This window comes from Anolis carolinensis, chromosome 5 (genome assembly GCF_035594765.1).
Source record: "Anolis carolinensis isolate JA03-04 chromosome 5, rAnoCar3.1.pri, whole genome shotgun sequence".
In the NCBI taxonomy this organism is placed as follows: domain Eukaryota; kingdom Metazoa; phylum Chordata; class Lepidosauria; order Squamata; family Dactyloidae; genus Anolis; species Anolis carolinensis.
This window is the reverse complement of record NC_085845.1, coordinates 201,016,607-201,120,873: the sequence shown is the minus strand read 5'-3', so window position 1 is coordinate 201,120,873 and position 104,267 is coordinate 201,016,607. Positions and strand designations below refer to the sequence as shown.

Sequence of the window (104,267 nt, the reverse complement as noted above, 5' to 3'; positions counted from 1 at the left end):
TTTCCTCACTAGCCTGCAGCCTTTCTGACAATTCCAAACCAGAGCCGTCAACATTTCCAGCATCAGAGCCTTCGAGATTTCTCTCTTCAGCATTGCCTTAGGAGCCTCCGGTGGCCTAGGGGATAAAAATCTCATGACTTGAAGGTTGGGTTGCTGACCTGAAGGCTGCCAGGTTTGAATCCCACCCGGGGAGAGCACGGATGAGCTCCCTCTTTCAGCTCCAACTCCATGCGGGGACATGAGAGAAGCCTCCCACAAGGATGGTAAAATATCAGAACATCCGGGCGTCCCCTGGGCAATGTCCTTGCAGACGGCCAATTCTCTCACTCCAGAAGCAACTCCGGTTGCTCCTGACACGAAAAAAAAAAAGCATTGCCTTGGTCAGCCTGCATAAACCCAAATCCCCCTTCATCATCAGACTGAACCACAACAGTGGATTTCTTACTTCTTTCCATATACTAATGTTTGCATGTCCTATTAGTTGAACTCACCAAAGCTCAGTTTAGCAGATAAATCCACCCTTTGGGCTGCCTGAGGCTGTGACTGTTGGCCCAATAAAAAAGTTCAGATGCTGTGCATGAAGATACAAGCCAACCTGGACAATGAGCTGGAGTTACGTCTGCAAAATATGCCAGCGCAGAATTTTATTATTATGCAGTTTCTTTGCACCAATGTGCTCTGAGAAGAGCTGGAATAGCACTCTTATTGGCAGCCGATGGCCCTCTGAGCATGCCAAACCACAACCATAAAACTCATTAGTATTGATGCTGAGACTCTAAACTATATACGCTTTGGCATGAAAGCAAAGTTAAACTCACTAAACCAGTCAAAACTGCTTTGAACCAGACGATTCTCAGTTACTGCTTCGAACTGTAGATCCCTCCATCCTCATTACCCTTTTGAGGAGAAATGAAATATGAGACAGGACTTTCGTTGCCAAAATTCCTCATTCCAGCCAATGAGGTTTCTGTAGTATCTTTAAAAAAGTTATGGCAGCATATGGGGTTCAGAGGGTGAGATAACAGAATGGACAGGGGAGGATGTCCCACCTATGATAGGAATATCTGCTACATTGACCACATCCCTAACCAAGTCATCTTATGCTGAAACCACAGAAATGAGAAGAAGGTCCACAGCTTGATAGTGAATCTAATATATAGCAGAAGTGTAGTAAAGTCAATGGTCAGCCTGATTGGTTATTCTGGGAGTCCAAAAATTAGATTTGTGTGGTCATCTTAGTACTGAATCAAAGTAAAAAGGGAATATAATAACCTGTGGTTACAGTTATTAGTAATTAGTATTGTTGTTATTATTGTTGATTGATTTGTTTTATTGCATTGTTTGTTTTTATATTATTATGTCCGGGCATGGCCCCATGTAAGCCGCCCCGAGTCCCTTCAGGGAGATGGGGCGGGGTATAAGAATAAAGTTATTATTATTATTATTATTATTTTATGACACAGCAAACAAGATAGATATGCTGGATTTCATATCACAAAATCACAAGTCGAACACTTCCCAAGTGTCTAGGACTGTGTGATGTATTTTCGGATGATGCGCGTAGATCCCAGCAGGGTGGCCGTTTGCAGCTGGCAGATCGTAATTTTGTCAATGTCTATTGTTTCCAAATGCTGGCTGAGATCTTTTGGCATGGCACCCAGTGTGCCCATCATCACCGGGACCACCTGCACTGGTTTCTGCCAGAGTCTTTGAAGTTCAATCTTGAGGTCCTGATAGCGGCTGAGTTTTTCCTGTTGTTTTTCGTCAATGCGACTGTCACCTGGGATAGCGACATCAATGATCCAAACCTTTTTCTATATAATAATTATTACTATATTTTATTATAATTATTATTTTTTAATAATATAGAATAATATATCTATATATATAAAAGAGTGATGACATCACGGCAATTCACAAAACAACAAAAGTACAGGCCCCCCAACCTCAAAATTTGACAACACAACCCATCATCCATGCCTCAAGGTTGATACAACAAAAAGAAAAGAAAAATAAAGTCCTAATTAGAGGGAGAGCAATAATTGTTTTTTATCCAATTGCTGCCAGTTTAGAGGGCTAATCTCTTCCCACTTGGTCGCCTAGCAACCAGCCTGTCAGCAAAGGGACAGCCAGGGTTCAGTTAGGGGACAGGAAGATTTAGGCCTCACTTAGGCTTCTTCCACAGATTATCTAATTTGCACTGGATTATATGGCAGTGTAGACTCAAGGCCCTTCCACACAGCTATATTACCCATTTAGAATCTTATATTATCTGCTTTGCACTGGATTATCCTGACTCCACACTGCCATGTAATCCACTTCAGTGTGCATTTTATACAGCTGTGAAGAAGGAGCCTCATCTAATCCACTTTTAAACAGATAATATAAGATTATCAATATACAGTAGACTCTCACTTATCCAACATAAACAGGCCGGCAGGATAAGTGAATATGTTGGATAAAAAGAAGGGATTCAGGAAAAGCCGATTAAACAAATTAAGCACCAAAACATCATATTATACAACAAATTTGACAGAAAAAGTAGTTCCATGCGCAGTAATGCTATGTAGTAATTACAGTAGAGTCTCACTTATCCAACACTCGCTTATCCAACGATCTGGATTATCCAACGCATTTTTGTAGTCAATGCTTTCATTGATATTTTGGTGCTAAATTCATAAATACAGCAATTACTACATAGCATTACTGTGTATTGAACTACTTTTTCTGCCAAATTTGTTGTCTAACATGATGTTTTGTGCTTAATTTGTAAAATCATAACTTAATTTGATGTTTAATAGGGTTATCCTTAATCCCTCCTTATTATCCAACGTTCTGCCGGCCCGTTTATGTTGGATAAGTGAGACTCTACTGTACTGTATTTACAAATTTACCACTAAAATATCACAATGAATTTAAAACACTGACGACAAAAACATTGATTATGAAAAGGCAGACTGCGTTGGATAATCCAGAACATTGTATAAGCGAATCTTGGATAAGTGAGATTCTACTTTAATATGAAATAATTACTGGGATAGAATAATGCAGAACAATATAATCTCTAAAACCAGGACAGTAAATAAACAGGGGAATTCCACAAAGGAAACAATCAGGGCCAGCTAACACCTCCCAACAAAGGATTCCCATCATGAAAGTCTTGAAAATCCTCTGTTTTCTCAGGGCCACAGACAGTAGAAGCACATAAAATATCGCAAACAACGCCACTCTGAAAACAAGGGAATTCCAGACAAGAAACAATCAGGGCCAGCTAACACCTCCCAACAAAAAATTCACTCAGGGAGGAAACAGCCAGGTTTTAAAGCTGCAAGGCCATTACTGTCACGACCCAGGCAGCAGAGCACCAATAACCATACACAGAAGCCAGAATCTATCTAATATCTTTATTAAGGAAATATATAAAGTTAATAAAAGCAAGCGTATGAATTAGTCCAGGAGTAGACCTTTCAGGAAAGGTCAAAATTAGTCCAAAGAAACAATGTCCAATATGAAATATTAAGGTCCAAAGTTGTAATCCAATAACCGAAACACTCACTTGCCAAGCAAGTGAGGGGAGATGACAAGGTCCTTTAGTCCATGAACTTGAGCAAGGCTAGGAAATAACTTGATTCTTGGAACACAAGGCTTGATTCAAGGCAACAAGGAAACGAGGAGCAAGAATAGGATCCGTGGAATTACTTGGCGAGGTCCGGAAAACAAGGCAAGATCCGGAGAGTAAAACAAGGCTGGAAACGAAGGCTTGAAATCGGGAACAAGGCTTGAAACAGGAACGAGGCTTGGAAACGGAGTAGCTGTCCACACACGCTACTCCGGTAGCTGACGAATTGACTCCGCAAGATCCCTTTGTGGGTAAAACACCTAAATAGGGTCCCGTTTTCCCGCCAAAGAGCAGTTCTCTGGAGAACCAGAAACGAAAGCTATTCTCTGAGTCCAGATGTGTGACTCCTTAAAGTTTCCCATGGAAAGCAGACTTAATCAGCTGAATGCTTAGCAGCTATCCTCGCACTCCTGCGAGAGGCCGCTTGAACTCCCCTCTGTTGTTTACAAAACTCATGGCGAGAAAACGTAGGAGATTTAGGTTCAGGGCTTGTTTGACAGACTTCTGGAAGACAAATCTCTTGCAGGTGCAAGGTTTCCAAATCTGGCTGGGAAAGTTCCAATTTCTGGTGAAAAACCCAAGTTTTCCTCTTCATCTAGCACCACAGTGCCAGGAACGGGACTACATGGCCCATGACTCATCACACTATCCCCCTCCTCAAGCCCCCTCTCAAACTGGGACTCTCTCCCCGAGGCGCGAGGCCGCGGCTTGGCGGGATAGGTCTGATGGAAGCGGCGGGTTAAATCGGGAGCGTGGACTGTGGAAGCGTCTTCCCAAGAGCGTTCCTCGGGGCCAAAACCCACCCAGTCAATGAGATATTGTAGGCGGCGGCGGTGAAAGCGAGAATCCAAAATGTCCTGAACCTCGAACTCCTCCTCCCCATCTACCAAAACAGGAGTGGGGGCCGGCCGGTCTGCATCAGGGCGCACACCATCCGCCGGAAGGAGCAGGGAGCGATGAAACACTGGATGAATGCGCATAGAGCGCGGAAGTTGGAGTTTGAAAGTCACGGGGTTAAGTTGCGCCACCACTGGATAGGGGCCAATGAAACGGGCATCTAACTTCCGGCAAGGGCGATGGGAGGGCAAAAAACGAGTGGACAGAAGAACCCGGTCTCCTACCTTGATTTCGGGGCCCGGCTGGCGATGTTTGTCAGCGTGGCGTTTATAGTTCTCCTTGGCTTGGTCCAGTTGCTGGAGCAAAAGTTGTTGCACCGCTGTGAGTTCCTGCAGCCAGTCCTCTGCTGCGGGAACTTCTGAGGTTTCAATGACTGGGGGGAAGAAACGTGGATGGAAGCCGTAGTTTGCAAAGAACGGGGTTTCTTTAGTTGAAGCCTGGACCCCATTGTTGTAGGCAAACTCTGACAGCGGTAACAGGGAAGCCCAATTGTCTTGTTGGTAGTTCACATAACAGCGAAGGTATTGTTCCAAAGTGGCATTGGTGCGCTCAGTTTGCCCATCCGTTTGGGGATGATGAGCCGAAGATAAACGAGAGTCTATGCCCAATAGTTTTTGTAGTGCTTTCCAGAAACGAGAGGTGAATTGGGACCCACGGTCTGTGACCAAACTCTTGGGCAATCCATGCAATCTGAAAACATGTTGGAGGAATAGATCTGCAGTCTCTTTGGCCGTGGGAAGGCCATCACAGGGAATGAAATGGGCTAACTTGGTAAAAAGGTCCACCACCACTAGGATCGTGGTGAATCCACAGGAAGGTGGTAGATCGGTGATAAAATCCGCAGAAATTATTTCCCATGGGCGAGATGGGGTAGGGAGGGGATGTAGAAGCCCTGAGGGCTTTTCCCTTCTTGTCTTGGAGCGCTGGCATACTGGGCAGGTGTTGACATATTTTTCCACATCCTTGCGGATCTTGGGCCACCAGAAATCTCTTAGGATCAAATGCATGGTTTTGAATAGTCCGAAATGCCCTGCTGGCTTGCAGTCATGACACAGACGAAGTGCTTTTTCCCTGCCCGGCCCTGGGGGGATGTAAACATGATTTCTATAGCAAAGTAGCCCATCCTTAAGCGAAAAGGGAAAATGTAGCCCTTGGCGAAGTTGATCCTGTGCCCAGGCATCTGCTTGCTGACTAGCCCTGATTTCCTGAGCACAAAGGGGCCCTGGGGTAGAGGGAGTTGATTCAATGGGAGTGGATTTGGTGTTTCCCACCGTGAGCGTGGCAAAGTTCTCGGGTTGTAGCAGCTGGGACTCAAAGGTCTCCTTGCGCCCTGCAGCGTATTCTGGTTTCCGCGACAGAGCATCTGCTTGCTTGGTCTGGGCTGGGGTTACATAATGAATTTGGAAGTTAAAACGTTCAAAGAATAAAGCCCAGCGTTGTTGCCTCTGATTAAGCTTGCGGGCAGTTCTTAGATGCTCCAGATTCCGATGATCAGTATGGACTTCAATGGGAAATTTGGCCCCTTCTAACCAATGCCTCCAGGTTTCAAAGGCTGCCTTTATGGCCAATAGTTCCTTTTCCCAAATGGTGTAATTTCTCTCTGGTGTGGTCAATTGACGGGAATAAAAGGCACAAGGATGAAGATGATCTCCCACTGGTTGTAGGAGTACAGCCCCAATTGCCACATCGGAGGCGTCCGCCTGCACGACAAATGGGGTTTCAGGATCTGGGTGCTGAAGGATTGGCTGAGACGTGAATAATTTCTTTAGTTGCTGGAACCCTTTCTCTGCTTGATCTGTCCAGCGGAAGGGCTGTTTCCCACGGATGCAGCTGGTGATTGGGTCAGACCAGCGGGCAAAATCTGGAATGAACTTGCGGTAGTAGTTCGCGAACCCCAAGAATCGTTGCACCTCTTTTTTGTTGGTTGGCGCCCGCCATTCCAATACTGCTGAAACCTTTGCCGGGTCCATGGAGAGCCCTAGTGGCGAGACGCGGTACCCCAGGAAATCTACCTCTTGTAGATCAAAAGCGCATTTTTCCAGCTTGGCATAAAGTCCATGATCCCGCAATCGTTGTAATACCATTCTGACGTGGTTCTCATGTTCTGATTGTGATCTAGAAAACACCAAAAAATCGTCCAGGTAGATGATCAAGAACCGATCTAGATAATCCTGAAAGATGTCATTGACAAAATGCTGGAACGTTGCGGGAGCTCCACATAATCCATAATTCATAACTCGGGACTCGAATAATCCGAATTTAGTCTGGAAGGCGGTCTTCCACTCGTCCCCTTCTCTGATGCGAACTAGATTATAAGCCCCCCGAAGATCCAGCTTGGTGTAGACCTTGGCTCCTCGAAGTCGGTCTAGTAGGTCCGAGATTAAGGGCAGGGGATAGCTGTTCCGCTTAGTGATATTGTTCAATGCTCTATAGTCCACCACCAAGCGTAAGTCCCCTGACTTCTTTTTCACAAACATCACTGGGGAGGCGGCTGGGGATTGAGAGGGTCTGATGAATCCCTTGCGAAGGTTTGTCTCTATAAACTCCCTGAGAGCTTCTTGCTCCGGTTCAGTCAGGGAGTAGAGATGTCCTCGCGGGATCGGGGCCCCCTCCACCAAGTCAATGGCACAGTCATAAGGTCTATGTGGGGGTAATCTCTCGGCTTCCTTTTCATTGAATACATCCCAATACTCTGAGTACTTCTTGGGCAAGGTGATAATGGGTTCAGTGTCTGTGGCATGGCAGACCTTGGCTACAAGGCAATGGTTTTGGCAATATTTTGAAGCAAACTGCAGTTCTCTGTTGGACCAGGAGATGCTTGGGTCGTGAAGTGTCAGCCATGGAATTCCCAAAATCACAGGGAAATGGGGAACCTCGGTAACAAAGAAGGAAATCTCTTCCATATGTTCCCTTATCCACATTCTGGTGGGTTCCGACCACTGGCTTACGGGACCCGTCTTGAGGGGGCGGCCATCGATGGCTTGCACCACACGGGCATTCTTGAAGTCATGATATTGTAATCCCAGAGAGTCGGCATACTCTCTATCAATGAAATTGTTGGTGGCTCCGGAGTCTATCATGGCATGGACCATGACGGGTCCTTTTTTTGCTGACCACAAGGTGACCACTAGAAGAAACAGGACCCCGGTTGGCGGCTCTTGAGTGGGTTTTTTGACCGGGTTGGCGAGCCTCTCTACGCCCGGTCGCTGGCTTCCCCCGCCGGCTGTGCGCCAGCCGCCTCAGACGTCTTCGTCTCCGTGGAGGACGCCGCCGCCAGACGGGCGGCGGGCTTCCCTTTGGCTGGGCACTCTCTGGCGAAGTGGCCCCCGTTTCCGCAGTACCAACAGAGATTTAGGCGTTGGCGGCGGGCCTTCTCGGCGGCATCTAATCTGGGACGCACATTGCCCAACTGCATCGGCACCTCCTCGCTCCCTCTGGGGTATGGGGCTGGTGGCGGGGGTCTCCATACTGGACGCGGCTGGACGCCGGTGGGAGCGGGAGGTTTCACCCCAGCTCTACCGCTCTGGCCTCGGACCCATTGTTTTCTGTTGGCAAGCATGACTTCAGCTCGTAAACATTGATCAATGAGTGCTTCAAGAGAGTGGGGAGGATCCACCTTGGAGATTTCTTCCAGCATCTCAATGTTGAGACCCTCCCGAAATTGTCCTCTGAGGGCTACATCGTTCCAGCCGGTGTTGTGGGCCAGCACTCGGAACTCGGCTATGTACTGAGACATGGGTCTGTCTCCTTGAAAGAGGCGGCGGAGTTTGTGACCGGCTGCCTCCAAATTGTCCTCAATTCCCCAGGTCTCCTTAAGGTGGTCCAAGAAATGTTGCGCTGACCTTAGATGTGGGGAGACTTGGTCGAACAGTGCCGTCGCCCAGTTGGCCGCTGGCCCGTCCAAGAGACTGTATATCCACGCCACCTTGATGTCTTCTTGGGGAAACTCGGCAGCACGGGCCTCTAGATAAGCCTGGCATTGGCGACGGAAAACATGAACCTTAGAAGCTTCTCCAGAAAACTTGGTTGGCAACGCCATGGCCGGGAGACGGATTCCGCGCTCCTTCAAGCCCCTTATTTCCCCATCCTGCGCATTGAGCTTGTCACGGATGCGGTCCACTTCGTCCTTGTCGATGGTGTAGCTGAGTGGCTGGCCACCCGGCACGGTTCCGGTAGACATACTGGCCTAGGTTAATTGGGGCTTAGGGTGGCGGAGTCAAACTGTCACGACCCAGGCAGCAGAGCACCAATAACCATACACAGAAGCCAGAATCTATCTAATATCTTTATTAAGGAAATATATAAAGTTAATAAAAGCAAGCGTATGAATTAGTCCAGGAGTAGACCTTTCAGGAAAGGTCAAAATTAGTCCAAAGAAACAATGTCCAATATGAAATATTAAGGTCCAAAGTTGTAATCCAATAACCGAAACACTCACTTGCCAAGCAAGTGAGGGGAGATGACAAGGTCCTTTAGTCCATGAACTTGAGCAAGGCTAGGAAATAACTTGATTCTTGGAACACAAGGCTTGATTCAAGGCAACAAGGAAACGAGGAGCAAGAATAGGATCCGTGGAATTACTTGGCGAGGTCCGGAAAACAAGGCAAGATCCGGAGAGTAAAACAAGGCTGGAAACGAAGGCTTGAAATCGGGAACAAGGCTTGAAACAGGAACGAGGCTTGGAAACGGAGTAGCTGTCCACACACGCTACTCCGGTAGCTGACGAATTGACTCCGCAAGATCCCTTTGTGGGTAAAACACCTAAATAGGGTCCCGTTTTCCCGCCAAAGAGCAGTTCTCTGGAGAACCAGAAACGAAAGCTATTCTCTGAGTCCAGATGTGTGACTCCTTAAAGTTTCCCATGGAAAGCAGACTTAATCAGCTGAATGCTTAGCAGCTATCCTCGCACTCCTGCGAGAGGCCGCTTGAACTCCCCTCTGTTGTTTACAAAACTCATGGCGAGAAAACGTAGGAGATTTAGGTTCAGGGCTTGTTTGACAGACTTCTGGAAGACAAATCTCTTGCAGGTGCAAGGTTTCCAAATCTGGCTGGGAAAGTTCCAATTCTGACTGAAACGGTGAAAAACCCAAGTTTTCCTCTTCATCTAGCACCACAGTGCCAGGAACGGGACTACATGGCCCATGACTCATCACAATTACATCCTAATCATTTTGCCTAATTGCAGCATTCATACTTGCCTCCAACAGACAAAAAAAAACCAATCAGAAATATTGTATATTCACAACCTTTAGGAAACAATATCCCCTGATGGCGCAGCGTGTTAAAGTGCTGAGCTGCTGAACTTCTGGACCGAAAAGCCGCAGGTTTGAATTGGGGGAGCGGAGAGAACCCCCACTGTTAGCCCCAGCTTCTGCCAACCCAGAAGTTCAAAAACATGCAAATGTGAGTGCATCAATAGGTACTGCTCCGGCGGGAGGGTAACGCCCCTCCATGCAGTCATCCCACATGACCTTGGAGGAGTCTATGGACAACGCCGGCTCTTCGGCTTAGAAATGGAGATGAGCACCAACCGCCAGAGTCAGACATGACTGGGCTTAATGTCAGGGAAACCTTTACCCTTGACCTTAACTACCACCAATTCCTCAATACTTTATCTCCCATACTGTTGTCGACCGCGTTTCGGGGGATCGGGCCCTTAAGGAGAGACCCGACCCGGTCCTGAGGGAACGGACCTTGGCGGAGCCAATAGGAAAATATGAGCCGCAATACAACCTGAAGCCGAAATGAAGAAGGTCCGCCAAAGTTGAAGGAAAATCCGCCAAGGAGTCTTTATTGAGCGATTCAGCTGAAAAGGACTCTAGTAGTGATCATTCAGTCTACTAGGGTACCATATAATCAAAATACAGCCATATTTATACAAAATTTCAGTCTGACAGCCCTTTGAATTTCCCGCCCCACTCCCCCGCCCATCTGATCGCTGGTAGGCTAGAAGGTTGAACGAGGCGGGCTTTCGTTTCCCGCCTTGCTCTGTTGGCCCAATAGGGAGGCTGCTTTTTGTCCCCACTCGAGCCAATCAGGGAGGAGAAGGCGGGAGTTACTGAAACAATGAAGTGACTGAGCAGGAAAGATGGGATTAATTCCTGCCCGGCCGATTTCTAAAGGGATTAATGACAGCAATCAAGGGTTCCTGTCACGTATACAGATTTCAGATATGCCTTGGGGTGGTGATGGGCCATAATTGACAAACTCTGCAGGGCGCCTTCCTGAGGTGTCCTGGATTTTCTTTTGGAGGAGATATGACAATGTTTGCCTTGGGGGCGAATCACCTTTAGGTCAATACTCCGAATTCGGCGACTCAAACCCTATATTGTCCATGCAATCTGAATTAGATTGGGTTAAGCGGTGGCAGATTATCCTTTTGTTTTTGGGAAGGGAAGCCTGGGTTATGGGAAATGAGATAAGTTCTGGGGTTCAGGTTGAGTTCAAAATATTCCCTATTTGATTTCATGACTTGACAATTGTATGAAATAAAATGAAAAATAAAATAAAGTTGGAATATAAACCCTGCTGGGAAAAATACATATTTTCCAGGGATCCCAAAGAGTACAAATACATATAGGCAGACAGATAGATTTCATGGAAATAAGGGAGAATCCATAAAAGTGAGTTACATTGCATAAAGGGGAATCATGAATGATATAAACAATTGAAAATATTTGATAAGAACGAAGTTCATAACATCTGGAGAACCCAGCATGGAAATTCATAAAAGTGGAGTTTTAGCAGCATGATTTTACAATTCATGAAGTTGTTATCTCTTGCCTCAGAGTGCAGGGATAATCCACAGTAAACTCCAGTAAAAAGTCTCAATCACCTTCTACTATAAATATATGAAAGATAGAACATAAAGTCTTGATTTTTGAACTATCTTTTACAAAGTCCTGGGGGGGTGGGTGGTCACCTCGATCACAATACCACCAGACTTCGCCACAGCAACGCGTGGCCGGGCACAGCTAGTTTTAATATAAAATAATAATATATTTTTATTATTATATTTTATTATAATTATTATTTTTAATAATATAGAATAATATATTTTTAATATAAAATAATAATATATTTTAATAATATAGAATTCTTTTTCTATATAATATTATTATTATTATTGTTATTATTATTATTAATAGGATTGCAGTATGGCATACATATCCATGCGCAGCACCCGGAGGCCTATTTGAAGGATCCCGTTTCTAATTTAAGGCAATGGCATAAGGCTATGCAGTCCCGGGATTCGTAGTTTGGTGAGCTAGTTGCATTCTTTGGCATAGAAAACTCAAGACCTTGTAAAATTACATAACTTCAGGGCAGTTAAAGTGGATTCATTCTGTAGCATAAATGCACACCAAGGTTTTCCTTTCCATCACGGGAAGCTCTGATGTTCTAACACTTTTGTTTTTAAAGAAGGGATTCTAAACATGCAGCAACTGTAATGCACATATTTTTGGACAAATTATAAAGTGTGCACTCTTTGTCTCTGCACATTACATTTGGCAGCAAAGTGAAAATATATGTTTATGTGGCTGGGGTGGCCATTTACACAGACAAGCTGCTGCCTCCACAAACAGCTATAGCTACCACTACTCAGGAGACACCAATGGACCTCCCTCCAGTGACATTGCAGGTTATAGCGAGTGCCATGAACATATCCAAGAACCCTGCCCATGTCCTCTACAAATACCATACTTCCTCCCACCCAAGTGAAGGCTATCATACAGGAACAATTTCCTCCTTGATTTTATGTTTTTCCTCCACCACAGACATCCCTGACACAAAAAACCCCACAGGCATCCCAGTGTTTCTGACTCTCTCCATTGGTATGGAATTTGCATGACCCCGCCCACTGCCTCTCCCTTAACCCTTTCCTATTATTTTCTATGGCACACAGCAAACAAAGAAATTGGTCAGCAACTAAACATACAAGAGAGGTTTGGGGAGAATTCACCATGATTTATACGAATTGTAGAGACTGGGATGTATAGTTCACCTGCAATTTAAGAGCACTCTGAACTCTACCAACAATGAGCCTGGAACTAACTTGACATACAGAACTCCCATGGCCAAGGAAAAATACTGGAGGTCTTTGGAGGGATTTATAGGTGTTGTAGTTCACCAACATCCAGAGCGCACTATAAACCCAAACAATGATGGATCTGGACCAAATTTGGCATGCATATCCGATACGCCCAAATTGAATATTGTTGGGTTCTGAGGAGAACTGCCCTGGACATTTTGGAGTTGTGGAGTATTGGGATTTATAGTTCACTGGAAATCAATGAACACTCTGAACTCCACCAAACCAGCCAACATCAGATCTGGACCAAACTTGGCACACAGACCCAACATGACCAATTGTGAATGCTGTCAGGGTTTGGAGGTGATTGCCCTGGGAATCTGGGAGTTGTAGTTGACCCTTACCCAGAGAGCATTGAACCCAACCAATGATGAATCTGGACCAAACTTACCTAACATCCCAAAATGAACAATGCCTTCTTATAATAACCTGGGCACCACCAGATCCTCAAGCTTGCATAATAATAATAATAACAACAACAATAATAAGCCTTTTAAGAGTCACAGGACTCAACTGAGGCCCCTTCTACACTGCTATATAAAATCAATTTTATCTACTTTGAATTGGATTATATGACAGTGTAGACCCATATAATCCAGCTCAAAACCGGTAATTTATTTATTTATTTATTTACAACATTTATACCCCGCCCTAATCACCCAAGGGGACTCAGGGCGGCTTACAAAAATTGGCAAAATTTAATGCCCAAAATGCAATCATAAAAACAAAACAATATAGAGAAATCCATTAATAACATTGTTAAAACACATTATAAAAACCTTAAAAACGTATATATAATTAATATTTATTTGCAACATTTATACCTCGCACTTCTCACTCGAGGGGACTCAGGGCGGCTTACAAAAATTGGCAAATGTGGATCATCTCCTTTGATTATCTGGATTATATGTCAGTGTAGAAAGGGCCTGGTTTCCCTCAAAGGCGCCTCAGTAAAAACCCAAACTCAAGGCCTTGATGTTAGGCCTCTAGTTCTCAGCGGTCTCCTAGCAACCGGTAAGCGACGCTGATTGGCTGCGGCCGCTCCCGCCGCCATATTTCAAACCAAAGCCCCGCCCCCTCCGCTGTTCTCTCCTCTCGGTCCGGCTTTGGCGGCTGCGCTCTGCGTCTCCTAGCAACAGGCAAGCGACGCCGATTGGCTGAGGCCGCTCCCGCCGCCATTTTCAAACCACTTTGTGGCCTCCGCCGCCATTTAACTCCTCTTCTCCCGGCCTGAGGAAGGAAGGAAGGGATGGCGAGTCTGGTCTCGCCCACCGGGATGGTGGAGGCGGAGGGGAAGCCTCCCGGGGCGGAGAAGCCCCCTCTGAGGCGGAGGTCCAGCCGCGCGGCTCTCAGGCGGAGCAGCAGCGCGGAGGAAAACGACAACAAGGCCGGGCGGGGCCTAGCGTCGCTGGCGGAGACCCCCTGCGGGGCCCAGCAGGCCTCAGGCCGGCGGTAAGAGGAGGCCTCGCGCTTCGGGCTGTGTTATTAAGGCGCTTTGACACCGCTTTCAATGTTGTGGCATCAGGCCTCTAGACAGAAAAAAATCGGGAGGGGTTAGAATCATAGAATCCTAGAGTTGGACGAGACCTAATGGGTCATCCAGTCTAACCCCCGCCTAGAAGTAGGAAATCGCATTCAAGGCACCCCTGACAGATGGCCATCCAGCCTTTGCATAAAAGCCTCCAAAACTCCGGGGCAGAGAGTTCCACTGCTGAACAGCTCCCACAGTTAGGAAGTTTTTTCTAATGTTCAGGTGGAATCTCCTTTCCTGTAGTTTGAAGCTATTGTTCCATGTCCTTGTCTCCAGGGCAGCAGAAAACAAGCTTGCTTTTTATTTATTTATTACAACATTTATATCCTGCCCTTCTCACCCGAGAGGGGACTCAGGGCAGCTTACAATAAACACACATATAAAAATTATAAAATACACTATAAATCAGATTAAAAATTATTAACTTACATCAACATTCATAAAAACATTCTGAAATACAAATGGGTGTGTTCAAGTTCAAAAGATTGGGTCTGTCAATTGAGTTCTGGCGTACATAATAATATATACTGCTGATTCTTATTCGAATGCCTGGCCCCACAACCAAATTTTAACCTTCCTACGGAAGGATAGGAGGGAGGGAACCTGCCTGACTTCACTGGGGAGGGCGTTCCATAGGCGGGGAGCCACTACTGAAAAGGCCCTGTCTCTCGTCCCCACCAGCCGCACCTGTGAGGCTGACGGGACCATGAGCAGGGCCTCATCTGATGATCTTAAGCTTCGAGATGGGTCGTAGTGGGAGACACGTTCTGACAGATAAGCTGGGCTTCCTTATGACTTCACTTCACATATAATAATAATAATTTTATTTTTATACCCCGCCCCATCTCCCCAAGGGGACTCGGGGCAGCTTACATGGGGCCAAGCCCAGGCAAAACAGACAATATAAAACACAACAATAACACAAAATCAATCAACAATAAAGCAAGTCATAAAACAAATAAAATCATATAAAACAAACATGCTTGATAAAATCCTGGGTTGGCTCCTAAAAAGAACTGGGCCATAAAAGTGCTAGTAGTAGCAGATACAGTCGGGGAGAGGATGATACAAAACCATTATCCCATTAAAGTGTTGGGGAAGGCATAAACATGGCTATCATGTCTTCTCTCAGCCATCTCTTCTGCAGGCTAACCATACCCAGTTCTTTAAGCTGCTCCTCATAGGGCTTGTTCTCCAGACCCTTGATCATTTTAGTCGCCCTTCTCTGGACACCTTCCAGCTTGTCAACATCTCTGTTCAACTGCGGTGCCCAGAATTGGACACAGTGTGATTCCAGGTATGGTCTGACCAACGCGTTTAATTTTTTCCCCCTGAGGTGACTTTTCAGGTCAGTGTCTCCTGATCAACAAGGGCCTGTGGAGACAATTGTCCTTTGTGGCTCACAAGAACTGGCTTAAAGAGGGAGCAATGATTCAGACCATCATTATGCACAGGTTCTTCCCAGGTAACAGTTTCTGAATCATTGCTCCCTCTTTAAGCCAGTTCTTGTCAGCCACAAAGCACAATTGTCTCCACAATTGGCAGAGGTTTCGTTCTGCTTTCTTCTGTTTTCGTCTTATTTCCTTTACATGATGACGGGTTTTATCAGCATGGTTTCCACTGCGAATTAGCAAGGAGTTTTCAGCCAAGCACAAGTTGTCTTGGTGGTACTCTGTTTTATTTATTTATTTTTTTGCTGTCTATTGAAGACTTCTATTGTATTTTTCCATTGCACAGATGGTTTAGCCACCGATGCACCAAGCTTCTTTTTCCTTTTAAATTTAAAATTTTTACACAACTAACATTAACTAACGATGTGCGGGGCTTGACGAATCCAAAGCCGGAGTTAAAATTGCTGGAAGAAACATTAACAACCTTAGGTATGCAGATGATACCACTCTGATGGCTGAAGGTAAGGAGGAGCTGAGGAGCCTTATCACCAAGGTGAAAGAAGAAAGTGCAAAAGCCAGGCTGCAGTTAAACATCAAGAAAACCAAGATCATGGCAGCCACACCTATTGATAACTGGCAAATAGAGGGAGAAAATGTGGAGGCAGTGACAGACTTTATATTTCTAGGCGCTAAAATGACTGCAGATGCAGACTGCAGCCAGGAAATCAGGAGACATTTACTTATTGGGAGGAGAGCAATGGCCAACCTCGACAAAATAGTGAAGAGCAGGGACATCACACTGGCAACGAAGGTCCGCATAGTGAAAGCAATGGTCTTCCCCATAGTAACCTATGGATGTGAGAGCTAGACTATAAGGAAGGCTGAGTGAAGGAAGAGAGAGGCTTTTCAACTTTGGTGCTGGAGGAAAATCCTGAGTGCCTTGGACTGCAAGAAGATCCAACCAGTCCATCCTCCAGGAAATAACTTCACTGGAGGGAAGGATATTAGAGGCAAAGTTGAAGTATTTTGGCCACATCATGAGAAGACAGGAAAGCCTGGAAAAGATCATGATGCTGGGGAAAATGGAAGGAAAAAGGAAGAGAAGCCGACCAAGGTCAAGATGGATGGACGGTATTCTTGAAGTGACTGGCATGAACTTGAAGGAACTGGAGGGGGGGGGGGCGACGACCGACAGGGAGCTCTGGTGTGGACTGGTCCATGAGGTTACAAAGAGTTGGACGCGACTATGTGAATGAAGAAGAAAGAACATTAACACAAAACCTACAATAAATCACTTAAACAAATACATAAAATCCCCGGAAAATCCTACATATGAAAACAGCAATTAAAACCTATCATCAAATTAAAACTAAGATCAAAAACTCACTGTATCATGTGGTTGTCTTCTTTTGGTTTTTGTACGCTGCTTTTAGTCCCACATGTGGGAGAAAAGTGGGAGAAAAGTAAATAAATTAATAATAATAATAATAATAATAATAATAATAATAATATGTTTAAAAACTGCATTTTCAAGAAACCCGTGCAGTTTCACTCAGAACTGACTGCAGAACTTTCTGAAGAACAACAGCACAGTTACAGGTTTTCCTCTGGCCATGGCTGTTTCATTTTACACAACTTTTTCAAAACGAGAAACAAGACAGCAGAGGAATGGATGGATTGGGTACCTGGAATTAATATAGAGGTATTGAATACTGGAGTTTTAGGGATTCGTTTTCTAGTCTTGATTGGCAGAAGCTTTTGTGTTCACTAGTCAACTTGGTCAGATGCAAGTGGACATATTTCCAAAAATGCTTACTAATGCTTGATAGTCTTCAAGGTAGTCTATAGCCTATTTCTTTTGATTGATTTGTATCAACTAGTGTTGATACAGATCAATTAAAATGTCAGCATTTTAAAAAATTGAATTGGGTTCTTTTATTTTATTTTAAAAGAAGGCAAAGTGAAAGAGCCAGTGTGGTATAGTGGTTTGAGAATTGGATTGTATTATGATTCAACATCAAGGTTCAAATCCCTGCTTAGCCATTAAACTCACTGGTTGGCCATGGGCAAGTTGCACCCCTCGGATTCAGAGGAAGGCAAATGTAACCCTCTGTGAACACATTTTGCCAGGAACCTCCCCGAAAGTTTCACCTTAGAGTTGCCATAAGTCAGAAATGCTTGGAAGGCTCATAACAACAGAGAGTTGACAGTAAATACTAAATGTGAATTCCTGATTATTCAAATATAATAGTCCATAGAGATGGGAGATAATCTTAGCAGCCCTTGTCTGCAAGTGGAGTACATGAAGGAGAAGTAATGTCTGTTTAAATATCTCCTCAGAAACTACACCCAGAGTGGCTTACTAAAGTTAGTTTCATGTGGAACTGTACTCCCTATGGTTTTCTTTCAGGCATGACATCACCTTTAAAACAGTCTGTGGTCCTGCTCTGCTGCAAGTAGAGCAGAATGAAGTGGCAGAAGTTTGAGCATATCTTGTTATTGCAGGTGGGGTTTTACATTTCTGGGCATTCCACTTTTATAGCATCCTAGCAAAAAATTCAAAACACATTTCTTTACTAAGTAGAAATAGTTTAACCCAGCTATTATCTGTGCTGCTAGTGTTTTACTTGTATGTTCATGTCCATCCATCTGTGTGTGAGGAGGAGAGGAGGTGTGTTTATTTTTCCACTTGGGGAGAATCCAGACGTTTTTGCACTCACAATCTGAAGTTGTACAATCCATTCTGCAGACTCAGGTCTTGATTATGTCATTCTGTTAGGTGGGTAGAACTTGGATTTCATTATTTTTCTAACTGTGCAAGATGTATTCCTACCAACCTTTTCATGTGTTATTCCTTAAAAGCAACTCTCATTTTCTTTATGTCATATTTTGTTGCAATACAAAAGACCAAGCAAAGGTGTGTTGTGTATAATCTAGGGTAGCTTGCTCTGTATTCTTCAGTCATCCCTCTCTTCATTCTGCTACGTCACCCAAATATCCAGATCATAGAATTCTTCATTTCTTGGTCCCATGGGTACACTGGTATTGGGAACAATATCAAAATATTTGTCATAGTGCTTACACCTAACACTCACCTTTTTTGGCTAAATTACCTTGCCAAAATTAGGTTGCACATTAGATTTGTGTATAATATAATTATAAAACTTTATTTATACCCCGCCACCATCTCCCCGCGGGGACTCGGGGCGGCTTACATGGGGCAGAGGCCCAAACAACATAGAACAAAACATAGGCAACATAATACAAATCACACTATAAAAAGACAAAGCAGTAATACAATATGTCAATTAAAACAAAAATACAGGTAAAAAATTGCATTTAAAACACATAAATGGTAAAATCATAATAAAAACGGGATAGATTATTAAAAACCCTCTGGTTTTAATTTAGGGTAATCTTAGTGCTGAGCCAAAGCAATAGGGGAAGCTGCTTCAGGAGTATCTGGAACTTCTATTTGAGAAATGTCATTTGTAATTTAATTGTCATAGCTCAATGCTATGCAATCTGGGGATTTGTAGTTTGATGAGGCATCAGCACTCTTTGGCAGAGGAGGCTAAAAACCTTGCAAATCTCTAGTTCCCATGACTCCATACATAAAGGTAGTTAAAGTGGACTCATTCTACAGCATAGATTCACCTCAAGGTTTTTTTCCCCCATTGCTGAAAGCTTTGGCGTTCCAACACAATTGTTTTTAAAGAATGAATTCTAAGCAGCAACTGTAATGGGCATATTACAAAGAATGCACCTTTTTGCTGCTGTACATTACATTCGCCAGCAAAATAGTTTTTTTGATTTCAGGGTTTTGAAAATTGAGGTGCACATCAGATTCGATGGCGCGTTAGACTCGAGTAAATACCGGGTAACTTCATCAAGAATCAGAATGTAAAGTAGAAGCAAAATCGGCATGACTCCATGGTTTTTAAAAATCCAATAGAACATCCATTCCGCAGAGGACACGTTTTCCTTTGCTCAGTTTCCTCCCAGGACAGTGAGAGAGATTGTAGAGAGAATGAAAATACACATACCTGACTGAGGGAGATGAATGTTGTGTAGGAGGGACCCAGACATGGAGAGGGAGAGGGAGAGAGAGTGTGGGGGGGGGGAGGGACCTAGACCCCTAAAGAAAGATAGCTGAATGGAGAATGAAAGCACACCTTGTTCTTTCTTTCCCCATTCCAGTTGCTTCAGGCAATCTTGTTTTGCCTGTCATCCCTTTCCAGTGTACATCACTCTGTCTTCTTAAACACTTTCAAACGGTGCTTCCTCTTTTCAGGGTTGGGCTTCTTGTCCAGTCACTTTCTCTTAGTTCCTCTCGCAACTCTTAGGTGCTTCTCAAGGGTGTAATTCATTCCTAACTATGTGGGGAGACTGTAGATATGAAACAGTGAGAAAACCGGTCTCAAAAAGCTGCCTGACATTGAGTCAGATTACTACTCTGTGTAGTAGAATATTATCTACGCTAGGTGCTCCAAGTGTGGTTGGACTGTGACTACCACGATCTCTTGACATCTGGACAGCCATAGCCTATGCCAGGGGTCCCCAAACTAAGGCCTGGGGGCCGGATGCGGCCCTCCAAGGTCATTTACCTGGCCCCCGCCCTCAGTTTTATAATATAATATTTTATATCAGTTTTAATAATATAATACATTTAATACTGATAAAAATATTATAATGTTATACAATATAATACTACTACTACTAATAATAATAATACCATATAATAATATTAATTATATGTTATATATTACATATAGTATTACAGTATAGTGGTATAGTTCAGTATCGTAATATATAATGCTAATATTGTGTTATGCTAATAATATAATATATTGTATGTACATACACCTGCTCTGAGTCCCCTTTGGGGTGAGAAGGGTGGGATATAAATGTAGTGAATAAATGTAGTAAATAAATAAATAATTAATTTTAGACTTAGGCTCGCCCAAAGTCTGAAATGACTTGAAGGCACACAACAATAACAATCTTAATTCACTTGACTATCACATTGACCAGTAGCAGGCCCACACTTTTCATTGAAATCCTGATAGGTTTATGTTGGTTAAAATTGTTTTCATTTTTAAATATTGTATTGTTCTTTCAGGGGCCCCTGGTGGCACAGTGTGTTAAAGCGCTGAGCTGCTGAACTTGCAGACCGAAAGGTCCCAAGTTCAAATCCCGGGAGCGGAATGAGCACCCGCTGTTATCCCCAGCTCCTGCCAACCTAGCAGTTCGAAAACATGCATGTGAGTAGATGAATAGGTACCGCTCCAGCGGGAAGGTAACGGTGCTCCATGCAGCCATGCCGGCCACATAACCTTGGAGGTGTCTGCGGACAATGCCGGCTCTTTGGCTTAAAAATGGAGATGAGCACCAACCCCCAGAGTTGGGCATGACTGGACTTAACGTCAGGGGGAAACCTTTACCTTTACCTTTACCTTATTGTTCTTTCATTGTTGTTGTTGTTTGGCACTGCAAATAAGACATATGCAGTGTGCATAGGAATTTGTTCAATTTTTTTTTTCAAATGATAATTCGGCCCCTCGACAGTCTGAACGATTGTGGACCGGCCCTCTGCTTTAAAAATTTGAGGACTCCTGGCCTATGCTGACTGAAAATGACTCATTAGGGTTTCTGGTTAACTAATTATCACATATATCTGTGTGTATACACATGCACACTCACAATTACTTCTTTGTAGATGACATTTATATATAACCGACTTTTGCTATCAACTGGTGTTTGGTTCAACTGCTATTGAAAAGCCCAGCAACATTATAAAACATACTGTTGTTATTAATACTAGCTTTAGTTTACTTTCCAGAAAAGGTAGTTTGAAAGAACACTGTGTTAGTTTTTATGAGTGCCAATACTTGCGTCTGCTTATGGTGAGCTTTAAAATAGAAAACACTAAAGCCAATCATCCATTTTATAGCAAAATCATTAACAAAGTAGAAGAAACTTACAAAAATGTATTTTCTGTCAGTTTCATTTATATTCATTCTATCCTTTTTATAAAAGGCAAAATGTTTAAAGAAGTTGTCGAAGGCTTTTATGGCCTGAATCACTGGGTTGCTGTGAGTTTTCTGAACTGTATGGCCATGTTCCATAAGCATTTTCTCCTGGCGTTTTGCCTGCATCTATGGCAGGCATCCTCAGGGTTACAACCTCTGAGGATGTCTGCCATAGATGCAGGTGAAACGTCAGGAGAAAATGCTAATAGAACATGGCTATACAGCCCCAGAAAACTCACAGCAACTCACTGTTTAAAGATGATTCTATGGGAAGAGTACAGAACATACAGATCATGCATAAGTTCCTTTCCAAATGGGAAAAAATTGTAGTTCTTTTTGGGTTCTTGATTTTCTAAGAAGAAAGGCAACAAAATACAATTGTCTTTGCATACAAGATTTTAAAACACACGTTTTCATTTTTCAACTTAGTCCAACTGACCCTTGTTCAAACTGCTTGACTTTTGTTACTATGTACACAGTCCAAGACATACATAGTGCAGCCTGCATCTTCTCAGGTTTTTTGGCACTCTAAATCGAAAGTGGATGAACCATGAGCTTAAAATGAAATTTGTTAATGAACTAGACGCTGCAAGAAAAAGGTTTTTGACAAGGTATTCTGGAAAATATTAGGAAATGTCTCCACAACTGCTTCCCCAAGTTTACTATGCAAACTGTATAATGACTTGGTAAATAGACCTCTAAATGTTCCAGATCCTGTTTAATCTGGGAAGCTAAGCAAGGTCAGCCCTGGTTAATACTCAGATGGGAGGTCATCCGCGAATACTAGGTGCTATAGGAGATATTCCAGAGGAAGGAACTGACAAAGTCACCTTTTGAGTCATCTTTGCCTCAGAATGAGTGTGGATTGTAATTTGGTTTTCATTCACTAGATGTCAGTAGAAGATGGCAGTACGGATTGAGTATTCCTTATCTCAGTGCTTGAATGTTTTGGAGTTCATTTTCCCCCTAATTTTGGAGTATCTGTATTTGCGTATGGGTACATGATATATCTTGGAGGTGGGGCCAAGTCTAAACATGAAATTCATTTCTGTTTCATATTCAACTTTTATATCTAACCTGAAGTAATTTTGTATATCACAAGTTTAACAATTTTGTACATGATATAAATTTTGTGTGCACTGATCAAATAAGAAAGGTCAACCCTAATTATCAGAGGGGAATCCATTAGATTAATTAGATGTTGCATCCTAAGGAGAAAGTGTGTTGAACAGGGATACACATGAGACAGATAGATTTAACAGCTTATACTTCCTTGTAAATCTGTGGGTGGTGGAAGAAAGCATTCTTTTCTGTTTAAAAGATGAATGGAACACCCCCTGGACCTTCTGTGACTGCCCACCCTTCTCTCAAAGAGCACAAGTTTTTTTGTAAGTCACCTTTGTCTCTTTTGGAGAGCCCAGCTCTGTGTCTTCATTCAGGAATGCAGGTAGTGCTGCATAGTGGGGTGGTATGGAGGCATCAGCTATTGCAAGGTTCAAGGTACAGTAAAGTCTCGCTTATCTAACTTAAACAGGCCAGCAGAATGTTGGATAAGTGAAAATGTTGGATAATAAGGAGGGGTTAAGAAGACACCTATTCAACATCAAATGATGTTATGATTTTGCAAATTAAGCACCAAAACATCATGTTTTACAACAAATCAACAGAAAAAGTAGTTCAATACAACATTATGTAGTAATTACTGTATTTACAAATTTAGCACTCAAACATTGCAATGTATTGAAAACATTGACTACAAAAACACTGACTACTGAAAGGCAGACTGCGTTGGATAATACAGAACGTTGGATAAGCAAAGGTTGGATAAGTGAGACTCTACTGTTTTGTTTTGAAGTGGTAGTCAAATTGCTTTTCCTTCCTCAATAGAAGCTACTGGGACCACCCTTGCCAGTGACTATCAATGAGAAAACACATCGGCAGCTGAATTTTGGGCATAGATTGTTTTTGCAGCATTTGATGTTGGGGGAAAGTATGTCTTAAAACGAAATGTGCAACAAAGTTCATTGTAGTTACCAAGTTCCTGTAACTGCAATGCAATGACATCAACACAAGGTGGCATACATGAAAATGTTCTGAAATTCTGATCTAGTTGTTCATGGTCCTTTTATGGAGCTGCTTCTGGACTAAACTATGGAACCATCATCACCTATAGTTCTGCATGGGAAGTCTATTAGTCTTTGATTGCTGGAAAAATATGACTGTGTAGAGGGTGTTCTGTGTTTGGGTGTGAAATATTTTTTCTTTCCTCACCACAGATGATTTCTCCATTCCCTCCTTAAATAAAAAGGTATGCTTTCTTCTCATCATGTCCAACCCCACCCTAAGAATTAAAGTTGCTTAACAAGTACACCAAAAGCATTCAGGAGGCTTCAGCCTAAATTACATTAAACATGTTTCCTTGCAGCAGCATTCCTGTATTAATTCCACTAAAAAATCTACAGCTCATTTTTCTTAGGCCTGTTTCTTTAAAAGTGTGAGTGGGACTTATTCTCACTTTTAGCACACGTAGTAAGTGCAGCCTAGGGCAATAGCAGCCCTATGGCTGTTTCCTGTGGACCTTAATCATTTGAGACACCTGCTCCACCTTTTTTCTAGCCAAGAACGTTGCAATAGGAGAAGACACAGTTTACCTAAACTGATTGTGCCCTCCCATGATGATTTATGTGAGACAGAAAAAAACCCTTTGTTTCTCAAACCCAAGTGGACTTTAACTAACTTCTGGTTTTGTGGCTTGTGTGACCCCCAGAGGGTCCCAGTTGCAAAATAGTGGTTCCCAAACCCACCCTAGTTGCCAATCCCTTTACAGAGGTTATTTACCTTATCATATGGTAGTTGTGATTTTTAAAATTTCTACCAAAAATGTTGTTGATATCTGTTGTTTCAGTAGCTTTTTACGCAATCTAGATGGTTACGCTGTGGTTTTCCTTAACTGGGTGACTCAATTAAAATTCTGTGGCATGAGAGGGAAGCATCCTTGTAGTCATATTTAAAGAAGTAGCCATGTTATTCAGGAAGGGAGGGGGATAAAACGACTGAAAATGTTTTATTGTATATCTTGCAAGTACTGAAGAGAGATACATGTCCTTTTTCTGTGTTGTGCTTTAATAGAAATTACCACTTTCCCCCTTTTCTTTCATTCTGCAAAATATTTATTTATTTATTTATTTGCGACATTTATATACCGCCATTCTCACCCCGAAGGGGACTCAGGGCGGTTTACAAGTATATATACATACAATATATTATATTATACAACTATATTGCAATATTATTAGTAATATAAAATTAGTAATATAAAATACTTCTGTAACGAAGTGTGAATTTTTTAGTTTACAGAGGTCATGTTTAATTGCGTTTTAAAAGTCATGTTTAACTGTGTTTTAAAAAGGTGAGTATTAGAGTTACCATGTTTCCCCGAAAATAAGACAGTGTCTTATAATATTTTTTACTCCCAAAGATGCGCTAGGTCCTATTTTCAGGGGATGTCTTATTTTTCCATGAAGAAGAATTCACATTTATTGTTGAACAAAATAATGAACATTTATTCTATACTGTACATTAGTTGTCATCACAAAGCAATATAACTAAACCATACAGACTGTGACTTCTGTCAAGAATTTCTTGTTACTACTATTATTTCCATATACAATTGGTATGTGCATTTACCAATCCTGCATGCTATGGTGTTTTGTTTGGTGGGCACCGGGCATGCTTCCAAACAAAAACTTTGCTAGGTCTTACTTTTGGGGGAGGCCTTATATTTAGCAATTCAGCAAAACCTCTACTAGGTCTTATTTTTTGGGGATGTCTTATTTTAGGGGAAACAGGGTACCAGTGCGTGGGGGATGGTAGCCAGCTCAGCATTCTGAGGCAGGTTGCCATAGAGAAAAGGAGGGAATGTTTTGAAGAGAGTTTTAGTCTGTGTTCTGTTGAAGCACAGGGAAGGCTGATCCTAAGTTAGGGGATCAGGGAGACTCAATTAGTCATTTTGAGTCAATTTAAAATAAGTTTGGTGACTTATTTTAAGTTAGTCTGTGCCCTAAGGAGGTGCAGTCAAGACTGATCCTCAGTGAAGGGATCAGGGTGGCTCAAATGTTTGATTTTGAGTCAGTTTAAAATATGTTTGGTGGCTTATTTTAAGGTAGTCGTTTCCAGATAAGGAACAGATAGTCTGTGATTGAAATTCACAGGGTGACTATAGGTTAAAGCAGTAAAGAAGGAAGTGATATTTTAAGGAATTTGAAACACCTCAATATAGCTTTGCAACGGTTAGTTCAAGTGCCTCTAAAAAAGTTACTGTAACCATTAAGCTTGTGCCTGAATAAGCGTGTTGTTATTTTTTTTTAACATCTCAGTCTCTGAAATCTATATTACCATCAAAAGCAAACAAGAAAGAAGAAAAATAAAATTTTAAAAGTCTCCTCTCTAAGTAGCCAGTGGCTATATCATGCCATAGTGGTGGCAAGAGTTGATAATCCCCTTAAAATCTGGAGGCCACCTTATAAACATCTTTACCTCTGGTGGCAGCTTTTAAATAAAACATCTTTGATGATTGGTGGCAGTGGATATAAAATATATAACAATAATATAAATATAATTAATTAATAGAGGCTCCTCCACATCTCCGCAATTGGTGTTAGTGGTGGGATTTTTAAAAAAGATTTCTCTCCCTTCCTGACATCTTTGCAATTTGGTGGCAGCGGTGGGATTTAAAAGATTTCCCCCCTGTCTAGAAGAACCTCAGCCGTTATTAAACCTCTTTGCAACTTCAGACAGTACTTTATGTAACAAATGTTACATAAATGTTACGGACCTAGGGCAGTCATGGCTTCTTTGAGGAAGTCTCTTCATCTGGAAGGTAGTCTTCTCCTTTTCCTACTGTCTTCTCATGATATGGCCAGAATAAAATTGACTTGTTTAGTTGTCTTGCCTTGCAGAGAGATCTCAAATCTGATATGACTCTGTCTCTGTCTCTCTGTCTATATGATATCCACATAACTTTTCTCCAGTGATATATCTGAAATGAGTTGATTTTCTTCCTATCAGACTTTTTAAAAATTATCAATTTTTCATAACTATACATAGAAATAGGGAATGCATATTGAAATAAGAGATTTTTTATTATCTGAAAAGGCAAAGAAGCACCATATTGGCATGAACGTTTCCTCTTGTTTCCGCTGGCGTATTGGACAAACAAAAATGCTATGTTTATATCTTTTGGTACAGTGAATCCAAAAATTAACTTCTGCCAAGCATCTTAAAAGAGCCGACCTTCGCTTCCTTTCCAGACAAGGCCATCCCTTGCAGAATGTATTCATTTCAGCTTGTTGCTTAGGCAGCTTCATGATTTAGCTGATTTCCTATTCCTACTAACATTTCCTTTCTTTTGGACTCTTCTGAAAAATATTTACAAATGTTACTTCTTCAGGTCAAAGCCTCCTCCAATTCATGCAGTGTTAAATATAACATCCAGTTTAATATTGTCTTAATCTCCTCTACATATAATACAAAACTCATGAGAATAAGAAAGACCAAGCATGTCTCTAAAATAGTAGTACAAGCACATTTTTTGGAATATGGGCATTTATACTATCATGTTTTCATCTGATAAGAGGCACCTGTGAGATTGAAAAACAATCACAGGTTTGCAAAGTCAAAAAAACCCTTTGTTCGAGAGCAAATGAGAAGGCTAGTTGGGTATAGATATACATCAATCTCTTTGAAATAAAGTAAAAAGGCTGTTGTAATGAAACTGGTGGGGCAAGACAATGTTTTCATTCCATCTTGAGTCCCCTCGGGTGAGAAAGGCTGGGTAAAAATGTTGTAAATAAATAAATAAATTGGTAGGGTTTTTATGGCATTGAGGCAAACATTGTTATCTTGTATTTCATATCAGGTTGCAGTCAAATGCATATTACTAACTCCATCCATTGGTTGAAATGAAGAACAGAAACTATTTCTCCAAATTAAGCATGGAAGGCTAGTATTTTCTAAACAAAACTGTAATCTAGAACAATCAGTAGATGAAGGGCAGACCTTATCCTTCTTTTTGCCTTTTCCAGCTTTTATCTTCAGGCTGCCAAATTAGGCCCATAATTCCGCACAAGCAGCTGCACTTGATGTTGTAATTGCATTGCTGGGGGAGTTGGATTTTCCATTGCTTCTTACATCACAAGATAACATTTGGCATTAATGATTTTTCATTGCCCCAATATGGTTGTTTGGGGAGGGAAAATTAAATTGTAGAATTGCTTGCCTATAGCTAAAGAAAGTACCTGCAGAGAAGCTATGGGCCAAAATGTGAGAGATTTGTGGGTGGGCAAGGAGGAAATGTGCCACTGGGCAGTTGGCCTCTTCCCTCCATCTCAAATAATAGGGTTGGTTTGAAATATAACTGTCAGTTCACCACATCTGTCCCTTGACCACAAATCTTTGTGCAGACACACAGCTTAGAGGGCTTAGAACAGGCTCTTTGTCCTTCGCAACATGCCAGCCACCGAGAGAGCGGGTGGAGACCTATTAAGGACCAGAAAGGCAGTTACCAAGTAAACAGAGATAGGACTTCTTTTATGACCTTTAATTCTACATAACCCTCAGTGGTTTCAAGTGAAAAATCCATGCTCATAACTTGACCACCCACAGTCCAGAAGCTTCTTAAAATATTGCCTACTTAGATGACACAGGCTTTGTTTCTAACAGACCCACCCCAATGGCATTCCCTGCTGTCTTTGTGAAAGTTGGCTTACTGATCTTCTTTTTAGAAACTACTATGGTTTTGTACTTCTCTTGCTTCTCCAGGATACCTAGTTTTTGTTGCTTACTTGGTCTTTTCTCATGTTCTCTGTTCAGATTTGAATTCTGTTATTCTTGGCGTTCATCCCTCTGTCCCAAGTTATGATAGTACCTGAACAAAGATGTTGCTTGCTGATTGGAATATTTGGAATACCTCTTGTTCTGCTCCACCTCCATGGTCCTAAAGTGTTTTTCATTGGCTCTCCCATTCTTGCCTATAATACAGGGGTAGGGATCATATGGCCCTCCCAGGCCCCATGGCAAACCTTGGCAGCGATGAGGACAGGTTGTAGCTGCAGTCCAACAGCATCAGGAAGAATCTGCGAGTCTCACTTTCTCTACAGCACATCCTTTTTTTCTTAAACCTTGACGCCCCTTCTTCTTAATCTACTTTCTTTTGTTGTCTTTTGCTACAAACAGCTTTTTTAGGTCATTACATCTTAACTCCTCTAACAATCCTGCAGTCTGGGCCTGTTTCCAACTTCCTTTTTCTGTTTCCCCTCTTCCATTGACTTTCCTTGAGCACACAGGGACTTAAAGAGGGACTCATATAAGGCTTATCATGGGCAAACTAACTTTTACTTTTTAGCTGATCATCAGATTTTGTTGATGGACTGTTTCCATCTAATCAGTTAAAATGTTTTTGAATTTTCCATATGAATCTTTTGGCCACAATAGGAATGGAATATTGGATTAGATAGTTCTTGGGACTGATCCAATATTTCTGTTCGTATATTTTCATGGTTAGACAAGAGAGGCATGGTTTAAATGTGTCATATCAACAATGGGCACTTTATTGCCTATTATTTATGGATCCCCTTATTTTTTTTACCTATGGGAAATATATTTGCTTCTGGAAAAATACAGCTGGCCTGTGCTGTTTTCCCCCAATATACTCTAAAATAAATTAGATCAGAGCCAGAATTGTGCAACTGTTCATTATGAATCTTGCTTCAGACTAAAGCAGTATTCAAATAAGGTCATCTATAATCAGTAGTGAATTGAGAACAACATCTCAATCATGGGAAATGTTTTCTATGACAATCTCATGCCATGACGTTTGCTGATCTTACTTGGGAATCCAGGATTTCCCGCAAGAGAAGGTCTGTTGAATTTTCCTCTCTCCACTCATGTCCACCTTACTCTGAATCTGTGGGATCTCAAAAGTGAGGTTCTTACTCATAGTTCATCACTGCTGATCTTTGAAGTTCAGTGTTTTTCTGTGGAAATACTTGAAAAAGACACTTGACTGGAGGAAAAAAAATAACATAGTGAGTTCAGCTAATCTTAGAATGGGCCTTTTGCCTGCTAGCCGAAAGCATGCCTTTTGTCTGGAATGCATAATGGAGAGCTTACTTTAAAAGGAGGTAGAGCAAAGCCCAAAAGATCAGTGGATGGCGGCAAGGAGCAATGACCTGTGCCGTGTCCCATGTGGAAACAATCTGGCACGCATCATTCCTCCCACTAAAATTAGTACAGCACAATCCGCCCTTTCCCATCAGGTCTGCACTCTTTGCTGTTCTGCTCTGGAATTAGAGTTCATTATTTCTCTTGGATATTGGCTGCATATTATGACTGTTTTTGGTGGAGGCCATAGTAGATGCTTAATGCTATGTTGTGTGGACACAAGGTGTTCATTTTCATTTTTTAGCTGTTTGTATAGGCTTTCTTGTTGATTTTTTTTTAAAGAACAGGAGGTGGAAGAAAATGCCTTAAATGGATACATTAGTGGATATCTATGTGACTTAGACCTACGATATTTCTGGCTCTGCACTCAGTTGGGGGACCGTGAATGTTTTGCAGTCCCTAACATCTTGATGGATACTTTATCTTGGACCTGTGGCCCATTCACAGAATTACTGCATTATGACAACACTTTAGCTCACATGGCTCCATCTCATTGAGCTTTTGGATTTTTAGTTTGATGAAGCACTCAAACAATCTGGCTGAAAATGCCAAACACTTCTCCCAAAATGGGGATTCCACAGAATGCAGCAATGGCAAATAAAGTGGAATTATAATTATGAGTGTGAATTGTGTATGTGGAAAGGCCCCTCCATCCAAGACCAGCATCAATCTGTCTTTCATAAAGTCAGCTCTCCAGACAAGCCTCACACATTGCAGTCTAAGATGGTTGAAATGTAATCCTGACTTTTAACAGGATGACAAGCACCCAATGATGACTCTGAAATTGCAGTGCACAGTATGTAGGCCTGGAAACAGAGCCTGATGTACAGGGGAGATAGTTGTGGCCCTACAGATGCCCCCCCCCCCCCAAAAAAAAAAATCTATACAGAGGCCAGAAGAGAAAGGACCATGTAGCAGTTTGGTTATGTGAGCCTGTACCAGAGCCTTGTTCTTCTGTTCTTACTGGCTATACATGTCAAGGAACTAGGACTGCCACATTTGACTTATGTGTCTGCATAAACATATTTTATTTATACATGTATAATTGCTTATTAGGATAAAGTCTTTATAAGGTATCTCAAAAAATAAATAATAACAAAATGCAATAAAACAGGAACTAAATAGAGTTAAATCACTAAAAGAAGATACATTAAGCTGGGAAACCAATGCAAAACCAATCGTACCTAACATTGAATGTCTTCATTACTTGGTCCCATATCTTTTATAGTTGTGTCCAGGATACACTCTTTGCACTAATGTGGAATTGACAAGAAGCTGTGGGTATATAGAAATTGATGTGGAGGACAAAAAATGTTATGGGATCTTAGAAATGTATGTTTGAATTTGGCATTCTATAACCTGTAAAGTAGTTTGCAGCACACAGGTAAAATGTATGACAGTATCTATCAAAGCTTAGACCACAATTAGATAGATTTTCTGTATAGTGCATGACAATACAACCTGTTGCATAGCACTCTTCCATAGTTAACTGATAGATCCTCTTGTTTCATTCAGGCCATGGTGGCAAAAAGGTGGTCCTTAGGTTATTTCCCTGGATTATTTTTCCAGGGAAAGGTATAGTTTTAAATATAACACTGTGGAACACGATGTTTGTTCTGGGTTTTAAATGTCATTTTCTAATTGGGTCTGTCATAAAAACATGTTTATTAAACTGCAAAAACCTTTCTTTTGAAAGGTTAAAATGGCATATTTTCATTAAGGAAAATTGCAAACTTTTGGGTTTCAGGTAATAGAAGGATAAAAAAACTAAAATGAAGTTTCTGGAGTACAACAATTGCTTTCAAAGTATGTAAGCACTACAGTACACAAGCAAACAGGAAATAACACTTTCAAACAACAGAAATATTTTCTAATTTTGTTACATAGTGTAATTGGTCTTGGGCATTTTTGTAAGCTTAGGCATGCAGTATGAATCTAAGAAAGTGCCTGAATGTAGTTTTCTAGCTATAAGAAATAGTTTGACATGGTGAGATTGGGGTAAAAGACCATAACACTGTAATTCTACAGAGACATTCTCAAGTTTCAGACTTTCCTGGCCGTGCATACCCATGTTGGCATGTGTATTTGTGAATCTGAGTGAAATCTGTCCTACCTGGTAGCAATTTGTATTCTCCACAGGTATTAAAAACTAATTCCCTTTGCAGAGACATCAGTCTCATACACAGCACAGGTTGCTAGGCAGTTTGGCCTGGACCAGACGTCCCACGCGGTGAGGAAAATCTGGAGACAGTATAAAGGAAGGCCCTTCACCAATAGAGGAAGTCTGGTGCTGGGAGATAGTAGAGCTTTTAAAGGGAGAATCTAGATTATTGTTCTCATCCTAGCACAGTGAAGTGGGAAATATGCCACATAGAGACCCACCCTACAAATTAACTCAATGACACCTTGTTGTTTTCTCTGGCCAGTTCAGCGATAACTACTTTGTTTTGCCTCTTTGGGCCAAAAGATAGAAATAAGGTCAGCTACAGGAGCAAATGTACAGGGCAGTTCTTTGTCTGCCCTACTATATCCAGGGGACTTACTCTAATCAGTCGGCTTTAAAAGCAAGCAAAGTAGGACATGTTTTGCTGATACCTGTTTGTGATGCTTAAAGTGGCATCCTCCAAGGATATCAAAAGAATACACTAATTGCTATTGTGGGCTTTCTGCAAAGTACAACAAGTCCAGAAATGAACAGCAGTAGTCTGTATCCTGTCTGCTTGGTTTTAGCGGTAAGATTTAGTTTCGTTCCTCCACCCTGTTAATTGCTATTTTACCCCTTTTTTCAGCCAAATTGTGTGGTTTTCATGACTTTACCATTTGGGAACTGGAGGCAGCTGCTAGAATTACTAATTGTCCCAGAGTTGCAAATAGGCAAACAGTGGCTCTGCTGAATGTTTTGGGAGTGGCTTTCATAAAAATACCAGAAGGCAAATGACTCCTCTTTTGGGATATTAGTTTTCTAGACCTGTTCAAGCAGTTGATGAAACTTAATACAGTTCTTCAAAAGCACACCACAAGTGGAATCCTATTCATATTTTTTCACTCTTATTTTCTGTGGCACAACTTACGTTTTGTGAAATGTCTTGAGAACTGTCGTTGATGTCCTCCTTCCCATCTTAACTGCTAATGCCAAAAGAACTTTGTTTTGCCCCAGCAGATACTTAGGAGGGGGGATTCATGGGATGGAATAGGAGGAGTTTCTATATTGTCTACCGTAAGCCAAACTCAGTAAAAACAGCTTTTTCATTGCTAAGCTGTATAAATATCGTACAGTTTCCCCTGAGAGAGGAACACAGATGTTTAAGATGTGTTGGAGGCATTCAGACAATTACTTCACAGTCAGTCTTATGCCTCTTGGCTTCACCAATATTTTTATAGTTGTCTCGGTCTACAGGTTTATACGTATTGCCAATTGATTTTAGTAGGTTTTCAAAGCATGTGTATTTGGGATCCTAGTTGAAGTGTACCACTCATACAATAACTGAATTCCTTCCTTTTCCCAGCACATTTGTCCTCCAACTCTAGACTTTGTATATTACAGTGATCAAAAGACTTGCATTTGGAAGAAAAAAGGAACAGAAAAAATCTCCCTGGGGAACGTGATTGTGTTGCTTTTTCCTCTAAAAATGAAAAGTTTTTTTTATTATAATTGCCATTCTAAATAATGATGTTCCTATTTTAGGATTAGACGTGAATAACGGAAAATGGTTTTGGTTGCTTCTTACTGGAAGACCCAGTGAATCAGTTTCACTGTTCGACTTAATTCCTATAAAATATGTGCCTATAAGGATGTGGTGAACAGGCTGATCATGGAGCTAGAACCACAACAACACCCTTTGCTTGGGGAAATCACTGAAAGAAACCCTTTTGCATGGATAAAACACATGCATGTTTAAGGGGATTCTGTTCTATACACAGACTCAGTTCAGGCAAGCCATTCACCAGATTCCGAGGTTCTCACTGTAGACTAGCCGTTTGTCAAACTGTCCATGTATATGTCCAATTTGTTTTGTGTTGTAAGGGAAGATGTGATAGGCAAACCATCTATCAGCGAACAGATCAAATCCCAATTTGATCTGAATCCCAAATCTCAGATCAAATTTAGAAGCCCCTGATACATTTCTGACAGCAGTTTTTAAAAGCCATGCATTAAGGATGGGTTCTGTTGCTACTTAAGCCTACAGAACTGGGCTTTTTTCAGTATTTTAGATATTGTTAAGAATCTATGAACATTTGGCATCTAGAGTCTGCATTACTGAAAAGAGATAATTTTATATCTATCCTGTTTTCTTCTGCAAGAATATAAAGTTATTTCCTTGTCTTAATTGAAAAGTGTCTCTTGCCGCCTGCGAATGCATTATTCATCATGTGCTTATGTAATTACATTGAGCTGAGTGCCAGTGTATTACAACTGGGAAAAAAATAAAGCAGGTAACCCCAAAAGGAAGGAAATTGAACATTTCAGACTAGTCAGAAGCTCTTATTTTTGGTATTGAAAGATGTTGAAGGTTAACAAGGCTGCCAGATTAAATGATCTGAGCTTTCTGGACAAACTATCGAATGGAACAGTGAGCAAGATGCTGACAATAGCTTTTGAGACTTGTAATAATATCAGACGTTGGACTGTAGGACATGCTGCTACTTAAGAGATGTGCACAGTTCTCTAGATTGATGATTGTTATTATGCAGCCTGCATAGTGAACCCTACAGCTGAAAATGAAAAGGGCCTTCTATATCCTTGTGGCCCATCACCTCTTCAGCTGGAGCAGCCAAGCACAGCACCCCCAAAGATTCATTCAGAACTGTAGATAAGTAAGCAAATCAACATTTGTACTACAAAAGGATGTACAAGGATAAAATCTATGACTAGTAAATGAGTCATCTACAAATGGAACTGTATTCTGTATAGTTTTTCTTCCACAATTCATAGGGGGTGTGCATGATCTGTTCTTATTTCCTACTTCCTACATGGCAGTTGCTTTATGCCGACATAAAAGCTGGGACAAGCAGTACATTTTTTGTGAGAGGTCTATCTTGGAATATAAGAGATAAGCAAATATTCTTGTATTCTTTTTCCTCCAGTTAGCAAAGTACGAGATGTGCTCTTCTTCATAGATATTGAGGGGAAAGGGGACAAGAACCATTTGAACACTTGCTTTCATTTGAAAATAGTTCAACTGGCTAAGAAAGATAGAGGAATTCGGCGTATTAGCGGGCTTCAAAATAAATACTAATAAGACAACAATACTTACAAAAAATATGACAAAAAAGAGACAACATGAACTAAAAGAGATCGCGGGATTAGAAATCGTCAATAAAATTAAATATTTGGGCATTTGGATTACAAATAGAAATAACCAACTTTTAGAAATAAACTATAGGACAAAATGGCAAGAGATAAAAAGAGACATAGAGGGCTGGAAGCATCTGAAGATTTCACTCTTGGGAAGAATAGCTATTATTAAAATGAATATTCTGCCCAAATTGCTATATTTGTTTCGTAATATTCCCATTATTAGAGGGAAAAAACTATTTGCTGAATGGAACAGAGAAATAAATAAATTCATCTGGCAAAACAAAAAGCCTAGAATTAAATTCTCCACCATGATCACACCCAAAGAAAGAGGGGGCTTCGATGTACCTAGTCTACAATTATACCATGATGCCTGTGCACTAGAATGGACAATAGATTGGGTTAAATTAGAAAAAATTAAACTACTGACAATAGAAGGATTCAATTTGCGCTGGGGCTGGCATGGATACCTATGGCAAGAAAAAGAAAAAGTCGATAAACAATTTGGAAATCATTTTGTAAGATCAGCCCTAATTGGAATCTGGAAAAAATATAAGAGATATCTATATGAAAAAACCCCCCTCTGGTTTGCTCCCTTAGAAGCCACGCAGCGGAGACTATTAGGGTGGCAAAAATGGCCCACGTATAGAGAAGTCATTAAAATAGGTAACATGCCGGGAATCGCCCCCCCCTTAAAGGACATAGAGGAAATTAAAAAACAGTACAAGAACTTTACATGGCTCCAATTCTATCAATTAAAAGAGTGTTATAAAAGAGATAAGGAAATTGGCTTCAACACAAACACAAACTTCTGGGATACTTTACTCAAAAGAGAAAAAAAAATTATAACATTAATCTATAATAAAATATTAGAATGGAATACGGAAATGAATATAATTAAAGATTCGATGCTAAACTGGTCAAGGAATATTGGAAGACCGATAATGATGGACGAATGGGAAACCATTTGGAATAAGAATATGAAACTATGTTACTCTACTGAATTAAAGGAGAACTGGCTAAAAACCATACATAGGTGGTATATAACACCCAAAAAAATAGGCCTTATGTATAAAGACAGCGGTAAGAACTGCTGGCATTGTGGAAAACAAGTGGGCTCATATTTCCACATGTGGTGGGGATGTAAGATAATTAAAAAATTTTGGTTAATAATCCATAAAGAATGTAAAAGAATTTTCAAAACTAATTTTGAATGTAAACCCGAATACTTCCTTCTAGGTCTATACAATTTCCAAATAGAGAAAATTGGCAACCCAGAAATAGGGAAAGACAATAAACAAAAACTATTTATCTATGCTATTACTGCAGCTAGAATAGTCCTAGCCAGAAACTGGAAAGAAGGGAAAAATCTCAGCAAAGAAGAATGGATGGAAAAACTATTGGATATCAGAAACATGGACAGACTGACCTTTCTTCTCAAAAAATCTACGGGACAACCAATGAAGGAAACAAACTGGACATTACTAGACAACTACCTACATGAGACTACGACCTGATGTGAAACATGGACTGGAAGTTAGTCGATTGGAAGTCTCCTTCTAACCCCCCCCCATCCCTACCTCTCTCTACCTCTCCCCCCCCCCCAGCTGAGCCCTCCCCTCTTCCTTTCTTCCACCTTCACCCTTACTCCAGCCCCCCTTCCTATCTTCCCCCATGCCCTCCTATTATGGACACTTCGTTTTTCCCCACCCCCCCTCTCCTCTCTCCTTGCATTCTGCCTCCCCCCTTTTTTATACTGATGTTAATCACCAAACTCAATAAAAATTATATTTTAAAAAAGAAAATAGTTCAACTGTTAACTCAGGTTTGCCTCCAGTTCCTCCATTCTGCATGAGTACTAGACACCTGTTCCCTTGCATAAAACTGTGTTTGGCTTTGGCCCAAAATTAAGAAGCTTCAGGGGGATCTAGGATCAATTCTTGGTTTCTAAGACTTGGACAGGCTGCTGGGAGACTTGGCTTTTTCAAATGTGCAAAGTAAGCAAAAAATAAAAATGAGCATATTGGGTGGGAAGCTGTCAATGGAGTATATACAAATTTCTTCTTCATGGTCTCCATAATCACACAACTGGGTTATACTGGGCCTGCACAGTGCCCTAATGAATCTTCCAAAAGCTTTAGTGGTTTGAACTTTGGTGGTAACTCCGCCCTCTCTCCCCTGGACATAAAGGTGCCTGCTCGCTGGCAGACTCCTCAGTTCCTTTTCATCCACTGCTTCAGTTAGGAGTTCTTCAGATAAAGTAGCTCTCACTTCTACTGCATGCTCTTTGCAGTTTTTCCATGCCCTCAGACTATTCTTGATGATGCTTCACCTCACTCTCTTGGCATGTCAACCACAAAGTTCAAAAGATGTACTCAGTGCAACAGCAAGATGAGCATTACAAGAGCCTGCTCTTCCATGGAGAAGGTCAGATTGTGGGCTCTTGCTCCCATTGCTTGGCTTTTAAATCTCAAGTAAGAAGGGATAGAGAGGCATGGCCCCATTCCCTCCTGTATCAGTTGTCACTAGCGCCTTCAACCTCAAGAACCCCTTCATCTTCCTCTGTGAAGTCAAGATCAAAATCTGGCTCACGGTAGTCAAGGCTAACCCTATCGGTTTTGTCCATTGACACTCTGGATGTCCACGGAAGATAGGAAGGTCACATACGACCTTCCTTTTGACGAAAGTGAACTTTTCAATGCAGGAACTGATGATAAAGTGAAGTCCAATCAAGAATTTCACTCTATGAAAGAGTAGAGCCAACACCAGTAGAGCCAACACCAGTATTCCTTTTGGTCCCAGTGGTGTTCCCAACCTTAACACGCCTGCCCTGCCTAGCTATAGCAACAGTAACGTCAATGTTCTTTCAGCGCCTCGGGTTTGGGAACAGAAGGTCCTTCCAGCTCCAGTGACAACACCAGCGTAGTGGGAACACTGGCCAGACACGTCAATGAATTTGACACTATGGAGAGTAACTCCGATTTGTCTTTCGATACCATTGCTGCCGATATCGACAGCTGTACCAACGCCATACCTTGCCATCCTACACCCATCTTCATGGACCATCTTGCCTTCTTCAATGCCATCAGGGCCACCATAGACTCAGATGTGTGGGCACTTGACATTTTCCCACATGTCTCTGGAGTAAGTGGCTTTGCTACAGGAGATCGAGTCTCCTCGAAAAGGGTGGCATTGAAAGGGTAACAGAAGAAGAGTATCCAAATGCCTTGTACTACTACTTTCCTGTTCCCAAGAAGGACAGCAGCCTCAGACCCATTCTGGATCTCAGGGGTCTCAACAAATTCATTTGCCCCAGGTGTTTGTAGGTCACCATGTTGTCCATATTTCCATTACTCTCTTACAGAGACTGCTTTGCCACTATAGACTTAAAAGACACTTACTTCCACAATGCTGTGTGTCCATCGCACTGACTCCCCCCCCTCCCCCCCCCCCCAAAAAATCTGGACGACTAGCTGCTAGTAGCAAATTCCAGAGAGACATTGCTAATCCACCTCAGTGTGATACTCTCCTGCCTAGGATTTATCATCAATTGGGAGAAATCCAATCCAGCTCCCTCCACCCGGTTCAAGTTCATTGGGGTGCTCTTTGAATTCACTTGAGTAAAGTTCTTCCTCCCTGATGTCATCCAGTCAGCAGTCAAGGCTTGCTGTAGTAATGATTGTCGAAAGGCCAGGGAGTTCCAGGTTCTCAGGCATATGGCGTCCACGGTATATGTCACTCCACTTTCCTGCCTCCACATGTGCCCACTCCAGCATTGGTTCCTGGATGTCTTTGATCCCCTGTCAGACACACAGTCAAAGAGGCTATCAGCACCGAGACTAGTGATCATGTCACTTTCATAGTGGGACTCCTGAGCCATTATCTGCTGCAGTGCAGACTTTAACTCTCCACAACCATTCACTTCTCTCATGATGGACTCCTCCATGACCGGATTGCAACAGCCTCATAATCCATGATTTCTGGAGCCACAAAAATGCTCAGAGACACATCAGTTACCTAGAACTACTAGCAATATTAGTAGCATTGAAGGCCTTCCAGAGAATCCTTCATGGCTCAATGGACAAACAGTGGCCGTGTTTTGTTAGAACAAGCAAGGCGATACACCTTTCTTGTGTCACCAGAATATTGGTGGGCAGCAAAAGAGATTAAAAGTTAGTTAGGCTTAAAGCTAACCTTAAAAACTGCATAGACACCAAGAACTGGGAAACCCTGGCCCTTGAGTATTCTAACTGGAGCGTTCTAACTGGAGTGTTCTAATTGGAGCTAAAACACTTTCATTCACTGGCAATGTGGGTATTTTAACATTTTTATCTGGGCCTTTGGTGACCATATTGCTTCCCCATTGAAAGCTCCAGTTAAGAGATGTGTGAGCTGGGTTCTCTTATCTATCTTTGGAAAGAATCCAAGCTTATTGTCCTCTTTGATGTTTCAAGACTGCCTCTTTCAAAACAATAGTTTGAGAACGGGGAACAGAGTTTCCTTTGAGTTAAAAAGGGAGAGCGGGATACCTACCACAAGGATCCAGAGTATTTGTCTGAAGCCAAGCTCGCTCTTGTTTTTCCTGTTTCAGTTTACCTCCCTTGGTACAGATTAATTCTGGAAGGGGAGAGGGTGGGGAAGGTTACACAAACAAGCTGAGCTTCCAACCCGACAGCCAAAAGGAACTTGCTGTCAAAGCATCTTTGGAGAGGCAATGCAGAAAGGAGAAAGAGAACCAGATGGCATAATCATTGAGGCTCTCTGGCTAGACTCCTGGTTGCTTATAAAATGAAGGCACCATCCAATCTCAACAGAATAACATCCTGCTCTGTACTATCCCAGTGAATGGTATGTTCTCCATCATGGGTTTGCTGATGTTGGGATTAGCAGTGTTTCTCCTTCAAACTATGTGGTCTGTCAGGGAAGGCAAAAATGGGATAGGATCATGTGTAAGAGTCCTTTTACTAAAACAAGGTTGCAAGTTCTGATGGCAACAAAAGATGTCACTGGCATTCAAACCCAGTGAGAGTCCATTTGTGGTAGTACACAAGCCCTTGGGTGAATCTGTCTTGTGGGCACCTGTTAATACAACTCTGTAACTGTGAGATAGGAATTTCAGATGCTAAAAGAAATGAAAATATTTGGATTAGAAAAGCATTCAGTGTCTTCTGTGGTTGCCTTTAGGATAATATGCATTTGATTACAGAGGATAAGAAAGTGTTTGCATAACTCCCATTGAAATTAATGAAATTTCAATAGGCATGCATGGGATTGGACCTTTAGTGACACTCTGTGATGAACTGTTGCCTGTTGAGGCAAAATTATAAGATCTTTGAATTAGAGCTGCCCTTATCCATGCCCATGAAGAGTTACAGGGAGCTTTAGGAGCTACCAGCCTCCTGTCCACAATTAGCCCACTCTTCAGTCCTGCAAATGTTTCTAGCCCAGGGTTCATCTCCTGGGTGATAGTAAGAAAGAAGGTTATATCATTCTGCCCATCATAAAAGCCAAGTGAGCATCTAGAACTGCAACATGTTCAGGGTTTTTTGAGAGTGCCGGTAAACATGTGTTCATGGGCAATCTGTTAGACACTGTTCACTTGGACTTCCAAAAGGATTTTGATAAGATCCTTCATGAAAGACTCCTGAGCAAATTTAGCTGTCATGGGGAAAAAACAAGTCTTATGGATCAGTATTTGTTTGTAAAATAGAAAGCAAAAATCAGGAATATATGGCCAAAGTGGAGCAGTCTAAACAGTTCTCCCAAGACCTATGTATATCGAGGTCTGGCATTTTGTAAGTTGTCCATGAATATTCTGGGCTTGGATAGTCAAATGAATTGGCCAGGTTCACTTATTAGAGCATTTAGGACAAAGAGAACATCAGAGACCTCCTCGTCCCCTTTCCCTCAAAGATCTCTAAGAGAGAGGTGGACAGTAAAAGACAAATGTAATTCTGTTGTGAGCAAATGTGAAGTGCTGTCTATTAGAGCAAAAGGTCTCACCTCAGGTGCCTCCAACTCCCATCCCGGAAAGGTAGCATAAAAAGATACTATTATGATGATGTTTGTGTGTGTGTATATGTGTGTGTGTGTGTGGATTAATGATATCGAAAGCCACTGAGATGTCCAACAGAACCAGGGGGACATAGTCTCCCGGTCCAGTCCTCAGTATTGGTCATTCACCAAAGTGATCAAAGCTAACTTCCATTCCACAACCAGGCTTGACACCAGATTGAAATGGATTTCAGTAACCCATTTCATCTAGAAGTCTCTGTAGTTGAAAGGCCATCACAGGTTACAGGATCTTGCCCAAAAAGGGAATATTAGAGACATGTTGGTAATTGGAATTTTGAGAATTCTGCCTTGCTGTAGTGAAGTATTCTTTCCTCCCTTTTGCACAAAGTGAAAGGTATTCAATAATACAGGACAAACAGTTGCAAAGATTATGTCTACAAATATTATGTCTACTGGACAGTATCCAAGCCATCACGGATCCAAGCAATTTTATCTGTAGGGTGTGCTGGGAATTCCTTTCTGGGTTGTCGAGTGGCTTGACAACTACTCGAGACAATTCTATCGGATGATTCTGCAGAAGCAGTGATGTTGAGGTTCAGTTTCTTTGCTCCCCCATTGCCACAGAGTAGATCTTCTGATGGGTTCTAGCCTATGTTTGGTTGAATCTGCTCCTCATTTTGGACCATCCTGAAGTCTGTGTGGAGAGAAAAGAAGGAAACAAAAAACAAAACCTCCACCATCAATGCTTCTGGGGTTCATTTCCTCACTACCTCATCCTCAATAAATCATAAGCCAAGGGGCTTCCATAGCTCTATTCTGTTAGAGGGGTAGCTGAGGATGATTGTATCCACTGCCCTAGTCATTTCCCCGTTCTAGAGATAACAAGGTGTTCAACAAGATCACCTGCCATGGCAATAGGAAACTCTTTAACACTGAGCAGCCATAAAGAGTCATCCCCTAAACTGAACTTCCGGTTTTTGTTGAAGTCAAATGAGATCAGAAGGTCAAGTCCACATTTTAAAAATGGTTTGAAGAGGGAGCAAGGTGAGCTGTGGTGTTAATCACAGTGGGCATCATGTGTTAAAATGATGCTCACAGGAAACATCTCCATTTTTTCCTTTTGTACTTTGTGTTCCATGAGGATTGGAGGTCTGTACAATTCACACATCTACTTATGATGACAGAATTTAAAACATCATTTACATTTACATTTCTCCACCATCAGTATAATGAAAATTGAGGTATAAGATGCAAATCTTACAGTCTTCTAGTCATTAGAACATCCTGTACATAATTAAAGTATCTGGTCAAATTAGCAGGCACTGCTGGATAATTACATAATACTATTCTTCTGACATTTACAGAAAATACGAGTTCCCAGTAAAGTCTGGTATGTCCAAAATAAATTTTAAAAATTCTGCTATAAAGCTCCTAGATTCCAAAATAGTATATCTTTTGTCTCCCTCACCATAAATCTTTGCAACCACCCTGTCTAAAAATTGATAGGTGAATTCATGGCCTAATAAGACTCAAAATAGCAAATAATAAAAGCAAATGCATAAAGTATAGTTAAATGCATAAAGTATGGCAACTCAGAAGGCAGTTAATCAGTAAGGAGGGGAACAGTACAACCCCCCTGGGTTGATAGACTCCTTTACTGCAATAACTAATTTAATAAAAACGTTTTGTTGTTTGCCTACAAGTCAACTTCAATGTATGGTTTTCTTGGCGCGTTTTGTTCAGTGATATTTGCCACTGCCTTCTTCTGAGGCTGAGAGAGTAGGGCTTCCCCAAGGGGGTTTCCGGGGTGAATGGCTTTTTGAAGTCAGGTGTCCAGGAGTCCTAACTATAAACATTCAAAATAGTACAGTAATAGTGATTTCACCTAACTTGCATAATAAAATGTAGACCTGTCCAAATAAAAAGACATTAGCCTTGGCAGAAGGAGAACATGAAGGGAAACAGGCAACCCCTCTTTGATATGTAGTGTGGTCTGTGAGTAGCCACTTGGAAATCTTATTGTTGTGTCAACACCAAAAGTGTCTCCTGAAAACCTTGGGAGACTCCTTCCTAAAGTTACACAGACTGTTCAGTATAGACTTTCTCCATTGACAGGCAAAAGGGTCTAGAGCTTGATCAAACTCAGGCCCCGCTTGTATCCCTTATTACTCATAAACAAGAAAATATTTTCTGTCTGCAGGTATTCTCTGCGGAGAGGAAGCTCATTCACATTTCTAACTCCAGGGACACACTGGGATTTTACTCTGGTGAGTAACTTATGGTTGATTTCTTAAAATATTTATATCTCATCCTCTATGGGAAAAATTCTGATAAAATCAATCGAAAGCAATTATTGAACACAGGGCCTCTTCAGGATTCCTCAGTCAGGTATTTTGGGGAGAAGTGTTTCTTCCAGTATTGCAAAATGTTTAGAGCTTTAAATGTCATCATGAGCTCCTTGAATCGCATTGAAGCGCATTGGCAGCCAAAGCAATTACAAGTATTAATGCTGCTGTTCATAGGTAATTTGGTCCTGAGCTGTATATGGCTTTATAGATCAAACCCAGCACTATAAAATGTTTCAATCCAGTTGCTGCGGTTTGCACTAGCTCTAGTTTGTTGTCTTCCAAAGCACCGGGCTGTGCAGCACAATACCAGTAGTCTAATTGAATAAAGTAAGCAGTGTATCAATTAAGAGTTAGAATCTTGAACAAACAAGCAGGCTATATTCCTGTTTCCTTAAGGTCGTTCTTTGCTATAGCAAACAAGAGCTGACTCTCCCTTTCTGTTTGGTGGTCAAACCAGCTTCTCCAGCTATTGAATTTTTGCTGTTCTGTCTATTTCAGCCCTGAGCGTTGCACAGTAGCATATTTCCATGTGTTCAAATACATACTATGGCTGGCATATATTTCTTCTGTGTATTGTGATGGAATTTGCATTTTCAGTGGGGCACCTGTAGAACCACATTTTCTGCCTGTTAATGTGGGAAGTAGTGCTCCTATAACATTTGTTGGTGGAAGCCCAAAACATTATTTGCCCCAGCACTTTAAACTCATTTGCTTCCCCCATTCTGCTTAGTAGTACCATGCTGTGTCCCTTGCAGTAATTCCATACACTCAGTGGACTGTTACAAAGTAATTCAGAAAGCATGGGCTTTTTATGAAGCAGGGTAACCAAAAACATGTTTAAAGAATGAATTACCAACATGAAGATTTGTTTCTACTTTTGTCTGTGGTTCCTATACATCAGGCATGGGAAAACTTTGTCCGTCCAGGTGTTTTGGACTTCAACTCCCACAATTCCTAACATCCTATCAGCCTATACCTGCTATACATGTTTATCAGTGCAATCTTCTAGAAAAGTACGTCTACAAAAACCAATAAAATGATTATTTGTTGATAATTTATTATACATCATGTTTTCCTTGCTAGATCTAACTTCTACTTTCTTGTCTTCTCACAAAATATTTTTCCATTAAAATGAAATTGACTGATCAAAAGCTGGTGTCTATCAGATTTGGGGGATTTCTTCATTTGACTTTGCTCGATTACAACTAGTGTTAGGGGATTTGACCAAAACTTGAAGAACCAAGCCATAAAACCCATTGGGTGGCATTGGGCAAGTCACACGCACTCTGCCTCAGAGGAAGACAAACTCCATCTAAACAAATCTTGCAAAGTAAGCCCTGTGGCACATCACCTTAAGTTGAAAATGACTTGAAGGCACAATGATGACAACTGGTGTTGAATCAGAGCTGTCATTCATAATAGTTTGGATGACTCCATAATCACTGCTCACAGAGGTATGCCTCTAAACAAAGGGATTATGATGCTATTCCTGCATATTGTGTTAACAGCTAATTTGTTTACACACTCTTTTGGATCTGTAGTTCATGATATTACTAAGATTTGGTTTGAGGATACTTGTTTTAAAGCAGTTTTGGACTATGCAGAAAAGGGTAAACAATATCAGGATGTTGGTACATTATAAAGCATAGATATAGTTTACTGGCTGATGGGTTTTTCAATTAAGTCTTGCATTTTCCTGAAGAAGCCAAGAGCTCACACCTCACTGAGCCTGTAGTACAACTCCCAGGGCTTCTCTAATATGACCACCTGGTTTTAAGTTAGTTGAAAGATCAATCTGTAAGTGATGGAATCTGCTGATTAACTTGACCTCAGTATCTCCTGCTTCCATCAATTTTCCCACATTGATTAATCTAGGAATATCAAGTCTAGCCCTGTAGGACTGAATTTGAATGCCAGCTAAGCTATTGCATTCATGGGATGGCACTGAGGTAGTTATCATGTCTCAGCTTAAGTGTCTCACAAATTTGTGGGCATAAAATAGAGATAAAATGAACACAGTGCTTAGATGTCTAGAGGTAGACTATACATGTAACGGGGGTGGGGGGTGGGGTGGGGGGGAGGAATCAATATTAGTCATAGAAATAGAACAGCCTGTTTCTTATGAGGGAATTTTCTGTCAATACAAAAAATTCTTACTAATTGACACATTTGCTAAGAACTTTCACTTTATGTTTAAAAATACTCCTTCACCTCTCATTGCTATCTTGAAAAAGACAGCTAGTGATTATTTCAGAACCTTTTGTTGAGTCTAAAGAAAACTCAATTTCCTTCCCCTTTGCAGCCTTTTCCCCCAAAGGGACAGAGCTCAGGAGATTTAAAACTATTCATCCAGCCGGAGAACGACAGGTCAGCTGGATAAGCCATTGTTACTTGGAGCCATTTGAAATACTGTTGGTTTCCTTTAAGAGTCTGCTTCTGATTTAGTCGACACAAAGCAGCTGGCTTTTCTGTCAAAATGTCTGCTGCTTGTATGGATCTTAACTGAAGCGAGAGAACGAAGCAAGCAAGACCTATTAAACTAGTCTAGCCAGTCTTCAAAACAAACCTTTGGACTTCCTTTAGAGTCAGGAATTGGAAGGCACTTGGGCCTGTATGCTGGGAATAAAGCTGAACTGCAAGAATTATATATTTTCTGATCAAAAAGCAATTCTGGATTATTGTAAGGGACACACCAAGAAAAAGATGGAAACTGCAAATTTAGCAGTTTTCCATTTTCCCCATGTATGTAAATGTGCCAGTCAGCCCAGTGAATAATTTGCAAATGCCTGGTTAGCATGATAATAATATTCTTGGGGGGAAAGACCTCAATTTGATGCTGTGGTGCCTCTTCACAATGTGTGTGTTTTTGGAGGTCTACCATCAAGTTCTGCTTGCCTAAGCCATTCTACTCTTCTTGTCAACTACATGCATCATTTTTCCCTTCTTTCTCCTGCCATGAAACATGGAAAGAAAAAGACTGGCACTTGGTCTCTATAATATTATTTCAGCCTAGAGAAAGGCAAGTGCCATGTTTTGCCTGTGTTTGAACTGTCCATGCAACCACAAAATCGCTCTTTTGTGTGTAAAGAGGACTGTCAGAAGAGGCTCCATATAATGTTGCAATAACTGCTTTTCTACTTTGAAGGAAGTATAGATCCATGTATGGTTTTTTTATAGCAAGGCTCTGCCTTGCTATAAAAAGGAGAATCCTGTAAAGATGAAACACATAAGTCTGTTCTGACAGTTGGGGGTTTACTTGGCCACCTGAAGGCAACTTTCAGGGCCAGAAGGAAAACATTGTGGTGTGTAGAACCTAGAAAGGAAGCCACTTACGTTGCCCCATAGTGCTTAGCATTTAAAAACTCAACACTAAATTACCAAGGCATTTGGAATCAGAATAGGTGTTTTATTTCACTAAGCTCTTCATTGAATTCCAGTTATTAATGGCCTTGTTAATGCATTCTATTCACTTCCATTCTAGTTTTTCTTGATTTCTTTCTCTTTAAAAAAATTCTTATAACTCAAAGAAAGGCAAGAGAGGCAACAAAAGTTCTCAGCTTTTCAGTTCTGTGTTAGGTCAAGTCAAATGACATCAGTAGTCAGAATGAAATACCACCAGCTTGTTGACATCTTTGTTTGCAAAAAGGAGGGCAGCTTTGGGGTTGGTTTTGCATTCTACAGCCTCTATTATATGTAGGAGAACACACTTCCTTCAATGGATTTCAAAGCCAGAGACATAATTTGTGTAACTTGTGTTTTCTTTTCTTGCAGAAGAGGAAACGGAGAGAGAAGGATGATGATGTTGTCAGCATTTGCAGCCTCGATCTTAAGGTAACACAAAACAACATCTTATGATTGTATTGGAGAGTTAGCTGTTACATATTAGTGAGACTTCTAGCCCACCTTATCATGAAGGCTTATTATGGCAGTCTGTATTGTTCCCTTTTGGATGTTGGGTGCCTTTCAGTGTATTTGAGAGGTTTCTGTTTAAAGCACTCTGAAATTAACTCTGCCAAGATCTGCCCAGCTCCACTACCACATGAGTTTCCCAAATTCAGGCCCAAGGCATTATTGTCCACTTTCAAGTGCTGACAGATCCGGCATCTGGAGGAACCTAAAAGTAACTTGTTCTGATGACACTCCATATGTTAAATACCGGTATAAATCATACAAAGGTTTCACTTTTTGAAGCTGATTGCACATTTCCAAACTTCTCTGTGAAAACATGGGCTCTAAACATTTGCTTCTACTTCCATTTTGCTAAAAAATACGCTTTCTTTATGGTACATGTTAGGTATCCCTTATCCAAAATGCTTGAGACCAGAAGTGATTTGGATTTCAGATTTATATTTGCATATATGTATGTATTTTGGAGATGGGACCTAATTATAAACATAAAATTCATATAAGCACCTTATATGTTTTTAACATGTTTCTGTACATTGAACCATCAGAAAGCAAATGTGTCGCTATCTCAACCACTCATGTGGACAATTTGTTATTTTGGAATAATTCAGCAATTCAGATAAAGGATGCTTGACCTGGACATGATAAAATGAAGGATTCTGTGTACATATTTTTATGTGTTGGCTTGCTTTTGCTGAAAATTACAATGCTTTCCTTATGATATATGGTAAAAAGAAAGAATTCGGTACACATGCTTTTATAGGAAAATGTTATTAAACATATTAAACATTTCTTCCAGGAAAATATAATTCAAATGGCCAGTTTTTCAGAATGCAGATTTAATTGGTTGCCTTCCACAATGCTAACATCGTTTGTCAACAGACATCAATTTGGCATTCCATAACTTAGCCAACTGTTCTCTGCTTGAGCCTTTCCATATTCATCCTCATCACTTCCTGTTGTCTTACTTGACCTCTATTTATTTAAAATAAATGTTAACCTATTTAGGTAGGGAACTATGTTCTGTACTTCCATGAAGAAGTACATCATTCTCTCCAGGCTTTCTGAGTGGCGTCCATGCTGTGGAATTACCTTGCCTGGGAGATTTGCTATTGTTTGTTTTCCAGCGGATGGCAAAAACACGATTTTTTTCATCATCACTCAGAATTGTGCTGCCCAATATTTTTGTGTTTGATGGTTTTGTAATTCTAGGCTGTGTGCAAAGGAGTATTTCTAAACACATGTTTTTATGTGGGATTTGAAACATGGCATTGCGTGTCATCTTGAGCACATAATGGAAAAGTGATTTAAGAGGCATTATATATCTGTACAGTTCCAAATGTGCTGCAGGAGACCCCTCGGCTGGGGATGCTGCTCTCTGAAATGGATCCCAGATGCTGCATGAAATGTCATACGTGCAGAACTTCAGAAAGCAAACTTCTGCTCCTGGGTGCCTTTGGATTTGTGGCTTTGATGTTTCTTGGTTTGTGTGTGGGTATGCGTGCGTGCACATGTACATTAGGCTTCTTTTGTGGTAGCAAAGTGATTTCCGAACTGAGCACCATTTTAAGGGGAACTAATATACAGCGTTCTTGATTCAGGTCATCTGCCTGCAGAAGTGAGCCTTTGGAGGAAATCAAAGTGAAAATTAACAGTGACTAAAGGTAGTGACCTTTATAATGTGACCTCTTGAACATGCATGTTTGCATGTCTGAGCACAGTTGCCTTCAGAGAATAAGAAGTAGTACTTTTCCTGTATGTAGCCTTATCTTTCTCTGAGCAATGTATCTAAAGTAAATATCATGAGACTAGAGTTTTTGAAGTACTTGGCTTTTTAAGAGATATCCAGGTCAGGGACAAAACCTCTAATGGATCTTCAAGTACTGTTGTCTCTTCTGCTGCTGCTTCTCTGGAGATATCTCTGCTGTAGGGATCTTCGTTTATTCCTTGAAATGTTTATATCCACCCCTTTATCCCAAGATCTCAGTCTTGGGAGTGGGAGGGAGAAACATCTCTTCTGTGAAGTGGTAACTCTGGAGTTCGGAGTCAAAGAGCTCTTACAGCTTCTCAGCAAATCTAAGTTAATTCTGCTTTATGGGAAATAGATCCCCAGGCATTGCCTCCTTCGTTAATTAAAGATTCTGCCTGAAGTTTGAAAACATCGGCCTCACTTTTTATAACTTCTACACAGAGAGTTCATTGGCCTAAGACAGGTTTCACAACTTTGTTTAAAAAAAAATAATCTAGGCTCCAGGTTTAGAATCCTCCAAGTCAGAAAAAGTGAGTATCATGGAGGGCTGGGCAGAAACTAGTAGCAGTTGTGCTTGTGTATTTCCTGTTAGGATATCTCAGGTCATCTGTCATCTTCTCCAGCTGTGGAAGAACTGAGTGTCATCCGTTCAGTAAACGGACTCTGACCTGGGAGACAGCCCTCTGAAAGGCAATACGTGCCTCCCATCAGGTGTAGCCAGGCATCTCAAGCCTTTCCCACCCACCGTTGGCTTCACTCCTGCTGCTGTGGCACTCCCTACATTTTCAGCTTTCTCCGTCAAGGCATCTATACTCTCCTCCCTCTTTACTGAAGCCTATCCGGAAGCACATAGGGAGCCTAAACAACCTCAAGGTATCCAATCCTTGTTTGGAAGCTAAGCTAGGTCAGCCCTTGTTAATACTTCACAAGAGACTGCCAACTTATACTAACTAGGTAGTGCAGTATGTAATTCACTGGAAGGAAGGATGAAACCACCACTGACTATTCCTTGCTAAAGAAAATCCTATGAAATTAATGAGGTTGCCATACATTGGCAAGTGACTGGAAGGCACATACACATCCCAACCACTCTCTTGTCACCAAACTTGTCCTCACACTGAGGGATCCACTCTCATCCTATTTCTACCTGGCTGGTCTTTTATCTATTCGTGTGTTCCAAGACAAATATTTTCAAAAGGCAACAATCAATGTAAATAGATTATGGCACTGCTATTAAGCAAGATCAAATGGCTTTTGAGAGCTCTCATTCAGAGTTAAGTGTGGTAGCTCCGGTAAATTAATTCTATTGCAGTTATAATGGTTCTGATCAAGGTTCGCCTTGAAAAGGTGTGCCTATCAACGTGGCAAAAATCACTTCAACTTAGACTAATTAAACAAAAGTGCTATATTTATTGATAGCATGCAGCTCACACCCCTCAAAGCACACTTTGGTCTCATTTACAGCTGGTGCAGATCGAGGCAAGGCAAGGGCCCTGAGTAAACACTGTTCACATCTTGAATGTGTCCAGTCAGTTGAACATTCAAAAACAACAGGGTGGAAGGTTAGCTCTTTTCTGCAGTTCCTAAGTCTAACTTGCTGACGTCAATGTAGAAATGCCTTCACTTTCCTCTGGCATTTGGGGCAATCCATTTTCTATCATATTGGTCCAGAGAAAGGGATAAACAAGCCCTTTTGGCATTTGCAAGAGCCCCCTGTTGCTATCACCTTTGGCAACAAGCATTAATTCATTGCAAAATACCTTATCATCTGTGAACATCTTAGATTAATGGCAGTGTTTTCCAGGGGATGATTGCCAAGTATTTTTCTCCCTACTCTTCAAAGCTAGACGGTGGGGGCTTCCTCAGTGATACATGACTCCCCTTCACCTTATTCTTGTAGCCATAAGAAACCTCTTTGAACAAAGGTTTTTAAATGGCTGTACATTCCAGGGGGTTGGACTAGATGGCCTGTGTGGTCTCTTCCAACTCTGTTATGCTATGATCCTATTATGTAATGTTGACTCTTTTACCTGGCAAAAAATTCAGGAGGCTGACATGGATTTATGATCAAGGAATAGACGACGGGATAGAGACTGGGGCCTTCTATAGGAAGTGGCTGCAGCAGATGCTGGTGGATTGAAAGATCACTGAAACTTTATGTGTACAAGAGAGGGGAAAATGACATTTGATGTTTTCTGTGTAGTTCTTGTGCGTACATCTGCACTTGTACTTTAATGTTTTCTAATTAGAACCTCTTGTTCTGGTTGAGTTGTCAAGATCTGTATTTTCAATACAATCACTAAGTCCTTCTGTGTCTTAAAAATGACAGAAGTGGCACAGTATGTTCAAAGGAAGGCTTAGTCATAAAATTAGAATGTTTTGGGTACATTCTTCATGTCACTTTTCACTCAAGGCTTCTCACTTTCTGCTAAAACCTGAGGCAGAACTGGGTCATTCAAATTGCTAATTTCTCCCATGTTCAGGACAGAACACTAAACTGGTCCATGTTGAATCTTTTCCTCTTATGTTTTTTGGGGGGCTTTACTTGTCTGCCACATGTGCTAGTTAGAAGCAGCTGCATTATACATGCAAAATGATTTAGATACCAAAATTTGTCCTGGGGAAAAAAGTTAGGAACTGTACTTCTGTGTCCTTGCCAAGGTTTTCTGAGAGCTTATGTGTTCTTTCTCTGCTGTATTTCCACCAGGAAGATATATTGTCTTGTGGAAGCAGGTGTCACAATAGAGTGGCCTCAGAGGTACTCTAGTTTGCCTCAATAATTTTGCGGTCTTATAAAACTATAGAGGTAAAATCCCCTTATCCACAACAGATATGTTCCAGGATGGACTCTAGATACAATGAACACCATTACATTTCTGGTCCTCTAGGTGTTTTCTAGGAATTTTCTAGGTCCTTCAAGGCAACTCCATGGAGACTTCCAGGGGAAGCATATCACAGAATTGTCTGGAGAACCCAGAAAAATTCTAGAAAGACAGTTTTTTCGCTGGGTGCAGTTAAGGGATACCAAGGATTTTGGTTGCATCATTGCTGGGGTCTTTCTGTAATCCCTAAGCTTCTTTGAGGAAGTTTTGGTTGATAAAATGTATCAGCATTTGGTAAGAGCCTAAATTGGCCTGGGACAATTCTTTCCTTATGCGTTCTCGCCTACACTATTAAGTTGTCTGTTACATAAGTTACAAAACTAATGATTCATGTTAGGTGATCCCTTAAACTATGTTCAGAAGGCGTGGATCCACTGTTTGTTAGCAACAAGATTGCAGTGGCTTCCTTATCCAACCGTGAAGCCTGTAAGGGGCACAATGGAACCATTATGAATAACTTCCGTAACCTAAACTAGTCTGAGCTGTAGTGCCTTAGAGTCCAGGCCAAGAATATTGGAAGCCTTTTCTCTTTTAAGGAAGAAATGGGAATTCTGCACAGGAAAACACTAGCATTAAAAACAGACAGAGTGTAAACTTGCCACTACCTAAAATTGCATAACGTTTTTTGCTACTTGCATAGGAAACATGACAAGAGCTACGTGTTCCCCTTTGTACTTGGTTATACCATATGTGCTTTCTCTCGGTTCATGAGAACATCAGAAGAGACAGGCCAGACCAGGTGCAAAGTCAATCTTAATTCTGTCTTCAAGAGTAGCCACCAGATGCATTAATTCATCTGCTTTTATGTTTATGCCTGGGTTTTCCTTTTAATCTTTGTGAACTAATATTTATTTAGGACTGTGATGCAAGTTGTTACTAGAGCTAAGCTTAAGCAACTTTCAATGAGATTTGCAACAGAAGCAAAGAAGTAGTGCCCCGCCGCCCAATATGTTGTATTAGTTGAAGTAAAAATAATACTCCAATGTCAAAAAGCAATTTTGGCCAGCTTTTATCCCAGCTATGTCTACATTTGTAAAACAAAATAATTGCACATTGCAAGTGGATTAAAATTTGTTGTAATTGTTTACAGTTGTGCAGATGACAGTACTGTGGAATGTCTAGACTGTGGGTGGAGTTCTGTGAGAATTCAGGAACAAAACCTGACTCTAGTACTAAGCTCTTCTTCCAACACATGAGGGTTTAGATGCTCAAATTAATTTGTAATACAGGGACAAATATAATATAAAAGCAGTGACACTAAAACGGTATACCCTTGCTGCTTCTCTTGTGTCCTATTTTGTAGCCCAGCCTGGGCTGCAAAACAGAAACCATCCTCAGAGTCAGTCATGTATCAGACCTCTTTTAGACTTCTTCATAACTGCAGACTGTAGAAAAACCTTCCCCAAGTGATTTTAAAGTAGTCGCCCACTATAGTTTTCAATCTTGTGGCTATAGAAGCAAAAAAAGTGTTCAAATAGTTCAGATTACTATTAGTTTATAGCAGAGTTTGATATACTGTCTCCAACAAAAAGCTTGCAATGGCGGTCCTTTAAATCACAATTATGATTATGGATTGTGCGGTTTTAAAATGTGATTGTAGTGTTTTTAAATGTCTTAATGTATTTCAATTTTGATCTTAATTTTAATTTTAAATATTTATTTTAATTGCATATTGTTTTTAAGGCATTGAATTGTTGCCAATCTGTAAGCCGTCTTGAGTCCCCTTTGAGGTTGAGAAAGGCGGGATATAAATATAGTTAATTAAATAAATAAATAACTTAGGAAGGGGGTCTACATAATGCATTTTTTGGAAGGAGAGACTGATTGTTGTATTTCAAAGGGGGGAAAGTTTCCCCTTTAGCTTTAAAGAAGGACACTGAGCTGTTCAGATAAGTGTAGGACCCTGTGCCTCTTCTGCTTTTATTCTCTCTGGTTCAAAGGAGCTTTTGAAACTGGGCAAACAAGGGACCCTTGTTTGCAGATGAAGAAAGAATAGATTAAGAATCTCTCTAACTCTCCTAACAAGGGCTCTCCCTCTCTCATATATATGTGTAGGCACACGTACCAGCTATCTCATATCATTTAGGTAGGGTAAGTGAAGAGAGTTGCCTCCAGTCTCAGCCATAACTGACATAATGAGAGCATATTGGATCAGTTTTCTCAGTGCTGAAACCAGTACACAACTAATTAATAAAATAAGAGATAATTTAGCAAACTAGTCCTCCACACTCACTGGAGTTGAGCCCAGAACCCCCTACCCTTCAAACGTGGAAAAAACTAGTTTCAAAAACCTAAGAAAATTCTTCTGTAGGAATCTCTAGGTCAGTGGTTCTCAACCTGTGGGTCCCCAGGTGTTTTGCCTAAAACTCCCAGAAATCCCAGCTGGGAGTTGAAGGCCAAAACATCTGGGGACCCACAGGTTGAGAACCACTGCCCTATGTTTTCCAGTCTGACATTTGCCATAGTCACACTGGAGGACCTAGAGATTCCTAGAACATTTTAATCAAATCTGAATAATCAAATCCACAAAAGTCAAACCCGCAGACATGGAGGGCCAACTGTATGTTGAAATGGTAATATCCCAAGCTCTACAAATGGAATTGAAGGCCATATTCCTCTGCTTCAGGTTCCAACATGGGAAGTAACAGGTCTCATTAGACTGCTTTAAGGTCTTTCAGGAGCTCTTTTGAACTTCTGCTGGCCTTTAGATTTCCTCAAGTGGAATGAAACACTCTTCTTGCGAATGGGGATTACATAACTGATGGGAGGCAGACACTTACAATCAGTATAGTGCATTTAAACAATACAGTTAATTGAGTTGATATAACTGGTGCTCATTGATAGCTCTTAGTCCTCCGTGCATTTGCTTAATCCCTTAATCTAAGACTGTAGCCATCACCATAAATTTAATTACGCATTATGCAGAGACAGTGGGTTGGGATTTTTTCCTTCCATGCCTATACTATAGCTTGAGGCTATTCAAAAAGACTGGTGGGTTGTAGATTTAAGGAGGTGAAGGATGCCCCCATATCACTAATTTATAAAATTTGATCATGTAAGATGTGATGGTAACATGTAGCTCAGGTGACCTTAAGGGGAATTTACGAGGTAAACTTCGAGGATCGGTATAGCAATTACTTTTATTAGAAGTACCGACATGAACCCTTTGTGTATATTAGTTATTCTGAATATTGGGAAGATGAAGGAGTGTGGCGAAGTCTCCTTTGTCAGCTTTTAAACAGAGATTGGAAGTCAAGAGTGCTTGGATTGTGTATCCCTTCATTGGCAGGATGGGATTGGATAGGATGGCCCTTGTATTCTCTTCCCGTTCTATAATTCTATGGTTCTGGTTTATGGAGATAAACTTCAAGCAAGAGCTCTTTTCTTCATGCCCTGTTTTAAAGCTTTTTGGACACTTCTTGTTCATCTCAGTGCCACGTTATACAGATTTTAGGTTTTACAAAGATTATTTTTGTGTTTTATCATGGTGGAGTGTTGCTACCAGTGACACAGTAGTGCCCACTAGCTTGTATGCTACTTCTGCTTCATAAATTCCTATATGATAACTAAGCCAAAAAACCCCACCAATAAAAGCAGATAAACCACTGAGAGAAAGTAACCCTTTTGTATATAGTATGGGAGTCTACAAGCTTTCAAGGAGTCTGAAATTCCCTTTCTTACCCCAGAGGGACTCAGTTGGTCAAGTTGGTTTCCATTTTCTCTAGAACCACAACTAAAGCAGCCCCCCAGAAGGCATAGCAGTACAGATTCAGTTATTTGTCTTGGCCAGTCATGAAAGAGTAATGCATTTAGAATTAGTGAAACTAGCATTTTATGGATGAGCTGCCAACTGGACCACCCAGGTCTTGAAAAAAATAACCATGTGTATGGTTTAGCATAGCAGCTTCAATCAAGAAAAGTACTGTACTTTCAAACTCATTCTGATGGCTGATGTTTTCCCCATCCTTTCTGACAAATTGCAGCTTGTTTTTACATCAGGAGCTTATTGAAAAAGCTTTTAGATTAACATGTGCAGAAGGCAAAATGCTCTAAATCCTATTTTTTGTTCTTCCATCCATCTTAATTGTTGACCTTTGAATGGTACTGATGGAGGAGGTCTCAATTGCCAAATCTCAGTGTCTAGGAATGAATGGTAGAAACGAGCCATCTGTGGGGCTGCAATGTGGTTGCTGGATTTTTGTTGTTGATCCAATTCATCTCAACTGCAAGGAGACATCCCATCAACATAATAAAGTACTTGGGGTGTATATATATAAACTAGGAGATCCAACTGCCTCCTCTGTCCACTTACAAGAATAAATGCATAAATAATCTCTAGCTGGAATCTTAGAAGTAGGTTATGCTCAGGGAAGAAATGTGTCCAAATAGGTTGTGTGACTGTCCTAGCACCAAATTTATTTATTTATTTATTTATTTTTCAAACTTATATGCCGCCACTCCCCTAGGGCTCGGAGCGGCTTACAAGAACCGGCTAAAATCAACAACTTAAAAACATCTTAAAACATCTTTAAAAACATCTTAAAAACATCCTAAAAGCACCTTTTAAAACATCAACAACAGAACTCAAAAGCCTGTCGAAACAGATGTGTCTTACATGCCCTGCGGAAGGCCAACAAGTCCCGCAAGGCACGAACTTCAGGTGGCAAGGTGTTCCAGAGAGATGGTGCCACTGCTGAAAAGTCTCTGCGTCTAGTTGCAGTTAGATGCAAAGTCTTAAAACTGGGGACTTCCAAGAGGTCTTGGTCCTCAGAACGGAGGGATCTCTGGGGTTTGTAGAGAGTGAGGCGGTCCCTCAGGTACATTGGCCCTAGACCATGTAAGGCCTTGAAGGTAAGCACCATCACTTTGAAAGTGATCCGGTGCTCAATTGGTAACCAGTGCAGCTGCCGTAAGATTGGTGTTATGTGGCATCTTATCGGGACTCCCGCAAGGAGCCGGGCAGCTGCATTTTGCACCAATTTGAGCTTCCGGATCACCGACACAGGAAGGCCAATGTAAAGGGAGTTACAGTAATCCAGTCTCGAGATGACTGTAGCCTGGATCACCGTAGCCAGGTTGTCCCTAGACAGAGAGGGGCCCAGCCGTCTAGCCTGCCGAAGATGAAAAAAGGCAGTTTTGGTAACGGCGGAGACCTGGGCCTCCATCGTCAATGAAGGGTCCAAGAGGACTCCCAGACTCTTTACTAGTGAAGACGGGCGTAGCACTTCGCCATCCAGGGTTGGCAACTGGATATCCCCACTGCCCGGTCAGCCCAGCCATAGGATCTCCGTCTTTGCTGGATTCACCCTCAACCTACTGGAACACAACCATCCAATAATGGCCTCGAGGCACTGATGAAAACTGTCGGGTACAGACTCCGGTCGGCCCTCCATCTTTAACACAAGCTGAGTGTCGTCAGCATATTGATAACACTCGAGCCCGAAATCTCGGACCAGCTGAGCAAGTGGTCGCATATAGATGTTAAACAACAGAGGGGAGAGAATGGCCCCCTGAGGAACCCCACAATGTAGAGGGGACCTCTCAGAGACCAGGCCTCCCCTCTCTACTCGCTGTCCACGGTTGTGAAGAAAGGAGGCCAGCCAATTTAAAGCTGTCCCCCTAACTCCAGCAACGGCAAGGCGGTGGGTCAGAAGATTGTGATCGACTGTGTCAAATGCTGCTGTGAGATCCAATAACACAAGCAGCACCGACCCGCCCTGGTCAAGCTGGCATCGGAGATGATCTGTGATGGAAACCAATACAGTCTTTGTCCCATGCCCCGCACGGAAGCCAGACTGGAAAGGATCCAGTCCGGCTGTGTCATCTAGAAACTGCTGCAGCTGCACCGCTACTGCCCTCTCAATCACCTTGCCCAGAAATGAAAGATTTGAAAGTGGGCGGTAGCTGGAGGGCACCGAACGATCTAAATCTGGTTTTTTTCAGCAGAGGAGAGACCACCGCCTCTTTTAATCCCTCTGGAAAGACACCTTGCTCAAGGGAGCTGTTTATTATCTTCAGCAGCGGGTCACGTAATCCCTCCAAGCAGGATTTAACCAACCAAGAGGGACACGGATTGAGGGAGCAAGTGGTCGGTCTAACTGCAGCTATGAGCCTATCGACCGCCTCTGCGTCCAGTGGGATGAACTGGTCGTTCATGAAGCTAGTACTAAAAAGGACTGGAGATCTTCTTCAGGTACAGATATACCTTTGATGGTGAAGCATCTTTTTGCACCAGCCCAACTGTTTTCCGCCTCACCTTTTTTAGACAAAAGGAAGATTTTTAATAGAATGAACATTAGGAAGACAGTGAAAGAGGGCTGGAGAAACACAGACCTTTGGTTTCAGGTTGCAGCAGCATCTCTGCAGTAGACAATACAATAAAATGTGACCTGAGAAAGAGTGGTTTTCTGGTCTAGCCCATACTGCTGTAGATGAGGGAAGCTGCCTACAACAGGCAAGGTAAGCAGCCGTGGTTTCCAAAATCCCATACTGAGCAGGTAGAAACAACAAAACAGAGAAAGGGAGAAAACACATATGCCTGCCTTACCAGCTCACTCCGTAATATTAAAAAAACATGTCAAAGAGAAGGAGTAGAAGACATAAGAAGAGTGATGGGAAAAGTGAAGGCTGGTGAAAGTAAAAGCCATTCTTATATGTGTTTTAGGGAAAGCCTTCAAAAGGTCTCTAAAAGGGTCAAAATACCTTTGTTTTGTTATGTAAGTCTGACCTACTTGTCTCATTTAATATGTGGATATTCTTTCAAACAAAAGGTTTTCTAAAACATGTTGACCTGCTCTTGCTTTCTCCCCACTTCTTTTCTCATGGTATAAGAATCTATCACTGTTTTTCCATATACAGTAAAGTCTCACTTATCCAACACTCGCTTATCCAACGTTCTGGATTATCCAACACGTTTTTGTAGTCAATGTTTTCAATATATCGTGATATTTTGGTGCTTAATTCATAAATACAGTAATTACTACATAGCATTACTGCGTATTGAACTACTTTTTCTGCCAAATTTGTTGTCTAACATGATGTTTTGGTGCTTAATTTGTAAAATAATAACCTAATTTGATGTTTAATAGGCTTTTCCTTAATCTCTCCTTATTATCCAACATATTCACTTATCCAACATTCTGCTGGCCCGTTTATGTTGGATAAGTGAGACTCTACTGTAATTTCTGCCTCTGGTACCAGTTTTTTTTTGTTGTTCTTGTTATTGAAGAGTAATGCTCAGGAACAAACCCACTTAGTTAAATGAGATATATGTGTTTTATGGTTATGGCATTTGATAAAGGTTGTCTTTGCACAAGGCAGAATCTACGACTCATCAGGAAATGCATCTTTTCTTTAAGAGTTCTGGTGCAAGAGCCACTGCGTAGTAAATGATCAATATACATAATGGCCCTTGTAAAGCAGCGGTTCCCAACCTTTGGGCCTCCAGGTGTTTTGGACTTCAACTCCCAGAAATCACAGCCAGCTTACCATCTGGAGGCCCAAAGATCGGGAAACAATGCTGTAAAGAAAAAAAAAACCCAGAGAAGGAGGTTCTAATCTTAATAATAATAATAATAATAATAATAATAATAATAATAATAATAATAATAATAATAATAATAATAAAACGTTGTTTATACCCTGCCACCATCTCCCTGTGGGGACCTGGGGCGGCTTAACTAATCCACTCACTGCTGTTTGTTATTGACATGGAAGGAGGAGGAGATGTTTTTTGTTATGATTCTATTTCCTTCTACCTGAATTCGTGCAATATATTCTGTAACCTCAGACCTCACTTATTTTGCTTTATGGGTACATTAGATGTTCAGTCTCTATCTTGAGTTGGAATCACATTATTCTTCGTGACTTTAACCACCACCACCACCCACTCACACTTTTAATTCATATTGTATTTCACCTTTTTGGATCATATTATGTTTACAAACTAAAATATAACTGTTCTGATGTGAGCATTTCTTTTTTTATATGTTAGTATGCGTGTAAATTTAATTTTTATTAAATTTGCACATTATTACAACAACACAATAACAAATCACATTCCTGGTTCTACATTATCCCATCCCATCCCTCCTCCCTCCACAACTCAGATGTTTATGCATTACTTTCCTGTCAGTCCTGTTACTGATAAATTATTCTCTATTGTCTAATTTTCTTAATAAGAGACCTATTGTACCTTAGTCATCTAACTAAAATCTCTCTTGATCTGAGTGGTTTACATTTGCTATTACTCTAGCAGCTATAGCAAATAAATGGTTTCTATCTAGCCTCAAACAAATTCTCTTTTATTTCTCCATTCTCTAATCTTACTTTGTATGTTAATGTTTTCAGATAAACGGTGGCTCATATTTTGTTTAACCAGTTCTCCAGTTTCCCCCTCACACTTGGACTATTTCTATCCTTGTAGTGCATACTAGAAATACTGAAAGGTCGATTCATATTTTCGTTTTCAAATAATGACAAAAGTACACTTTTTTCTCCTATTATATGGCTTTTCTAGGTTAAAACCTCTTTTGACATGAACCATTTCTTGACCAGTGTTTCATTTTCTGATTAGTTTTACTCATCATAAAATCCTGGCTACCCTTAGTTGATAGGAATGGTAGCCCATCCATTTTCAAAATTTCACTCATTCAGTTGCGTTCACTGGGCCACCTTGGACTCCTCAGCCTGACCTCCCTTGTAGCATATTGTCTGGATATTGCCCGATAACATACAACAGGGAAGTGAGATGGCTCCTTGGAGGAGGAGGAGCAGACAATTAAAAATATACCAAATAAGCATTCTCTCTGGACGTTCCACCCACATCTATGGCAGGCATCCTCAGAGGTTGTGAGGTATATTGGAAACTAAGCAAGGGATATTTATATATCTGTGGAAGGTCCAGGGTGGGAGAAAGAACTCTTGTCTGTCGGAGGCAAGTGTGAATGTTGTAATTAGTCACCTTGATTAATTACAACATTAATTGATTAAGTACAACCACATTCTCTCGTGAATTAACATCAGGAGAGAATGCTTCTGGAAAAATGCCATAGAGCCCGGAAAACTCATAGCAACCCAGTGATTCCGGCCATCAAAGCCTTCAACAACACATATACCAAATAACTTTTTGGAACTGCTTTCTTTCATGCCTGTGTGACCTAGAGATTGTCCGCAGGTGACTAATTCCAATAAATAGCTTTCTGTTGAATCATCACATCCTTCCTTCACCTGCCTGTGTTTACCTTGCAGCATAAAAGCATCGCCTGCTATTCACTCCCAAGGCATTTGACATGGTTACACATGACTCTTTAGAGCCTTACATAGTTCTTAGAGGGGAGGAACGATTATGTCAGAATAGATTAGAGGCAACCTGTTGCCGTCCAGGTGTTTCGGATTTCAGCTCCCAGAATTCCTGACCATTGGACAAGCTGACCAGGCCTTCTGGGAGTCTGAATCTCAAACATTTGGAGGGCCACAGGTTGTGAAAGCCTGCTTTACAGGTTCAAATTAGATTTTTTTTTAAACCATAGGTCATGTTCATCATTGCACACAAGTGCATTTTGGCAGAAGAAAGCCAGCAGCCCTCACTGATTCCAAAATGGGCAAAGTGACAGATGTGCCTTTTCCCCTCCAAGAGCCTGAGAAACAAGAAAGCACTTGGCATTCACAAAACATGGGCTGGTTGATGTAATCGTCCCTCGTCAAGTGTTTAAGGTACAGAACATGAGATCCTCGTGCCAAGTAATTAAGACTAATTACTTAATGACAAGTTCCCATGTGATGGCACGGAACTGCTCTTCTGCTTTGGCTTTTTTCTGTTAATCATGCTTGCATTGCCATGTCTGCCTTCCAAGGAACCGGGTGTGTCTTCCGGGGTTCATTGGGAAGCTATCTCTCTTGACAGCTACTTCTGTATTAATCCTGGATGTAGTATTCTCTCAGTTGCCAGAAAATGATTTGGGTAAAAGATGGTTTTAACGATTCCTTGAGCATCTGAAGAGCCAGTGAAATTAGAGTGGTTCCGTGGAGATGTTTACCTGGCCTTTTGAAGTGAGTTTTTAAATTATATGAGTTCTTTTGGGGAAGAAGGGATGCTGAGTTTTTGAGGTGATTATGAAAAGAAATATTTGTTATTTAATATCTCAGAACAGGGCTTTTGTATCTTTAATTTCAGCAGGTATTGCTTGCATGATAATTAAGATATTCCTCCTTCGTTCCTTCATAGGGATCACTCGTGGACAAGGGTAGAGTCGTGGTGGTGGGTCTGTAAGTGACCGTGGGGACCTCTTCTGGGTACACATGGTCTTTTACAAGGAAAACTTAGATTTCCAGGTGGAAGGTGGCCACGATAAGGATTTGCGTGATGTACCTTACTTCTATCCAGCTATTCAAGGCATTCCATAAATGGAGTATCACATCAAAGAAAACCCTCTTCTACGTCTCTGAATGATGTATTGTTATCACTAGTGGGCACACACTGGAACTGGTTCTGAGACAGTTATGTATACCAAGAGTATTAAGGTCCCAAGCTCTGGGTTGAGATTTCACATTGGCAGGAACTTCGTAGCAACCAGACATTTAAGACTGGTATTATGGCACATGTGGAGTCTATGATTTGTGAAAGAGAATAGATTTAGGTAAGGTGCCAGTGTGGTGTTAATATCTGGGTTCCTGTTCTGTCAATTGAAATATTGAGCTATTGGAGGGAAAACCATAGAGACAAATTGGTTTTGTTTTGTTATGTTTTGTAGGGAAAACTAGCAGTGAACCTGAGATTCCCCCCCTCCTTTTCTTCCTTATGTCCATGGGCAGGACATTCCTATAGTGTTCAAAACCATATGAAATAGACCCTCCACATTTGTGGGTTTCACTTTTGCAGGTTTAATTATTTATGGTTTGATTAATATTATCTCTTTAGGAATCGCCGTCTGCCAGCACAATTCTACAGTTAACTTCTGCCAGAAAGTAACCACAGAGTTGTGTTGGATGACCTAGAGATTTCTAGAGAAAACGCTTCATTAAATATTTGTAGGTCCTATTCTATGATCAACTTCTGCCAGGAGTCATGTTGGAGGATCTAGAAATTCCTAGAGAGGTACTCTCTCAAGTTTAAAAAAGTTTCACAAGGATCCTGTGTCCCAACCCCAGCAAATGAAGAGGGCTGGCTGTAGTTGTTTTTGACCAAATGGAATAAACAATGGTTTGTGGTATGTCAGTAGAAGGTGTGCCACGCAATAACATAGGATGTTCAAACCTCCTTTTGCTTAGAAATGAAGGAAGAAAGCACAAGAGACAGACAATCATCCTGCTTCATCCTTAGGACCTGGATTTAGTGTTCCATTTGAACTGAACAGGATAGTCTCTTGAAGTCTCCTGTATGATCACCAGACTAAATGAAATAATTTAAACAGGGATCTCTATGTGTGAGAGACGTGATGCTGAAATGAATGCTGGCATAATCTTAGTATTTTGAAGGGAGGAGGCCACGTTTGATGCAAGGCCTTTCCAAGCTGGTGGAGGATGAAAGGGATTTTGGTGCATATTTCCAAGTTGATGTTAAGCTACTTTCCATTTTATTAAAATTATTTTTCACTTTTCTTCAGATGAAAGGGCTTACCATTTGATTATGAGCCTACTGGGACTGTCTTCTTTTTAATCAAAAGCATATGGCACAAAACATGTGGAGGAGGGAGGGAGGAAGCTCAAGCCAAAATTCTCAAATTCAAGTAGCCATTATTGCTGACTTGCTGAAATGGACTTGTCTGTTGTACAACGTGCCTCTTCTGACCTCTCAATGTCACTGTGAAGCATGCTTTGCTTTGTCACAGGTGAACATGCGTTTAATTGGCAAGACTGATTGCCAAGGTGCTTATTTTTGTGAACATTATAGGAAGGGAAAACAAAGTACGTAGGAGGAGAAATGTATTTCCTTTCATGTCTCATTCTGCTGTCTTTGTGACAGTGAAGTCAGAAAAGGCTGAAGGGAGGTGTCTGCAAATCCAAAGGGATGGGATTTTGTGTTAAGTTTTGCAAGATAACCACACCTGCAGTGAATATATAGCACAACTGCATAGCATCCAAAATGTGTGTGTTGAACATTTAATTCAATTAATATAACACAGGTGCATAACATCCAAAATGTATGTATTTGACCTTTATATTATCCTTCTGCACTATTCAATGATGATTTTATATCCTGTTCCTTCCCCCCTCCAAAAATGTTGTGACTCAAAGGAGCTCCCAATTTAAAATGCTGCAATTAAAAATATGCATAAAGTTAATAGTAAAGTAAAATAAAACTATTTACACTATAAAAATAATTTACACCTGAGCAAAATAATAAAATGAAATTTAAGGAGATCAAAAAGCTCTTTAAAACAATACAGCTTCTCCTAGTCTGTTTAAAAATGTTATGTTTTTAAAACCTGTCTGAATAATCAAAACAAATGGATAGCAAGGAGGAAGCCATTCTGGGTTCTCTGGGGAGAGGGTTTCAGAGCCTGGGGGCAGCCACCAAGGAGGCTCTTTCTTCTGTGCCCTGCAGCCTTGTTTTTGATGCTGGTGGGACCGAGATAAGGGTTTTTCCAAAGCATTGCAGAGCCCCCAGCGAGTGCATGTAGGGAGACAGTCTGTGAAACAGCCTGAAGCTAAGTCAGATATACTTTGTGACCGGAAACAAACTGGCCATTGCTCCTACACTGCTGAGGATCTTTGCCCCACTTCAATTCATGGTATCACTAGTAAAAGGTGCGGGGGAGCGAACACTTCCTTTTTATTGTGCATTTTATGGTTTATGTCAGAAAGGTGTGGGTAAAGATTGCAAACAATAAAAATACTGAAATAAAGTCTGTAGAACAAATATATATGTGTACACTATATATGTTTGCAGACTTAATAGAAACTGAAAATTTCACAAACAGCCTTATCCATTTCCCTAAGAACAGTAAGGATCCCATGGTGCATACCTGCTGAAGCCAAAGACTGGCTCTTATTTATTTCTGTACTGACTTTCTGCTGAAAATAATCAAAATCATTCTCAGTAAATAGAACAACAAACATTTAAAATATTAAACCCATCATAAAACACTAAACAGTCTTTGTATTTATGTTACTGTGCTCTGCTACGGCCTAAAGCCTCAATGCCATGAGTGTTTATTGAGCGGGAGGTTGCATATCTAGAGCTTCCCTCCTGAGTTGGACTAGAAGTTTGTCTAGCAGTAGCTTTCTAAGGGCCAAGTCAGAATTCTTCTCTCATAGAATCATAGAATAGTAGAGTTGGAAGAGACCTCATGGGTCATCCAGTCCAACCCCCAGCTAAGAAGCAGGAAATCGCATTCAAAGCACCCCCGACAGATGGCCATCCAGCCTTTGCTTAAAAGCCTCCAAAGAAGGAGCCTCCACCACAGCCCGGGGGAGAGAGTTTCACTGTTGAACAGCTCTCACAGTGAGGAGGTTCTTCCTGATATTTGAAGCCATTGTTCCGCGTCCTAGTCTTCAGGGCAGCAGAAAATATCCATGTTACCTGATCTGGTCTTGGCTACTGATACCAGGAATTGAACCCGGACCTTTCAAACGCAAAGCATGTGGTTCTGCTTGAGTGTTAGCCTGTTCCCAGCTATATTCAGTGGCACATAAGTGCCTCTCGGCTGTCTTGTGGGCTGCCAAAGTCCAATCAAGCTCCTGTGTACCAAATTCCTGAGAAGCAAATGAGGCTGATGTTTTTTTACTTGGGGGCTCCTTGTTTTGGCTACAGCCCAGGCCCCCACTCATTCCTCCTTTAATTACGCTTTAATGTAGGTTTGCTTGCAACTTGGGAGAGCTCTGATTGTGTTTTTCTCATTGCTTTTGAGCACAGACAAGGCCTGAGACATGCCATCAATGAGGAGCCTCCTTGAATGCCGGGGGGGGGGGGGGGGTGCTTTGCCTTCCCCGCCCCTCTGTTTCACTAGAAGCTCTTCTTGGTCCCACTGCCTTTAACATCCCTAAATATAGAATAGATTACAGTAGAGTCTCACTTATCCAAGCCTCGCTTATCCAAGCCTCTGGATTATCCAAGCAATTTTTGTAATCAATGTTTTCAATATATCGTGATATTTTGGTGCTAAATTCGTAAATACAGTAATTACAACATAACATTACTGCATATTGAACTACTTTTTCTGTCAGATTTGTTGTATAACATGATGTTTTGGGGCTTAATTTGTAAAATCATAACCTAATTTGATGTTTAATAGGCTTTTCCTTAATCCCTCCTTATTATCCAAGATATTCGCTTATCCAAGCTTCTGTCGGCCCGTTTAGCTTGGATAAGTGAGACTCTACTGTACTTCCAATGAATGTCAGGAGGAATGGAATGCATTGTATTGGGGAGACAAGATAACAACAACAAAAATAATAACAACTTTATTTTTATAATCCGCCTCCATCTCCCCGCAGGGACTCGGGGCGACTAACATGGGGCCAAGCCCAAATATCTACAATAATCAAAATACATTCATAATAAAACAAACATCATTGACATTTAACATTACACAAATTAAACCAACATTTTGGCAACAATATAATGGTGAGTAAACTGCCAAATAAAAACAATACAGCAGATTAAAATAATAAAAGGCTGGGCAGTGGTGCAAAGACTGCATGATTAAAATCTGATGAGGTAGATAAAAAGTGTTGTAGTAAAGAGGAGAAAATTGAGGTGGGATGAACGAGGATAGTAATTACCTAATAAGGGCAGAAAAAACAATACAGGCCCGGTAATATCAATGCTGAGGAAATTATTCTTGTGATCAGTTTTTGAAAGCACACTGAAAGAGCCAGGTTTTCAAATCTTTCTTGAAGGCTGCCAGGGTGGGTGCCTGCCTGATCTCCCTGGGGAGGGAGTTCCAGAACCAAGGGACCACCATGGAGAAGGCAATCTCCCTCGTCCCCACAAGCTGTTCTTGTGATGGGGGTGGGAGTGAGAGGAGGGCCTCCCCTGATGATTGGAGAGACCGTGCAGGTTCGCAGGGAGAAACGCAATCATGAAGGTAGACAGGTCCCAAACCGTTCAGGGCTTTGTAGGTGATAACCTGCACCTTGAATTGGGACTGGAAAATGATTGGAGGCCAGTGGAGTTCCTTAAACAGAAGGGTTGACTGCTCTCTGTAAGTCGCTCCAGTTAGTTATCTGGCAGCCGATCATTGGACCAGTTGTAGTTTCCAGGCCGTTTTCAAGGGCAGCCCCACGTAGAGCGCATTGCAATAGTCCAATCTAGAGGTAACTAAGGCGTGGGCCACCCTGGCCAAGTCAGACTTCACGAGATATGGTGGTGGTGCCCAAGTTTTAATTGTGCAAAGGCCCTCCCGGCCACCACCAGCACCTGAGCGTCAAGTGTAAGCAGTGAGTCCAGAAGGACCCCCAAACTGCGGACCTGTGTCTTCGGGGGGGGGGGGTGAAACCCCATTGAGCACAGGTTGCCACCCTGTATCCCGATTTGATGCACGACTGACCTGGAGGACCTCTGTCTTGTCGGGATTGAGCTTCAGTTTGTTCGTCCTCATCCAGCCCACCACAGCAGCCAGGCACCAGTCCAGTATCTGGGGGGCTTCCTTGGAGTTTGGTGGAAAAGAGTAGTAGAGTTGGGTGTCATCTGCCTAGAGATGGCACCGAACTCCAGAACCCCTGATGATCTCTCCCAGCAGTTTCATGTAGATGTTGAACAGCATGGGGGACAGAATGGAACCTTGCAGGACCCCACACATCAATGGCCAGGGGTCCGAGCAGGTGTCCCCCAGCTTCACCAACTGGATATAGCCCTCCAGGAAGGACCAGAGCCACAGCAATGCCGTGCCCCCAAGACCCAGCCTGGAGAGCCAACACAGAAGTATACCATGGACGATGGTATCGAAAGCTGCTGAGATGTCCAAGAGAACCAGCAGAGTCACACTCCCCCAGTCTAGATGTCTTCAGAGGTCATCAATCAAGGCAACCAAAGTCGTCTCGGTACTGAACCCAGGCCTGTAACCAAACTGTGATTGGTCTAGAGAATCGGTGTCATCCAGGAATCCCTGGAGCTGGGAGGCCACACTCGCTCTAGAACCTTGCCCTTGGAAACCTTCTAAGATACCTTGGAAACAGTTGACAGTTGAAATGCCATAGCAAAGCTTGTGTGGATTCAAAACGGCTGGTATAATATGTGTAGGAGCCAACTTTTTTTGATGGCTGGCCAGGAATATATATCCCGTCTCTTCAACTACAAACGTTTGCTTAACCTGGAGGGAGCAAAAGATGCATCCAAGCAGGTGTTTTGACTTTATAGAATAGTACTCAGTCACTTTGATGCTCAGCTTGACAACACACGGAATTGCTCCATACAAATGGAAGCACCCAGTTTTTCTTTCTAATGCTTACTTACTTGCCATAGCAAACCAGCTATCTACCATATTGCTGGTTTTGCCAACCGTGGATGAGCCATTTGCCACTTTTAAATCATTCAAACAGCAGGCTACTATCGGTGGGTGCATCAAGAATGAATGAATGCAGTTTAACTGCTATGTCTCAGTACTATTTGATCATGGGAATTGTAGTTTTCCATGGTATTTAACCTTCTCTGACAAAGATCCACCAAACAACAATTCCCAGGATCCCATAGCATTGAACCACAACAGCTAAAGTGAGGTCAAACTGCATTCATTTTACAGTGTAGATGAACCCTGTAAAGCATGCTGCTTAGAATTCTCATTTACTTTTTAATCCTTGCATGATGTAATTTGCTCAGCATTCTCCATAGTCTTTTTCTAGGGACTCCAGGTATGAGCTTCTAGGCTTGCAAATTTTACGAAATTTTAGATGGTCATGTTTAAAGGGTCAATAATAAAGTGCCCACACACCTAAAAAGTGGGGATCAGAACAAAAATGCTAAAAGGGTACAGCCAATGTATGCTAGACTTGCCTGGCCCCATGAATTGCTGTAGTGTTTTCCTTCCTTGTGCAACATCCAGAGAATTTTGAGCTTTCTGAAACTCCTAGAGCAGGCATAGTTATTTATAGGGAAGCATAAAATAGACGTTAACATATCCAGCTTAGTTGTCTGGCTGGCTGCCTAAGCATTTTATTTTAGAACAAAGTAAATGGACTACAGGATATATTAATTATGGGGCTCCAAGGTTGTTAAAAGTCTTTAAAAAAACATGTGGCAGATACAGCTCTGCTGGAAGAGAAAATATAATAAATTAGCTTGTTTTTCCTCACTTTTTCATTACCACTGGGCTTTGAGCATCTCAAAACTTTGAATGGGATTATTCCAAAGGAAGCTGGTTTTAAAACTAAACTAAATTAGTTATCGGGTTCAACGGCCATTGCTCCTGGCAGCCAACAGCTATGTCTTATAATACATGAATACACATAGTTAAGGCTGATCTATGTGGATTAAATCCTATGAGAACTTACTGGGTGTTGTTCCCAGTAGGAGTGGGCTGTGCAATTAATTTGAGGTTGAATATCATGACCCTGAATGCTCCTACCTACCCGTCTGACAAGTTCTGTTGAGGCTTTTAGGGAGCCGCTCTCATGAGGATGTTCCAAATGTGGATATGATAGTTATAAGCCAAAGCATGAGGAGACTATGTGCAAACCTTATTTGAACAGAAGGCAATTGTGAGCACACTTACTTGGGGATAGGCCCTGAATATTCTGAAAGCACAGAATCTTGTCAGATCTTGAAAGATAAGCAGAGTTAGGCCTAGTTAATAGGTAGAGGGAGAACCACTAAATGATCCCAGGTGCTGTGTATTTCAGACAAGGGCATGACAAACCACCTCCTGAGTATTCCTTGTCTGAGAAAAGACACTGAAATTAAAGGGGTCTCTATGAGGTAGTAACCTGGAGACTCAGTGGGAATTTTGCATTCTGTGTAGAGGAATTGAGCAGTTTGGGGCAATAACACCGTATAACATGATTTTTGATTCCTGCCATAGATGCAGGTGAAATGTGAGAAAAGAATACTTCTGGATCATGGCCGTACAGCTTGTAAAACTCGCAACAACCCAGTGATTCCGGCCATGAAAGCCTTCAACAGGTTATTGAACTGCCAAAACTTTTTTTGCAGGACATCCTGTAGCACATTTTACTATAGTTTTCCAATGAATAACTCATTGAGTCTCAACTAATTCAACCTAGCTTGTGGTAGCCACAAAAGCAAAGTTGCTGGAGTAAAACAACTACTTTCAAAGTAAGTGCTGCACAATTAAACAGGAGATAACACTTTCAAACCAGAAGCAGAGACATTTTTCAAATTTTCTTACGAAGTGTAATGATTAAACTTGATATTCTCTACTGATTACTTATGGTCTAGGGAAGAGCCGGCCTCCGCTTTCTAAGACTGTAAAACCAGTGGAGCACACAGGCTGCCCCCCTTGTTTTGTCCATCACATTTATATCACAGCCATCCTTAAAGAAAACTGGAATAGCAATAATGGCATACAAGAAATTGTTATTTTTATTATTTATTTTTATTTATTTACAACATTTTTACCCCGCCTTTCTCACCCATAGGGACTCAAGGCGGCTTACAGGTTTTGGCAAAATGCAATGCCCCAAAAAAATGTCTTATGTTATTATATCTTCTATCTATATATGTAAAAGTCAACTTATGTATGTATGTTGGTTGGTACTTCAAAGGCTCCTCCATCGCTTGATGGATCTGGACCAAGCTTGGCACACCTGGCCTTCATTATCCAATTTAAAGGAATGAAACTGATTGATTGTTGCTAGGTAAAGTGGTCCTCTGTCACATGACAGGGAAAGAAAGGGAGCTAAGTAGATTGGCTACTGCTAGGTGATGTGTGTATGAGAGGAAGGAAGGGAAGGAAGGAGAAAAGGTATGAAGAAGGGAAAGGAAGAAGAGAAATAAGGGAAGAAATAAGGGATAAAGGGAGGAGGTGTGAGGGAAAGCAGGGGAAGAAAAAGGAGAGGAAGAAGGTGAATGAAGGACATGGAGGAGGGAAAAACAAATAAAGAACATGCAAACCTGGACAATGCTAGTTAGCTATATAAATAAAATTGGGCTAATTGCTCAAGATCACACAGCAGTGATTTGAACTCAGATCTTGTTGCTTTAAATTCAAGAATGTGGCTCCTGTCTTAAGTGATACGGTTAGGGCTTCCAGGTGCGAAGGGGGAGAGATCTGCCTTTGAATAGAACGCTAGGGCAGAAGAGGACATTTTTGTACCGTTCCTTTTTCACATGAAAAAGAAAGAGTTCAGGTGTGAGTGGCAATGAATCTATTAGTCTTAAATGTGTGGCAACGATTCTGGTAGCAGCTATATATCCTCCCTGGTGTCTAATTATTTTTCAGCCCAATCCTCTGTGACAGATTTCATCTGCAACAGTTCAATATAAGTTACTAAACCTGGGATGGAAACTTGAAAACTGTCCCAACACTGTTGTGTCTGAACTCCTTTGAAAGGAGTGCTACTGACAGACAGGTGGTTGTTTTTTAGCAATACCTGCCAGTTTGGTAAATGAAGCAGATTTTTAAAGATCCACCAAATCTCCAGTGTTTAAAAAACGGGGTTGTAATCCTTTAGGAAGCAAATGGAGTTTGATAGGAGCTCATTGATAGGGGCTGAATATAAACTCTGTACATTATGGCATCAAAACAGCACATTTCAGCAGGCATCTCTTCAGTAAAAAAAAGTGGGCTTTATCTTAAAGGAGTGTATCCCCCCCCCCCCCCCAAGTACCCTGGACCACAGCGTTTGTTTACTCTCTTGGAATATCTTATTGACCAAGGGTTGTTTATCTCTTTGCCCTGAGCCTAACTAAGCATATTTACCCAGGGGTAAACCGTACTGTGATTGTTCCAAACTATGTCCCATCGGCCTTGCTGGGACTTACTCCTGAGGAAATGTACACAAGAGTATGTTTACTCGGAAGCTGCCCTTGCTTTTGAGGGGCTTGCTCCCATGCAACCATGTTCCAGAATCCTAGAGTTGCAGTGGTTTTTAGTTTGATTTATGTATTTGATTTTAACTGCATGATTTTATATCAGTCATATTTAATTCTATTTTAAGGTTTATATATTTGTAGTTTTTAAATTGTACCAAAATGCTTTTAATGTAAGCTTCTTTGAGTCAACTTGTGGAGGGAAAAAGTGGGGTATAAATAAACATAATAATGTGGCATGCATCCTCAGAGGTTTGTTCAGGGGTCTGTTGGAAATGAGGCAAGTGGAGTGTATATATATCTGAAATGTCCAGGGTGGGAGAAAGAACCCTTGTATGTGTGGAGCAAGTGTAAATGTTGAATTAGCAAGTTTGATTAGCACTGTGAGTAGCCTTGCAGCTGCAAAGTCAATCAGTGAGGGTATTTACATAGAAAAAACCTGGCTCCACTTGCCTCATTTTCAATAGACCTCAGAACAGCTCTCTGAAGATGTCATTAGCCACAGATGTCGGTGAAACATCAGGAGGGAATGATGCCGGAACATGACAATAAAGCCTGAAAAACTTACAGCAACTCAGTGATTCACAGCCTTGAAAACCTTTGACAACACAGTAATAATAAGGTAAAGGTTTTTTTCTGATTTTAAGTGTAGTCGTGTCCAACTCTGAGGGCTGGTGGTCATCTCAATTTCTAAGCCAAAGAGCCAGCGCTGTCCGTAGACACCTCCAAGATCATGTGGTTGGCATGACTGCATTTAACACCATTACCTTCCCGCTGGAGCGGTACCTATTGATCTACTCACATTTGCATGTTTTCGAACTGCTAGGTTGGCAGAAGCTGGGGCTAATGGGAGCTCACCCCTGCTCCCCAGATTCAAACCGCTGACCTTTCGGTCAGCAACTTCAGCAGCTTAGTGGTTTAACCTGCTGAGCCATCGGCAGCTCCCTAATAATAACTCTAATTATAATTATAATAATTGGTAGAGACCCCAAGGGCCATCCCGTCCAACCAAGGTACGAACACACAATAATAACAATCTGTTGTTATTATTTCATGGCCGGAATCACAGGGTTGCTGTGAGTTTTCCAGGCTGTTCAAGAAGCATTCTCTCCTGACGTTTCGCCCACACCTATGGCAGGCATCCTCAGAGGTGTGAGGTCGGTTAGAAACTAGGAAAGTGGGGTTTCAATATCTATGGAATAATGTCCATGGTGAGAGAAAGAACTCTTGTCTGCTTGTTGCAATTGATCACCTTGATTAGCATTTAAAAAATGGCCTTGCAGATTCAAAACCTGGTTGCCTCCTGTCTGAGGGAATCTTTTGTTAGGAGGCGTTAGCTGGCCCTGATTGTTTCTTGTCTGTAATTCCTCTGTTTTCAGAGTGTTGTTCTTTTATTTACTGTTCTGGTTTTAAGAGTTTTTAAAATACTGGTAGCCAGATTTTGTTCATTTTCATGGTTTCCTCCTTTCTGTTGAAATTGTTCGCATGCTTGTAGGTTTCAGTGGCTTCTTTGTGTAGCCTGACATGGTGGTTGTCCTATCTGGACACAGCATATAACAACAACAATATAATAATTATTATCTTATAGCACTTTATCTTCCACCATGTTTACAAGTCTTACTTAGTGCACTTTTGCCCAGTTCATTTGTATTATTCTATTGCTGTATTTTTAATTGTGTTTTATTTATGGTTATTTTATTTATGTCTTTTTAAATTTTCATTTGCGCGTTGTTTGGTATTTGATGTTATTGTACTTTGTCCTGTATTTGTAAGCCGCCCTGGGTCCCTGCGGGGAAATGGAGGCAGGGTACAAGAATAAAATTATTATACAGTAGAGTCTCACTTATCCAAGCCTCTGGATTATCCAAGCCATTTTTGTAGTCAATGTTTTCAATACATCGTGATATTTTGGTGCTAAATTTGTAAATATAGTAATTACTACATATTACTGCGTATTGAACTACTTTTTCTGTCAAATTTGTTGCATAACATGATGTTTTGGTGCTTAATTTGTAAAATCATAACCTAATTTGATGTTTAATAGGCTTTTCCTTAATCCCTCCTTATTATCCAACATATTCGCTTATCCAACGTTCTGCCGGCCCATTTATGTTGGATAAGTGAGACTCTACTGTATATATACTTGTAAACCGTGCTTGTGGGTTTCAGTGGCTTCTCTGTGTAGCCTGACATGGTGGTTGTTAGATTTGGACACAGCCTATGTAATATTAATAATAATATTATGATGTAATACAATGTAATAATAATTATAATTCACTATTATAATTGTATATTTATATTACATGCAATATTACTAATAATAATGCAGTAGAGTCGTAGCTGTGGCGCAGGCTGTTGAGCAACCAGTTGCAGCCAGCGGCAACAAATCACTCTGACCAAGAGGTCATGAGTTCGAGGCCAGCTCGGAGCCTGCGTTTGTCTTGTCTTTGTTCTATGTTAAGGCATTGAATGTTTGCCTTATATGTGTAATGTGATCCGCCCTGAGTCAGCTTCGGGGTGAGAAGGGCGGAATATAAATACATACTGTAAATAATAATAAATAATATTATATGTATATACAGTAGAGTCTCACTTATCCAAGCCTTGCTTATCCAAGCTTCTGGATAATCCAAGCCATTTTTGTAGTCAATGTTTTCAATACATCATGATATTTTGGTGCTAAATTCGTAAATACAGTAATTACAACATAACATTACTGCGTATTGAACTACTTTTTCTGTCAAATTGGTTGTACAACGTGATGTTTTGGTGCTTAATTTGTAAAATCATAACCTAATTTGATGTTTAATAGGCTTTTCCTTAATCCCTCCTTATTATCCAACATATTCGCTTATCCAACATTCTGTCGGCCCTTTATGTTGGATAAGTAAGACTCTACTGTACTTGTAAACCGCCTTGAGTCCTCTTCGCGGTGAGAAGGGCGGGATATAAATGTTAAATAAATAAATAATAAATAAATATCACAACGACGATGATGATAATGAGAGACCCCAAGGCCATCCCGCCCAATCCCCTTCTGCCACGCAGAGAGGCACAATCCAATCCCTCTGGACAGATGGCCATCCAGCCTCTGCTTAGAACCCTCTAGAGCAGGGGTCCCCAAACTTTTAAAGCAGAGGGCCGGTCCACAATCTTTCAGACTGTTGAGGGGCCGAATTATCATTTGGAAAAAAACCCGAACAAATTCCTATGCACACTGCACATATCTTATTTGTATTGCAAAACAACAACAATGAAAGAACAATACAATATTTTAAAATCAAAACAATTTTAACCAACATAAACCTATCAGGATTTCAATAGGAAGTGTGGGCCTTTTTCTGGCCAATGAGATAGTCAGGTTAATTAGGATTGTTGTTGTTGTCTGTCTTCAAGTCATTTCAGACTTTGGGCGAGCTTAAGTCCAAAATTATTTATTTATTCATTTACTACATTTATTTACTACATTTATATCCCGCCCTTCTCACCCCAAAGGGGACTCAGAGCAGCTGTATGTACATACAATATATTATATTATTAGCATAGCACAATATTAGCATTATATATTACTATATTGAACTATACCACTAACAATATATTATATGTTATATATTACATATAATATTAATGTAATATATAACATATAATTAATATTATTATATGGTATTATTATTAGTATTATATTGTATAAAATGATAATATTATTATCAATATCATATGTATATACAATATATTATATTATTAAAACTGATATAAAAATATTATATTATAAATGAGGGCGGGGGCCAGGTAAATGGCCTTGGTGGGCCGCATCCGGCCCCCGGGCCTTAGTTTGGGGACCCCTGCTCTAGAGAAGGGGACTCCATCGGCCTCCAAGGCGAGCCCTATTCCAGTAGAGTTGGAAGGGACACCAAAGGCTATCCGGTCAAAAAAAAAAAAAAGCATTGCAAAAGCAATTTCAGCCGCCAGTGGGCTACGATCCCTTTCCGGAAGCAGGCTTTTTCAACCACCTTAGCCGCCACGTGGAACCTGAGACGAGGGGGGCGTGGCCGTTCCGGGCGCCAGCCAATGGCAGCCGCGCTCCCGGCAGACTTTGCCCCGCCTCTACCTCTGTTGCCCCGCCCCCTTGGTCTTGGGCTGAGCAACGCGGGCTCTCCCGCTCCAGAGGCGAAAGAGAGTCACCTGGAGAAAGGCAGGAAAGAATAGAGAGAAAGGCAAGGCGCCCGGGATTGATGGATTAAAGGAGACCCTCTTTGGGAAGGAGGAGAAGGAGGAGTAGGCAAGGGCCATGGTGGCCCACGACGACGCCGGGGGGCTGCTGCCCATCAAGAGGACCATCCGGGTGATTGACTCGCAGAACCAGTCCTTCCGCGAGCAAGAGGTGAGGATAAACCTGCCCAGGATAGGGATGCAAGAGTGCATGCAGGTCTCCTTTCCTCATGGGTGTGGGATACTGACCGAAGGGAAGATTGCATTTTGTATTCATATATAATATTTGTATATGATATGTATTATTTTATACATCTTATTTAATTTATTATTTTTTGTCCCACCCCCTCTCCCAAAAATAACGAACTCAAGGCAGCTAGCAACAACCCAAGACACAATATAATTAAAAACAGCCCATGCATTAATGTATAATACAATAATAATAATAATTTATTTATTATTTGATTCATTTTTTTTATTTTTTGTCCCATTTTTTTCTCCTGAAATAATTAACTCAAGGCGGCTAGCAACAGCCCGAGACACAATATAATTAAAAACAGTCCATGCATTAATATATAATAATAATAATTTATTTACTATTTGATTCATTTTTATTTTTTGTCCCATTTTTTCTCCTGAAATAATTAACTCAAGGCGGCTAGCAACAGCCCGAGACACAATATAATTAAAAACAGCCCATGCATTAATAGATAATATAATTATAATAATGATAATCTTATTTATTATTTGATTCATTTTTTATTTTTGGTCCTATTTTTTTCTCCAGAAATAAAGAGCTCAAGGCAGCTAGAAACAGCCTGAGACACAACATAATTAAAAACAGCACATGCATTAATACATATATACTACTACTAATAATATTAATATACTTTTATATTTAGCTCTGTCTCCCCGGGGGAATTCAGAGCTGATTGCAGAAACATACATGGCAAGCATTCATTGCTGTTACATAATTAACAAAGACAACGTTCTAATGTCTATGAGGTCATCTCTCGGGAGGGCTTTAATTGTGGCAGAAGATGACTAGACTGGATGGTTTTTCAACTCTAGGACTCCATAGCCTTATTTACGAACCTTCTAATGTCTATGAAGTTAGGGGATGCTTGGATCGTGCCTTCCTGCCTGGCTGAAAGGGGTTGGACTGGATGGCGTTTGGAAGCTCCTTACAACTCTAGGATTTTATGATTCAGAGGCTGGATGGCTATCTGTTGGGAGGGTTTTAGTTGTGTCCTTCCTGGCAGAAGGATTGGACTGGCTGGCCTTTGGCGCTCCCTTCTAACTCTATGAATATATATTTCTGTTCCATGGCACAAAAGATTTAATTATATTTATTTGGGAAATTTCCATATCGCCTTTCTCCAACGGACGTGAGGTGGTTTGTAACAGCATAGAAACAATACAATATACAGGGTGTTTGAAAAAGAACTCCCTAGTTTTAAGTATAAATGAATGGTGACTAGGGAGTTCTTTTTCAAGCACCCTGTAAAATAGACCATTGCAATTAACCGAAATGGGTTACATCAGGCATGGGCAAACTTGGGGTCTCCAGGTATTTTGGATTTCAACTTCCACAATTCCTAATAGCTGGTAGGCTGTTAGGGATTGTGGGAGTTGAAGTGCAAAACACCTGGAGGGAGGGCCAAAGTTTGCCCATGCCTGGGTTACACATTCCTTCTCATATGTGTGTATATATATGTGTGTGTGTGTGTATAATATTTCTTGCACCCTGGAGCATAAAAACACAATTAAAACATTTCAAGCAACTCTTCAAAGAGGGCTGTGGTGAAGTAAGCGTCAGTGCAGCTGGAGTCCCTTTCCCACTTTGCTTTGGAAGGGTAGATATAAATGTGATTGTGGCCAAGGCTGGAAGGTGGAGGGAGATTTGTGGAAGCCCAGGGTTTTTGTCTTGGTTGGTTTAAGGGAGACTGAAGCTCAGTGGCGTCAGAGGGCAAGGGAGTAGAGCAAGGGTGATTTGCTCTTTTTTGTTTACTTCTTTGGGTGCATCTACACTAGGCATGGGCCAACTTTGTTCCTCCGGGTGTTTTGGACTTCAACTCCCACAATTCCTAATAGCTGATAGGCTGTTAGGAATTGTGGGAGTTGAAGTCCAAAACACCTGGAGGGAGGGCCGAAGTTGGCCCATGCCTGGTCTGCATTGTATAATGAAAGCTATTGGCTGAGATAAATCATGACTCAGATGAAGTGAGCTGAGGCACACCTGGAAGAAATGGATTAGGCTTCAAGGACTCATTTCCCACTTCAGTTTTGAGTCCTGGGAGGCAATTGTCTTGAAACTGAGAAGGGGAGCTCCATTGGAGCCTTTTGTGTTTGGTGAAGATAAAAAAACAAAAACAAATAATAAGGGCTATCATTGAGATGTAGCAGAGTGAGGCCCCAGTCCTCTTGGACCTTGTCAGACTACAAAGCACTGCAGTTCATAGTAGTGTCAGACTGAATTAATGCTACGGCTTTGTTGTCCCTTTCGAGGCAAAGGGTTTCTCCTTTTTCAGGAAAGAGGCAGGTCTCCTCTGTTTGATACGGGGCCAAGGTCCTGTCTCCGGCCCTTCCTGCGAAAGGAAGGAAGCGCTGGGTGAGGGTTTTCTCTCCTGCCGCACCCACCCGCTGGGTAGCTTTCTCTGTCTCGACTTTGATCTTTTTTAATTATCTGCAAAATAAAGTGGGAGTTAATAGTTGGGAGGAGCCGAGGAGTGTTTGTAGCATGAACCCATTTTTGTTTCCCATTTTGCACCCCTCGCTATGAAGAAAATAGACTTTCCCCATGTATTGCCTCTCATCTGAGAAATTGGAAATGACTTGAACCTTGGTATAAATCTTAGACAAGTGATTTTTCAGTATTCTTCCTCCCACTTTTCCCATTTGTAAACCTCTTGTATAGAAGCTTTGTTTTTCCAATCCCTACTCAACACTGATTATAAATATCACTCTATATTAAATGCATTAAGTGGTTACACACCAGTTGTTCCGCTCCCCACAAGCAGGCTGACTCATGTGCGTGATTGAAGGATGCCGTTTTACAGAATTGGGAGCTTTATGTTAATGGCAGAGCGTTGTTTGTGTCATTCCCACAAGCTAATATATGGTGTTGTGACGTCATGTTGAAAGTACTTTAATTTCTGTGAAAATGCAGCAGCTCAGAATTGTCTTCTGCTTGAGTGGCGGGTGCCACAAGAATTAAAAAGTCAAATTTCCCAGGAGTGGTGGCCTCCTGTGACATATGACATCCTGTCCGGAAGCATTGTCGCATTCTTTATGATTCAGTAGTTCTGCTTTAATAAAGTGGAACTTTAAATTCTCTGTCCTAATACACACAAGGGCTTTAAAGAAGCCAAGGAGGAGGTGGAATGAACCAGCTGAAAGCAAACAGCAAGATAGTTCTTGGTAAGCTCTCTTTTTTCCTATCAGTCTGCTTGGATGTTAATTATGCGAACAGGATGCTAATCCTTAAGTTAGAACCAGGAGAGCCTTTTATGTTATGTTAATCATGGACTCAGTTAATTCAGTGTTTTGAGCCCTGGCCAGCCTTGGGTCTTGAACCCAGCCTTTAAGGGTATTCAGCTGGACTAATCTTCTCTGCCCTTTGAAATGTTTCCTCAATTTGGGATATTGTGATAGCTTTGTGAATAGTAGTGTGGTGTGTTGGGCTGTTGAACTTATGGGCTGTTGGAAAGATGCCCAAATGGTGTGATTAGCATCTTGCTTTGCTGAAAAGAACTCTGAAAAAAATCAGAGCACTTTTTGTGGTGGGGGGAAGATACTCGTCTTAAAGTCAAGTTCTCTTTCCATTTACTGGTGTTGACATCCAATGGCTGGCTCTTGTGTTTGTATTTGTGGACCTTAGGGGAAGCTGGTAGTTTCTCTGGGCTTAGATTGTGAGCAATTCCCTCCTTCAAATTCCTCAATAACCATTGGGGATTGGACTTGTGATTGTGGTACAGTGGTGGCCCAAAATGATCATACGAGGGTGTATAGATGTTTCATGATGGGTTCAGTGTGCTTTATAGTCCTGACTGTAGCCATGGTTGGGATCAAGCTGTGGTCTCATCTGAAGCAAGTTTCCAAATGTGGCTGTCAAATGCCAGCTTGTTGCCCCAGCTTCCTGGTAGAAAAACCTATGTCTCTGTAGTCCTTCACTCTCATTCAGTTTTATATTTTACTCTTGAACCTATTTCCCTAGATATCCCCAGTCTTTGTGCTTTCCTGCCTTGACATAGTCCTTCAGGTGTGGTTCAAAGCCCTCATTCAAACACAGCTGGTTTGTTCTCTGAGGCAAAAGTCTCTGCAGAAACATGTTAAGTTGTTTTGCTTCCCTTGCTCCTTACTGAAATGTGAAAGAGATTTTCTACCTGAGAGGAGGCAAGTAATTTCAGAGAGGGAATCACAGTCTTCCTCTGAAACACACATCCTGAAAAACTAGTTCAAATGAAATCATGCTCTCATTGGTCCTCCAGAATTCAATCCTTGTGTTCTATCTTACCATTGAATGTCCTTGCAATGAAAAACACATTTTGGAAGTACATGTTGTGAGAATGATAACATGGATATGCATGTTATTTGATCCCTATTTGATTCAGGCTGAAGTGTCCATTTGGGCTGGAAATGGGTCCACAAGAGACAGGATTTAAAAGCCATTGATTTGTCTTTTTTCTGGGGCTAAAGAAATTGGGGAAAGGGTAACCATTCACTTCATTTATATCCTGCCTTTCCCCCCAGGTCTGAGAAATCTTATCGCCTTCAAAGAAAGAAAACCCTTTAGTCAGTATTATTTATTTTTAGTGTCCACTCACTTTGGTGTGGGTCTGTTTGTAGAATTAAAACATACGACTGTTTGTGTTGGCTAAATGAAAGAAGGCTGTTGTTTTTGTTTTTTACCAGCCTAGAGCATATGTGTACCTACACTATGAGTACACACTGATGGCACACAGGCGCTTATGTGTCATTACCGTTCTTGATCCATGTCTGAGAAATCAAGCTGCCACATTGGTTTCTGAAGAATGCCAGCTGCTTAGTGTCTTCTTCCTTCCTTCAGTTTTACAGCAGAGTTCAGTGGAGAACAATATGCTTGCTTTCTCCTTCCCCTGGCTCTTAGTAACTAAGAATATTCAAGCCATCTTTAAAGTCCTAATTTTATTTTTTGTTGTGCCTCGTAACATTTTTAGATTTCACCATTTCTTAACCAAGAAGCCCCTTATATACTTTGCCTTTCTGTCTTGCCAGGTCCAAAATACAGTTCACAGAATTAAGTAAGAATAATAATTTTAGGATAAGCTGTCAGGAGTAAAACAGTTTGTACACCTGTTGCCCACTGCTCTTTAAAATGTGGAAATTTCTTTTACAGAACCACCCAATCTCTTAAAGGAAAAAGGAGTATAAGACCTTTTTGTTCCCATGTTACAGATTTGGAGGGTTAGAAAGCAAATGGTGCCAAGGATTAAACTTAAACCAAACAGCCCCAGTTTCATGCCCAGCTTGCTTTTCTCTGACATTGGATATTAAGGGTGTACTAAGAGAATATATTCCTTGGTGGTTCACTCTCTCAACTTCTCTTTAAAGGAAAATGTAATTGCATTTATTGAGTGTTTCTGGGAAGAGAGATTACATAGGAAAGAATGTCTCTTGAAGTTTGGTAATGTGGCAGGTTACACATTTAAATAATTACATCAACATACTCCTAATACTACTATTTTATTACCTACTCTGGGTTACTTTATTTTGACTAAATTGATTTAGAAGAGTTTTTAAATGAGCTAACTTTGGGCATCCCCTCACGTCTGGGTGCAGCATGAAACTGCAAGTCAGTCCAGATGTGACTTTGCTCCGTGGCTTCGGTGCCTTTTTTCTATTCTTTTCTTTGGTTACTTCATCCACCCGTCCATCTCGGGCGCTGCCTCCCCCCTTGCGAGGAATGCATGACATCATTTCTGAGTGTTTCTTGGTATCTCAATGGGAGGGCTCAGCATTGTTGCGCTTGGGGGCTGCGTAGCTATTTCTGAATCGACCTGCAGTCAGTGTGGTCTTTTCCCTTTTTTGGACCCTCCCAGTTCCTTTTGATTGTTGTTTCAAGCCCACTTCAACCCATGGTGCCCCTTTTTATTAACCATAAAGTACAGGCATTTCTCATCTCAATGGGATGTTCACATTCACTTGAGAGACACCGAAGGAAGTTAGTTCCACCTCTGAGACTTACACCATCCTATTTTCCCTTCCGCACATCATTGGATTCTCTGGGATTTTTTTTAACCTATATGTCTTCAAACTTTTGTAAGCCATCTTGAGGCCCAAACTAATGGAATGAGAGGAAATAATAATACTGTGTTGTGGGGGCAAAGCCTCCCAATGATCTTGACTGTTTGCTGGTATGCAATGGATCAAGTTTGCACACAGTAGGATGGCTTTTTGTTGTGAAGCTCATGATAAACTATTGTCCCCTAAGGTCTGAACCAAAGCTGGAAAGACCATAACTTTTGTCAGCTGTATGTAGTTGTGTGAAAAATAGCTTGTCAGAACTTTACTCAAGCACTTGCAGTCTAAAAAGGGAAGGGAACCTGAAATTGAAACTAGAACTTCAAAAAAGGGGGAGTTTGGACTAAAGAGAAAGCAGGCAATATGCTTTAGGGAGTTGAAGGGAAATCCTGGTATTGCAAAGTTTGGGAGGCAAGTTGTGCAAGTTTAGGCTGTTATCTCTGGCAAGTCAGTCCTTTCCTGTGACATAGCCCTGGGCCACACAGTGTTGAAGTATTTGTAAGCAGCCTGTGAATCTTTTTAGTTTAGACTTTTGAATATCTCCCTCCCATCAAAGAATTCATCAACTGACTTCTGGGGGGGGGGGGGGGGAGTCCTGTGTGTTTTGCTGGGAGGGAAGTTGTTGTGGTCTCAGTTCTCAAGCTATATTTCCTTGTAGTCATGATGTTTGTTTCTTCTGCAGTACTCTTACCTTACTTGTACATGGAAACACTGCAGCAATGATGAAAGGCACAGGAGGAGAAGGGAATGCAAGGCTGTGTCTTCCATCTCCTTCATGTCCCTTGCCAGGAGCAACACTCCTGCAGTTATGCTCATTTTTCATCTTCAAGGAGCCAGCAAATGGTGTCCTCTGCTGTCTTCCCACTGTGAGGAAGTCTTTGGAGAGGGCAATTTTCAAAGACCTTTGCAGCCCAGGACTTGCTGTATAGACAATTTGCATATGTTTGTGCAGAAGAGTAACACTTACTGCTTTCTCTATAAGAAAAGCTATTTTCTGTGCAAAACAACCACACTTCTTTTCTGCATTACTTGTTTGAAAAAAGGGTGTAGCAAAATGGAACCCTCTACTGGAAGAGAGCCAACCCCCCCCCCCCCCCAAGTTTGTTGTTACGTGGTATAGGGCAGTCAAAACTGTTATACTTGGATGGAGTTCAGCATAAGAAGGCAAGGTGGGGGCGGAAAAAGAGATGCCCTCTATGAACCTAGGGAAACAGGCAGCGCAGCATGTATCCTGAAAACATGCCTTGTTTGTCATGGCTACAGTGGACTCTGCTCTCCTGCTTTCTTGCTGACCTGAGTAACTTGTTTGCAACCGGCTTATAACATTAATGTTTGAACAAAATATTTGTCTTGAAGGAGCCTGTGTGGTTTGTAGCTTGGGTACTTTGATGTAATCTGCACTGGCTCCCACCCTCCACCCCCCGCGAGGCAGTCTGGACACTGTCTTGGCCCTGAGTCTTGAGTAAACCATGAGTACAACTTGTTCTCTCCTTTATCTCTTTGCAGGAGCCTAGCAATAAGCGCGTCCGGCCTCTGGCTCGGGTCACCTCCTTGGCAAACCTGATTTCTCCTGTGAGAAATGGTGCAGTGCGGCGATTTGGACAGACCATACAGGTAAAGGAGGAAATGTGGCCTCATTTAATGTGCTGCAACATAATGTTACCTGTGATCCCCATGTCGATCCCCCTGTGATCCCCCGTGATCTCCCTGTGCAAATTTGCAAAGGTGGCTTTCCCTCCTTAAAAGTTTCTAGTCCTCTTTTTGTCTGTTATGTGCCTTCAAGTGGACTCTGACTTATGTCAACCCTTTCATGGGGTTTTCTTGGTCAGATTGCTTCAGAGGGGATTTTCCATGGTTTAACCAATGGGACCCAGCGTATTGACATGGCTGAACAGAAATTTGAACCCTGTTCTCCAGGGCCACAGTCCAACATTCAGACCACTGGTCACATGCTAGAACTATCTGATTGTTGGGAGCGTGGATTGTTTCTTCCTCTGTCTTGCAAGGCATTGTGATGAGATTAGGAAGAAAACACAAGAAAATTTGCTCACAACATTCAGAGCTTTTCTATTTCTACATCTCCTACTTGAGTCCTTTTGGGACTCTCCTGAATTCGCTTAGCTAAATTAATTCCCACAAATTGGAACACTAGAGGTGCACATGGTCTTGAATGCTATGTTCTGCTTCATTGAGTTCTTCTGCCTATGTTGAAGAACAATTAGCCCTGCTTCAGACTCAAGTGTAATTCCATAAGGAACGCCAGCCCACCAATAGCATGGGTTCGGTGGGGGATGGACGTCAGAGCGACGCCTGGGCCCACACTTACCGTCTGCGGGTGACATACTGGAGCATGTGCTGAAGTCTGAAATTACCCGGCTGTTCATAATAGGAACGTGACATCAGGGAAGCCTGTCGTGTAAGAGACACCGTCTTCCCCAACTGTGTAAATACTGGAAGGACTTGCTCTGGGTGCAGAGGCCCTTGCAGCCTTCAAAAGAGCACGGCTCGCATGGTTAGTTAATGCTACCAAGTTTGGGAGAGGTAGAATTACATTTATTTTTGTCTTTGAAACCAGACTCGCAGCCAGTTCTGTGAGATTAACCCTAACCTTTGCAAACTGGTACAGTGGAGAAGGGAGCTCAGGTTTTCAGAGACAGCAAGGACGATGATCCGCATCCCACCCTACAAAGCAGGCATGATGGGAAATATGGAGAGTGAAGTCTCTTACGGCAGGTGTGTGCAACTTATAGTTCAGCTTTCCTGTTCTGTGGCTTTCCAGGCGCCTGACACCTTTGCCTTTTCAAGTCCTAACAAGACAACAAAACAAAGAAACCTGTTGTACTCCAGTAGACTGTACACTTAACAAAATACACATGGCCACTTTAAGGATATTTTAGGATTTTCAGAATCAAAGAATCCAGTATTGTCATGGGCTATCGAGTGCCAACACCTGCTCAATGCAGAATCTCAACTCGAGCATCTCTAGCATGTAGCTGTACAGCCATTCTTTTTGGAAGATGTCCAGCAAATGATACCCTGTCACCTCTCTAGGCAATTGGTTCTGTTGCAAAACTGCTATTACTGTCCTCTCAAATTCCACATCAAGGCAGGACAATTTTTACTCCCAAACTACTAGAAAGCGTCCCAGACACGTGAAAATATATCACCAGAACCCCATACTACCTCCATTTCCCCTTGCAGTACCCCTCAAAATGAAAACAAGAAGCAGACATCAGTTACCTCTGACTTGGAGGCTGGGGCAGCTCATGCACCAACCAGGGCTATGGCATGCCATGCTCTGTGTTTAAGTCCATGCCACCTCATTTAGTGTGAAATGCTGTGCCATTTTTTCCATGCCATATCTTACAAAGTACGTAGCTTATTATACTCACAAATGGATTCTTTTTTCCCTTCCAGTCATTCTCCCTTCGCGGTGACAACAAATCACCAGGCAGTGCCCAGAAGTCCTGCAGCCGGTCAGCTGCCCCAACGCCTCCCAAAAGGAGAAACAGCGCATTGTGGTCTGAGACGTTGGATGTCACTATGAAAGAGACACTGAGCACGAAGGAGATCAAACGCCAAGAGGTAGGCTTGGCAGACAGAGGTGATAGGAGGAGGAGGAGGATACAGTGTTTGGGAGGTTGGGGTTGTTTGCATTGTTGTGTCCCACAGACATATTTCCCAGATAGGTTTGAGATGCCACACTTACACAGTCTCTTTCTTCCTGTAGCTTCTCGGTTTCTTGCTTAGCTTAACCCTTAAGGCCTCTAGTCTGATGCCTTGAGTGAACCAGGGAAATTGCAAATTATTCAAATAGCACCACTCTGAGCAGGGCATTTTAATTTCTGTGTTACAGTTCAGAGGGGTATAGCAAGGCGTCATGGAGGCATTTTAAAGAATTGCCTTTCTTTAGTTTTGGAAGGAAGGGGAGATTTTTTAAAAGTTGATGACTACAACAGCAATTACGTTACGCTCTGCTGCGTCTCTGAATTCACTCTGCAAAACCTCCCCTCCTGAAAAAAATTGTCTTCTTGTGCCAAGGTCTCAGTATGGGCAATAGCATTCTTGAGAAGAAACGTAAGACTGGCAAAGGCACAAGTACCAATCTGTGGTTTCACACAAAACCTAGACAAAAGAGTTGCCTTGATGCTGGTGACTTACAAAGCAAAGGAGGTGAAGAAGGCCAAAGTTCAGCCCTTTGAAGGAGTTTAGCTCTTCATGTTGAAGGGGAACACAAGTCCCTGCAGAGAATATTTAGTTTGGCTTGGTGTGCAGGCTTCAGAACCTCCCGGCATGACAAGGAGTTTGTTTTTCGCGAGGGTGACTCAGTCATGTGCCAAGGTGGAGGGTTATGTGCATAGCAACCTGACCGTTGAGCTTCCTTTCTTCTGGGCCGCCAAAAAGACTGGCTTCTTGCACTGATAAGTGTTTGCTGATACTGATGGGCCTGAATTAGTTCCCTTCTTCCATCTTAGTGGAATTGGGCCTAGTTAGAAATGGGACAACCTTAACTTTGCTTGGAATTCTAGAGCATTAAGATGGAGAACTGACCACTTGCTGTTTCTTTTCCTTCTGTAGGCGATATACGAAATGTCCAGGGGTGAGCAGGACTTGATTGAGGACCTGAAGCTTGCCAGAAAGGTAGGCCTTTCTCCTCTACTTCTCTATTGATCACATAGCAAGTTAATACAGTCCCTTAAAGTGGCCACCAGTATTTCTTCATGGATGATTGAAGGCATTTCTAGAATCTTGCTGGGCCACTAACATTCTACGAAAGAGTAAAGCCTGCCTGTTGTCCCATACATTACAACATATTCCCTGCAGTAGTAGATTTGTCGGCTATTCCTTTGATGACACTATGTTTCAGTGAGATGATTCACAAGCTACGGATGTTGAAATCCCATACAATCTTTGTTGGTTTTTATGGCGAAGGCAGGCATTCACTGAGCAACGGTTTATTTGTTGACTTGTTAACTTCAGGCTGGAAGGCTAAATGTGGAACACCAAGTATTGGGCTTGTGCTTCTTTCCTAAAACAAGGGCAAGGGTGTTCAGAGTATAGCCTCAGCTTACTATGATAGAAGCAGCTTGTTTGACATTTTCAGGGGCATAGATTCTTGAGGATGATCCCAAAATCCTTTGGGAGTTTTTGCCATAGGTTTCTACAGGCAAACTAGAGCCCCTAACTATCTTTGGGTTGCAATTCCCAATATGCCATACTATTGGCTGTGCCATTTTACCTAAAGAGGAACAACCAGAGGGCTGTAATTTTGTCCATCCTGCTTTAAGACTCAAATTGCAGTTGTGTTGGGCCAGACGTAAGATGAATTATCTCCATTTGCTGGCAGTTTCATGTAGGAGTCTTTCAGTGACCTGCCTAGCCACTGAACCTAGGCACATCGTCTGACCTTCTTTTCTGTTTTACTATACCTTCTTAGGCCTTTCCTTTGGCTAATTCCCACCCCTGTTTGTTGGCAGGCTTACCATGACCCCATGTTGAAGCTGTCCATCATGTCCGAAGAAGAACTGACGCACATCTTTGGGGACTTGGACTCCTATATCCCTTTGCATGAAGGTAAGCGCTTCCCCGTTCCCCAGTAAAGGCTTGTTTTCATGTCTTTATTTCATTCTTTCCTGTCCACAAAGAACTCAAAGCATTTTACAAAGCAAAACAAACCGTGATCGTGCCATTCCTTGCAAAAACAATACCACATTTAGACAAAACAACCACATAAGAGTTTGCACAAAAATGCTTTACAGCCACTCAAAACACCGTAGAATGGCTTTTTGAAAAGCTAGGTTTTTACATGGCAATGACAACGGCATGCAGTATGGTTGTTGTTTGACGTGTAGGTCTTAGGAATGGTGCCAATACCCTTTTATGTGTATGTTACAGACCTTTTGGCAAGGCTGGGAGAGGCAACAAGACCAGATGGGACAGTGGAGCAGATTGGACCCATCCTTGTAAAATGGGTGAGTTATTCTTATTTGTCTGTCCTCCAGTTTCCTACAAAATTTCAGCTGATGACTCAAAAGCCACAGAATCAGATGTACATTGCTCTAGGTTTTATATGCATACTAAACTACTCTGGCCTAAATACATTATTTCTTTTAGTTGTCATAATTTGTGATTTTGGGTCTTCTATTGGTGATCTCAGATTAACAATTGAGGGTGGCGTATAGATCGGTGACTCTGTAAGTCACCGATCTATATTACTATAATATAGAGTGATAGAATAGAGTAAGTGGTGATACAGTAAAGATTACTAATATTATAGCCTGAGAACTTAAAATGAAGTGTTCAAAAACTAAGTGTTGCAAAACAGATACAAGGGTCTAAAAGCTTCATTGCATGCTTAATTTGAAAAAGAATAGTGTGTGATGAGGTGATGGAGTTCACAAGGTTCCCCTTGAAAATGGGGAAAAAGTGTCATGTGAATCTCGTACATCTTCAGACCTGAGGTTGTACTTGTTTCCTGTTACTGATATCGGCTATGAACTTCAGAGGAACTTGATGTCTAATGTGTTCCTCTCTTTCTTTTTTCCTCTCTTCTCTTTGAGTGACGCGGAAGTTTCATAACGTTACTTCATGCTTAATACTGTGAAGTATCCAATTTTAGACTGCCTGACTCATTTGAGAAGGTCATTGAGTTTGAAGTTGTGGTTAAGCAGTGTTCTGTCATTATATACCTTTCCAGTTGCCAGGGCTGAATGCCTACAAGGCCTATTGCAGCAACCAGCTGGCCGCTAAAGCCCTTCTGGACCAGAAGAAGCAAGACCCCCGAGTCCAGGACTTCCTCCAGCGCTGCCTCGAATCTCCGTTCAGCCGCAAGCTGGACCTCTGGAGCTTCCTGGACATCCCTCGAAGTCGCCTGGTGAAGTACCCGCTCCTCTTGAAGGAAATCCTTAGGCATACGCCGAATGATCATCCAGACATCCAGATTCTGGAAGAAGCAGTAAGTGACTGTGGATTTCCAACACCCACTCACTTTTTTACCCTGTGAAAATGTAAATACAGCTTACTGAGTATTTGTTTGGAAATAGCCAGAGTTTAGGAAAGTTAAATTTCTGAACTGTAGTGTACAGAATCCCCTAGCCAGCGTAGCTTAGAGACGTAACTTTTCCAAAGTTCAGGAAAGGCCTTCACAAATGAATAGCACATGCCATATCTCATAGCTATCCTTATTTCAGTGGTGATGGATTATAAAGGTGACATTAAGTGTAGACAAGAGGGCACCTGGCAAAGGAAAGGGCAGGGAAACCTGTCCTATGGCCCCCTTGCTCCCTTGTTACCATTAAAACGAACAGGCACTTGTGCATGGCTTTGGTTCATTTCTTTGTGGTTTGTGTGTAAAAATCCCTGTTACACCAATTCATGTGGTATACCTGCGGAGTTTTCCATTCCCGCTTCAAAATGTCTCAGCTAGTTCCTGTTCAGCTGAGGTAATACAGTTTTCATTGAGCAATGCGGTATTTGAACGAAACTCTTGCTGTGGCCTGCAGTCATGCGGCACCGTCTTCCTCATCTGTTATCACATCATTACCTGTGCTGAGCTTTGTGCTTAAATATCCTGACTTCCAATTGTCATGGGTCATTAAATGCTAGGCACTTTGTTTCTAGATCTCCATCATCCAAGGAGTTCTCTCCGACATCAACTTGAAGAAAGGCGAGTCTGAATGTCAGTACTATATTGACAAGCTGGAGTACCTGGATGAGAAGCAGCGGGACCCACGGATCGAAGCCAGCAAAGTTTTGCTGTGCCACGGCGAGCTCAAGAACAAGAATGGCCATGTAAGTCTCTTTGAAAAGGCAAGGATTGCTATGCCTGCAAAGCCAAGGACTTTTAAGGGATAGCCAAGCAGGATTACCTGAGATCGGACATGGGCAAACCTACTGGTGTTAGGAATTGAGGGAGTTGAAGTCCAAAACCCAAGTTTGCCCATGCCTGCCTTAGATCATATAACTGTTTTAACTGTTTTAACGTTTTAGTTCATTGTATATCAGTGTAACGGCATCAATTGTCACTTGTAAGTCGCCCTCAGTCCCCTTGGGTGAGAAGGCGGGGTATAAATAATTGAAATAAATAAATAAACACATCCAGAAGTGATCAAGTCCCAGCAGTCCTAGCCAACATAAACAATACTGGAAAGTGCTTAGCATTGCAGTCCTTCAATATCTGAAGGGCCTACTTTGCCTTTAGAAGGAAAATGAGATTGATGTTATCTTGTCTCAAATTCTCGGTGGAGTGAGTTCTTTAAGTCAGTAGAAATGAAGCTGCTTTGGAAAGGGGACTACAGTGTCTACCATTGTTTCTCTTCTCCTTTTTACACATCCCAGAACATCAAACCACCAAGGATTGTGTCTTACGAGAACCGTGTCTTCATGGTGTCAGAATTAGAATTCCTTCCTCTTTCTAGCCTTTGGCGCCAGGTTTAGGGTGGTTGATAAGGAACCCCTTTGAAAGCAGCAGCTTCGCTTAAGAGGAAAAGCGGTATCTGCTCAGATTACAGGTCATGACAAAATAATTAGCACAGAAATACCATGGAAAGCACGCCATGCATTTTTCAGTGTGGTCAAGACGTGATTTCTGAGAAGCCCTCCTGATGTCACAGCAGGGCTTTACAAACATGAAATCTTCTAGTTTAGAAAAACCAATGACACTTTTGAGTCTGAAAATGACTCCATTAAGGCTGCTTCCCAGGAAGAAGAGCTGGGCCTGGAAAGGCTTTTGGCCTTCTTCCTTGTTGTGAGCAAAACAGCTTCCAGCAGGTCAGCTTAACCTCTTTTCTAGGCAAAATTGTTTAACTGCTGAAGAAATAATAATTGACAATCTTGCATCATGGATTTTGAAACGGTTTGGCTTCAAAGTCAGCAGTTTGTCAAAATTACTGGCTTGCCAATCCTTTGAGGTTTGTTGTATCTGATGGATTATCCCACCCTTTTCTGCATTTTTCCCATTAGTCACTGGCATGTTGGAAAGCCAATAGAAATTACATGAGGTTTGCCTTGCCTAAATTGCAGCTATTTTTGGCTGATAGAATATATTGTAGAAAGACATCTGCCATACAGACCCTTCCACCCCAGTCACTCCTGTCTTGATTTGTATTGTTACAATTAAAAATTGGACAGCTTTTCCAAGAGCATCAAGCAATTTAATTACAATTTAATGCACAAAATTGAAAAATAAAAACCAAAATACATCATATGAGAACAAAGTACAGTATAAGGATAACCAGTTGGCATAAACCTGATGCAAAAAAAAATCTGCTCACTTCCTGGGTAGTGTGGGAATAGAGAAACGTTTGATCCCCAAAATGTGATAATGATGAAGCCCATCAGACTTCAATGGGGAAACCTTTAGATAACTAAAAGGAGGAATCTCTCCTGTGGGAATGCTTCCCTGATGGCGAGAAAATAGTTATCTACAATGATGCAATTTCAGCTTTGTGCATTGTCCCAGTCTGACCTTGTTGTAACTACAGGAGAGATAAGGGAGCAAAAGGGCTTGCATTAGATGTAGTTTTTTTTTCTCTGAGCTGGATTGTTGGTCTCTTTTAATCCAGTATGGCAGCATTTCTCCAGGATCTTGAACAGAATTCTTTCCCAATGTGTTGTTTAGTTTGTTTTTAAGTAAAGAAGATGAGAATAAAACAAATTGTAAATGTGAAGTATTTGTACCTAAAATGTATCATTCTGGTATTTTTACCAAGATGCTCACACAAAGCTTGGTCTCTTTCTCCTCTCCAGAAGCTCTACGTCTTCCTTTTCCAAGAGATCTTGGTCCTGGCTCGACCTGTCACCCGCAACGAGCGCCATTCCTTCCAAGTCTACCGGCAGCCCATCCCTGTCCAGGACCTGGTGCTGGAGGATTTGCAAGACGGGGACGTGAAAATGGGGGGATCTTTCCGAGGCGCATTTGGCAACTCTGATAAAGGTAGGAAGCAAAGCTGCCCACCCCTCTTGCTTTTGAGAATATGTCTGTTGTGTGAGTAACTGCTTTTGCTGGGTCTGGCTTGTTCTTTCACTGGATCTTGGTGTATCGTATGGGTTTTGTGCTCAATTCAGTCCAAGTCCCAGTTTGACCTGCCAAGTACAGAACTTGATCAGGGATTGATTCTGTTTGTGCAAACTTTTGATATTGATGCAGGTCAAATGTTTCTGAAACTTTTAAGAAGCACTTGTATGGTTTCACTTCAATTGATGCAGGGAAGCAGGGGGTATCTCCCCACCCAGACATCCCCCATAGACAAAATATCCATATACCTCAATTTTCCTCTGCAGTCTTTCAAGATGATAGGAAGTATTATTTCTGTTATTGTTATTGGGAGGACTGTAGGGTTATGTAATCTTGCATGGGATATTTTCATGTACAGTAGAGTCTCACTTAACAACATTCGCTTATCCAACATTCTGGATTATCCAACACAGTCTGCCTTTTAGTAGTCAGTGTTTTTGTACTCAATCTTTTCAATACATTATGATGTTTTGGTGCTAAATTCGTAATTACTACATAACATTGCTGTGTATTGAACAGCCTTTTCTGTCAAATTTGTTGTAAAGCATGATGGTTTGGTGCTTAATTTGTAAAACCATAATGTAGGTAAAGGGTAAAGGTTTCCCCTGACGTTAAGTCCAGTCGTGACCGACTCTGGGGGTTGGTGCTCATCTCCATTTCTAAGCCGAAGAGCCGGCATTGTCCATAGACACCTCCAAGGTCATGTGGCCATGGGCATGACTGCATGGAGTGCTGTTACCTTCCCGCCGGAGTGGTACTTATTGATCTACTCACATTTGCATGTTTTCAAACTGCTAGGTTGGCAGGAGCTGGGGCTAACAACAGGTGCTCATTTCGCTCCCGGGATTTGAACATGGGACCTTTTGGTCCGCAAGTTCAGCAGCTCAGTGCTTTAATACACTGTGCCACCAGGGGCACATAATGTAATTTGATGTTTAATAGGCTTTTTTAAAAATCCCTCCTTATCATCCAACATATTTGTTTATCCAACGTTCTGCCAGCCCGTTTATTTTGGATAAGTGAGACTCTACTGTATTTTTATGCATTCAGAGGACTTTCTTGTGTGGTTTTTGGACAACTAACAACCACAAATTGTTCTGAAATGTTTATTCAGAATTGATGAGTAGACTTGTTAGCTCACAAAGTGGAATTCAAGGTTTTTGTTTTGTCCACTTGTTGCCCTATAGCAAAATGCTAAGCAGCTAGTACAGAGCCAAATCTCACAGTTTGCGACTGGAATGTTCTTAAACCAATCTCTCCTTCCATTTCCCCCTCCAGCCAAGAACATCTTCCGCGTGCGCTTCCGGGACCCCTCCCCAGGCCAGTCCCACACGCTGCAGGCCAACGACGTCTTCCACAAGCAGCAGTGGTTCAACTGCATCCGCTCGGCCATTGCGCCCTTCCAGCCGGCGGTGGGGCCTCCCGAGCTCAAGGAGTTGCCGGAGCTCAGCGAGGAGGCGGAAGAGAACAGCCCCTCTTTGTCGGGCCCCAGGATCCTGAGGAGGCAGTCCACGCTCTCAGGCAGCGTCCGCATGGAGCTGGACGAGAACTCGCCCGAGGGCCACCCCTCGATGGACACGAACGAGGCGGCACCCAAGCCGGGAAAGGGGTGCCGGATGCACTCAGGTCTGCGACGGACGCGGGAGAAAAGCCAGCTCAGCGCCAAACGGAAAGAGACTCTCGTCTGAAGGAGGAGGCGGAAGCCCTTCTCCACTGTTTATTTATAAATAAAGTGTACATTTTCTTTCCTTTGTAATGTGAGAATGAGGGGAGGGGGACTACTCCTTCTGTGTGGTTTCTGTTTTTGTTGTTGTTTATGTTTATGGCAGCTACTGGTTCTCAGCAAACCATGGTTGAACTGGAGTCTGTTCTAGGAGAACAACTGGGTTTCTAGATTAGTTCTGACCCTTTTGAAAGTGTGAAAGGATGGTACCACTACTCCCACTGGGGTTTTGGCTTCCGAGTATTTCAAATTACGAAGGCTTGGTTCCCTTGGGATTTGGAGCAGCTTCACTTAGAAAAGCCCGCTTTTCTCCCAAGATCAACACAGTAAAATGCTGGATTGAAATAGACTTAAATGTGAATCAGATTTTCACAGCAATTTGAAATTAATTAACGAAAAGCCAGTGGGATTGCTTTTAATTCTGACAGGGGCCTTTCTGAGGCCCAGTGCCCACATTTATCCAGAAAACAGACTCCTAAGTTCAACAGGTTTCCCTCTTTTTGACTGGAATTCTGTACTTTTTGTTGTTCTTGTACAGTCTTTGTGTGAATTGACATGACCTGCCAAGTATTTAATCTTTTTTTTAATTATTATTTGAATAAGTTTGTAGGGGACTCTTTTTGTACTTCGATTTCAGTGTATTTTTTTTCCAACATTCAGATTGGCTTCTTTTTTATGTATTTGATTTTTTTTGTGGTGTGTATGTTGTTTATATTTAAAAGCCAATTTGAATCTTGACCGGGTAAAACAAAAGCCATAAGTTCTTGAGCCACTTGGGGAAATGGGAGAACACAGTTTGCAATGCCCATTCCCTGCGAACCCAAAACTACCTGATCTGGGGTTCTTGTGCCTTTTACTCCAAACAGGAGGAATTGCATTGCCAGACCTCTCTGTCCACCCAAAAAAAAAGGTACAGCAGAACCTAAAATGATCAGCGAGAGGCAATCTTTTTTGGGGAGGGGGAAGGACTGAGTTTCCGTTTAATGTAGCATTTTGGGGTGAACCGCCACAGGCCTGTAGAGCAGCTGGTGTGCTCTGAACTACTGAAAGGAGATCGCAGTGAATGCAGAAGACGTAGGGAATGTCACAGAAAGCTTTAAGGAAAGCAGAAGAAATGGGATGAGGATGAATAGAAGTTGTTATGTTCCTGGGGGCATCCAAAGATGTCCGCTGTTGGAAGCAAAAGAAGGTGTAAAGTATGTCGTGAGAAGGTTTGGGAGGTAGTGGTAGTTGGGTGTGTTTAGTGAGAAGGAAAGAGAAACAGAGGAAGGCTCCTTGCTTATTTTCCCCCAGCACCAAGGGCCCCATTCCCAAAGAAGGGAGGCTGTTGGGTGTGCTGCAGAGTAAAGCAAAACTGCCCACCGGAAGCATCTCCCAAAATGGGAATCTAGAGACAAGGGATGCCTTTGGTGCGGAATAAGTCTTGGGTCAGAAGCCGTTCTGGGGAGGGAGCTCTGGAAGCAAATGTAAATAACCAAACCACTGTGGATCTCTGTAAATGTTTTTCTTGTACAGTGCCAGGAGCGGAGTACAATTAAAGTTGTCACTGCATCTTGTATAGCTTTGTTGCTTTCGAGAGGTGGGCAAGCGGGGTTTGCAGAGTATTTGGGTCTCCAGCTCACAAGATCATCTCAAGGAATCCCTCTCATTCATTTCATACAAGGGTTATCCAGAAAGTACATTACGTTTTGGAATTAAAAATGAACAAAGTATAGGAGAAAACATTTACCATATGCAGTTGAAAGCCAGACCCAATACCACATCTCACATAGTCGCCATTCAAATCTAGGCACTTATCATAGCAATGAATGAGCTTGGTAACTCCTTCCCCACAAAACTCTGCCACTTGCGTCCTCAATCAGCCGGTCACCCCTTCCCGCAGCTGCACAACGTAATCAAAACGCTGCATTGCCAGCCACGTCCCCATTGTTGGAAACAAGTGGTTGACGACAGAGGCGGCAGAATTTAGTGGGGAAGGAGTTTCCAAGCTCATTTATTGCTATGATAAGTGCCTAGATTTGAATGGCAACTATGTGAGATGTGGTATTTTGGTGTGGCTTTCAACTTCATATGGTAAATGTTTTCTCCTATACTTTGTTCATTTTTAATTCCAAAACGTAATCTACTTTCTAGATAGCCTTTGTATATAGTTGTTTATTAATTCCATAGGCCGTTCACATACAAATTACAATGTAAAAGCATATCAAGAAAAAAAATAATTGGGGGACACAGATCTTTCCTATTAAAAGTCAGCACAATTAAAATACAATGTTACATCAAATATAAACAATGATATTAAAATTTAGATTAGATTGAATTCAGTTAGCTTAGGGCATTCCCATAGCAATCAGTTGCACTATTAGCCATAAATATAGCCTAAATTTTCATTTCTGCCAGGGTGAAGAGAGAAATCTTGTGAGTTAGTATTGAATTGGTATCATACAGGAGATAATCTTTTCTGACACATTATTGGAATGGTGATCAGAGAGATTCTTTGAGTGTGGAAGGGCCCTTAAATGAATGAGATGTTTTATGGCTGGTTTTGTCAGATCAGCCATTTGAGAGTTGCACTTGGCTAACATTTTCCTCCAAAGAAGGGTGGGGACCTTCAAATGTTCTCTTGCATTTTCCATCATGGATGATGTAGTCCTACAATGACACCATCTACTTTGGGTGATCTCCTGGTATATCTGCATATGGACATAATAGATGTATGCCTTTGACTTATTTCCAATTTATGACAATTCTAAACTCAGATTTGTTCTGAGCGGGTTGACATTGCTTTTCTCTGAGAGAGTGTGACTTGCTCAAAGTCCTTCAATGGCTTCCCATCGCCGCTGAGGGCTTTGAACTCTGGTCTCTAGAGTCTTATGAGGACAGTGCTCAAATCACTATCTGCAACAATATTCTCCAAGAAGTTTTTTCAACAATGGGAATTTGGGTTTCAAGCCTTTTAACATGACTGGTCTTCTGGATGTTGTCACTCTTTGTTATCAAGTAGACTTTGACTTATGGTGACCTCCTGAATTGTAGACTTTCAAGGCACATTATGGCATTGGAAGGATTCTACAAAATCTCATGGAAAGTGTCCAGAGAAGGGCAACCAGAATGGTCAAAAGTCTGAAGGCCATGCCCTATGAGAGTCCACCTTAACATTAGGAAGAACTTCTTGCTGGTAAGAACTGTGATGGTGGAATATGCTGCCTTCGAGTCTGGTAGTCTTATTGTGTGGAAGCTTTTAAGCAGAGATTGGATGGTTGTTGGTTGGAAGCATTTTGATTGTGTCCTGCATGACCAATGGAGGTTGAACTGGTCTCCTATGACTCTATGGCATGCTGGGCCTTTTTGACTTTCCCACCCAGCCTTTGTTCTTGGGCTGAAATACAATCCCAGGAGGTTCTGTTTTGGAGGGTCCATCCCCTCCCTAAGTTCCTTTTGAGGCCTTGAAACAATTCCTTCTGCCCCAAATTACGATCCGTTCAGAGCTGTGTCTGGTTGCGTGCCTCGTTGCGCATGATGTGCTGCTAGAAAACATCTGGCGCGGGAACATTGTAGCAGTAAAAAAACAAAAATCAAAGGGGAATCAATTGAAACTTAGTTGGTTTCAGCTGTTGCTGCAGATGTTGAAACAATAGAAAACGGCAGTGCGGAGACCATTGTTGGTCATTGCAGGAGGCGGTTTAATCTCTGGAACGTAATGGCAGAGCATGCATATATATTTGCATCGATTTCAGTTTCTATCCTGCCTTTCTCCCAATATGGGATCCAAGGAGATGGGCAGCATGTATGAAAAGGAAATAGTCTCCGAAAAAATAATATATACCACAGTGGGTCCTAAGCACCTAAAATCTCTTTACCATAAGAGCTGCTCAGCATTGAAGACTGGTTGTGTTTGTTTCTTTGGAGGTCTTCAGAAAGACTTTGAATGGACTTCTTCCAGGTGTGTTTCATCTGTGCATTCCTGCACAGATGAAACACACCTGGAAGAAGTCCATTCAATGTCTTTCTGAAGACCTCCAAGGTCTTGGGGAAGGTCAGACTAGATGATCTTTGGGATCCCTTCCAACTCCAAGGCTCTGTCATCTCACCTACAGATGAGAAATATGATTATTGTTGCTGGAGATGGAAACAAAACCTGTGGTTTGACTTGTTCTTAAAACAAACTTATCAAGTTTCTACGTTTGCAATGGAATGTTGTTGAGCGCTGAAAATCCACATTTTTCAGAACGGCGCCATCCCCTTCTCAACTGTAAAAACGAACACAAAATCAACACAAGAGCTCACAACGGTTCATACCTTAGGGGAAAGAAAGTACACACAAAAATGAAGGCTACGAGAAGGGAGAAATCCTGCTAAAGATATGCACAAAATACATACAACTGGAAAACCTTGGATACTTAATGTACATTTTTCCTGCAGAATTTCCTACAATGCATGTCTCCATTTTTGTTAATGGACTGAAGGCCGCAGCAAACAAACATGCAACCAGAGAAATGGGAAAACTGGTGAGACTGAAATCTTTGGATTGATTGATCAGTCTTTGCCCTTTCCATTTTGAGCAGTTATGCGCATCTGCATTAATAGCTGCTTGAGTCTCCTAGAGAGAATAATAATAATAATGATTATTATTATTATTTTATTATTATTATTATTATTATTATTATTGTATCCTGCCACCATCTCCCCGAAGGGACTCGGGGTGACTAACAGGAGGCCAAGCCCAAAAGACAAAGTGTGAGCAAGTTAAAATATAAAACAAGACGATAAAAAACAAGCAACAAGTAGTATAAAAACACAAACGAATTCAGGCACAGTTTTAACAAATACATCAAAACAAGATAACAAGTTTTAAAACAATACCAGCTTCACCACCAAAGGTCAAGAGGAGTAAAGGGGGGTCAAAGTAAAGTGCATAATAACAAGGTTATCCCCTAGTATTTAAAGGGTATAAATAAACTTAACAACAACAACATATCACTTAACAAGTAGGTCAGCCTTGAATGAGTAAGGCGGGCATGGGCAAACTTCGGCCCTCCTCCAGGTGTTTTGGACTCCACAAATGACCAGCTATTAGGAATTGTGGAAGCTGAAGTCCAAAACACCTGGAGAAGGGCCAAAGTCTATCCATGCCTGGAGTAAAGGCTTCTTCCAAAACACATCCAGATACGGCTTTTCCACTTTCCCCAGATTTTCCACTTTGGTAGCACAATCAGTCGCAGCATCTGTCGAGAGGGCTTGGATGGTGCCTTTCCAGTTGGGCATAAATGGGGTTGGACTAGATAGCCTTTGGGGGTCCCTTCCAACTCTAGGATTTTATGACAGCAAACAACCCTTATATGCATCATGCAAATACTACGCACCAGACCCAGATCCCTTTCCTTCTTCCCTGTGTGTTCATCTGGCAGTTTTGGCCGGGAGCCCATCTGAAGCATCTCTGCGCACATTGCTGGGGATAGGATAACACTCCAATTCCTGGGCCTGACACTCTCTGCCAGCCACACGGGCGCCAGGCGCTTTTGAATTCCCCCGATAGAGATCTGGGCTTCCTCCGCCATGCTTGTGCCTTCCTCGCAAAACAGGCCACATTTGGAAAGCGAGGCCCAGGAAGAAGAAAAAGGGATCACCTAGAAAGCAAAGGTGGCTTTTGTCTTTGCTGAAGGCAAGAAGCCCCAACAAGATACCTGGGAAATGAGAGATCTGCACCTGGGTGTGCATCTATGTGACAGAATAATTGCAGTTTGAGACCATTCAAAATGCCATGGCTCTATGTGACAGGATCCCAGGATTTTTTTTACGAGGGTTGAATGAAAAGTAATGCCTCCACCCTCGTTACTTGAGTTTGGATGGGAGTATTTTAATTAATTAATTAATTAATTTCATGTCAAAAGCATTGCATAACAAATACATTTTTAAAATGATAGCAAAAAAGGAAATCACAAGCAACTAAATAGTTTTAGACCAAAAGCGGGCAACAGCAACCGCATTGTCCTCCTCTGTACATGAGGCAATTTTAATTGATCAAACGCAGTAATAATCCTTAGAATGTGGTCTTTAACTACCACTATTCACTTTCCCACATCATCACCAGACAATTGGATACATTTCTGCCAACGGTGAACAGGTATTCTGAAGCAGTCACGGAAGAAGTCGACACTCTGTTCCTGCAACCGGCGTCTCGCAGTACCCATTGTGCACAGATCTTCCAATAGCCAAGCAAAGCAATAATGTGACCCACACGCTCTTGTGAAATGCCGATTATGCTTGAAATTTCTCTCCAAGTGATACAATTGTCCTGAATCAATATGTCAACCTTTTGCTTGTGAAATTCGGTGGTTGTTGTCACAGGATATCCAACTCTTTGTTTGTCACACAAGTCAGATGTTCCCACCTCAACATCTTTAAACTTACTTGCCCAACAACGCACAGGACTTGCATCCACACAATCACCATAAACAGCTTGCATTCTCCTTTGGGGTGACACCTTCTGCGGTCAACAATTCAGTGGCTGCACGTTGCCTAAATCGCATTGACCGACCGTCTGTGCAGGGTTCCATACTTGGCACTTTGACAACACAACCGTTCAATGCTAAGGCTTCCCCGTCTGCGCAGGGTTCCATACTTGGCACTTTGACAACACAACCGTTCAATGCTAAGGCTTCCCCGTCTGTGCAGGGTTCCATACTTTGCACTTTAACAACACAACCGTTCAATGCTAAGTCTTCCCCGTCTGCACAGGGTTCCATACTTTGCACTTTAACAACACAACCGTTCAATGCTAAGGCTTCCCTGTCTGCGCAGGCTTCCATACTTCACACTTTAACAACACAACCGTTCAATGCTAAGGCTTCCCCGTCTGCGCAGGGTTCCATACTTTGTACTTTAACAACACAACCGTTCAATGCTAAGGCTTCCCCGTCTGCTCAGGGTTCCATACTTTGTACTTTAACAACACAACCGTTCAATGCTAAGGCTTCCCCGTCTGCGCAGGGTTCCATACTTTGCACTTTAACAACACAACCGTTCAATGCTAAGGCTTCCCCGTCTGCGCAGGGTTCCACACTTTGCACTTTAACAACACAACCGTTCAATGCTAAGTCTTCCCCGTCTGCACAGGGTTCCATACTTTGCACTTTAACAACACAACCGTTCAATGCTAAGGCTTCCCTGTCTGCGCAGGCTTCCATACTTCACACTTTAACAACACAACCGTTCAATGCTAAGGCTTCCCCGTCTGCGCAGGGTTCCATACTTTGTACTTTAACAACACAACCGTTCAATGCTAAGGCTTCCCCGTCTGCTCAGGGTTCCATACTTTGTACTTTAACAACACAACCGTTCAATGCTAAGGCTTCCCCGTCTGCGCAGGGTTCCATACTTTGCACTTTAACAACACAACCGTTCAATGCTAAGGCTTCCCCGTCTGCGCAGGGTTCCACACTTTGCACTTTAACAACACAACCGTTCAATGCTAAGGCTTCCCCGTCTGCGCAGGGTTCCATACTTCGCACTTTAACATCACAACCATTCAATGCTAAGGCTTCCCCGTCTGCGCAGGGTTCCATACTTGGCACTTTAACAACACAACCGTTCAATGATACGGCTTCCCGTCTGCCCAGGGTTCCATACTTCTCACTTTAACAACACAACCGTTCAATGCTAAGGCTTCCCACCAACTGTAACTGTAGATGAGAGTCTACTGAACAAACCAGGACCTGCCACAGACCAGGACCGCCATCAGTTGAGGAGTTATGAAGGTGAAGGCATTACTTTTCATGCAACCCTCGTAGTTTGACAAGATCTTTAGCTTTCCCTGTGCCTCACTGAACTACATATCCCAAAATTCCATAGCATCGAGCCCTGGCAGTTAAAGTGGTGTCAGACTACATTCATTCTACAGCAGGCATGGTCCAACTTCGGCCCTCCCTCCAGGTGTTTTGGACTTCAACTCCCACAATTCCTAACAGCCGGTAGGCTGTTAGGAATTGTGGGAGTTGAAGTCCAAAACACCTGGAGGGAGGGCCGAAGTTGGACCATGCCTGCTGTAGAATGCTCTGGAATTTTGGAATGCGTAGTTCGGTGCACATTGCACATTCATCTAACTAATCCACTGACAGTTTGTGCCACAAAAATGAAGTTTCTGCAGTATAACAACTAATTTGAAATTAAATATCACACAATTAAACAGGAAATAACACTTTCAAATTAGAAATAGAAATGTTTAAAATGTTGCGACAGTGTTTCATAGCTAGGCTTAAAAAGAAACTAAAACTATAACACTGAACGAATACAGTAAACACAGGCAAAACGTAACAGAAACAAAAAAATGATCTGAATTTGTTGAAGGGCTTACTTTTTTATATTTTTAAACAAAGACATTGTTTAATTCTTTTGTTTCCAACTTCTGTATGAATAATGTTTTTAACTGAGGCTTAAAAAGAAACTAAAACTATAACTCTAACTATTACAGTAAACACAGTAAAAACATGACAGAAACAAAAAAATGATCTGAATTTGTTGGAGGGCTTGCTTTTTTCATGCTGTGTTGAAATTTTTAAAGGAGACATTGTTTAATTCTTTGGTTTCCAACTTCTGTATAAATAATGTTTTTAACTGTTTTTGTTTTTAATGCATGGAAAAGAATGGGATATAAATCAAGAAAGGAAGGAAGGAAGGAAAGAAGGAAGGAAGGAAGGAAGGAAGGAAGGAAGGAAGGAAGGAAGGAAGGAAGGAAGGAAGGAAGGAAGGAAGGAAAGAAAGAAAGAAGGATGGAAGGAAGGAAGGAAAGAAGGAAGGAAGGAAGGAAGGAAGGAAGGAAGGAAGGAAGGAAAGAGGGAAAGGGGAAAGAAGGAAGGAAGGAGGAAGGAAGGAAGGAAGGAAGGAAGGAAGGAAGGAAGGAAGGAAAGAAAGAAAGAAAGAAAGAAAGAAGGAAGGAAAGAGGGAAAGGAGAAGGAAGGAAGGAAGGAAGGAAGGAAGGAAGGAAGGAAGGAAGGAAGGAAGGAAGGAAAGAAAGAAGGAAGGAAAGAGGGAAAGGAGAAGGAAGGAAGGAAGGAAGGAAGGAAGGAAGGAAGGAAGGAAGGAAGGAAGGAAGGAAAGAAAGAAGGAAGGAAGGAAGGAAGGAAGGAAGGAAGGAAGGAAGGAAGGAAGGAAGGAAGAGGGAAAGGGGAAAGAAGGAAGAAGGAAGGAAGGAAGGAAGGAAGGAAGGAAGGAAGGAAGGAAGGAAGGAAGGAAGGAAGGAAAGAAAGAAGAAGGAAGGAAGGAAGGAAAGAAGGAAGGAGGAAGGAAGGAAGGAAGGAAGGAAGGAAGGAAGGAAGGAAGGAAGGAAGGAAGAAAGAAGAAAGAAAGAAAGAAAGAAAGAGGGAAGGAAGGAAAGAGGGAAAGGGGAAAGAAGGAAGGAAGGAAGGAAGGAAGGAAGGAAGGAAGGAAGGAAGGAAGGAAGGAAGGAAGGAAAGAAAGAAAGAAAGAAAGAAAGAAAGAAAGAAAGAAGAAAGAGGGAAGGAAGGAAAGAGGGAAAGGGGAAAGAAGGAAGGAAGGAAGGAAGGAAGGAAGGAAGGAAGGAAGGAAGGAAGGAAGGAAGGAAAGAAAGAAAGAAAGAAAGAAAGAAGGAAGGAAAGAGGGAAGGAGAAGGAAGGAAGGAAGGAAGGAAGGAAGGAAGGAAGGAAAGAAAGAAAGAAGGAAGGAAGGAAGGAAGGAAGGAAGGAAGGAAGGAAGGAAAGAGGGAAAGGGGAAAGAAGGAAGGAAGGAGGAAGGAAGGAAGGAAGAAGGAAGGAAGGAAGAAAGAAAGAAGAAAGAAAGAAAGAAAGAAAGAAAGAAAGAAGGAAGGAAAGAGGGAAAGGAGAAAGAAGGAAGGAAGGAAGAAGGAAGGAAGGAAGGAAGGAAGAAGAAAGAAAGAAAGAAGAAGAAGAAGGAAGGAAGGAAGGAAGGAAGGAAGGAAGAAAGAAAGAAAGAAAAGAAAGAAAGAAAGAAAGAAAGAAAGAAAGAAAGAAGAAAGAAGGGAAGGAAGGAAAGAGGGAAAGGGGAAAGAAGGAAGGAAGGAAGGAAGGAAGGAAGGAAGGAAGGAAGGAAGGAAGGAAGGAAGGAAGGAAGGAAAGGAAGGAAGAAGAAAGAAAGAGAAGAAGGAAAGAGGAAGAAGAAG

The 104,267-nt window shown here is 41.7% G+C and overlaps 1 protein-coding gene across 2 annotated transcripts; it reads left to right on the top strand.

The window, feature by feature from the left end:
* The first annotated feature begins 13,800 nt into the window (after positions 1-13,800).
* Positions 13,801-95,691, top strand: net1 (neuroepithelial cell transforming 1). 2 transcript variants are annotated; one of them, XM_003228815.4, is made up of 12 exons: positions 13,801-14,060; positions 43,294-43,360; positions 47,213-47,272; positions 83,904-84,011; positions 85,815-85,982; positions 86,976-87,038; positions 87,875-87,971; positions 88,293-88,369; positions 89,095-89,352; positions 90,018-90,188; positions 92,145-92,331; positions 93,691-95,691. In XM_003228815.4, exons 1-12 carry the CDS (start codon positions 13,858-13,860, stop codon positions 94,098-94,100), a joined length of 1,869 nt encoding a protein of 622 aa, XP_003228863.3. In that variant the 5' UTR covers positions 13,801-13,857; the 3' UTR covers positions 94,101-95,691. The 2 variants fall into 2 exon arrangements, with proteins under 2 accessions (XP_003228863.3, XP_008120844.2); XM_008122637.3 differs by lacking the exons at positions 13,801-14,060; positions 43,294-43,360; positions 47,213-47,272 and adding an exon at positions 76,042-76,287.
* The last annotated feature ends 8,576 nt before the right edge of the window (positions 95,692-104,267 follow it).

Coding starts and splice junctions, on each gene's coding strand:
- net1 (XM_003228815.4), top strand. CDS start 13,858: ATGGCGAGTCTGGTCTCGCCCACCGGGATGGTGGAGGCGGAGGGGAAG. Junction 14,061..43,293: donor CAGCAGGCCTCAGGCCGGCG/GTAAGAGGAGGC, acceptor TTCTGTCTGCAG/GTATTCTCTGCGGAGAGGAA. Junction 85,983..86,975: donor AGGAGATCAAACGCCAAGAG/GTAGGCTTGGCA, acceptor TTCCTTCTGTAG/GCGATATACGAAATGTCCAG.